This window comes from Syngnathoides biaculeatus, chromosome 4, assembly GCF_019802595.1.
Source record: "Syngnathoides biaculeatus isolate LvHL_M chromosome 4, ASM1980259v1, whole genome shotgun sequence".
In the NCBI taxonomy this organism is placed as follows: Eukaryota; Metazoa; Chordata; class Actinopteri; order Syngnathiformes; family Syngnathidae; genus Syngnathoides; species Syngnathoides biaculeatus.
This window is the reverse complement of record NC_084643.1, coordinates 30,223,855-30,367,060: the sequence shown is the minus strand read 5'-3', so window position 1 is coordinate 30,367,060 and position 143,206 is coordinate 30,223,855. Positions and strand designations below refer to the sequence as shown.

Here is a 143,206-nt window from a genome sequence, read left to right as displayed (position 1 = left end):
GGTTTCCTCCCACATCCCCAAAAAATGCAGCATTAACGGGACACTCTAAATTGCCCCTAGGTGTGATTGTGAGTGTGGCCGTTTGTCTCGATGTGCCCTGCGATTGGCTGGCAACAAGTTCAGGGTGTACCCTGCCTCCTGCCCATTGATTGTTGGGATAGGCTCCAGCACTCCCCGCGACTCTCATGAGGATAACCGGCAAAGAAAATGGATGGATGGATGTACAAGAGATCTGAAAAAAAATCCTGATTCGTGCAGCTGAACAACAACTTAAAAAATAACAGTTACTAAAACTAAGGGCATTTATAAGACACAAATTTTGAATGATGGTGTATTTTTATCAAAAATATGGAATTTGAAAGCACAAGTTAGAGTGAAAAACAATTTTATCTTCAACTACTGTCCAAGAAGCTATTTGATCAAAGTAAATGTTTGCAAGAAAGCTCATAGTGAAAAAAAAAAAAAAAAGCATTTCGATGCAGATACATTAGGGAAGTAGAGAAACTTCATTAGCTTTAGTGGGTCACATAAAATGATGTGGCGACGTCCGAGGAAGATCTCGAGTTTAACGGCTGTGCTCTCGATGCTCACCAAGTTGAAATCTGACATAATTTGCTAATGTCACATTTTTGTATAACTTTCGAGGGCCACTATTTTCTCGATGGTAAATTGTGCAACCTTCAGGGTGTGTTTAGCGGTTCATTCGGTTTCTGGCAAAACAACAGATCTTATGGCGTCTAACACTAACAATAACGTCGTACAGAACTGCGGCGTCTCCAAAATGTTGCACTCGTGGGTGCATATTTGCAGCATGTCTTTACTTTTGGACGCTCTACTGAAATAGTTTTCTCTAAGGTCGTGCAGGATGTAGACGTAACCTGTGTCATCAAAAGACAAGGATGCTGATCGTGATTGATTGTGAGCGCTGACGCTAAATCTTTTTTTTTTTCTTTAGATACTAACATTCGTGCACCAGATATTCGGATTCTCTCCAGCGGAGAAAAGGTGCCAAATGCTTGTCAACAAGTGCTGACAATGATGTAGTGGGGGAGGGGGGGGGTCAAGCTGCAAGCGCAAAAGATGTGTTGAAGACAAGCAGAGCATAAAGATATGACGAGGACGCCTTCTGATGCAGTACAGTACAGTGAACAACGTCACGTCGCAACTGAAATGATTTATGTTGGTCTCATGCGTGCCTATATAACTCATTTGTTAAAAGAGTATTGCTTTAAGTAGCTGTGAGCAGCCTTTATTACCTCAGCCACTTGCAAAAGTTCATGGCAAGAGGAAACGTTTGTTGCTTTCTTAGTTGCGCGCGATACACGCCAATTTTGTGGGACTTCATGGAGTCAATCGGTAAATGTCCATTAGTGTGAATACGAGTCTCAGTAGTTGTTTGTCTCTATGCGGCCTTCGAATGGTCGGCAACCACTTAAAGGGTGGAAGCCGCCTCTCGCCCAAAGTCAGCTGGGAGAGGCTTCAGCTCACCTGTGATACAAATAAGGACACGTTCTAAAGAAAGTGGATGACCGCACGGGCTAAATGTTCCATAGTTACCGATTGGATGATGTGACTTTTGTTGACAGTTCAACCTTGTCCCAGGTCTCCTTTCGACTGAGTGCTACTCTTTTCTTTTGTTCTGATTCATAACATCACGTCTTAAAATAAAAATGAGAGGTGTCCGGGCTGGCCCACAAATCCCGCAGAGTGTTTGAGGAGTTGACCCGGTGTCGCCACAGCAATGACAGCCTCTCCTTATTACTAGCCAGTGTACCATCACGATGGCGCAGAAGTAGTTTTTATAAGGTCAAATTACTGCATATTGTTGCTTAACGCCGACATGCTATCACTGTGCTCTTTGTGCTTCAGATGAGTTGTTCATTCCGTCTGCTATGCCGCTGAGGAGGCGTTAGATAAACGGTCCAGTCCCACACATCTTCCTCACTGAGCAGACACATGCTGCTGCAAGTTGGTGGACTTCTTGAAGAATGAGGTCAACGGGAGAGATTATACGCATTCGGCGTCGACTGTACTCGACGCAAAGATGAGTTGATAAGCTAAAGCAACAAAAGGCATCAACACGGCGGGAAATGTCATGCGATAAGACGGTGGGTCATTTGAATATGGTGGGCAGCGGGTAATCCGTTCCGTGACGCTGGTGGACTTCCAAGTTGCTCTAATTCCGGACGTCTTTCCCGTAGGAAATCATGCGAAGGGAAATGATTTGTCTGCACGTGGCCCGTGCAGACAAATGACTGCAATACGATAAAACTGCTCACGTTTTGAAGGCACCTGATGGACGCGTAATGGAGAAGGAACAGGAAAGGGTTTGGTGAGCGATACTGATGCGATTCACGTGTCGTGTCAAATAAATTGATGTATTGAATGACAGCATGAGCTATTAAATGGATAAAAAAGACTAAAAGTTGCATTTGTTGTTGCTTTGTCTCCATCGGAAGAGCCCATCAGAGTCTTTGGCTTCTGTGCCGTCATGAGAGAATCTCATGGGCTTGAAGATCCTTTATTTTGAATGTGTGAAAGTGGCCTCCAGTTTGATGCTGAAGTCGTCGTGGGTTATGACGGTTTAAAATGGAAGGGTAAGGGTAGCTTGGCGCATTGACGGACGGGCAGACGGACAGATGAGGGGTGGCCGGATGGGTGGATGGGTGGGGGGGCGGTTGAATGCATGCACGGGCCGGCGGATGGATGACAGACAGATGGATTGAGAGGTGGGAGGGACGGGTGGGTGAATGGAGGATGCACAGGTATGAATGGATCACCGTAAAGTACCATTTCTCTGTTGGCATCAGAATTAAAAAAAAAAGAAAAGAAATAAAGAGCTACACATGGAACAAGTAGCACTTAATAGAAAGATGGACGGATGAACAACTTGAAATTTTACTTTCATGAGGGGTATGACAAAAAAAACGGAAAACCACCCAAGTAAACGCAAGAAAAAATTACTTTCCCTCACAAATAAAAAGTCTATCAGACAGAAGTTAACATCTTGTCTCCTTCCATGTTACCTTCCTGCATAATTGACAAGTTTCCCGATACTTTTGTCCGTGTATTGCTGGTATGTAGATGACTGCGCTTGTAATAAAAACATGAATGCATCATTTCCCCCGCCGGCCGCCGGGATGAATAACACCGAGTGCTTTTTTTTTCTTTTTTTTTTTTTTGTCAATTAGTAGTGGAGCGAGAATGAGCCGGTCCTTGAACGCAGCCTCGTGATTGGCGGAGGCGTGCGGCTCGTGGCATTCAGCGCTCCTATATAAACCCGAGCAGAGTGAAGCTCTGACTGAGCATCGCTGCCGTCTGCCTATCATGCCAGTCCAAAGCAGTGAGGAGTAGTGCAGCCTTGTAAAAGAGCAGCCTCACTCCGCGTTGATTTCTTTCCTTTCGTTCTGCTTTTCTCCCCCCCCCCTCACCCCCCTCCCCGCTTTAAAAAAAAAATTGTGATTGAATGAATTCTCCTCGGAGCCTCGGCCGTCTGTTTGCGATCACTTGTGACATCTGCGCCGGGAAGACGATGCCTCTGAGGACGGGACTTTTTCTCCTGATGCTGCTCAACGCATCTGCATACGAGCTGGATCACAACGAGTCCTATCCGTCCAGGAGAGCACGCTTCTCGGCCAACAGCCCTTGTAAGTAGCACACGCATACACATGCATGTGCATCGAGCTTTCTACCGTGCGTGCGTGCGTGCGTGCGCCAGCCGTGCCTCGCTCGCTCACATGCACATTTCTTCTCTCATTATGATCATTTCGGCCCGTGCAGCCGTTTTTGCAGTGCAAGAAATTGTGTACTTTTTATGTTTGATTTCACATGTATTTATTTATTAATTTTGCCCGTGTCCTGCCGGCAACAGATGAGCTTGTACCTGCTCGTGCTGCATAGCTCCCCCATCCATGATGGAGTGTATTAAACAATATAAGGCTTCCCATGAATTGAATGTGACAGGAAAGCAAAAGTAGGCTGCGTAAGCATGAGATGCCATTGTGCAATAATTAATGTAATGAGCGTGGACAACCTACAGCCCGTGGACCAAAGCTGGACCGTGAGAGCTTCCGATCAGGCCCGTACACCCACAGGTGTCCATGATGTACAATAAAACACCTTTGTCTGATTGTCGGTGGTTGCGTGGTTGAGTTAACTTAGTTTTTGTGTGCATGTAGTGACAATGAATAAAGAGTCTTCTTCTTTTGCTACTTTAGGAGGGATTTAATATCAGAGGCCAAAAAAAAGGTTCTACGGCTCTGCTATAAAGTCATCGATCCATTATGAGTTGGAGCCTATCTCAGCTGACTTTGGGCAAGAGGCGTGGCATGCCCTGGACTGGTTGCCGGTCAATTGTAGGGCACAAAGATATACAATGAGACTTACATTCACTGTTTTTGGAATGGGGGGACTGGGAGGAAGTATCAACAAACAAACACTAAGAAAAAAAAAAAAAGCAAACTCCACATTTGAACCCAGAACCTCAGAACTGTGAGGCAGATATGCTAACCACTACTCCTCCAATTTCAAATCATTCAAATGTGCCAAAAACTCACGGCACTGACCCTATTCCATCAGATATATTGTGTGTGATGAGGGCAACTAGTCCAGGGTGCACCATGCTTCTCTCAACAATTTAGGGTAACTAGTTTAACTTAACTTGGATTTTTAATTGTCAATTGGTACGAACATGCACGTGACTGATTGTTTGTCTAGATGGGCTGTGCAATCGGCAGGCGATCAGTCCAAGATGTACTGTACCTTCGCATGTTCCCCAAAGTCAGTCGGGATGGACTCAATCTCACCCAAGACCGCAATGAGGTCAAGCGCCAGAGGAGATGGGAATGATGTTCACCCATTCTGAACATCTGGTTGCACGGCCTGAGCGTGGCTGGGCTTTCACGGATGTATACTTACATTATGCCGTGATCCATATTTGCCCGTATTGTGGCGTGTGGCGACTCTCTAGTCAGGAATATTGAAGTGGTCTGAGTCCTAAAATGTAGCTCGACAATTACCAGTTGGTGCAAAAATAATTGAAGACAGAAGCTGGTGGCAGGGCAGTATGTGTATGCGCGCACACGGGTTTATGTGTGTCGCCAGGCACGCCAACAATTCTCAGGAAACTCTTTGGTATTTCTGGTGCCGTTGGTCCAAAAGCTCTGCTGAGAAATTTTGGTCCCCGCCAAGGGAAAAGCCGAGCGGCGCCAAAAAGTGTCGGAGCCTCTGGGAGCTGTAAGGTGTCCAATCTCCACTTTTGCCCCTCGCGGCTGCACGTCCTTTTTGAAGCGCCACAGTATGATGGAATGAATATTCTCCTTTGTCGGCCGCATTTTTTTCTCGCTGCCCAGAGCCTGGCAACTGTAGCGACTGTTGGCTAGCGCTGCTGATGGATCTGGATCATCATCATCATCATCATCCTCTCTGTGCCCACAGCAGATGTGGCACGCTGTCTCAACAGTGCCCTCCAAGTTGGCTGCGGGGCCTTCGCCTGCCTGGAAAACTCAACGTGTGACACAGATGGCATGCATGACATCTGCAAGTCCTTCCTGTACAGTGCTGCTAAATTTGACACTCAGGTACACGTTTACGTTTCCTCCACGATGCTTCTATCCGCGATGAAAATATACAGTGCAACGGGACCACGACAAAGTCACGAGATGAGTTCATTCTACGACCGCACTCGTAATATATAGTAATTCAACATTACCCGCTGATATGAATGAAAATCATCTGTTGCAGCCCCTCCCTGGACAAAAATACATAGTAAAATCCATCCATCCATTTTCTTAGCCACTTATCCTCACAAGGGTCGCGGGAGTGCTAGAGCCTATACCAGCTGTCAACAGGCAGGGTACACCCTGAACTGGTTGCCAGCCAATCACAGGGCACATGGAGACAAACAGCCGCACTCAAATTCGCACCTAGGGGCAATTTTAGATTGTCCAATTAATGTTGCATGTGTTTGGGATGTGGGAGGAAAGCAGAGTGCCCGGAGAAAACCCATGCAGGGATGGGGAGAACATGCAGACTCCACACAGGCAGGTCCGGGATTGAACCCGGAACCTCAGAACTGTGAGACACTTTCCAGCTGATACACCGTTCCGCCTATAGTAACATCAAAATATAAATAAATAAATTGGATTTATGGAAAAAAAATGAGAAAAAGGTTTCACACACACAGACATGCACAATGTTGAACTATTTATCCAAAGTACCACCTCAAAAATACTAAAAACCTACTGTCCCTTAAAAACTATGCAAAGTATGCCTTGAGATATGAGTGACCTGACTTTTTAAGGACTCAAATCATCGTTTGGCAGATTTCTTAAATTATTTTTTGGTGTGCTTTGACTTGCAAGGAAAAAATTGAGATACAATCGGTGTATGATGGCAGTTATCTCAACGCAAGTATCTTCACATCTACAATTTGGTAGATACTGGAAAAGAGGCTTGAAGTATATTTTTTTTCCCCCCAATCAATGTTGAAATTTTCTGTCAAAGTAAAACTAAAATAAAGACAATTACGTGTTCAAAACAAACACGTAGCTTGGCCATAAGAAAATCTGATTCACGTATTGCTGACAAACAATGGAAAATGCCATAGATGTGCTATTGAATAGCATTATTCTCATGGTGTTATTGATATTCGAACATAAATGGTGGAGCAACACGTAGACAGAATATAACAATATTCACAGGTACCCATTCAAATAACCTTATAAAATCAAACTGCTCTAAAACAATTAAATGGGGGAAAAAAAAGTTAAATACAACCGTTATTACCCACTCTACTTTACAGGACCATAAAAACTAACTTTGAGAACCACTGCTGTTGTACATGTGTATGTCAATGTCTCTTTAGGTGCCCCAGTCTGGCGAGTGACGTGTAGCTCTGACAAAGGTTACGTGTTTCTTTGGCGGCCGTTACATTCGAAAAATACGCTCGCTTGCCCGTACTACTTTGGAACAGTGTCTGAGTTGACAGTTTTTTTCAGAAGAAACAATACCAGTCGCAACGGCAACACTTTCCACGGCTTCCTGAAAACGCAGTCACTCGCACTTTTCACTTTCTTGGGCAGAGCGAACGACGTTTACTCTGCGTGAGAGAAATTATGTGGAAGCCAAGACTTTGCGAAAAGACGCATAGACACGTTCCACCCTAATTGCTCCAATATTTGTTCAAACACTGCAATTCTGGCTTGCAACACATAACCAAAATTGGACCGAGTGAAAGCCGGGACAATATTAGATCAAGGTACCACTGTACGTATGTCCTTGTTCTTCTCCAGGGTAAAGCATTTGTGAAAGAGAGCCTTAAGTGCATTGCCAACGGGATCACCTCCAAGGTGTTCCCCACCATCCGTCGCTGCTCCACATTCCAAAGAATGATATCCGAAGTACAAGAGGAGTGCTACAGCAAGCTGGATATCTGCACGGTCGCCCGGACCAATCCCGACGCCATCGGCGAGGTGGCCCAGCTGCCGAGTCACTTCCCCAACAGGTGAGGCCTCCGTCAATGAAGGAATGCAGAGTTCAAATCATTACATGAAACAATAGATATAGATAGTATCATAATTATAATTAAGTGCCAGAGACTCTAAACACTGTACAAAAACTTCACATTCCTATTCTCTTTAAAAGTATGTACTGTATACTGCATAATACGCACGCTGCATATCCATCCGCTGTATGTACAGTACTTAAATGCATTATTCTACCACATAATGAAAGGTTTATGCTACAGCTCCCTTGGATGAACATCCAAGTATCAAAATTAGACTTTATTTCTATATTGGTAAATACAAGTGTGTTTGCATTTTTGAATCCTAAAAAAAAAATGTTATCCACGATTCTCCAACTGGACTGTTTTACAAAGAAGCTGAATCTGTAAGAACATATAATTACTTTCTGATTAAGATAAGGTATGAAATTCGAGTTATTTGCTGTATTTATCTATCCATGCCAGCGACATATACTGACACGTAGAACAGGAAAAAATGTTTTTAGTGGTTGAATTCATTTCTGATTAAAGAATTATGATGGAAACATGGGCTCCTACTCATAATGGTAAAACGTCAGTACTGTGCATACCTACATATCCAATTATATATGGAAATAAGTAACCATGCATGATAAGGTAAAGTACCTGCATTTCCAGTATGTATGCATGGGGATATCGGTTTGAGGACTGTTCTGAAAACTGTAAACATGCAGTTCCACAAGCCTACGCTAATATAGTAGTAAAGTCACAACGACAGTAAATATTTGTATAAGGAACACCTCCTGGTTATAAATATAAAAGCTAAAAAAAAAAATGCTGTTGTATACCAAATATTCCCTTGCAGATGAAAGAAGCTACTTAGGTGTTTATTTATGCAATCTTTACAGTACTCAACTTTTAACAATCCGGCATCATAAGCATCTTGAATGCGGACTCTTTCCATTCCAGACTCTAAATTGCCCCGAGGTGTGATGGTGAGTGTGACTGTTGTCTGTCTCTGTGTGCCCTGCGATTGGCTGGCAACCAGTTCAGGATGTACCCCGCATCCTCCTACTGACAGCCGGGATAGCCTCCAGCACTCCAGTGACCCTTGTGAGGATAAGTGGCTCAGAAAATGGATAGTAGATAGTATCTGTTGTAACTGGATCGCGAAGCAAGTGGAAGCTGAAAAGTTTAGTCAATGTTGCTTTGACAAATTAATTTGATTAATGATTACTCGTCTTTAAAAAGTAGCTTAGTATCTTTATTAATTGCGTTATTTAAAAACTGAAAAAAATTAGATTAGGTAACTTTTACTAGTTAAATTCAGCAGCTGCAAAGGGCACATTAAATAGTCATAAAGTAAGATTACAAGTTATTTAATGTTATTACACAGACAGGATACATATGGTAAAAGTTATAAATAAAGAACAATCCGCACTCACGTTCACACCTACAGGCAACTTGGTGTCTTCAGTTACCCTACAGTGCATGTTTTGGGGATGTTGGAGGAAACCAGAGTACCTGGGGGAAAAAAAACCTACGCAGGCACAGAGAGAACATGCAAACGCCGCTCAGGCGAGCCCAGAGTTGAACCCGGGTTATCAGAAGTGTGAGGCAGATGTGCTAACCAGTTGTAGGAATCACGCCGGCATGATCCCTACATATGGACATACATGGTAGCACACGCCAAGCTGAAGTAGAACCGAACTTCGTATAGCATGCTAACGTAGCACAAAACAGGTAGGTAGGTAGGACACTTACTAAACTTCACCAACTTGCCAATCATACACAGACAAAATGGCCCCTGAACTTCTCATGAACATGCACTCCAGTTAAAAAAAAACAAACTATCTTAAGTAGTTGGAGTACTGCTAGCTCTGTAACTTGAATAACTTTAAATCCATCTGGCATTATTGTTTCCTTCAAGCATTGCCCATCTGAACACAAACCGAGCAGATCAATACAGATAATGTAACATGATTCCTGGGCATATATTTTTTTATCCTCTGCAACAAATGACTAATGTAAGGTTCTGAGTCGTCCAAACAGTGATGTATACAGGTATGTGTTTTATACTGCCCACAGGTGGCTAAAATACACATTATATACAAGTTATTAAATTATTAAAATAATGTACAGTGCAAGCAAAAGATTTTAGAAATTATTTAAAAATGTTTTAAAAAGCTCAATCGCAAGCATGAGGGGGAAAAAGTATTGCTTTTTAATCTGGATTTTAAAAAAACCTTCACAGTAGGGGGCTGACTTCACTTCTGTTTGCAATTTATTCCATTTGTGCGCAGCAAACAGATGGTTTCAACTTTGGGCTCCACGATGTGACCCAAGTCCGCAGATCTCGCGACTGGTTTGATATTCAATGAGCATTTCTTTAATATATTCAGGACTTAAATCGTTAAGTTATTTATAGACCAGTAACAGCATTTTGAAGTCTGTACAATATTATATATTGATATTTTCTCATTTAAGAAAACAGTGCTTTGTGTTGAGCGTGCGGTCAAGGGACAAATTAAAGTCTTATCTTGAGGCATCACTGTAGTAACATGTTAGATTGCTGAAAAAAAAAAAAAAAGTGGTCGTTACGGGCATCGTTGCTTCTTAGACACCAATAGGACGTACAGTATGTGGCCTACTTAGCACTCTTGTTTGGAGAGTCATCGCCACAAAATCTGCATAAAGTGCTGTTGTTGGTTCAGCAAATATAAATGTTGTACACCGGCTGCCCCTTTGACCTGGATTTATGTAGCATAACAGATGGCTCACGTTGTATTCACTTGCATGTTTTGGCTACCATCTGCTCAACGCAGCCGGGAAATAGGGAAACAGAATTCGACGGCGTGTCTTGTTATTTGGAGTGACTACGGAGGAGAATCGGGATAGGACGGGTCGACGCTGAGACGAGACTCCAGCGCCCCCTCTGCCTCGAGCAGTGACTGTGTTTTTGTGGGCCCAGGTTCTACGGGAGGCTGCTGCAGAGCCTGATGGACTGTGACGAGGACACGGTGGAGCGCGTCAGGGCCAGCATGGTGTCTCGGATGGGCCCGGAGATGACCATGCTCATACAGCTCCTGCAAAACAAGCCGTGTGCGTCCACAGCTGTCGCGGCCGCCGCAGCCACCCCGACCGGAGCAGAGGCCCGCGGGAGCTGGCGCTGGTCTGTGGGCCCCCATATGTACAAGATCCAGCCTAATCTCCGAAACAGAGACGCTGCCAGTCATTTTGGCAAGAGACGCTCAGCCAGTGACAGTTCCTAACTTCTTCTTCTTTGCACTCCAAGTCCAAAACGCTCCTCTATTCCCTCGGGGTGAACACATCCATTCATCCACTTGACTGGAAGTTACAGAAATATGCGCCTCCAGGGAATGCCGGACCGCCCCTAGAGTTGATCTGATTGTTGCTATATTGTATATCCTACGTTTAAAGCTTGAGACACCACCACCCCCTCCCTCCATCCATCACTCACGACCACTCCCGCAGCCTTGTTCACGCATCATCTCCTCCAGATGAGATGAATCCTTAAAAGGTCTTTATGCCAAGCACAAAAAAAGAAAAAAACAGCCATAGTGGTTCTTAGCTCTTGAGCTGGGGTTCTCAACATTTTTGGGTCCAGGGGAGGAGGTACTGCACCTCATCAATATGTTAATGCCAATTAACCATAGCTCCTATATTGGAATTAAAAGGTTGCTTATTTTACAAGGAAAGACATACTGTTACAATAAATTCATACTTTTAAGAGAAGGAAATTCATAATGTTCAGGGAATCAAGTCGTATTCTTTTCAAGACCAAAAGAGTTGTAGTCTTCACAAGAACAACGTATAAGTGTCATATAAGTCATTGTGTTATGAGAGGATAGTCACAATTTCCAAGTTGGTCATATGTGGATTTCAAAATTATTTTAATCTTGGAATATGTGACTTATTCTTAAAAGAAACAGACTACAGTATGCCCTTCAAAACTATTCCTTTCGTCCTCTGCAAAAAATGACTTTTTTTTCCATGCAGTGATGTCACATTTGTGATGATACATCACGATTGTATCAGTTTTTAATTGTATAATTGTCCCCAAATTAAGGCAGGGAAGAGTAATTATATTCATTATGTTTGTTTTATAGTTCCCCCCATGTACGTTTTTAGCATACCTCATTGGTATGCACTTAAAAGGAAAAAAGATTCCACATAATTTATTGAAAATTATTATACTGACATCTAAACTGCAGTTCGTGCACCCCAGTTTTGGAACTGCCTCTCTTGAGCAAAATCGGGGGCCGCGCCAGGGATATCACCTTAGCACCACCACTTCAATGCCGCATATTGAAAATATTATTTTCGAGGGCCCTTAGAATCTTTTTTCTCCCCCTTACGGTGCCCCTAAACACAAGTAAAAGTCATCCATGACAAAATATTCTTGGTTCACCCACAGGGAGGAGGGTGGGAGTGGGGGGGTATCAATAGATGTATCCAATATTCAAGTGGTGAGACCAGTCAAATTGTGAGCATGAGATGTGAAGGTCACCTTCACGTGTATTTTTTCATGATGCTAACTCTTACATGTACTGTATCCTATAGGTAATCTGAGAGAGCCATAGCTAGTCTTCTACGAAGATAGCGTGGTCACTAAAACCTTTGCGAGGTTACCTTAAACTGACCAAAAAAAAAAAGAAAAAAAAAAAAAAAACAACAAAACTTCAGAACTGCCCTGAATGCTATTCATGAAATACCAAAATAGTGTATAGATATAGCACATATTATGGTGTTTGTTTTCTGATGACAAATGTAGCCATTAGTAGTGACGTGTTGTTTGCAATCATCATAAAGCACATTAGACCAAATCTGTCCATCATGTCATTACCACGCATATGACTGTTGAGCTCTCCGGCGTCAAAGGCACTACGTTTATGTTGCTAAAGGGCGAGCTGCTTGCGTCCACGCTAAATTACGTACGCTCGCTTCCTCCGGGGGGGGGGGGAGTGTCAAGATTTAGAGTGACTATTTAAAAATATATACAGAAAAAAAAACAAACCCAAGCCTTCTTGGAATTATATTTATTTTCCTACTAGATTATTTAATGTCTTATTTTACTGCACATACTTTAGGTTTAATTCACTTAAAACAAGCAGTTCAGTTATGGCTCTGATTTGAACGTCTATGTGCCAATATATATATATATATATATATAATATATATATATATATATATATATATATATATATATATATATATATATATATATATATCAATGTATGTGTGTATGGGACCCGTGTCATAACTCTGTGCTGGTCATAGGGGAACAAAGTTGGTCATTCAAGTCAGTTGATGTACTCGCATGGGACCACAACTTCACGTTGCATTGCGGTGCACTTTGGATGCATGGGGAGGGGGGGGGGGGCAAAGCAAACATCAGCATGGGTGTTCTAGGTGATGACGTCCCCCACATCCATTTTTCCATTCAAAGATTGGAGATTGAAATTGGCAGCTGGGCTGTTTGTACTGGACTTGTTGACTAGTTTCCGTTTGAGCAGTTTGTTGAAGACAATCGCTCCAAATCAGAAGCCCCATGCTGGTGTTTGTTTGGCCTGTTACCTTTTAGACCGGAGGAGGCGATCTTGGAGCCTTTTCCGCACCAGTTTGTGCACATTGCCTCAAAGAAAGTATTTGTAAGGATACGTTTCTTCATTTGGGGGGTTGGGTTCAGCTCATTTTTTTACATGTACAATTGTATGAAATTGCCTATGAAGTGCCATTGAGCCAAGTGAAGAACTTACAATTCTGCTTTACAAGGCCCAAAATGCAAAAATGCTCAGTTTTGATTGACACTGTCATGAATTTAACTATACAATTGAGGGACGTGTTATTGGTTCTTTCATTGATCGTCAAGAATTCTGTTGGTTGTCAATTAAGTGACTCTGGAAGCATCTAGTCACCTTCCACAGCAGTTCTCCGCTGTACAGTTCTGTGCTTATCCCAGCTGAGGCGGGGTATCCTGTCTGGCATTGGGCACATTTGACACCCAAACATCCGCACTCATTCTAACACAATGTGGAGATCTTAAATCAACCAATGCTGAGTTTTGTCAGGAAAATTGGGGTACACCCTAGGACTCGTCACCTGTCAGTCAGAGGCAACATCTAGACCAATGACCACTCACCCTCATACCCGCAACCAAGGAAATGTGGCTCACAGGGTGAACCGTGTTCTCGACAAACAACCGTTAACACGCCATATCACACCTACAAGTATGGACAATTTAGTAGGATAGATGAACCGATCATTCATGGGGAGTGGGAAGAAAATGGGCTACCTAACCTTGAGAAGCCCCACGCACAGCAAAGCAAAAGTCTGGGCTGAGTTGAGATTGGAACCGGGACCAGGAATTTTCCAAACTTACATGACAATAATAAACAAATTGCTACATGATTACCTCTCTTGACAGTGTGAATTAAAACGTCAATAATAAATAAATCTTATATTACTAGACTTATATATATATATATATATATATATATATATATAAAATTGGAACTAAAGCCTGCAAATGAGCAGATTTCCATTGATGAAAAATATTAACTAGCTGAACCCAATCCTGCACGAAGAAGCGACTTCATGTTGACCAGGGAGAAGCACAAACATTACAAAATCTCATTTTTTTAACTTTCCAAGGTCATTATTTTTCAGCATCAAATCCAAGACTATGTTGAAAATTCCAAACTATGCAATGATCTTCGACACGCAGGCTCCATGGCGACACAGAAACGAACGCTTTTTGTTTACGCGGTGAATAAAAGAGGTCGACGGTGATTGTTCGGCTCAGTTAACGCCGTCTCCTTTGAGCATCTATCGTCACACTGTAGTCCAATGGTATCCTACTATTTTATGTTCAATATGCACTTTTTTTTCCTTTCCATTTTGACCACTACAAAGGGCATTGAAACATTCGTATATATATATATATATATATATATATATATATATATATATATATATATATACACACACACAGACACGCACAGACACACGTGTTTCTGTGTGTTGTCCATCACGGGTTAATTCCCAAAACCCAAATAGCTGCTGCCCACTTAACGGCGACACTCACATCCGTGTCTTGTCTGTCATCATGTTGACTTCCTATGGACATTCCTGTGTCAGTTACTTTTCGGGCAAATTGACTGTTTTTCCTCAACAAAGTCCAATGTAACGGTAGTTTTCAGAGAATGTAACTGTTTACTGAATGTCTGCTTGCAGGAGGCCACGTCCAGGACAAAATACAAAGAAGCGCAGACACACACACACACACGCATATACATGCACATACACAAACAGACAAACACACACACGCAAAGTGGTCACGGGCCTTCAGCTAGTTTGCGTTGCAGATTCGAGTGAGAGCGTCACGGCGGCGAGCTGTGTGAAAACTGTTTCTCCTGACACGTCATGGTACTCTTTCCTCTCAAGACTTGAAATAGATTGATCGTGATTGTTGTTGTGCAAAAGCGAGGAAAAAAAAGCTTCAGTGACTTGTAAAATTTATTTTGTATTCATATGTATATATCTATGAAAAAAAAAAAAAAAAAAATATATATATATATATATATATATATATATATATATAAGTGACAGTTATTTTAATATTCAAATAGCACACTCAAAGTTATTGAGGATTGAACTGAAGTTCCTGATACAGATGCTATGTAACGCATGATTGACCTTGTGTAAATGACTTGCACTTTAAAATGTACCCACATACATATATACCCATACTGTGTATATGTTTGGGTTTTTCCTCTGTACTGAAAAGTCATGAAAGATACAAATGCATCAATTGTGTGTATTTTGCTGAAATAAAATATTTATCATATCTGGCACATGTGATGAGCTTTTATTTAGTAGCCGTGTGTGTGAGCAAGATGTCCGTGACTGACCGAAACTCGCCATTTTTTTGGGCAAGGGCGCAACCATAAACATCATCCGATTTACTGCCGGATAAATAATGGGTTTGACTTGGATACCCGTGAACAACCCATACCTTGCGAACAAAGATATAGATTTGATTTGCAAATGTAGACGCCAAAAGCAAGTGCCTATAAAATCAACAGAAGCATTTTCACGTGTAAAGGCAACACTTCATACACTACACAGAGTGTATGTGGCACACGGACACATCACCAAACCCAAATATACTGGAGCCTTGAGATACAATTATCATGACTTGTGAGTTTTTCGAGATACGAGCGTGCTTCAGAGTCTCCTACATTGTGACAACAACCTTCACAACATCCAGCCAACATCAATTCACATTGACTTCCTTGTAGTGGAGGGACAATATTAGTTGGTGGGTCGAATGGACCATTAAGCTGGTTTGATAGAAGCCTCACTGAAGAGTGAGGAAAGACAAAATATTAGGTACAGTCATGTTTTGTGCCAGCATTTTCCATGAGGAGAGCAAATGTTATGTAATTTTTTTTATTGCACAACACTGTTGAATACACTTTTTCTTTGCGAAAAAACAAAAATCTGATAACTATTCATTTCAATGGGGAACTATGATTTGCGATACAAGTGAATGAACTGAACCCCTATCTCAAGGTACACCCTCCCACGCAACCCTCCCCCTGTTGCCAACACAAGTAAGGCTTTGCATTACCGTGGTGACTCCTGGGGAAAATGTGGCTGCAGTGGTGCAGCCATATACAGTATGCTCGAACCGGAGTCAGACCAAGGACAAGGGAGACTCTTGAACAAGGTGCAAAGCTACAAATATGACGGGATGTTACGGAACATTTGAACTTTGTCACTTCTTGTGACATTTTCACTTTTATGTGGTTCATTCCTATGCTGCCATGCATGTGTACTGTAGGTTCTGGCTGTGGTGTGGTGAGAGTTATAAACCTTAAAAATATACAGTACATCTCCTCTGTATATATATATATATATATATATATATATATATATATATATTCTTCATAATTAAACTACACATGATCAAATATGTTGTGATTTTTTTTGGGGGGGCAGACAACATTTAACATAACATTTCCATTCATTTCGATCTTCTTCTTTTCCTTTCGGTTTGTCCTGTTAAGGGTTGCCACAGCATGTCATCTTTTTCCATCTAAGCCTATCTCATGCATCTTCCTCTCTTAACACCCACTGTCCTCATGTCCTCCCTCACAGCATCCATCAACCTTTTCTTTGGTCTTCCTCTCACTCCTTTGCCTGGTAGCTCCATCCTCAGCACCCTTCTACCAATATACTCACTCTCTCGCCTTTGGACATCCAAACCATTGAAGTCTTCTCCTCTCGAACCTTGTCTCCAAAACATCCAACTTTGGCTGTCCCCCTAATAAGCTCATTTCTAATCCTATCCAGCCTGTTCACTCCAAGCGAGAACCTCAGCATCTTCACTTCAGCCACCTCCAGTTCTGCTTCCTGTTGTCTCTTCAGTGCCACCGCCTCTTATCCGTACATCATGGCCGGCCTCACCACTGTTTTATAGACTTTGCCCTTCATCCTGGCGGATACTCTTCTGTCACATAGAACACCAGACACCTTCCGCCAACTGTTCCACCCCGCTTGGACCCGTTTGTTCACTTCCTTACCACATTCTCCATTGCTCTGTATTGTTGACCCCAAATATTTGAGGTCGTCCACGCTATCTCTTCTCCCTAGAGCTTCACTCTTCCTTCTCCGCCCCTCTCATTGACGCACATATATTCTGTTTTACTTGGGCAAATCTTCATTCCTCATACATGTCCTGTACTATTCAAACATATTTCTCCGCCACAGTTCCTCTCTTGGTACTCTGTCATAGGCGTTCTCTAGGTCTACAAAAACACAATGTAGCTCCTTATGACCTTCTCCGTACTTTTCCATGAGCATCCTCAAGGCAAATAATGCATCTGTGGTATTCTTTCTATGCATGAAACCATACTGTTGCTCAACAATACTTACTTCTCTCCTGAGTCTAGCCTCCACTACTCTTTCCCATAATGACCCCGCATTGTGTGGGTCATCATCTTTATTCCTCTGAAGTTTCCACAGTTCTGAACATCACCTTTGATCTTAAAAATGGGACTAGCACACTTTTCCTCCATTCTTCTGGCATCTTCTCTCCCACTAGTATTCTATTGAATAAGTTGGTCAAAAACTCCACAGCCACCTCTCCAAATTGCTTCTATACCTCCACTGGTATGTCATTAGGACCAACTGTCTTTTCATTTTTCATTCTGTTCAGTGCCTTTCTAACTTCCCCCTTACTAATCATTGCCACTTCCCGGTCATTCACACTTGCCTGTTCCACTCTTCCTTCTCTCCCATTTTCTTCATTCATTAACTTCTCAAAGTACTCTTTCCATGGCTCCAGTCAACATATTTCCATCGCGAACCTTAATCACCCTTACCTGGTGCACATTCTTCCCATCTCTACCCCTCTGTCTGGCCAACCTCTAGAGATCCTTTTCTCCTCCTTTTGTCTCCAACCTGGTGTACATGTCGTCATATGCCTCTTGTTTAGCCTTCGCCTCCTCTACCTTTGCCCTACGTTGCATCTCAATGTATTTCCATTAATTTCAATACGAAAGAATAATTTGATGATTTTGAGTTACAAGCATGGTCACGGAATTAATTCGTATCTCAAGCTATCGCTGTACTTTTGTCTACTGTCTATCAAAAATATATATACAGTATACCTAAAAAGTCCAAATGGTAATGCTTAGAGTTGCCATTATCTCACAAGACAAGAGTAGGAAAGTTAAACACTATATCACATTCGAACTGGACTAGTTTCCAGCAACATGAGCTCTCCACTAAAAAAAAAAAAAATGGTGGTGTCTTGCCACAACACACTCCATAAACAAAGACTTTTCCAAGTACCCACTGAACTACATTATTTTTATACTAAATACAATGAAAAAACAGCAGATGTCAGTCATCCCCACCTTTTAATGACAAACTAATGGCCGCAAGATTGGAACGAGAGTCCAGAAAATTTCTTCAAAGAGGATTTGAGCAATCGCTGCTCTGTATTAAATAGAAACTATTTGGTCAAATTGGAACCTGCCCTAAACGCCTAGTCATAAATAGCTACAGTATATAGAGAGATACAGATACAGATTATTTATCCATCCATCCACCCATCTTCTTTGGCGCTTATCCTCACAAGGGTCACAGCTGTCAATGGGCAGCAGGCAGGGTACACCCTGAACTGGTTTCCATTCAATCGCAGGGCACACAGATGATTTAAAGTGAGGATATTATCTATCTATATACAGAATATAATTTTTTCAATTCAATTGTATTAGACAGGTCATATTAGGTGCAAGAATTGTTTAAAACATTTATGTTGGTCTATTTTTTTCATCAGGAGCATGTAGACTTTTTAAAAGCGCAGAATAAAGGCAAGTTACTTAATGTCGAAAACCCAGTCATTGTCCGAATACTGTACTTCTGGACCTAAGTGGAGCTAGACACTGGTTCTTTAAGCACGGTTCCTGCCTTGGAAGAAAATGTGATCGCCCTGGTTGGAAAAAAATAAAATAAAAACTCCCTCAGCTGTGCTTCCGTTTGCTCTTTACAATGTCCTGTAAAAGCCTCCCCTTGTCCTAATTGTGCAGGATGTGCCGCTTGATCACAACCGTTGATCGTGCCAGCTTCAGAGTGAAGAATTTCATACACGGTGGAGAAGGGGGGGGGGTGAGTGAGGCAGAATGTCGACATACAATGCACTTCATTATGACAGCACACTCCCTGTGACCTCCAAAATAAAGACAAAATAGCCGCGTTCTGAGAGTGTCAACAACAATTGGACTTTTATAGGCGTCATAAAAGCAGAATTCAGTCCGAGGCCTCCGCAGGGGATGACGTGTTACATTGTGCAGGCGCACCCGGCGGACTTCCCACTGAGGGGTTTTCAATAAGTTCTGCGAAGTCCACGTATGTTCTGAAACTGAAAGTGCATCCAGCGCTCGCTGCGCTTCTTTCTATTAAGCGCAAATTATCCGCGCATGACACGGCTGTGGTTTACCACATCCTCTGAGCGCTCGGTATGTGTGACAAATCCAGCAGGACCTATGAAGGGGGATCAAGGACGCCCAGCACCTCCTGATGGAAATGAACTTTCTTCAACTTGAACGCGAGCGAGCTGAAACTGCAAAGTGGCTGTTTGCTTGGAAGGGCCCGAGGACAAGAAAGAGGCTGCATGGACACTAATCTCAGTCAGAGGCAGATATAATTTCATGCCTATTTAGAGGAGAGTCCTAGGGGGCTTTCTCATCAGCCCGCTCCCCAACCAGCCTGCCTGCCTCACGGATAGGTGATGCTGGAGCTCACTACAACAATTCCAGCATCTTCCTCTGTTAAGGAGACATTCGCTCATCAATAACGCAAGCTACACGTTAGCCGCTTTTTAACTTCTTATCTTTACAATTATTCTTATGTGAACAATCCCATACATGAGGGGCCAGAGACAAAGTTCAGGATTACTTCTCAAACGTCACGGCAATACACTCACAGGTTATACTGAATTGTTTATTCAGAGAACATTTCAGAAGAATGTGTGAGAGCATTTCAGTATACAATAATCATAAGCCTATCTGAACTTCGCTATTCACAAATAATCCATTTTTGTGTGTCTGAAACCTATCCCAAGCTTTTCATATAAAAAGAGTGACCTTTTCATGGAGTTTGTGTTCTTTCTGAAACTACAAGAACCCCGTGTCTTGGTCGAACCCCACTTGGGCTGGACCATAACAAAAAAATGACAGTTGACGACTCACACCCACACAGCAAGCGAACTGCTCTCCAGGTGCCGTGTGATGTTAAACTCCCTGCCCAGCTAGTGTGGGGGGTACAGTGAGAGACTAAGGTCTTGAATGTGCCAGACGCATGATGTGCATGGCTAGCGTTCATTTTGGCAACAATGACTGGAAGCTTCGCTTTTCCATCCGTAGGTACATAGGAAACTTTAAATAGTTCAATAGTGCTGTAAAACAACATATATAGCTTTTATATACTGTATACTATATTTCCGCATGACCATACAGCAGAACAGTAAAGTTTAAAAAAAAAATAAAGAAAAGAAAAAAAAATGTTGAAGAAAATCTTTGTACTCTTGGGAGCATTTCAGTTGTACAGTGAAGAAAACTATTTGAACAAGCTGCTATATTGCAAGTTCTCCCACTTAGAAATCATGGAGGGGTCTGAAATTTTCATCGTAGGTGCATGTCCACTGTGAGAGAGATAATCTAAAAAGAAAAATCCAGAAATCACAAAGTATGATTTTTTTTTTTACTGATTTATTTGTCTGATACAGCTGCAAAAAGGTGTTTGAACACCTGTCTATCAGGTAGAATTCTGACCCTCAAAGACCTGTTAGTCCGCCTTTAAAAGTCCACCTCCACTCCATGTATTATCTTGAATCAGATGCATCAGTGTGAGGTCGCTGCATAAAGACACCTCTCCACACCATACAATCAGTAAGACTCAAACTTGTAACATGGCCAAGAGTGAAGAGCTGTCCAAAGACACCAGAGACAAAACTGTACAACTCCACACGGCTGGAAAGGGCTACGAAGAAATTGCCAAGCAGCTTGGTGAAAAAAAAAGGTCCACTGTTGGAGTAATCATTAGAAAATGGAAGAAGCTAAACATGACGGTCAATCTCAATCGGAGTGGAGCCCCATGCAAGATATCACCTCGTGGGGTCTCAATAATCCTTAGAAAGGTAAGGAATCAGCCCAGGACGACACGACAGGACTTGGTCAATGACGTGAAAAGACCTGGGACCACCGTTTCCAAGGTGATCGTTGGTAATACACTAAGACGTCATGGTTTTGAAATCATGCATGGCACGGAAGGTTCCCCTGCTTAAACCAGCACATGTCAAGGCCTGTCTTAAGTTTGCCAATGACCATTTGATGATACAAAGGAGCCATGGGAGAATGTTTTGTGGTCAGATGAGACCAAAATTGAAATTTTTGGTCATAATTCCACTAACCATGTTTGGAGAAAGACGAATGATGAGTTCCTTTCCAAGAACACCAACCCTAATGTGAAGCTCTTCACTGAATGTGTGAGAGCATGTTTCAGTTGTGTACCTGAGTTTAGCTTCTGGGTTCTGACCGCTTTTATAGAGTGTGGTGTACTTGATGATGATGAACATAGCACACCACACACACAACGACGCCTCCCCCGACCTTCAGGCCGTTTCCCAATCGGCTCTCGTTCTGTGTCACGCTGTATTAGCGATCATCAACATTGAACAAGTTTACCATTCAAGATCGTTGGCCACATTTGTTTTCCTAGCCGATCGGGCAGGGGGTGGGGGGGGAGGTCACTTTTGACACACCGCACACCACAAGTAATCGCTTGAGATAATCTTTTCGAGGCATCCAATAATCTGGCGTGCTGACTTTAATCGGAAGGGAGGGAAAACACTCCATTTTGGCCTGCTTAATACAGCCAGGAGTGTGTGCGCACGCTTGCGTGTGTGTCTCCAAGGCCGCTCTGGTGTCACTTTTAATAGCAGCTGGCATGGTGCGTTAAACACACAGAAACACCTCGTTGCCTGGAAACAGTTTTTTGACCCTGTCTGTTCACTTTGCTGCCCGTCGCTTGGAGCACTGCCCGGTCGCATCGCCACCCTGAGAGTCACAAGGCGAGGAATACATGAATAATGATGACAGGAGAGGATCATTATGCAGATGCAATTCTTACCATCTGCTTGCCGCTCATGAAAATGTGCTCATTTGATTTCATTTGCCCCTCAATGACAAACAAAGCCTGCGACACAACATTAGGCACACACACCCACGCTGTCCAATTAGAACCACTGTGAGCAATATGTCAAAAAATTGCGGCTGTACAAGGACAATACTGCTTACTTTTATTGATCATTTGCTGTCTGTTTTGCTGGTAGTTATAAATTAAAACGGTCTGGGACAGCTCTGCATAACATGTAAATTAAGACTACTCAAAACCAACTAATATGGTAATAAAGTATTGTTTTTATGTAAATGATATGAAATGCTGTGCTGTGGTATGCTATGTTCCAATATGACACAGTGAAGGTGCTGGTATGGTGAAGTACAGGTACAATGTGAAAACATATGATGTAATAAAAATAAGATAACATGCAATACAATAAAATAGGTTAGATCAGTTAGTCTAGCATTTATATTTAACTCTAGAGAACCCATGGGGACACATATGAGCCAGTGTAATGAAGGGCCCGCTGTGTAAACACAACGCACCACAGTTACCGTATTTTCCACACTATAAGGCACACCTTAAAGCTTTTAATTTTCTCAAAAGCTGACAGTGCGCCTTATATATGGATCAATATTGAGCCTTTAGTAGAGCTCCATCTAATGGATGCATAATGTAACCCCGGTCTCGACTGTAGCACCTATTCTATGCGCCGTATAATGAGGTGCGCCTTATACAGTGGTGCCTTGATTCTCGAACACAATCCAAAGGCTGGTTGAAAACCAAAAACCTGGTTGAAAACCAAAAACCTTAAAAAACTGAAGCACATTTTCCCATTACAATGCATGGAAAATGAAATAATGCGTTCCAAGCCTAAAAATTTTTTTTAAGCGATTTTTTTTTTTTAGCTTTTCCTGATTATAAACTGCATGGTAGAGATACACGTATAGTTTAAATACTTTATATAATTAAATCATTTAAGAAATATATTTATTTTTTGCTTAAAATGTATGCTTTAGCCTAGTAGAGTATGCTAGGCGTGTAGTGCATTCCCATATCTGTAGCGACTCGGCCCTCAGCCTTGTAAACCTTTTTTACTAACAAAAGTCCAGAGTAACTTTAAACAAGCAATAATGGGGGGGGGGGGGGATTATTTGCACAGAAAGTACGTAACGTAAAAAAAAAAATAACTTGCAGCTAAAGGTAGGGTTAATGGAACAAAAGAAAAAAAAATGCAAAACAGTTTCAGATGTCTTCCGTGAGGGTGACTTCCCCCTTTTTAATAAAGAGCGAATCTAATGTTTGTTTCGGCCATCTTTTAAGCACTTTTCTGAAGTGGCTCATGACAACATCATTAAAATTTTGCATTGCTTCCAGCATTCAGCTTTATTCAGGTGATGAAGTTCGAAAAAATTATGGATTTCCTTCCATTTAGCGCAGATAGTTTTAATATTGGCACTTGAGACATCCTTCCTGCCTTCAGCCTCATCAGCTAACTGCTGTTCATTTACGAAAATAAGAAGCAACTTTTCGACTTCCTCCAAAGATCTGTTGCCACTGCTTGGTCAACACGGTTGCTCCTTTAGCAACAGCACTTGCTTTGAGGGCATCCTTGCGTTTCAGGATGGTGCTGATCGTCGATTTCGCCATGCCTTACTTCTTCGATAGCTCAGAAACACGCACACCAGATTCATGCTTGGCTATTAAATCCTTTTTGAAGTCGATAGTTTTATGCACCACTTTCCTTTTTTCAGCACCAGGAGTTCCATTTGCCTTCTTTGAAGCAATGATCGGGGGTTAGTATTGCTCAATTTGAAGAAAATTGTCATGATCCTGCCGCTCCAGCACAAGCTGTGCGGGTGCGCTAATTGGGAGGCACACACCTGTGCCTCATGCGGGCTGATCATCCCCCGTATATTTAGGACCCAGTGACAACTGGTCAGCTGCCAGTTCGTTGAGCTTTATGTCCCGTTCCAGCACTCTCGTATTCCTGACTGAACCTGTGTGTACCGACCTTCGTCCGTTCTCCGACCAACCCTGTAAGCCTGACTCCTTGACACTTCTGCCTGCGTTGATTGTTTCCCCGTGTACCGACTACTGCCTGCCCACTCATCTGCTCTCTTTGCCCGACGCCCCAACAACCGCTGCTGCACCGGACTGCCTGCTCGATCCCCGACCTCTGCATACAACAAACGTGTCTCATCTTGAACTACCTTGCGTCTTCCGAGTTCCTGCATTTGGGTCCTACCTCTCGTTCCGATGGGACGTGACAGAACGAACTGGCCAGTACAGGACCCAGCAGGAAAGACCCGGCGTCGCCGGGACCGACGCAAGGTAGACCGTCTGCCGGAGGACCAAGCCTGCCCAATCCGGGTAGGCTCCCTGATGTCCTCCACTTCCGTGTCTTACGCTCCGTCAGCGAGGTATGAATACGTCCCGAACACGACCCGTCCGGCTCCTCATATTTTTCTGGACTCTGACTTTTCGGAATATGAGGAGGACCACGATTTGTATGACCGGCTGCCTGAGTACGACTCCGACGAATTTGAATATGAATCTGCTCGTCCGACCTTTCATCCCAGTCAGTTTGCCCCGTCTTCCCGCGTTTCCAGCACCCGAACGTCTTCACCCGGTAGATCAAAGTACACCAATTGGTACGAGGGAACCCGATTGGCCATCTACCCGGGACCTCCGCGGGGCGGCCAGAGGAGACGCCCCGGCCGGGCGCTTCCTGGTGTCTCTCGCTGCGCGGCCACGAAGACACAGTCCTCCCACTCCTCGCCGGTAACGGTGAGACCGGCAGACCCGCAGCTGGTGGCGAGGCTTCCAGCCCAGAGGGAGGAGGTGCCGCCAAATCACGAGGCGTTCCGCCGCGAACTGCGGGCGGAGATTGAGCGGCAGAGCGCGGAATTGGCGGCTCTCACGGCCCAGGTCCGGCAAGGATTGGCGATCCAGCCGAGCTACGCTGACGTCGCAACGGCGACGGACTCGCTGCTGACTCAGGTTCACGTTGCCGTGGAAACCGACCCGCCTCCTTGTCAAGTGCACGCCACAGTGGGAACAGACTCGCCACCTCAAGTGCACGTCGCAGTGTTGGCGGTTCCGAGCAGAGTTCACGCGGCAGTCGGAACTGACCCGCTCCCGAGACACGCCCACGTGTCAGTTTCGACTGACTCTCCGCCTACTCAGGTTCACGTTGCCCCGGAAACGGATTCGCCACCGAGCCACGCCCACGTTGCCGTTTCAACGGATGCAGTGCAAGCTCACGTGGCAGTGGGGACCGACCCGACGCCGTCTCACGTTGCTGTCCAGGAGGTGGCGACGTCTCCACAGCCGCTTCTCGTCCGTGCTCTGGAGTGGCAGTGGCGACTGGTCCGGACGCTCCACACTCCTGCTCTGTCGGCGACCGGCCCGCGGTCGCTCCCCGTTCCTGCTCTGTCGGCGACCGGCCTGCGGTCGCTCCCCGTTCCTGCTCTGTCGGCGACCGGCCCGCGGTCGCTCCCCGTTCCTGCTCTGTCGGCGACCGGCCCGCGGTCGCTCCCCGTTCCTGCTCTGTCGGCGACCGGCCCGCGGTCGCTCCCCGTTCCTGCTCTGTCGGCGACCGGCCCGCGGTCGCTCCCCGTTCCTGCTCTGTCGGCGACGGGCACGCCCTCACGTTCCTGACCAGGAGGGGGCGGCGATGGCCCGCCTTCTCACGTTGCTGACCAGGAGGGGGCGGCGATGGCGCCGCCTTCTCACGTTGCTGTCCAGGAGGGGGCGGCGATGGCGCCGCCTTCTCAAGTGCTGTCCAGGAGGGGGCGGCGATGGCGCCGCCTTCTCAAGTTGCTGTCCAGGAGGGGGCGGTACTGGCGCCGCCTTCTCTTGTTCCGGTCCAGGAGGGGGCGGTACTGGCGCCGCCTTCTCTTGTTCCTGTCCAGGAGGGGGCGGTACTGGCGCCGCCTTCTCTTGTTCCTGTCCAGGAGGGGGCGGTACTGGCGCCGCCTTCTCTTGTTCCTGTCCAGGAGGGGGCGGTACTGGCGCCGCCTTCTCTTGTTCCTGTCCAGGAGGGGGCGGTACTGGCGCCGCCTTCTCTTGTTCCTGTCCAGGAGGGGGCGGTACTGGCGCCGCCTTCTCTTGTTCCTGTCCAGGAGGGGGCGGTACTGGCGCCGCCTTCTCTTGTTCCTGTCCAGGAGGGGGCGGTACTGGCGCCGCCTTCTCTTGTTCCTGTCCAGGAGGGGGCGGTACTGGCGCCGCCTTCTCTTGTTCCTGTCCAGGAGGGGGCGGTACTGGCGCCGCCTTCTCTTGTTCCTGTCCAGGAGGGGGCGGTACTGGCGCCGCCTTCTCTTGTTCCTGTCCAGGAGGGGGCGGTAGTGGCGCCGCCTTCTCACGTCCCTGTCCAGCAGGAGCTGGAGAGTTCTGTGGAGCCACCCAGGAGCTGGAGAGACTTCGGGTTGGCGGTCATGGCTCTGGTCCTGCTCTCCATCATCTTCTTCACTCCTGAGTTCGCCCAGCCGCTTCTGGACCTGGCCTCGTTGGCGACCAATCCCTGGTCGTATTGCAACGACGGCGTGGGAGGTTCTCGTCTGGAGCAGTGGCCTGCCTCGTTCTGGTTCCTGCCTCACCGTTTGGTTCCTCACAGAGGTCGTCCGCCCGAATCGCCCCGTGGGGACCCTGGTGCTTGGCGTCCGGGTCGTCCTCCTGACCTGTCCGCCCGGACGCCTCGTGTTTGGTGGCCTGGATGGTCACCAGTCTGGGGTTTAGGGGGGGGCGTGCTCTCCTCCGGACCCTCTTCCACCCACCCCTGCCTGTGTTAATTGTGTGTTTTTTTTTTTTTTTGTTAAGGCACGTCTGGGAGCCGTGCCTTTGAGGGGGTGTACTGTCATGATCCTGCCGCTCCAGCACAAGCTGCGCGGGTGCGCTAATTGGGAGGCACACACCTGTGCCTCATGCGGGCTGATCATCCCCCGTATATTTAGGACCCAGTGACAACTGGTCAGCTGCCAGTTCGTTGAGCTTTATGTCCCGTTCCAGCACTCTCGTATTCCTGACTGAACCTGTGTGTACCGACCTTCGTCCGTTCTCCGACCAACCCTGTAAGCCTGACTCCTTGACACTTCTGCCTGCGTTGATTGTTTCCCCGTGTACCGACTACTGCCTGCCCACTCATCTGCTCTCTTCGCCCGACGCCCCAACAACCGCTGCTGCACCGGACTGCCTGCTCGATCCCCGATGTCGGCATACAATAAACTTGTCTCTTCTTGAACTACCTTGCGTCTTCCGAGTTCCTGCATTTGGGTCCTACCTCTCGTTCCGATGGGACGTGACAAAAATAAGTCATTACAGTACTGGGGAACGTCCGTGACCAGAGGACCGTGTGAGTCACCTAGTTGTGCCGCGCGCTAATGCGCGGGGTCGCGCACGTTACGTCTTTTCGGTTTCTTTCGGGGGTGCGTTCGAAATCACAATAACAGATCGTGGTAGGTCAGCTGGTCGGGGTGTTCGAATACCGATTTTCATTCAAAAACCAAAGCAAAAAAATCTCAAAATTTTCGTTCGAAAACCAAGGTACCACTGTATATGAAAAAAGTTTTGAAATAGGCTATTCATTGGAGGTGGGCCTTATAATGCGGTGCACCTTATAGTACGGAAAATACCGTACTCTTTTACACTTAAAGCCCAACGTCTCACACGTGTCTGCATTAAATGCATTGTTTTTTGGGAGTTAAGGCCCACTGGGTCAGATGTGTCCCATTATCTAAATTGGAAGTAAATTGGTACATTTTTCCAAATGTGATGTTTTTGTGTTCCTTTGATGCTTATTGATTAATTTAGTTAGTACGTAAAATTTAAAAGAGGATTTGGATGTCTTGGGGTCTCTGGGGTGAAGATGACTATAGTTTGCAATAGTTTACATGTGACAGTTACTCATACATTACTTATTAATATTTTCATTGTTACCTATATGAGAGGGGTAACTAATAACATTAGAACTGATAATTAAATTGAAGAAATGTGATGCATTATCATATGATATTACCGTAATTAAAATATACATTGTAGGATATATTATATGGTACTTTACCATTTAATGTTTATCTTTATTATATATATATATATATATATATATATATATATATATATATATATATAATTTATTTATTTTGATCATAATGTTTCCTCGTAGTTTTTATTCGTATTTAAGGTACTTCTATACATACGGTATGTACAGATGGAATTTTTAGATTTCACATGAAAAAGAAACCTGTACGTGTGTGTGTGTGTGTGTTTATCCACATAGTACAAGTACAAAAAAAAATAGTAAGGTTAAAAAAATGCCAAAAATACATTATGATTATTAACCATTCATCAATTTTCCGTACTACTTATGACTATTAACGTCGCGGGCATGCTGAGGCCTATCTCAGCTATCTTCAGGCGAGAGGCGGGATACACCCTGAACTGGTTGCCAGCCAATCGCAGCGCACATAAACTACCATTTGCACTCACGTTCACACCTACGGTCAATTTAGAGTCTTCAGTTAACCTACCATGCATGATTTGGGAATGTAGGTATGGTGAGAAATGCAAACTCCACATGGGCGAGCTCGGATTTGAACCTGTATTCTCAGAACTGTAAGGCAGATGTGCTCAGTAGTCATTCACCGTGCCGCCCATTTTTATTATGCCCTTTGATTGGTTGGTCACCAGTTCAGAGTGTACACCACCTCTCACCTGAAGACAGTCGGTCAAAATAGGCTCAGGTATGCCTGTGAACCTAGTGAGGGTAAGCAGTACGAAAAATGACTGAATGGATGGATTATTATTAGTACCGGAATCAATAGCTTTCTATTGGATCTCATCAGGCGGGTGCGCCTATTGCTGTGGCCAAACGCCCTACAACTAACACTTCAGCTCTTGGTCTCACCGTCAAGGCGAGAGCAATGGATCCACGCACAATTAGACAGGATCGACTGAACAATGCACGGCGCTAAAGTGCAGTGCAGCACAGCGACGGCCTCCCCCTTCCTCTTTCAGTCTTTCCCCGTGTGCGTTTTACATTCACGATGTCCCCTCGCTTTCCCATGGAACTTGTGGCATATTCATCAGCACTGTGACAAATTAGATGTGCAGTGAAATGGAATAGCGGCGAAAGATTAGATCCACTCCAATCTCGCCAGCAATCACTATCCCCCTTCATTTCTGTGGGGAAATACCCAAGGACGGCCAAGATAATGAGATCACATTTAACTGCAGAAAGTGTTCGAACGGCAGCCGAAACACACGGAACTGTCTCTGGATTGGTAGTTTTTTATGCTTTGTGCCTTTTTCTAAATGGATATGGCACACACTTTGTACTTGTGTACAACTCCGATGCATGATTAGCATTATGAAGCTACTGTACATGGGAGGAGAAGGATATTCGGAGCAGCTCTCATAGTGGTCCACTTTTTCCTTAATTACAATGTCCATCTAAAGTTAACATTGTTAGTGTGTTTGCAAAGGCAATATTTTGAATACAGCTCATAGAAAAAGTCTATACCCCCCGTTTGAAGACCAGGCTTTTGTGATATTAAAAAAAAATGAGTCAGAGTATTTAAAAACTTGATCCACCTTTCATGTGATATACTGTTTTCCTCAATTGGTGTGTGTGTGTGTGGGGGGGGGGGTTCAAGAAGGGACAAAATGAAAGTCCGCACACCCTCTTATATTTTGGCACATGGCTGTCTTCAAAATTAACTAATCATATCAAGCTCCTGTTAAATGGGAGTCAGTATACACCTGACATCATTTCAAGTTGCGGTGAATAACCTCAAATAAAGTTCAGCTGTTGTAGTAGGTTTATCTTGATTTTTTTTTTCATCCTGGAAGGTTTTGTGCTAACACCCATGTTACATCCATCCATCCATTTTCTTAGCCGCTTAGCCTCACGAGGGTCGTTGAGAGTGGTGGAGCCTATCCCAGCTGTCAACAGGCAGGAGGCGGGGTACATGCTGAACTGGTTGCCAGCCAATCGCAGGGCACATGGAGACAAACAGCCACACTCACCATCACATCTAGGGGCAATTTAGTTTAATTTTTGGGATGTGGGAGGAAACAAGAGTACCCTGCAAACTCCGCACAGGTGGGGCCGGGATCAAACCCGGGTCCTCAGAACTGTGAGGCCAACGCTTTACCAGCTGAACCACCGTGCGGCCTCCATGTTACTTGTTCAAGGTCGAACATCAACATGCTTCAACTATAATACATATTTCAGTCGTATCAATGCGCCATTTATCTTCCCTCATGAAATGTATTAAGGTATCGAACAAGCGGTTCGCAAAATGTGTTAAGCAAAATAAAAAATAAAAAAAAATATCAGCACCATTCGATTTAATTTAGCTTTTAAGTTCAATACATTTGCATTTAATCTGTAAAAATTGTCATAGTTTTAAGTACATTTTTAAACTTCCTATATTCAAGCATACGGTTCATACTCAATGCATCATGTTAGTGGACTTACAATATTAGTATACTTATAAGAAATAAAACATCTCATTTATGATGAACACGCATGGCTTCTGCTTTCTTTTATTTGCCAATGTTGTGGTATTTGGAAAGCTAAGTATTTTTGAAGTGGTACTCGGTGCAAAAGACCATTGGTGCTGTTAATCATTAAAGTTTTTTTTTATATTCCTCTCAATCGACCCAGTGTCATCTTATCTCGACAATACTAAGGAACACTGCAAGAAAATATATGTACTGTTTTTGTTTATGAAACTCAATAACCTGGCCATGCAGAATTTTTCTTTCCATTGCCGTTTTTCCCAAGTATTTGGGTACATGTGTTTGATAACGTTATTTGATGTGAATTGCAAATATATATATATATATATATATATATATATATATTCAACTCGGGGTGACATTGTATAAAACGTCTACTGTCATGCAACTTTCATCAATGACATTTTTTTTCACTTGCTTCGCAGTCAGCTGTATTATTGGAACACACTTGGTGAGATAGAGACATCTAGTGGAAGAAAATAGATTGCACCCATTCATGTGTACTGAATAGAATTCCAGGACCATGAGAAATGTCAGTAGATCCATTCATTTTCTTAGCCGCTTATCCTCACAAGGGTCGCGGGGAGTGCTGGAGCCTATCAAACAGTCGCATTCACAATCACACCTAGGGGCAATTTAAAGTGCCCAATGAATGTTGCATGTTTTTGGGATGTGGGTGGAAACCCCAGTGTGCGGAGAAAACCCATGTCGGGGAGAACATGCAAACTCCATACAGATGGGTCCGGGATTGAACCCGGGACCTCAGAACTGTGAGGCCAACGCTTTACAGCTGCCCCACCGTTCCACCGTTTCATACAATTTAAATATTAAATGCATTATGTTTTGATATGAATTTAATGTAATAATACTACAAGGTCTTTCTCCAGCCATCCAACTCAAGCACACCAATTTGCTTCAGAGTTGTGAGGCAAACAGAAATGGGGCCATCTACCGCCTGCTGTCCCAACTTGGGAAGAAAACATTTAGAGGGTGTTTGGAGGCCCCTAAACCTTGATTGATGAATTCATTAACAATAATGTCTTCCCATACAACACATCAGATTTAACATTTCTCTCAAAGCGCCGGTATGGCTGTGAAAATCAAGTAAATGTGTAGACTCCCCAGAACTTTACATACGCAGAATTGCCCATGCATTAAATTTTTGTTGTTATTGCTAACAACAAATTTGAAATCAGAAATAAAGGAAAATTGTGCTGAGTAGATATTTAATAAGACATCTAATGCTCTACTAATGTTAAGGGATTTGTTTTGATATTGTTTAAAAAAAGGGGGAGGGGATACACCCTCTTTGTCTCAATCTTGTACCTCAAACAGGACTTTTAAGAAACTGTGCCTGAGGAAAATCAACGAATCAGAGACAAAGGGCTGGACTGATTATGTGTCAATCATTTGCCGCATATTCACACGTCACATAAAACACTTAAAACGCCTTCGTCATGGCGGACACATCATCGCAGTCTCACACTGATCTGTTTGCTTGGGCTCCAGGAGCTTTGTTGAAACCGTGGCAGAGTACATACATATATATATATATATATATATATATATATATATATATATATATATATATATATGCGTCAATCTGTCGTATGTGAACAACTGGGTATTGGACTAGCAACCATAAGCAGAACAAAGGATCTCGAGTTTTTAATTGTTTTTACTTATGGGGGAAAAAAAACATCTTCAAACTGATAACATTTTTAACGTAACACTGCATTCCAATACGTTGAACTACCAGCATGCTGCAGCAATCTAGCGTCAGCTTGTTAACATGCATGCTATCTATATACGTGCGTGTGGGTGTGTATTATTTTACTACAAAGTAAAAGTATACCTTCCATATGTGCTACCTGAAAGAAAATCACACTTTAATAAATCGTGTCATTTGACATTCCAAATACTCTTCAAACTGATAGTTCCAAAACTCAATAGGCAGTGAAAAATGAATTTTTGTTCCATTGTGAAAATGGTCAAACTTGAATGCTAATTACTACATGATGATTATAAAATAATGATGCCCTACACGTTTTATGTTATTGCAGTATCTATACTTAAACATAATACAAATTAATAGTTATAATAAGGACATGAAATGCTGTATAGTAAGGATTTTTTTGGGTGCAGGCCCAGATTACATAATTAGAAAGTTCATTAATTAAACAATGAACTTTTGAATGAACAATTAAACATTTGTTGTTGTTGTTGTTCTATGAAACTTGTATAGTCATCATTCCAGCGCAATTTTAGATTTTTCATTTTGAAAGAAGGATCCGCTGCACTTTGTGTGCGATCCGTCGCCAGTCAAGCGTCGCAGTCTGGCGCCGCTGCCGCTCCACTTCCACAACATCTGGTGTCGTGTTTCTGTTTGTTGTGGCCTCAGACAACACTAATAACGAATATGTACAACAATGTGGATGCCAGAGCTGGTCAACATCACCAAAGACGTCACTCAACCAACAGTCCCCCCCACATCCATCCTCCAGAGACACGTGCACGTTCACTTTTAAGTGCCCTCCAGCCTCCCTTTTAAAACAACTTTAGGAATTAAGAGACAGTCTTGGACTACTTTGCACTTTTAACCACGACTTAAGTACTCGAACTGCACTGTACTTAAGTACAAGTACAGATACTTGGGTAAAAGAAAAGGAGAAGAAGAAAATAGACTGGTCAAAGTAGAAGTAGGCTGCGGTAGTAGTAAATAAACCAAGTAACAGAAAAGTCAATTCTGAAATAATATATCGTTCAATATTGACTTCGGTAGATTAAGTATTTGTACTTGATTGCTTCCCACCACTGATCATAATAAAAGCTGCATTGATAACTTTAGGAGAGGGAGTTTATCCACAATAATAGACATATGTTGTTATAGTCAACCGTGTATTGAAATAATCTAAAAACCGTAGCAATAACAATAGTATGTATGTTATTTCATTGTCCATTTTGTGTGATGGGGAATAAAAAAAAAAAAAATGGAAATATTTTTGGAAGACAAATTTAAATACATTTTCCATTTTGCCTTGTTTATTCATTTTCAGCAAGGGATTCATTCAATAATGTTTACGGTCGTGGTTGAATTTTGCAGTGGTGTCTAAAACTACCGAAAAGTGTTTCTAATATTTTGGTGATGTTGTTAAACAGCATGGTTGTGTGTTTCTATGTGCCCTATGATTGGCTGGCAACCAGCTCAGGGTGGACCCCACCTCTTGCCCGAAGATAGCTGGGATGATGCTCCAACACGCCCGTGACATTTGTGAGGATAAGCGGCTCAGAAAAGGGATGATGTTAAATGACTTCGTCTCTAACAGCATCAACCAAGATCCCGCATTTCAACCAAAATATTTGCAATAGATAAACAGCTGTCTGCGGTCTAAAATGAAGAGCCAATGGCAAATTTGTTTACGTCATCCGACTCTCGCTGCCTGTCAGACCCCATTAAGCCCGCTGATTTGTTAATTAGTGTACCCCAAACCCTCACGCACTCAGTCCTCCTGGTGTGGTGAGTTCAGGTGTAAGGTGAGAAGCATTTAGCAGGAGATCAGAGCATGCAGTCTGTCTGTCGGCTCCTTTTTGTTGGGGGGGGGGACAGATGACAACTATCCCCCCTCCCCTCCTCCCCTGGACCCTTGTATGACTTTAAAAGCTGCTCGGGACCACTTTGCCACTCAGTATCAAGGGGCCAGGCAGCATCAAGTAAGAAAAAAAAGCGATGACGCAGACCAGCTCATCGACACCATTTTCGGTCAAGGATATTTTGAAGATGGAACAGCAGGCTGGCTCGAAAAAGGACATATTGATAGCTGATCAAGTGACACAAGTGCATCTTCACAACTTGCAACAAACTCAAAAGGAGCTTTTCACACGCTACGCAGCGGTGGACGATGAGTCGACAAAACGTGGTAAGAAACTAGTTGCGCCTCTGCTACCAGATGATGGATGACCAGCATGCCTTTCAACCTTCAATAGTTCGAAACCAAAAGAGAAACATGACTGCATTTAGAAAAGAAAAAAAAAATATATATATATTTTGTTTACAGACAGCTATGCAGGAGGACTGGGAGCTATTTTGAAAATAAATATTTTCATGTTCATGTAAATGAATGTAGCTCAATAAGGTTACCATTATGATGCAGTGCAAGCACAAGAATTAAATCATGAAACACTTCAGCAGAATTTGCGACACTATTGAAAACTGCAGATTTCGCATTCGTGTTGAGATATTTTCCTCGCAATACCCTTCAACATTAAATTAGATTTGATTCCTAAAGTGTAAAATTGAGCGCATATCACTGAAATTTAATGAAATAAAACCTCCACTGTAATCTCTTCAATTACTCTAAACCTCCTTCATATTTTTTATTGAAGTTGCACATCGGGTGCAAACATGAAACATCGGCCATATATTCATATTCCATTGTCTCTTGCCATAATTATTTAAAATGAGATATTTACAAGGGTTGAAAGAGCAGCAGAAGAGGCTGAGGTGTTTCGTTGGTGTGTCAGAAGAATTTAAGGTGGAGGAGAGACTGCATCAGGGATCCGCGCTGAGCCCCTTCCTGTTTGAGGTAGTCATAAATAGACTGATGTTCGCAGATGATATTGTGATCTGCAGTGAAAGCAGAGAGCAGGCGAAGGAACAATTAGAAAGATGGAAGCACGCACTGGAAAGGAGAAGAATGAAGATTAGCCGAAGTAAAACAGAATATATGTGCATGTATGTGAGGGGCAGGGGAGTAGGAGTGAAGCTCCAAGGAGAAGAGATAGCGAGGGTGGATGACTTCAAATACTTGGGGTCAACAATACAGAGCAATGGAGAGTGTGGTAAAGAAGTGAAGAAAAAGGTCCAAGTGGGTGGAACAGTTGGCAGAAGGTGTCTGGTGTTCTATGTGACAGAGGAGTATCCACCAGGATGAAGGGCAAAGTTTACAAAACAGTGGTGAGGCCGGCCATGATGTACGGATTAGAGATAGTGGAACTGAAGAAACAACAGGAAGCAGAACTGGAGGTAGCAGAAATGAAGATGTTGAGGTTCTCGCTTGGCGTGAGCAGTTGGATAAGATTAGAAATTAGAAAATATGATTAGCTCATTAGAGGGACAGCCAAAGTTGGTTGTTTTGGAGACAAGGTGAGAGAGAGCAGACTTAGATGGTTTGGACATGTTCAGAGGTGAGAGAGTGAGTATGTTGATAGAAGGGTGCCGAGGATGGAGCTGCCAGGCAAATGAGTGAGAGGAGGACCAAAGAAAAGGTTGATGGATGTTGTGAGGGAGGACATGAGGACAGTGGGTATTAGAGAGGAGGGTGCGCGTGAGAGGCATAGGTGGAAAAAGATGACACGCTATGGCGACCCCTAATGGGACAAGCCAAAACGAGGGTTGCAAGAGTCCTGAAGCCCATTCCAGCTCGGTCACATGCTGAACTGGTTGAATCCCAGGGGCACACATAAACAACCATTCACACTCATGGACAATTTAGACTCTTCAATTAACCTACCATGCATGTTTTTTGGGATGTGGGAGAATATGCAAACTCCACACAGGGATTTGAATCCCGGTACTCAGAACTATGAGGCAGACACTGTAACCAGTGCCGCCACAGAGTACACAGTACAGTATAATGAATGAGCCTTTTAGAATGTTAAATCAGTAATAAAAGGAGTGTGTTGAGTGTCCTGCGCTGCAATTGTATGTCACAATGTGTTTGTCAATAGAAACTTGTATGCAGAGCAAAGGAGATGCCAAAGGAGCTCGGCCCTCTCGCAGAAGGCCACGCGTGCTCTTCTCACAGGCTCAGGTGAGCGAGCTGGAGAGTCGCTTCCGCCGCCAGCGCTACCTGTCGGCGGCGGAGAGGGAGCAGCTGGCTCTCGTTATCAAGCTCACATCCACCCAGGTCAAGATCTGGTTCCAGAACCGCAGGTACAAGTGCAAGCGCCAAAGTCAGGACAGGAATCTGGAACTGGTACCCAAAAGGCTGCCCGTGCCGGTACTGGTCCGCGACGGGAGGCCGTGCGGGGCGAGATCCCTTCTCCCGCCTGCTCACGATGCAGTTTTGGGCCATTACAACAACATGGTTAGATATGGATACACCGAAGAGTACGGTTGGAGTTACTACAGTGTGTCTGCTGATGTCAAAAACACAGAGGGGGGCTTCGTGTGTGCACTGGAGGCTCTCAGAGGCTGCTGACAATGCACTTGAAATGAAAAATCCACACACCCGCTCTTAGGCGCAGTTGTAATATGTGACATTTGTACATAAGTTAAGGTCAATTGTATTCATTTCAGTGTGCGTTTTGGCTGCTTTTAAAAAGTAAATACTATATCTCTCAAGGCCCATTTGTATGGACATCATCTTTAATGCATCGTTTAATATTGGTGGTGTGTAAGGGTTACAATAAAGTGATAATTTCTCCGTCATTATTCATTCATGTTATTTTAATATACACGAAGTTTTTCGGTTAAAACGCCTTAAAACGTTTCGACATTACAGTGCCCGTTCCCCGTCTACCATTTTGTCTAGCGAATGTGCATAATGCTCATCCATGTTTGTGCGCCGGGAGTATCTTTGCATTTTTCACCTTCCTTTTTAGACATTATGGCCCCAAAAAGGAAAGCTGTGTCTTTTAGCAATGCTTCTGCAGCCAAAAGAAAATCCACTACCTTGGAAATTAAGCTCAACATCTTAAAAAGATCAGAGATAGGAGAAACACCGACGAACATCAGTAAAGAGCTAGGCTTGACTTGGTTGACCGTGGTGACAATCATTAAAGACAAAACCCGTATTTTAGCACATGTGAAGGGTTCCGTTCCTATGTTGGATACAATGATCAATGGTTCTTTGATATTTGTTGAGATGGAGAAGCTACTTTTGTTATGGATTGAGGACCAGATTCCTTTGCAATAGCTAAGCACAGCCTCCCCTTCTTCTTCTCCATCCACCACTTGGGAGTAATAGGAACTACAGCATCTTTTTTTTTTTTTTATTTCAGTGTATTTGGGTTTTTTGTACAAAATATTTTGATGTAAATTGTGACTTTAATGGTGAAATCGACTTACAACGAAATTCGAGTTACCTTACCAGCATAGGAACGGAAGTCGTTCGTAACCTGAGGACACCCTGTAATCTTACACTCAGTATTTGCCTGTAGCTGAACAAGGGAAAATGTATTAATTGGACAAACTAGTTAGTTAGTTGAATAAAGCGAATAAGTTTGAGTGACAGTTTATTAGATAAACTGTTAAAGGACATCTGTAATGCAGTGAACATTCCGACTTATTTCATAGTTTTGGACCTAAAAACAATGTGTGGAGGTAAAAAAAAAAAAAAAAAAAAATCGCCCCAAAGTAGACTCCATAGTCATTTTACACTTGTTTTATAATGACACATTTCATTTTCAGACAGACTTTAGCCCACCAATATTTAGATCAAAATCCTACATGAGCCTGCTGATGTCAACAGCAGAAGACGAGCACGTTCCCTTATTCAACCAATTTGTGTTCTGTGGTGCAATTTTTGCCAATATTGAAAGTCACCATGTTTTTTCAGACAATTAAGAGTGCAAATAATGAAATCAGACACACTTGAGTAGGCTTGATTTGTTAAAATCGATCGCTGTAATGATTTGTTGCAGAGTCAAGGCAGCCGCACGAGGTCAGTGTGTGCAATTTCATTTAAAGTAATTTTTACAGTACAGTGATGTTTGTCAGGTCATCATTTTACTTAATGAATCACTCCTGCATCCAAGACCTTTGAAAAGTGTTTCGGTGGATGTGACACAGGCCTTTACGTCTAAGGACTTTTTGTATAGTGGCGGGGTCACATGACCACAGTAGACTTTGATGAGCACAGCTGGCAACATTTTGCAACATTTTAATCAATAACAGCAATAAATTGGTATTTTTCTTCTGTATTAAATTTGAAACTAAGTGTTCTATTGATATGAGTGAGTGTGCCCCATGACAGTATATGATAGAAAGATCAAGAATAATACAAACTTGAAAAAAAGTGGCATGGAAACTCAAACAAGCAGGGTGTTTTGTTTTTTACCATGAAAAATTCTGATTTGGAGGTGGGGGGATTCTGCCTTTGAGCAATGATATATAAAATATGAGTGAAGAGTGCCAATTTATAGTATAATACTTTACTTTGTCCGCGATGGCTCGATGGGAAATTGTGTCTAAATATTGTGTGCTGCGGATGTCACACACAGACATGGATGGCGAATCCATTTTGGCAATACAAAAGAGGCGTTCCAAAGGCAATTGGGTATTTACCAATTGCGCTAAAAAAGATTGACATCACTGGAAATGAGTGCCGGTTTCCTTTTCTTGAGCAAAACACTACATAGAGAACTTATGGACACTATAGATCCTTTAAGTACTTAGTTATAAAAAGAGTTAATAGGTTAGTGAGTCAGTTTGTCAGTCAGTGAGTTTGTGAGAGAAAAGGTAAATTAGATAAGGTAATAAGCATAAAGTCATGGAAAAATTAACTTCACAAATGGTTATTAAATCAGTTAGCTTGAGGGACAGAAATTGAACAGCCTAGTTAGATTAAAAGTCAATTTGTTTGACAAAATTAGCATGGTAAAAAGTTAAACAGAAATAAAAGCAATATATATATATATATAATATATATATATATATATATAAAATGTAAGACAGGCATTAAGTTAAAACAGTGAGTGCGTCACTGTCTTCTTGTCAAGGCAATTTATTTTGAGTTTCAGTGTTAAAAGGGCTCATCAAAGCAACACATTTATGTTATATGCCAACTGGAACTAAGTGCTAATAAGCAGACGCTGCTGTCTTTCTGAATGTTGGAAGAGTAAAAGAAGGAAACGACATCTGACCTGCGGCCAGCCGCTCTATCAAAGGGAGCTCATCATTGTCCCATTGACTAATCCTCTGATAAGAGCTCAGCGCCCGTCCTGTCTTCCAGCTTTGCTTGGTAAACAAACCTGCAGACTGAGAGGCTCTTTAACTCGGAAACCCTTTCCATTCAACTGTCAATCACTGACGGACGCAACACTGAAAGTCATAATTTTCACTTCCATCCAGAGGTTCTTTGCTACTGTACAGAACTTGTGGGACTACCCCCCCCCCAAAAAAAAAAAAAAATGGTGGACCTCAAAGATTAGCATAGAAACGGCATGTAAATAAAAGAGGTTGTGTTCAGATGGAATCTCTCCGATGAGGGAAGCTGAGCTGTGAGTGAAGAAAACCCCTGACGGTGGAGAGGAGGTGATAAGGATGAACATGTAGACAGAGTGGAGTCCAGAGAAACTTGAAGACATCAGATAGGCCTATTAGCCACCCACCTGTGCGTGTGTCACAGGAGAGTGAAGAGATGGCTGATTACAAGGCAGTGATTCACTTTTCATGAGGGTCATCTCATCTCGTAGAGAGAATGACGTGAGCGCGTCCGTTGCATAAAGCGGCAGCCCCGATCAAGTAAAAGCACATGACGTCATCTGTGCTCACGGGCTTTTTAATAATGTATCTCTGACGGTCCCGCTGTATGACGAGATGCTCGAAAAATGTGACTTCTTCTGTTGCTTCAATCAACATGAATCAACACCTTATTCTTCGTGAGATGAAGAATCTTTGCTCAAGGGCAGTGCGGCATTACGTAGATGCTTCCGCCTAGAGAGACCATACAGAGGCGAGCAGAAGGTCTGATTGACTGAGATCTATTTAAATCATTGCATGCTCAATTCATCACAGGTGTGACGAAACACAAAGTTGACACACCTTAAAATAAGTTCCATCTCAAAATATTAAGAAAAAAAAATTCAAACATTGTTTTTGTAGCACAATCAATATTTCTGAAAAAAGCAAGAAAAGCAGTTGTTAATGTCATAAGAACACAATTAACAGAACAAAGGCATAGTTGTAAAATAATGCAGTAATGGGAGAATAAAGGTCAAATATTTAAAATATTTTATGACGCGGCTGGGATAGGCTCCAGCACTCCCGCGACCCTTGTGAGGATAAGCGGCTCGGAAAACCGATGGATGGATTTTATGAAGCAGCATTATTGCAAGAAAAATGTTATTAGACAACAATAAAGGCATATTTATGTGAGGATAATCTAATAGTTCCACATGCATTCAGTCATATTAATATTAATAAAGGCATAACAATAAATAAAGGAGTAATTTCACTATGATGAAGCCGGAATTTCATGCTAAAACATTTTACAAGACTTTCCATCCACCCATTCATTTCCTTAGCCGCTTATCCTCACAAGGGTCACGGGGAGTGCTGTAGCCTATCCCAGCTGTCAACGGGCAGGAAGCTGGGTATACCCTGAACTGGTTGCCAGGCAATCGCAGGGCACATGGAGACAAACAGCCGCATTCACAATCATACCTAGGGGCAATTTAGAGTGTCCAACTAATGCTTTTACAAGACTTTTAGTTCAGATCGCAGTGATTGGTGACATTTTAAAGATAACTGATTAATATTAGTTACTTACCCATCCCAATTGACCTTCAGTGACACAAGACAAAGTATTATTTGAATGTATTGTCCTCCACTATTAAATTCAGTTTGATAAGAACAGTGAGATTAAACGGGCAAGAAGCTTGTCCATGTGGCGCAGAGCACACTGAAACATGCACTGCAACATCGAGGCCTCGGACAAAGACAGTGGCAGGAAAACAACGGAAGACTAATGACCAAACAAGTTGGTGTGGCTCAAAGAAAACATTTTGGAGAAGATAGACAGCTTCCTGGTGAGAAAGGTCACCGGTTGAGCTATGTTGCTCCACATGTTCTGCATCGTTAAGTCTTCACGGTCCTTCAATTCTACTAGAATAGCGCATTTTCGAAGTGCGTTACTGCCTCCCCCTAGTGGTTCACGAAAAAAATAACACCTAGGTACAGTTCAGTTGTCTTCAACTTTTAAGTACAATCTGTCCATCCATTTTTTGAGCAGCTTAGCCTCACAAGGGTTGCAGGAGTGCGGGAGCCTATCCCAGCAGGAGGTGGGGTACACCCTGAACTGGTCGCCAGCCAATCGCAGGGCACATGGAGACAGACAACAGTCACATTCACACCTAGGGGCAATTTAGAGTGTCCAATTAATGCATGTTTTTGGGATGTGGGAGAAAACCGGAGTGCACGGAGAAAACCCACGTAGGCACTGGGAGAACATGCAAACTCGGGGTTGGTACTTTGTGTAAAACGTAAAAAATAAGAAAATGTAACTCCGCTAAAATGAGAGCTTAAAATATGTGCGCCTCCAATTCACCAAACTTTCCCAGACAGATAAAGGAAGTCAAGGTGAAAGCTATCACAGAAGCAATCTTAATACTGTGTTGACGGGACAACAACTGAAGCCTGAGAAGAACCTCTTTGCCAGTTCTAATCGAACGCTTAAGGAATCATTCACATCTTGCTGTACCGTTACTGAACACGGAACAGGATGTAAAAGTGTGATTAGCGTGTATGCACAGCAAACAATGGGAGCAAAATGGTTTAATCCGTAAGAAAACAAATGCTTTGATACGGTTATTTGTGACCTTGTTGGAGGAAGGAAACAAAACTGGGAACTTTGCATCTAACGACTTTTAAAAACTCATTTTTAAGATGTGAGTGACCTCACACATGGCAAGAAAAGAATCAGCATCTTCATGCTTTTGTATGTGGTGTACTCGACATGACCAACACAGCACGAGACACAAACACACACGTAACCTCGCAATGATATCTTATTATTATTTTCACTGACGACTTCTTCTTTTCCTTTCGGCTTGTCCTGTTAGGGGTTGCCACAGCGTGTCATCTTTTTCCATCTTAGTCTATCTCCTGCATCTTCCTCTCTAACCCCAACTGCCCTCAAGTCTTCCCTCACCATATCCATAAACCTTCTCTTTGGTCTTCCTCTCGCTCTTTTGCCTGGCAGCTCCATCCTCAGCACCCTTCTACCAATATACTCACTCTCTCACCTCTGACCATGTCCACACCATCTAAGTCTGCTCTCTCTAACCCTGTCTCCAAAACATCCAACTTTGGCTGTCCCTCTAATGAGCTCATTTCTAATCCTATCCAACCTCGTCACTCCGAGCGAGAACCTCAACATCTTCCTTTCTGCCACCTCCAGTTCAGCTTCCTGTTGTTTCTTCAGTGCCACCGTCTCTAATACGTACATCATGGCCGGCCTCACCACTGTTTTGTAAACTTTGCCCTTCATCCTAGCAGACACTCTTCTGTCACATAACACACCAGACACCTTCCGCCAGCTGTTCCAACCTGCTTGGACCCGTTTCTTCACTTCCTTACCACAATCACCATTGCTCTATATTGTTGACCCTAAATATTTAAAGTCATCCACCCTCGCTATATCTTCTCTATGGAACTTCACTCTTCCCCCTCCGCCCCTCACATTCACACACACATATATTCTGTTTTACTTCAGCTAATCTTCATTCCTTTCCTTTCCAATGCGTACCTCCATCTTTCTAATAGTTCCTCCGCCTGCTCCCTGCTTTCACTGCAGATCACAATATCATCTGCGAACATCATTGTCCAAGGGGATTCCAGTCTAACCTTAGCTGTCAGCCTGTCCATTACCACTGCAAACAGGAAGGGGCTCTGAGCTGATCCCTGATGCAGTCCCACCTCCACCTTAAATTCTTCTGTCACACCTAAGGCACACCTCACCACTGTTCTGCTGCCATCATACATGTCCTGCACTATTTTAACATACTTCTCTGCCACACCAGACTTACGCATGCAGTACCACAGTTCCTCTCTTGGTACTCTGTCATAGGCTTTCTCTAGATCCACAAAGACACAATTTCGCTCCTTCTGACCTTCTCTGTACTTTTCCACTAGCATCCTCAAGGCAAATAATGCATCTGTGGTACTCTTTCTAGGCATGAAACCATACTGTTGCTCGCAGATACTTAGTTCTGTCCTGGGTCTAGCCTCCACTACTCTTTCCCATAACTTCATTGTGTGGCTCATCAACTTTATTCCCCTATAATTCCCACAGTTCTGAACATCGCCTTTGTTCTTAAAAATAGGAAGTACTACACTTTTTCTCCATTCTTCAGGCATCTTTTCACCCGCTAATATTCTGTTGAATAAGTTTTATTTTCACTGACGATGATGTCTTTTCCCCCATATGTCTGTTGTAGTACTAAGAGCGCCCTATGAGAGGCAGCATGGTGCCACAAGGCATCCAACACTGCGCGGCCACGATTTCATTTCACTTCACCATCACTCAGTTTGTGGCTTGGCCCAATTCTGTGTTAGCCAGACATGAAGAAATTTGTCTTCATAAATAGTGATTAGGTTTAACATTTAGGATAGTCAGCTGGTGCCGTTTTCCAAGCAGATCGAGTAGAGAAAATAACTTCTAATACACTTTATACAAACCCAATGAAGTTGGGATGTTGTGTTAATCAGAAAAAAAAATGGAATACAATGGTTTGCAAATCATGTTCAACCTATATTTAATTGAACACACTATTAAGAAGAAAGAGATTTGTTTTTTTTGCAACAGCCAAAAACATTAACTTGGAATTTTTTGGCTGCAACAGGTTCCAAAAAATCTGAGAAAGTTGAGGAATGCTCATCAAACACCTTTTTGGAACATCCCACATGTGAACAGACTAATTGATAGAAAATCAGAGAAATCACAAGGCTGAAAAACAACATTGAATGCCGGGACCTTCGATCCCTTAGGCGGCACCGCATCAAAAACTGACATCAATACGTAAAGGATATCACCAAATGGACTCAGGAACACCTAAAAGAAAAGACGTCAATAAATACAGTTTGGAGTTCCATCCTTAAGTACAACTTAAAACTTGACTATGCAGAGCAAAAGCAACAGCATATCAACAACACCAAGAAACACTTTGGGATCTCTCTGGGCCTGAGCTCATCTAAGTTGGACTGATGCAAAGCGGGAAACTGTTCTGTGGTCCAAGGAGTTCACATTTCTAATTGCTTTGAGAAATTTTGTAAGTCGTATCCTCCAGGCAAAAGAGGAAAAGAACCGTTGGAACTGTCATGTACGCAAACATCAAAAGCTAGCATCTGTTATGGTATGGAGCTGTGTAAGTGCCCATGGTATGGGTAACATACACATCTGTGAGGGCACCATTAATAGTGAAAGGTACATGCAGGTTTTAGAGAAACATCTCTTTCATGGATGCGCCTGTTTATTTCAGCAAGGCAATGCCAGACCACATTCTGCACGTGTTAAAACAGTGTGTCTTTGTAGTAAAAGTGTACGGGTATGACTGGCCTGCCTGTAGTCGAGAGATCTCCCATTGAAAATTTTGGCACATTATGAAATGTAAAATATGACAATGGAGACCCCAGACTGTTGAACAGCTGAAGCTGTAAATCAAGCAAGAATGGGAAAGAATACTAACCACAAAGCTCAAAAAATTACTGTCCTCAGTTCCCAACATTTACTGAATGTTATTCAAAGGAAAGGTGATGTAACACAGTGGTAAACATGACTGTGTTTTGGAAAGTGTTCCAGCCATAAAATTCAAAGTTAATTATTTGCTAAAAACAAAGTGTATCAGTTTGAACACTGAATATTTCGTCTTTGTCATGTATTCATTGGAGTATAGGCTGAAGATGATTGGATAATCATTGTATTCCGTCTTTATTTGTTCAACAACGTCCCAACTTCATTTGTAAAAATCACTGCTCATACCATAACACCACAAAACAAGTGCTCCATGAAAGGTGTCCTGGCTGGTCCTAAATAACTCATAATAGGAAGAATAAAACAGTCCTGGGCATGCTCCATTTTGTGGTACATGGAAAATTTACTAGCTAAGTACAGTTCGGTTGTCAAACAGTGACAATCCCGACCTTGAGATGGGTGCTCTCAGTAGTTCCTTTTATTTTAAATACTTTTCTGATAAAATGAATAGTAGTACAATCTCCCGCTCTTTGTTTCATGCAACCCTACCTAGCATGGCTCCCTGCATTGTTATTACATCCCATGAGAATATACACTAGACTCATTCGACTGCACAGTGAATGGTGCAGGGACGCCACAGTAGGGCCACGATGTCCTGTTCACCACCCCGAAATGTATACTCTGCAAATGAAGCATGAACTCCCTGAGGAGTACAGACCCCGCTAGTAAATGTATCGTTCTTTGGGTTAACCACAACAACCACCAAACATCTTCCAAACAATGAGCGCGTCCGTTCAGGAGCCGGTCAAAATGTGCCGAACTCATTAGCACAGTCCGGTGGGTACGACCACCCACTCTGACCTCTGCTCCCCCTCCAGGGACAGGTCATCCTACACCCCCCAGGAAGTCACAGAGCCTCAGCTGAGGCGCTGCACGGAGAACAATGCTCGAGTACCAACATACAAAATGCAGAAATAATGTTCATTGGGAATCATTTATCTGCTGCCAAAACTACATGAATATTTAAAACCAGAAATAACCAATGAACTGGCTCTATACTATGTACACTGATTGTTAAATTTAATACTGCGTATATATGTTATTTTATGGTTTCACTTATTGTAAGTAGTCAGCTACTTCCACTAAAAATGCCATCTTTGTCTTGAGAGTAATATGGTAAATGATGGTGCAGTAAAATATGAATATGCAATATTAAAACGGCAGAAGTAAATGAGAAAAATTACTCCACAGTGCGATACTGTGTATCTAATTAATTTTAAGTAATGCTTTATTTGAAAGCAGAATTATTTGAACTATTATTAGTTTTTAATTGCAATTACTGTCAAGTATTTCATAATACTTTGATTTATTGCATTTTTCGTATTCAACTGATCTATTAATTTACATTATTATAACATACTTTTGTCTACTTGGAAGAACAATTTTTAAAAGAAAATATAGTATGTATTATACACTAAAATATGTACTGCCAAATGTACTCAATTATTTTTCTGCATTTTATGCACTTTATTTTTATTTTCAACATTTCAAAAATATTATAAGCATATTTTTGAACATTAACTGAAATTGTATTGACTTTTTTCAGGGTGTAGTCCACTTTTTGCCTGATGTTAGCTGGGAGAGGCCCCGGCACTCCTGCGATCCTTGGGAGGATAAGCGGCTTGGAAAATGAATATTCTTATCTCTTATTACCTTCATATTTTCCCCCAAAATAACAATTATGTATCATATTTTAAGTGATCATATTTAAAAATATTTTAATGAATTATATTATTTATAATATTTCAAAGATTTATTTCATTCAGATGTTTTTCCACTTCAAGTATTTACTTTTGAAGACCAATTCACAACATTCATAATTTTTTTAAGTGAAACTTTTTTCAAGTAAAAATTATACATAATTTAAAAGTATTACTATTTTATTTTTACTACTATTTCTATACCATATTATTTCAAAAATCATTTTTGTATTTATGAAGGTATATTTCATTTATTATTTTCATATATCTATTTTTTACCAATGAATTGATGTAATTTTTTCTTATACATTACTTGATTATTCATTATTATTAACATTTCATTTTATAACCCTAACCACAAAGAATTGTAACTTTAAAACGAATTTCTGATATTTATTATTTTATGAATTAAATAATTTTTAAAATGTAAACTTTTTATGTTACACAAGTTTTCTCAATGTATTTTTCACGGTGAATTAATGGATTTTTTTTTCTTCATTCATTCCTATTGTATGCATTTTATATATTTTTTCTTATTATTTTTCAAACTTTGTATTTTTCTATTGATTTGGAATTATTATCCAAACAAACCTCAGGGAAAGTTACTGGGCAAGTCTTCAGCGGCACAAGTAGTAAGTACACACCTCCTTTTCCAACCCGCCCCTGCACTTGTATAAAAAGCTCGTGCGCGCGTGTGTGCACACGTGTGAAGAAAACACGGCGCCAAAGCACCCTCCGACACTGAGAGGGCTCTCTCATGAGTGGACCAGCGGACGGCAACATGTCTGATCCAGTCAAACCTCGGACGTCCTTCCTCATTGAAGACATCCTCTCCGTCAAAGACAACGGGAACTTTGTTGGGAAATGCTTCACCCACGCAAAGGAAGAATGGGAAGAAGGCAAAAAGTTGTCTGAGTCATCTTTTGCGGAGCACACAGGTGAGCTCGACATCCCAATGGAATCCATTGCCTAATTATTTGGCTCAGGCTGGTGTTTTATGATGATTTATCGACTAAGTCATTATTGCTTCCCATCTGAAAGACTGATCCTAATCTCCCACTTCACAGCATCCCTAGACACATCCTGTCCCAGCACGTCTGAGCCGGGCGGCTTCGCATCCACGGAAAAACCCAAACGCTCCCGAGCGGCATTCACACACCTCCAAGTGCTTGAGCTGGAGAAGAAGTTCAACCACCAGAAGTACCTGTCGGCGCCCGAGAGGGCCCACCTGGCCGGCGCGTTAAGACTGACCGAGACCCAAGTGAAGATCTGGTTTCAGAATCGTAGGTACAAAACAAAGAGGAAGCAGCAGGCGTCAGAGTTCTACAAGGACACGTACAAAGCAGACGGACTGGACCCAGCAGTGTTCTTAAGCTCTTTCTGTAGAGCGTACCAGTACAGACCTTACTTGGGGGACTACGGCGGGCCCTGGAGGCCTGCGTTGTGGTGAAAAAAAAAAAGAAAAAAAAACAAAACATCATTATTATTATTCAAATAAATTGTTCACTGACTTTGCCAAGGTGCCATTTGATTGCTTTGACCATAATAGTCGCTATTTTTATCATTGTTAAAGAAAAACTGTTTGGAAAATGAGATCTTCAATTGCTCAACATAGATTAATTATTAAATCATTCAATTCAGATGCACACATTTGACAATGTTCTTAACTTTAATAAATTGGATAGGTTCTTCCAATCATTACGAACACACTGGTAATATTTTAACTTATTTTATCTATGAGTGGCAAAAGAAAAACAAAGATAATACTGAATTTACATTGACAGATAATTTAATAAATATCCATAATTACACGACATTGTGCAGAGGGCCATTTTGAATATTTTGCTTCAATTATATACACTGAAACCTGCAATTATTCATACAGGAGTTAAAGTGAATATGTGTATTGGAAATGAAATAAAGTGTCAAAATACTCTAAGACGTGTCAACAGATAAGACAATTTAAATTTCCTAATTGTTTTCACCTACTTATTTATGATTCATAACTCTGGCAATGTTGAGGATTTTTTTGTTTTGTTTTTTGTGGTGCACAATACTAAAGGTTCAGCGTGCATGATCTAGAGCAGTAGTCACATACTGTACGAGGTTGCTCCAAGGAGGACTGCTTTAAAAATACCTCTCCAGTAATGGGACATTGTGATTTCTTAGGAATGTTGTAGAAGTGGTCATTTGAAAATGTAAATGCAACGATGTAAAGAAATAAACTATTGATATTCATCCTTCTTAAATCGCTGTTCATAGTTGTGGGAAATCATGCACATGATCAGTGTCTACAAGTAGATGCTAATCTGATCAAATTTATTTCAGAAGTGCCAGCTGCTAGCCATCTGCATTCATTCGTCCCCAAAAAGTGACTTTGTTTCCAAGCGGTTGGTGACTCCTCTGATCTTGGGCATTTAATCATCTATAGCTTGGTAACGTCAAACGTGCATGTATTCGTTCTTTGTCTTAATGTGAAAAAAAAGAGGAACAGTCTTGTATCACTTTTGTGTGAACTATCCCCAAATTTAACCACAACTTTGTAAATAGCTTTTGACTTAAGCAAATATACCAAAATATAAATAAATACCTGTGGTCTACAAACACAACACCAAACTACATTCAATCAAAACATCTGAAATGTTCCTTTTTTTATATTGAATCTATTATTGTGACCAGCTAGGTGCGGCCGATTGAGCAACTGTACGTGTGCACAGGAATGAAGAGATTCCTTTAACAGAAGCGCTAATGCGATGGCTCGGAGATAAAGCGGCAGTACAGTAAGTTTGGAGGGTCACACGGTACGATTGCGTCAAAAAGTTCAAACCGAGTAGCGAGTTCACACGGGTAGTCGTCCTGACCTTGATATGAGAACGAGTGCCACACACAAGAACATACCATGTCAACAACCCAAGCGAGACAAACATCTTAAAGACCTTCTTCTTATCTCTGCGCGTGAACATCGCAAGATGCCAACGGGGCATGAAGTGGAGAACCTGTCAAGTGGCTCCTCTCCGCCGTACGATCATTCGAAGTGGACGGACTGGTCGGTGAGCGGCGGGTCAACCAAGTGAAGGACAAAACAGAACTTCATCATTTTGAAGACGTCCCTATACTGTACACCTACTTCTTATCGCTGCGGCCCTCAGCGTAAACAGGTAATTAGACAAGAAGAGGGCAGATAGCGTCTGTTTTGACGGCCATGAGAATGTGACGGCAATCTGCCGATGTCTCTCAGCGGGCGGGCCGCATGTGGACATGTTGACAACACGATAAAGGAATTTGTCAGTGTAACAGCGGCATGGAGATGAGGTACATTGGCCTTAGTGTGCTCCCAAGCACTACGTTGCATTCCAGCCTAGATTTTATTAACTTATTATGGTTGGTATCATCATTATCATCATTCACAATCTTGGGTTACATTTGAAAACTATGCTAGCTTTTTTGCTTAAGAAATTTAATCAGGCTAGAGAGGTTCTTCCTTTTACTGCGCTTGGCACTGTAACGATCCCGTTTAACATGCGACTCAAAGAGAAACGCTACATTGAGCGCTAGATACGCGACCCTCTCCTCTTAGGCGCCTAAGAATCTCTTCCTGAAGCGCCTGGATCAACTGGCTTTAGCGGTAACTGATGAAAAGCACTGAGGCTTTAGCTTGTGTGCTTTTAGATTAAGGACTTCCCATTAGGGACATCACGGAATGACATTTTGTTTATTCAGGCTTTAAAGTGTGGTGAATGGTACAAGGAACACTTTATCAGGTAAAGAAACATTGTACCTCTCGCTATGACGCAACTGAGGCGTGTAATTTGTCCAGAGTATACGATGGTTCTGACATATGACGTTTTGAAGACACGAAGCCTGCGCAATGAACACATCGTCACGCGGCACAAGACGGCAAGCTCAGTTGTTGTCGTACTTGCTGTTTTGGATTTGATTGTTTTATAGTTATGGTCCGCAAATACAGTATTTTTCAAACACATACTGTATATACCATCATGATATTTCAAGGTTACACACGTGCATGTGATTGTTTGCAGTTGCCTATGACTTCGAAGTGTCTGATACAAATATTTACTGCGATATGACGTTTTGAGGTGATGAATGGCGTACAATGAAGTTTGCGCAGCATCATCACACAGAGCCTGGACGCATGCTCAGATATTGATGTGTCGAGGTTATGAACGGTGCGGAATTAACTACGGGTAGTTTGCACAATGACTTAACACGATGTGATGACACGGTATGGCACACTTAGTTACTGCACTACTTACTCTTTCTTGTTTAATTTATGTCATAGAAGTTTTTTATACAAATACATGAAAAATACTTCAATGATAATGTTACTGTGTTAGCATAGGTTTGTGATACACTACTGTACAGTACTTAGCGACTTATCTCCAAATTCAGTCCAGTAAATAGTATGTAAATTAAAGGGGAATTCCGGTGGTTTGGATTAACAATGTATACAATAGGTCATGTAATATGTACTGTATCTTGAAAATGTGATGTTAATCCTCTCTCATTTAATGGTGTTTTGAGAAGATATTTATCGACAATTCCGAATTGTCATGGGCGCTGCCGTTTTGGCGAGACACATGACCTACTTGCGCGCATGTGACGTATTACGTGCCGCGCCAAACAGACGATTACATGGGACAACTATGGGCAGCGCTGATTTCTCAGATTTATCCTCATCTGATGAAGAAATAGTAGTATCGGTTGATTGGGAAGATGGAGGAATACTTCCATACAGGTTTGAACCTGTCGCTGTAAATGTAGAATTTTCAGATGATTCTTCAGACGGGAATGTCGCGGAGTCTGACGAGCTCGATCCGGTGGTGGGCCACGTGTGAGCTCCAATGGCGAGTGACCGGCCGTGAACCCCAAGCGAGATCAGGCGGAGGGCAGCCACAGGTTCAATTCTGTATATAAGTATTCCTCCATCTTCCCGACCAACCGATACTGCTATTTCTTCATCAGATGAGGATAAATACGAGAAATCAGCGCTGGCCACAATTGTGTCCCATCGTAATCGAGCCTTCGGTGCGACACGTAATACGTCACATCCTCGCACGTAGGTCATGTGCCTCGCCAAAATGGCAGCGCCCCTGAAAATTTGCAATTGTCCATAAAAATTTTCAAGACACCATTACATGACAGAGGATTAGCATCACATTTTCAAGATAAAATTCATATTACATGACCTATTGGATACATTGTTAAGCCAAATCACCGGAATTCCCCTTTAAAGAAAGCCACAGAGGCAGCACAACACCCTTGACTGGTTTCCAGTCAATCACAGTGCACACATAGTGACAGACAGCCTAATCCATGTGATTTAGGGTGAGAGGCGGGGTACACCTTGGACTGGTCACCAGCCGACTGCAAGGCACAATTTGAGATATGAAGACTAGTGATACCAGCACACTGAGGCAACGCAACTAACGTGCTTACATAGCAGCCATGTTGGGGAGGTCGACATTCCCTACAAAACTTACTCATTTCTCAACCGATTTCCATGCGGTTTTCTTTTTTCAAAGTCAAAGTATGTACTATCAATCCGTAATGTTTGAAAATAAATATTTTTTTAACTGTGAAAGGTTACTCTATCTTACCTTGTCATAATTGTACAGTGCTGTAGGCAACCGTATGAAGGACGCCGTTCCGGCATCCTTGGTCTTTTGGTTTTCTTGCCATCAACACAGATGCAATGCACCGATGACTTTGGCCATCCCAGATTATAATCAGAATCCTTTTATTGCCATTGTCAGTGAAAGGTACATTCAAAACAATTTTTTTCTCCTCGCCACGGGCATGCAGTTCAAAAGGAGGGTGCCGTAGCTACCAAGCCATATCTGTGCAAACAAACATTCACATTCACATTCACACCAAAGGACTGTCAAAGAGACCTCAGTTAATCTAACATCCTCACTTCTAGAATGTGGAAGACGATTCGAACAAATTGCATGGTAAATATGGTCACCGCATACACCGCTGTTTTGTCAAGATACATATGCTTAAATTGTGAAATAATACAGTCCAGTATATGATATTGTTCTAGAATGTAAAAGAAAAAGCTCACTGCATGTGGTAGCACTTCTTAAAATTTCAACATATACATTAGTTTGGCCATGTTTTTTATCTGCATGTTGTGTGTTATTGATAATTGCCGTGACTTAAGATCACTTTATACTCCCAAATTCAATGACGCCTGCATTGCATCATGTGACCTATGCATTACCCTGTCCAGCTTGTGCGTAGCCTGCTGTGCAGGCAAAAAAAAAAGTTGCTGGGCAGGGAAAGCCGAGGAGCTCATCTCTTGATTGGCCCATTTTACTCACATGCTCTGATGACATATTTGTCTTTCTTCCCAATTCCACATACCACTTACACCTCCTTCGTAATCAATTTTGCAGGATAATTAACCTTCATCTGGTAATCTCGGTCCATTTTTTCAAGTACATACTCTTCCACCGTCGCCATTGTTGTTGTTTTGTTCTTTGTTACAGAAAGGAAAGTAAAAACAGCTACCGGAAATGACCAAAATGTTCAGAGGAAATTCCACAGTGTGATGTCCGAGCCAATATCAGCCATCGCAACACCTCTACTTGGAGAAGAAGTCATGTTCATTTTCAAAACTATGCATGTAGGTTTTTGGTCAGGTATGAAGGTGAACTACACGTAGGAAAGCTGCAGTAATCCCGACCCAGTTGCCAAGAGGCCTTTAGTAGCACCTTATGACAATGGACCTTTCCGACTGGCGATCTTAAGCTCCGCCCCCTTAGCTACAGTTGCCATGTCCAACAAGCTTCTAAAAAGGTGACTGAACAGAACAGGTTTGGAGTCGATTCTCTAACACGTATTCCAGATAATACTGCGGTATGTTTTTTTGCCAAATGCGTCAGACTTGTCCAAGAGAGTTCGACGGAGAGGTCTCAACTACTTCACCAAAGGATATCTACACGGAATTAAGATTTTAGACGGAGCAGGACGCAATGTCGGCGTTACAGCAAAATGGTGGCCATCGATGCAAAAAGTTTGACACCTCACAAACTTCATATTGAAATACAAAAGGAAAAAGTAGTGGAATCGTACTGCACATGTAAAGGGGGGTGAGTACTTTTTACTTGGAAAGATCACGAGTAATATCATTGTAGTCTTTATAAGTGAGTTAGGTTCGATTTTCTACATTTAAACAATGGTGATTAACTCAGTCAGTACCGTAGTCGTCAGATGAAAAAGTTTGACTTGGCTTGTAGTCGAACCCATTGCTCTGTCTTAAAAGTCTGATGTGATACAAATGGGCAAATAGACATTTCTCTTGCATGATTTTGTGCATTTACGTATCCCTAATCTGACTCTTCGGCATAAAACATTACACACTTCATTCAGCAGGTCAGTGATACACTAACAAAGTCAAAGTTATGCAATGTATAAAGCACTGATAATAATGAAATCAAACTCAGAAAAGATACTTCTCCCTCACTTACCTTCGAACATACAGCCTTTTGTTTGTTGATATTGTTCACATTTAGTTGTACGTGCGCTCTTCCGGAAGGCTTAATCCATCGTAGACACGTCGTCAACTGTGTTTTAGGCTTTGGAAAATGAATCAACCGGACTCCTTGTGACCTAGCAGGATATCTTTCATCAGAATTGCACATTCCCCAAGCGCATCTGAGGACCATTTTCTTCGTAACATTAACTTTTCCAAGCGCACACCACTGACAAACAGTATTGGTTGTGGGACAACATGGCGGCAAGGGTGTGTCAAGCCAGGGGTTAAGACAATGTGGCTATCTGACCGGCTATTATTGTACAAGTGATTGACAGGTCGGAGAGGTCCATTGTTTCCATCCATTTTCCAAGCCGTTTACCCTTAGAAGGGTCCCGGCAGTGCTGGAGCCTATCCTAACTAACTTCGGACGAAAGGCAGACTACACCCTAAACTGGTTGCCACTCAGTTGTGTACAGCGTTCCCCCGTTATGCGTGGGGGTTACGTTCCGTACACTCCAGCAAATAACCAAAATCTGCGAAGAATGGACGCAGTGTTAATGGATACTGGTTACACTGTCGGCATGCATGCCAGCACGTGTTTTAGCATGTATGTAAACTACCATATGATGGCCCTCACGAGGCAGTACATAAGCAGAAGATGTTTACGTTGCCCGTGTAGGCAGGTCATTACTGACGATCTTGTAGACACGGTGTTTCGTTCAATTCATCAAGTCATGTAATCAACTAACAATTGCCAAGCATTAAAATGGTCTTTCCATGCATGAGTGCCCTACAAAAGGGTTAACAGTGTCTTTGAAGGATCAGCAGATCTTCATCAAGTGATGAGGAGAAAACCAAAGCTGACCACAAAGGAAGCCTTTGTCAGTGCTGCAATGTGCCGTGACTGTCTGACAAATTTGGTGGGCCCGATAAGACGTTTTGAACTAGCCCCCATCCTTTCATGCACTATCATAAACTTCCTTGGATAATGTAACTGGATCCCCCATGTTACCAGGCGGCAAGCCAGTGGACATCCTTTTGCATCCCGTGCACCCAGCAGTTATCACTGTGCAGATGCTCGTGTCTTTAGACCAGCATGCGTTGAGAGAAGAGGCTGTTGTAATTTTTCAGGTCTTATCTCGGGCATAAAGACGAAAAGTAGTCGGGCAAATGGACTGCAGATTAAGCCGACAAGGAGACATGAGCATCCATTGTAGGTCTGAGATAAACATAAACGTGGACACATCAGGGACAACTCTTCTACACCACCTGTGTACGTGTGCTGGGACATGCTGGCTCCGAATAAAGCTTGCCACTGTCTGCATCCAGATAAGAACAACAGATCAGACTTGTTTTTCCCATCGCGGCATAACAGCAAGTATCTACCTTCATGTAAACACTCCAATAAATGACAGCAGCACAGAGAAAGAAAAAAAAACGCTACCAGAATTACTTTGAGCAAAGTGAGGTCATTTAACGGGCATGCTTTGTACGAGTCTTAAACTAAGTTATGTTGAAAGTGGTAGAAATGTGTCAGATTGTGTGGTCTGGTTTTTAAGATAGATGATGGTCATTTGGTCAGTGTACCAACATAGATCCAGGTAATGTAATAGGACAAGTAGTCCCAGGTCTCTCGCCAGGTCATGTGGTTCAGTTTTGATGTTGATTTAATATCATGCAATCTAGGTCTCAAGCAAGTCAAACCAGTTTCAAGTTGGTTCAAGGTATAGTGTGACAGGTTTAAATCTCGGGTAAAGTTGACCATTTGGTTAATTTGAGAAGGTTTTAAGCCGTGTGATTTGGGTCTCGTTCAAAATTCTACAAGTTTCATACTAACCTTATGCTAAATGGTCAAGGTCTAAAGTCATCAAAAAGTCCAATAAGGCCTTTGACTGGGTAATTCGGTTCATATCTTGAGAAAACACAAGCTTATATGATTTACCTGTAAGTCTCTTGGAGGTCCTATAGGTCCCCATGCTAGCTCGCATATTAAGTGAGCCTGGTATAAAGCTAGTCATCTTTAGTGCACTTTTCAAATAAGTCCCAGGTCATATGGATCAATTGTGACGCTAGTACAGCGATGATTCGGGTCTCTAGCAAGTGCAACAGATCTAATGCAGTCAAGGTCACGCACGGTTTAAAGGCAGCATTAAATTGGTCAATTTTAGTGTCTTGTGATTTGGGGATAATTCTAGCCCCAGGTAAAGTAGACACAAAGAAGCTTGCGGGGAAACGCGCAGCTTCTTGCAAAGTATAGTTTTTTGACTGTGTTGTTTAACTTTGGGTTACAAGAAAAGTTAAAAAGAAGAAATTGGAAACCTCTCTTTGACTCATGGCAATCGTGTTTGAGCTGATGTGAACACGGCTGAGCTTCAGCACTTCACCGTCCTCAAAGACTCGTCAGGTAAATTGCGCACTTCTGTTAGATTTCAAATAATCTGATTACTGTACTCATCATCAAACCAAGCCCGCCGGGGCAGCGCAGCGTGGTGCTTGCTGCCGTGGCTGCTCACAGCTGGCCAGGAAGATCGTGAGGTAGGAAGTGGAGAAGAACTTGGAAGAAAAGATTGTGGAAAGGAACCAGCCGAGTGGATCACGCCTCTCGCTTGCCGTGGCTCCTCACAGCGAACCGACAACCCACTGAAGAGGACCGACGGGGAGCTGTCTTCCTGATTCTGCTTTGTTACGTTAACTGGTGCAGACACAGGCGGGGGCGGGGATAGAAACTGAAATGAGGCTGGATTAAAATCTTGCTCAGTTTGAGAATTTGCATACAGGATAAAGTGGGGTAAATTACATTAGCACAGGTTTAATAAGTTGTATATAAATTTATAGGACATGACAAGAAAAATACTAATTTTGAAAAACAAAATGAAATAAAAGATTAAAATACAAATTAGAGATTTAATCATCAAAAGTCATCTTCAATAGGAATAGTAAGAAGTCATAAGACTTAGTCCTACCCCCTACTTTCAGACATTGCTCACAGCAAAAAGTCTCTAATTTCACAGTTTATCAAGTATGTCGAGTTCAAAGTCGTACAAGAAAAATAAACAATTAATTCTGATTTTAGAGAACACAAACGGATCCATAGGTCAGTAAATGAGGAAAAAGTAATCATGCAGAGAATCGTGGATTTTTCCTCAAAGCAATTCAATATTCGGAATTTGAGGGTTTTCGTCAGTTTAGCTTCCAGTAAGTCAGAGTTTGTTCCTTTTAACAATCAGTCCACCTTAAAATGTACCAGTGGAGTTGAGCATTACCTCTTGCTGGTGTTATTATTATTTAAATTTAAGGTACCTCTAAGTGTATAGCTAATTCTCCTAAATTGAAATGGTTTCTGAATACTGGAAAGTAAAGTAAAAGAGGCTGCTCAAAACATTATTTGCTTACTTTTATAGTCAGAGATAAAGCAGCATATTAGACATGATGTGAAGCTTCTTGATGAATTTGTGAAGCACAATACGTAAGGAATTTTAATTAGTTACAAGTGGATGTGGATGGCCCAGGACTGAGTTTGCCTTGACACCCCCGATGACTAAGTACTGCTCTAATTTGTACTATGCCAAGTATATAAACCTTTATTGCTACGAAATTGCCCTTTAAGAGGAATCATCTCATTTTGGAGGGGATCAAACACTTCAACTAAAACTGCATACAAAAAAATATGCCCATTTAAAACAGAACTTGATGTGTGAGTTAGAACACAATATAAGCATAGGTCATACATGCAAATTCAAACTATTCATATATCAAATGTACACAACTGAACTCTCAGACTACATTATCCGATCGTGATCTTGAGATTGTCCATGGTTGTGTGGAATGAGCCAAATCCTGAAGGAGTTCAGGTCTTGTGAAAGTATCAGCGATTGTGACTTTGTACGACTCATTCTTCCTTCAGGGAGGCGCATCTAGAACTACGATGTAGTCCTATACTGGCCCCTGCTGGCTTCAAGACAGATTGACACATTGGACAATTTCGAGGCTGAGTGAGCTGCTTTTCTTGTATGTTAACACATTTTTAAGGAAGTCTTGGCAGAGGCTTCGATCCTATTAAAAAAAAAAAAAAAAAAAAAAAAAAGAGAGAGAGAGAGAGAGAAAGAGCAGCCACCAATCCAATCACTTCTCACTTGTTTATTTCAGCTCCAATGTTACATGCTGTAGCAGCATTGTCAAAATGATTTCTCGTAGATATGGTCTAACATTCAAATGCCATCTCAGGTATTTGTGCGTAAACAGCGTAACACATTTACATGTAAAAACAATTATATCTACACACACTCACACGCAAACAAGCACAGGCTAGAGTGACCTACAGAGAGATGAAGAGCGTATTTTCTTCACTTGAATTAGCGACATGATTACCTCATAAAATATAGATGACGCAAATGCATATATAAAGGTCAACCAAAGAATTCCCATTTGCTCATGGGGAATTCTGGGAGGGCAACTATGGCTTATATAAAGTGTGTGTACAGGTTGAATGAGTCAAAAGAAAACGGCAATCATTAAACACATCAAAACATACTAAAAGCCAATGATAAGTAAACGGTTGCTCGTTAACTGCCACTATTCGGGTGAGTAGATTATGTGCGCAACAACAACAAAAAAAGCCCAGCTATCCACTTTTGAAACAATGCTGAGCAGGAAGGGACTTGCAGTGGTCACCACAATGTGACTGTAAACATACACAAAAATAAGAGTCTGGCTGTGACTCAGGAGGACTCATGGAGTGGACATGGTGGAGACATACAGGTTAAAAAGCAAATGCATAAAAAAATATTATTTGATACAATGTCTTTGGTGGGTTGTATACATTACCAAAATAAAGACTAAAATGCTACTTTTTTTCCCTGTTTAGAGATGCAGGAATGTCTTTGAAAAAAAAAAAGCAGTGGGTTGAAAAACAAGTAATTATTTGATATACAGTACAATTTGGAAAACTTATGTACAACCACAAAGGTTGTAACAGCTCATTCAGGTCTGTGACAAGCCATGGTCAGACCTCCAATAGCTTCCTTGTGTGGAGTCAACTGTACTGTATATTTATCCATCCTTTCTCAATACCGCAAAGCCTGTTCGGAGTTGCGGGGTGCTGGAGCCTACCCCATTTAATTCCTGGTGAAAGGCAGACTAGACGCTGAACTGATCGCGGATCAGTCGTAGGGCACATATAGACATGGAAAACCAGTCACACACATACATTCACACCATGTATGAGTAGGAACTGAAGCTACACTGCCCGCACAAAATGTCAGGTAAATGTATCACTCCACAACCAGTCATTCTGTACTGTATAGCGTGAGTGATTTAAGAGGGTTTTAGCGTTGTCTTGTGGCGAACCTGCAGTGCACGCCATCAGGCTGAGTGACACTTTTACAAGAACAAACAGCTACAGGGACAAATGGCGATGGGGCAGGCCATCAATTCATTGACCAAGAATTGAGAACGGAGTGTTAATTAATTAAACATTCATATGTCCAAATTGTACATCAATTCATCTCTTTTCTAAAGTCCTTTTTCTCATTCAAGTTGTGGGTGAGATGGAGCTTATCAGAGTTTGGGGGAAATGTGTCATGAAAAAGTATTGGCCCCTTTCTCAATTTTTTATATTTTTGAAGTTTCAGCAGATCATGATATAAATCTGAATAAACACATATAACCCAAGTGAAACTAAAATTGTTTTTAAATGGCAATTTAATCTTATAAGGAAAAAAAAATTGTTAACCCGACCTTGTGTGGGGTAAAAAAATAAATGAATAATGACTTTCCTATCACAGGAAATGAGTGCTCTCTATGGACATATTTTGGCCCACTCTTCCTTACACAATTGTTTGAATTTTGCAAAAATTGTGTGTTTTTGTGCATGAGCGGCCTTTTAAAAGGTCATTTCAATCAGATTCAAGTCTTGACTTTGATCAGGCCACTCCAAAACCTTCTTTTGTTTTTCTAAGGCATTAAGAAGTTGACTAGTGTGTTTTGGATCATTATCCTGCTGGAAAACCCAAATACTTTTCAGATTGAGGTCTGAAACTAATGTGAGCATTCTCCAAGAATTTCCCGTTACACCGCAACATTCACAGTTCCATCAATCACAACAAGTTGTCCAGGTCTTGAAGGAGAAAAGCAGCCCAAGGCTGGGATAATGGGCCAGCAACTACTGGGAAGGTTCACCACTACTGTATGTCTTCTCTGTGTGAGGATAATGGCTCTCCATATGGTTTGTGATTAGCCATAGTTGATACATGATTTAACAAGGGGGTTAATTACTTTTTCCACAGAGGGCCAGGTAACTATATTTTATTATTTCTTAATAAATCAAATCATTCAAAAACAACATTTTAATTTCACTTTAGTCATATTTGGCTGATATTTACCTTTCTCCGATAAGCTTATGGGGAAAATTGTGGAAAAATGAGAATTTTAGAAGGGGACCCAACACATTTTCACAGCACTGTGCCACTCGGATTGGTTGCCAGCCAGTCACAGGGCACATGTAGATGAATAATCATTCATACCTATGCAGTGTTGTACCTGAACGAGTGCAAAGGGAACAAAGCTGGAGACTGAATGTGAGTTTCATCATCCTCTCTGTCATCCTGTGTGGCATGTTTGTTTGCAAATTGAAGACTAGTGTCTCTCTTTTTTGTTTAATTTCCCATTCAAAAAAAAGGTGATTCAAGCAAGTTTCAGGGCCTGAAGGGTGAACGCTGCAGCTGGCTACTAGTGTAGACCGGAAGGGTTGCAACAATGGGGAAATGCCAGGATTTGGAGGAGAATTTGTCTGTCACCAATATAACAAGGAAACAAAAAGAACTATGAACTGGTTCATTTTTTTTTTTTAACACTGAACTTGGTTCCGATTTTTGAATGACAAACTATAAATTTAACTTGTTCCGTTTTAAAGCTATGAACTGAACTTTGAACTAGTCCGTGTAGAAAAAAAAAAATTCCAAACACGACACCTATAGAGAATGTAGTCTGGAATTAAACCAACTTGCTTGCTTTTGGAATGCGGAGGAAAGACAAAGTTCAAACCGCAAACCTCAGTACTGTGAGGCAGATGTGCAAACCATTAGCACATCGTTCCGCCGATCATGAAAGATCGGTGGCAAAATGTAACAATATTTGGCTGCAACAAGGAGCCGGACTGTTGATTCAGTCAAGACTGGTTTGCCGTTTAATGTACACCCTGATCTTATGTCAGCGATGGGAAGTTGAGCTACAGGACAGCCACACAGATCTATATTCACCTCAATACACCGCTGCCAAGGAGACAAGAGTTCAGAACATTCAGAGAGAATCTTTCATAAATTGCATGAAAAAATGTCATTAGAGATCAGGAAAATTGTCAAATTCCCATTCTTTATGACAAAAATGTCAAAAACTAAGAGAAAATTGAAACAAATTGGATAAAAACAAAGACTTGCTCTGTTAAAGAGCAAAAGAGGCACTTGGAAGTTGGAAGATTCATTTTTCCCATTTGGAGTGGAAAAAAGGGTGAGTTTGCTTGTTCCTTATAAATACACACAAGTAAAACAAATAAAGCAGCGACATGTTGCTTCCTTCTGCACCCAGGAAAATACAAGCCACACAAATAAATAAATATTAAGAACTCTAAACATTGTTCAAGAAAATGTGGTTATGTATGTCGGAAAGAATGTTGAAAGACGACTGTGTGAATTTCTCCTTGATTCATTTGCCCTTGAGTGACGTCATTGTGAAAAGAAAAAAAAAACGTGCAGACGTCAGTGGAGTAACAAGAAGGTGTGTCACAGCTCTGCTACTTCCTCAAACATCGCGGAGCGCTCACGTTCACTTTCCGTTCCAGGAAGCAGGTCTCGCCTCCTGCTTGGTCAGGAAGTACTTGAAGAACTCATACACGGACCAGGCAATGGCCGTGGAGGGCATCTGGTATATCACTCGAGCCTGCACCCCTTTGAAGAAAGCTGCCAATCCGCCCAACTTATACACTGTCTTGAAAGTGTTGGCCATTCCCGACAAATGGCCGCTGATGTTCATGGAGCTGAGCGCCACATTTTCTTGCGTGTTGAGCAACGTCTTGCACACGTCAAGCGGTGTGGTGACGGCGGCCGAGATGGCGCCGGCCGCCGCACCGGACACGATGTGCGTGCCAGGATGGTAGTGTCTGTGCGGGTTTAGCCACTCCTGCATGGTCTCATAGGTGATGAAGTGAACAGCCTGGAAGGGGATGTTCATGGTCAGCTGCGTGCTGTAGCTGCGGTAGAAGGCGCCCGCACCCTCGGTGCGCATCACCGTGCGAACGCAGTCCCAAAGTCCACAATAGGGAGACTTGTACATTTGCATCCTCTGCTTCACCACTGAGCCATGACGACAGAAACATTTAGGAACTTTCAATTAAAATGTACATATTTTTTTTTCTAATTGAATATGACAGCAATAAATGGTCATTGCCTGTTAAATCACAGACTGCTCATCTGGTCTGTAGGCATATTGATGCCACATCGTGGGCTCTAAATTGTCTTCACTTATTCTTACGCTTAGACAGTGGCAAGCATGGAAAATTTGGGAGCGCAAAATGAAGTTAGAAGCAAAGAAATTGTCCGTGGAAGACAAACATATTGATTTACAGAATAGACACCCATGACTCAGTTAATTTTGGGGATGCCCACAACTGCATAAAAACCATTTGTTGCTTGATTGAACTAGAAATTGGAAGCATTTACCCATCTGGCGTTAGATTGCGTTTAAACTTAGGACAGCACATTCTGAAAATGGTTCCGCTAGAGGCTAGTACTGATTATCACAGTAAGCTCAAATGACCCAGGTGTGAGCAAACAGTTTTGTCAACCTATAGGTTATGGCACAAAGCCATCCTGCAGTATATAACTACAGTAATGAAGTAGCTGATGAATGTGACTTTCTGTACATTTTTTTTTTTAAAAGCATTACAACAAAATAAATACCTTCAATTTTGGATTTGCCCATTGGTCTGATCACATTGGATTAATAATTCATTTCAGTCTGTCCTTGTCAGAAGACAAAATATGATTTGCATTTATAGTATATTTTTTTAGGAGTAGTATTAGTGTTTTGCTTACCTTCAGCAGGGTTCATGACAGCGTCATGGAGGACAGTTGCCACGCTGCCTGCAACACCTGTGAAGACAACAGTTGTCAATAGTAAAAGGACATATGGACAATTGACGTTTAATGGAATACCTGAAAATAATAGTGCCCATAAATTGTGTCCGGACTCATCAAGTGTGAAATTAATCCACTGACAAAATCTTTCACTGTCTACCAATTTCTGAAAATGTTTGTGTGCACTTGTCCATGTAGCACAACAACGCCGTGTGCTGACTTTACAAGTGAAAATGGTTTTACTGTCGTTATGGGGGGTGCTCCTGCAAGTAGAAGCCGCTCTTGCCACCAGGCTCAGGCTCTACCCCAATCGTCATGGTAACAAAAATCGGGACTCTTCATTGGCCTGGAGGCATACAAGGCGTTGTATTGTCGCTCACTTGCATGACATAAAAAAAGGCTAATTTTAGCAAGACAAGAAAGTGAAATATTGATCCTTGGGGAGTTGGCTACATACACCTGAAAACCGTTTTAGATTGTGGGGGGGGAATTGCATAATATGTCTGACACTAACAGTTAAATCATGATATTCAGGAAAGGACAATTTGTACCGTTAGCCAGATGGCTGTTGGCTCCACTTTTAATGACGTCGCTGAGGGAGTGCTTGACCCGTTCATAGCAGGCAAAATAGAGCGCGTGCGCAGGACCGGCACCCAACATTGTGATGTTGAGACCTCTTAGTGGTCTGAGGAAACCCTCTGTGCGGATGATCCGTCTCAGTGCTTCGTACACGCCTTGATACCGGGCATTGGGGTCGGGCTGCAGGCTCTGCATCCTTGTCTAAAAATATAACAGGACACAAAGATTATGATTTGTGCTGAAGAGCAATATAGATTCGATATGCGTCATGGTAGCGTAAAGAGAAAAAACATCAAATCGAATCGGAACATCGGAATCAGGACTCTTCTCGACGTGGGGGGCAAAAACCTGGTATTTATCAAATACCTGCCAATGCAAGTGCAACATACAGATTGAATGTACAGTACCTTGTCAATACGAGCTTCATGTCATTGACTTAAAAAAAAAAAGATAGAAATAAAATGCACTTAAAAAACACTAATTCTAAACTACCTCTGAAGCAAAGAGCTTAGAATAAGGCTAAATATGCTACAGAAGTGCTGTATTGACTATAAATATACAAAATATATAATACTGGTGTAATTTGGAGGTCATCCTCATGTGAATCAATGTCAGGACAACTAAACTGTATTCAACGTTTAATTCTACCATTATTTGTGTATTTTTGGTTACTTTGGTGATTTCATTACAGAATTTTAAACCTTGTGGCGTTTTTTTTTTTTTTTTTTTTTTTTTTACATGCATTTTGGACATCTGGACATGCATGTTATCTCATAGGTTCCAAAATCTACTTAAGTATAGTAAAAATGTTATGCTTCCCACCATTGTTTTCAGGTAGGTGAAAGCCCACAGAGAGGCAAGTTCTGTCCCTAAAAATATTGTTTGCAGTCTATTCGGTATACATACTTGTCTATTAAAGACAATAAGACTGAATTTGGACACCTGCTATGAGCCAAACCCCATTTTCAGGATGTATTGTAGCCTAAAACGTAGTCACTTGGTTGTGACGGCTGAGGGCTCTTTAGTCTGAGGAATGACGGTCTGGCGTGTGAGGCCAAGACAAGGCTTTGTTTTAGTCCAGCATGCCAAGTTATCTGCACAGCACAAAGCCTGTTTTTATTTGCGGGAAGATGGAGCTGCCGCTGGCTGGAGAAGATAGGCTTGGACTATCTTCCTCGGTATGTTCCAATGCGTTTCCTTCCTTTTTGCGCTCACAATAAAGTACAATTATGTTTCCGTTTAATACAGATGTGGGAACGTGGTGCAACAAAAATCTTAGTTGATGTTGACGTGTGTCAATTAGACATGCACAAATCACACCATAAGGGCAATTAAGTAACTTTATTATTCTGATCCAGCAATCAAAACCATTCGCATAAACTAAATAAAAATGTATACTTCACACAGAATAGAGCCAAAATGAAAAACATAACATCAACTAAAGGAAGTTGTGCTACATCCACACGATGACAAAACTCCAGATTCCGCTCAGTATGACAATGGCAATGAAACAATAGTTCGAAGCATTCAAAGATTCCAACTACACACGTAATCTGATGAATATTAGGAAACTTAAGGGTAAATATTTACTCTGTAAATAATCACCGTTTCAGTCTCTGCTGAGGGAAGAATAAATGCCAGTCATAATTTCAGTAGAAACAAAGGGTTTCTTATAGGGGCAGTTACCCCAATATGGCAGAATTTAGTCTTCTCTAAATCACTTATTACAAACATTGTTGGGCAGTGTGTGGGATACCCCCAAATCTTGCAGTGCTAGCAAATGGGGAAAAAAGTTGCATAATGTGACAGAAACACATTTTTAAGAGACTTACCTATTAATACTGAAGTATGTGTGCAAATGCTTGGCCACGTATAAAACTTCAAAGTTTCATTATTCAATTTTATGATGACAGTGATTCTAAGGAGAACACCGAAACAACTTCATCACGACATTGAATTCTTTCAGTTTCATTTGAGTGTTTTTTTTTTTTTTTTTAAACACGAATAACCGTCCACAACGTTAAAATATTACTTAAAACATCTTGTCGGTTAAACTTCTGATTGGGACTGTTTTGAGCTACAGTATAGGCGTCTGACTTTCATTATCTACGTCAAAGTTGTAGTAGAGCCTCAATTCTGACCATTTCCTAATCAATACGATACAAGGGCGATGACGTGCACACCCTTCACTGCGGGAGGTTGATTTCAAGAGTGTGTAGCACAGATAAGGACCGAACAGACACTCCCTTGGCACTGTTGGCGCAAAAAAGCTCTAGGTGTGCCTCGTTTGATATCTTGCGAGGTCAAGGCCTTGGTCTACAGGTCCACCGGACTCCAAATGAACTCACCCAACAGTTATTGCTACCAAAAGTGATGCTACAACTGCAGCTGTTACGTCACTTGAAAGAAAAATCCAAATCTGCTCAAGAGGAAATGACAAAAAAAAAGAGTTTGAGTAATGGAGGAGAGTGTAGCAACAATGGAGCCATAGTGGAACATCAAGTCTGCTCAGATTTTTAATCATTCTTCTCATAGAACAGAAACAGAAACACCAGGCATCTAATTGAAAGAACAGTCGTATTTGAAATAAAAAAACGAAATTAACTTCAATGTATTTGTTACATTTGAATATTCTAAACTGTCAAACAAGTGTAAAGTTATGCTAACTTATTTAGGTAGGTAAACCTAAAAAAAAAAAACAAAAAAAAAACAATCCCTTACCTTTAACAATGAAGGCCAATGTCATTATTTAAAGCTTCCTATTCGTCATGAAAGGTTCTGTGATACTTCTGCTTATGAAAGACCTGAGCCATTGATTCGCTAATTTTTTTCATCTTGAATTGTGAGTAAAAACCTGGGTTATGAGTACTACGCAAACCTTACAACAAGCATGTGATCAGCCCATATTACTGAAAATGTTGGCCATATTCCAAATTGGATGACTTGGTTACAAAGCAATTTGATGCTTCACACCCTCCACTTGGAAGGCACTTGGAAAATAACATGGAACAATGCAACGAGTGTTCCTCCTCTGCAAAAATATTATATTTTATGTTTAATATTTGGATACCAAGTGAGAAGGGTGTTTACTAACCGTACGTGACTGACGGTCAGCAACTCAAAGTACGTCAAACCCTCAAAATTATGCAGAGCTTGTGATTAATAGGAACAACGAATTCTCAATCCTAATAAGTACATGTTAGTTGTGATTCTTTTTATACCTATTCAAAGCTACAGAAATTTAGTTCATCTTCATCACATTAGTGTGTGTGCAAAATACTATTATGGCTAGTACTATGACCCCCCATCATGTCAATGATTGCTAGGCTTTAGGGTCTATAACTAACATTTTAACAGAAACAGGAAGAGTTCAATCCAAACTACAAGACGATGTGAATTGCTACCCCAACTGGTTATTAACTTTATTATTAAGGCCCGAGCACTCTTTGTCAGGGGTTCAATATGGTCAACAACATACCATTGTTGGCAAAAATGTGTATCCTGTTTTAGGGGTCCCCAACACAACACACAAATTCGGGAAGCCATCCATTCCTCTTGCTCCCTCTCTCAATATATTACATGCAATTAGGTTGTTTTCTGTTGTGAAAAATGTATGGGAAATGTGGTCTTTTGATGTATGTCACTGACATATTCCTACGAGCTGATGGACAACCTTGATGGGAGAAGGATGTGTTGCACTGTGCTCCTCTTTTTTTAAGACTCTCCAACTCACCCATAATGTTAAGCAGCGTCTTGTTGATTATGCAGTTCATGCCTAACCACGTGGACTTTGTATCGTCGGGGTTGTAGAATTTACCCATTTTTTTTGTTTTTTTGTTAAGTAAACGCCAAGCATTTATGAGATCCCGAGCATCGCCGTGAATGTGGGTTTTTAACCACACGACTTCTCTTCACCACAATGTCCCGAAACATTTGTGTGCTTCAAGATCTGCATAGTTTTATGGGCTGTAGGTCCTATGAAAATATGCCGGGGGGGGGGGGGGGGGGGATAGGCCATTTGTATGTCGCGTATTTCATTTCTTGTGTGGTTGGCCTGGAACATGACCCCAGCGATGGAAGCGGGATTACTGTATTCACATTCACTTCAATGGAAGAAGCTATTTTGAGAGATGATATTTGAGTTATAACCGTGGCCACAGAACAAATCATACTCATAAGTCAAGGTACAATCGTATAAGTTATTAAGTTAAAAATGTTAATGAAGTTTAGAGTTAGCCATTAACCGAGACTTGGCAACAAACTTTCTAATCACACTGACAGAGGCTGAATTGAGTGCTCTACTGTCGTCTTGGACACACGCACACGCACAAAAAAAAAAAATTATGAATCAATTAAAAAAAAATAACTGTTTATTTATTCTATGCACGTTGGCACGCTCCCCGGAAACAAACCCGCAAAAATGAGCTAAACATGAGAAGCTAACTGTGGTCAGGCAAGTTGCGCAATTTTAAAGCTAACGCTTGTTAGCCAAGTATTGCAATACGTAACCAGCAGACGAGCAGTCTGTGCTGCTGTGGACTTGAGGCGTGATTTATGGCCAAGTTGATGGCAAGCGTCGGGTTAGACGGAGACGCGGGAGGTGTGCGTCCGTTACCTTGACGGAGTCCACGGGGTACATGACCGTGTGCTCCAGGACGCCAGCCACTGCCCCCGCTGTCATGTGCGTTGTCACCGAGACATGAGACGGCAAGCTCTCGTAGTCGCCGTCGCCCGGAACGGGCTCGCCACCCTGGCTCGCCGTCTGCGACATCTCCAGCGGTGCCAGCACACGCTCCGAGCTCAACTCCATGCGTGGCGAGTTTGCCCTCCACACTGGACTCCGAGGACCGCTTGTCAGGGAGTTATTGGCAGCGTGGACAGCCACATCTTCAACCGTCACCACTTGCTGGAGTAGGAAAACCAACGTGACGTACCCCTGAAAAGGCGTGGCTCCCTCAAAAAATCAACCAATTGGATGACGGATACTCGCCCAGCGGACAGGCTTTTGGTTTGAGGTGCCCAATGAGAAGTTTTCTCTCTGACACTCGTCTCTCCGGCTGTCATAATCTCATCCGGACTTTATTTTTCAATATACAAACTTGTGAGAAAGTTAAAATGTTCGTTCACATACATGAGCTTTTTTTTATGTACATACTGTATTCAGAATATGCCTTAAAATTATTTCGATTAAAAATTATAATAGGTGCAGTACTGAATTCAATTTTATTTATAGAGCACTTGAAAAAGTAACTCAAAGTGATCCGAAAAATAAATAAAACGTTCAACCCCCCCCAAAAAAAATAAAAAGTAAATTATTACACATTTAAAAATAAAATTAGTTAACATCGGGATTATCCTGCAGTGCCTCTGTTGTGTCTTTCACAATGACATACTGTAAAATAAAACAAATAAAATAGATTAGAGGAGAATGAGGCATCGTGTCACTTTCTGGGTGAATAATAGTACTATTTAAATATTGAGACCAAGACTTATGGATAAGTATTACGATTTGATCACACTGGTGCTAGTATAGATAAGTGGGCTTGTTGGTCGAAAATAAGTCACCAACATTGTTTTTTTCCATACCAATCATTGTGTGACCAGAATGCATAGCACGAGGGGGGAAAAAATGTAGATACAATGGGAGGGGGGGGGGGACACAATAATAATGCAGTAAGTTAAAAATCATCAATACATCCAATTTTTTTTTTTGCCATTCATCATCACAGGGGTCGTGGGAGTGCCTATCCCAGCTGTCACTGGGCAGGAGTGTTTTCTTATCAGGCTTGTGTGACCCCCCTCCAAACATGCACATTAGGTTCACGAAAGATGGGGTGTGAGCGTGAGTCTGAATGGTTTTCTCTAGTCAACTAGGATAGGCTCCAATTCACCATATATCAATGAGCATTGGCTGAAAGTCCAAGGAGTGCCAGCAAATCCGTGACGTGTCATAAAAACTGTTCACTTACCTTCTATAGGGAAACTTGAATTGGTTGCAAGACCGGTTATAGAAACACTGTGCTGCTTGATATTCAAGTGCATAACATTTGGAGAAACACTTAAAACACTTGAAGGCTCATATTCAGACAAGAGGTTGGAAATCAAGACTTATCATGTCAATTTCCTCAGCAAGAGAATACTGTACTCATAAATCACAAACCTTTAATAGCATATATCAGTGTGACAAACATTTCACTACACTAATTGTGAAAATGTTGCATTCGCTCTTTACCAATCTGCTCATGAGTCATACAACAGCTTCGAAAAAAGAAGCCCAACTTAAATAGCTGCACCAGCTTCCCATGCTCAGTGTTAAAAGTATAGAACGAGACAAGAAAATCAGTAAGTCTATTAGATAACTGCTTCAAAGGAGTGAAACAGTGTCAAGTATTGCACGAGTAGAGCATAGCACATGTATTCAACACGCACTCATGCACACAAACAGTACCAGCACGAGCATTATTAATAATTGTCATGAATTCTAGTGATCCTGCCACTTAAAGATGGATTGTTGTGTAATTAAAGGCTTACTGAAAGACATTTTTAAAAAGGCAGAAAGAGGCAAATGCTCACATAAATAATAAAACGTGTCCAACTTTTTTGTGTGTAGTCTTGTCTCTTCTGTAGGAAAATATGACTAATTTATTTGACAGGTATCTGACATGAACAATAAATGGATTTTTGAGGCTCGGTCACATGGTAACTTCCTCTCCGAGACAACCTTTTGCACAATATGGCGAGGCTCTTGAACAAGAGTTTATAGGTTTATTGGGAGTGTTGGTGAGCCCAGGCCCTCTTCCAACCAGGGCACAGAAGAAGGGGAGCAACGCTGCGCAGAGCGCCGATGGATTCGGCGAAGTCGCAGCACGTACAAGATGATTGACAGAACGACGATGAAGAAACAGACCAGCAATAAGTAGAGATTGTTGACAAAGGAGAAGCTATGCCGCCAGTGAGAGTGCACTCCCTTGAGACTTTCTTGCTGGATGTCCCTGGAGGAAAAAAAAAAAAAAAAAAAAAAAGCTTGTGACATCATAGAACTCAAATCTTGGCACACCGTTGACCGAACGCTTCCTCTGAGGCTCACACAGCACAATGTTTACCATGGAATATCACAAACATCCAAATAAACACACCAGCTTTCATAAGTACATAAAGAGATTTTCATAAAACCGCAACTCCAGTAAATAAACAATATTTGCTGAACAAGCAAAGTCAGACAATTCATTAGAGCATTAAAAAAATGCCTGGATAATAGTTTGCATGTTCTTCCGGTGCTTGGGCAGGTTTTCTTTGGCTAACATCGGGTTCATGCCACTTTCCAAAAATATGCATGTTAAGATTCATTGAAGACTTTGAAATTTGTCTGCAGGTGTGAATGTGAGTAGTAGTAGTAGTGCATATAGCTGGCGACCAATCCGGGGTGCACCCAGTCTCATGTGAAAAGTTAGTTGGGATGGGCTCCTGCTAGAGAAAATAGAGGGATTGAATATATCCACCAGTAGGTTAATGATCTTACCTCAAAGGTAGAAAGCGTGTTCGGAAAAGAATAGCTCCAAGAGTCCACTGGACCTCCTTATCGTATACCAAAAATACAGTTTTCAGGTTTTTGTAGTCGGGAGGGAAAGAGAAGCCCGAGTGTAATACTTCATACATCCATGCCGATTTAAAACACTGGTACCTGCAGACAAGTAGAAAAAAAAAATACAATTCTAAACTAATATATATACACTACGTTATAAATACAATTATAAACACATACTGTTATCATCCTGATATTCTAACAAAAACTGCACAAGCAATTTGTTTCAGCGCAGGGTGACACCACTGTTAGCAGCTCCTGCAATTAGCAGTGTGTGTTCTGACATTAATGAGGCAGTAGTCACTGCTACATGTCGGTGTAGTTACAGTGCACCATAAAATTTACAATAAAACATTTATGTTTGCCCGTCCGTCCATACACTTGCTAAGAAGCTTGTTTGATGGAAAAAATAGACTGAACAGCATCCAGTACTATCATTTGCTTTATGGGAACGGATGGAGGGGAAAGGATAAAATGTCTAACTCTTCAGTTTCTCCATTACTATACATTACTGGAATAGATAGGTGAACAAAGATATACATTGCCTTAATAATAAAAAAAAAAAACATTTGAAAACTTTGTGTTTACTTGTGTTGTCTTTGACAATAGTTATATTAATTTGATGTTGAGAAACATTGATGTATGACAAGCAAAAAAGCAATAATAAAGGAGTGGCAAAGACCTTTTCTCACCACGATATATTGGAAATAAATAAGTTCAACAGGGTAATTTCTTCCAGCATCCATTATAACCTCTCACGTCATACATTGGGAATCACTGGCACAGCATTTCCCATATGTTGGGAAAAATATGGCCCCTCTCTTCTTTAATCTGGCCGAACGACTGTTATACCCTAAATCACTGTGTTGGTAAAATTAGGAGCTGTACTATTCAGTCATTAACTTCGAATATGAATCAAGGTAATCATGTATGCATGTATACATTGGTACAAGAGTAATCAGTTTAAGTCTTCATTTTAGGCATTACCAGAGAAACCTTTTTACTTGTAACCTAAAATACTGATTGATAGCATTATTGCAAAATATTATGGCTTCAACAATCTGTGTGCATTTGGACCCTTTCAACTTGAGTGGGGAACTTACTGGAGTCTGTGGAGATCAGCGTGGGAAGCGTACAAACCGGAATCAAAGCGCTCCCTCAGAGTCTTCCACTGGGTGGCACAATAACTCTGAAAATGGAAAATGTTAAGATACATTAACAGCAAGTCATCACTAGAGGGTTATCTTCCTTTCTTTACAAGGATTGTTAGATTTACAGGTTAATGTACTGTATTCATGCTTGCGTTGTGTGCATCCTGTTTACTGTTTAACAGTAATCATTCAAAGGCAATTTGTGTAAAAAAATAAAATGAAAAATTTAAAAAGAGTATGCATGCTACAACTGGTTCATTCATAAGGCATGTTACAGTTTACCTTGGCAGCTTGTGCATATTTGGATGCGTTATAGTCTCCACCCATGCGCAGCACGTCCTCTGTGCAGTAGTAGAACTCAGAGAAGCCATAGAACTGGCTGTTGCTATAATCAATTGCCGGCTGGAAGATGCCACTCAGAGAGGTTTGAGTCTCATTAGTGCGGTTGAGGAAGGGTTGAAGCACGTGTCTGCACTGATCGAAGTCTCCTGTGCCTAGTACATGAAGTTTCTGTTCAGGGGTGCCAATCTGGTCCTGCAGGTCTGTGGGAAGACAAGGGTCCAGGAGGGGGGAATCTGCAGTCTCCCCGAAACGCTGACCAAACAGTCTGGTGAAATGGGGAAAAATATGTTCATGCAAAGAAAATGTTTTAATATTATTAGGTATTATTAGGCTGTGGCTCTCACTTATTTCGACTGGTGGTGCTTTTGATGAGGCTCTGCTCATATGTTTGACGAGCAGCATTTCCTCCAAAACCCAGAAAGGTGGAAACATATACACGGTAGACATGATCTGTGCGATGCGCGTCACATCCCAGATTAAATTCCGCCAGTAGGTTCTTGGCCACTTCCTCCTAGAGGGCACATAAATGACAATGATTGTATAGAGTAGGTGAATACGTCACTGTGGATACAAATATGGGGATCCGTATGCATCGTTAGGTATACTTATTTAATGAGATCCAATACAAAAGTTGCTTGAAAAATAGTTTCTATTCACACTGAAATTAATTGAAACAAAATTGGATTTTACTGTTGTGGTTGTTTACAGTAGTGTGAGATCTGAGATACATTTCTCATATTTTGCCCCTTCTTCGCTGAACAGTAGTCACCATAATCAACATCTTCAATTACTACACCTTTCATAATTTTAAAAGTGAACATTATTATCGTTTCAAGGGAGAATTTCTAATACATCAGTTGCATTTTATCCAATTAGATAGTGCCGGTATTTCTAATAACATCCTGCAGAGGAAATTAATTTTGTCCCTTTGTTTCCATAGTCATCTTTTGGTCATGACCCAGAGCTCATGAACCCAGGTGAGGGATGGGAACGTAGATTGACCAGTAAATTGAGAACTTCGCCTTTCGACTCAGCTCCCGCAGGAAAGAAAACTAAAAGGGCGGGTACTCTGAAGTGCTGTTTGTTTCATAGGCACAAACAACAGTCAGTCGCTCCTAGTACCACTGGGACACACTAACCCCTCCACCACGATAGTGATGCCTCAGGGAGGTTAGGATATATTCATTACCAAAAATGGAATTTAATGAAAAATGTACATATTTTGAATAGTGATTATTGCAGTAAGTGCATATCCAAGACATAGGCAAACAAAATTTAATCAAGCAAAATTCAAACAACAAACAAAAAATGTAAAAAGGGATGCAGATTTCATAAAATTTCATTTCAACTTCAGAAATGCTCTGTTTTTAAGATGCCCAGGAACCAGTTTAAATGAATTTAAATAAATACAAATGAAAAAAAGAATCATAACTTCACCCTTCATTAAAATTCAACAATCAGCTTTCCAATTGACTCAAGACAGAGTTTTTTTTTTTTTTTTAAAGACACCATGTAATATATGGCATGATGATAGTATGATGCCGATAGTGTATTGCGACACTAACAACTCTTTACCCTCAACTGTGTTTGAAAATCTTTACTACATACATTTAGTAGAACCCCCTGCTAGTGAGTCATGCAGCAGGCTTATTTTAAGTGAGGAATGACGGGCAGATGGTCTCCACAGGACAAGAATGGTGCACACATTGTTAGCCAGAGAGCAGAAGGACATTAGTTACACATCCAAAGAGAACAATAAAAAAATGGTTGTCAATAATAACCTGTTGTGGAGAAGCAAAGCTTACAGTTTTGGGCACTTCAAACGCTATCTGTGTGGAAACTCCGCCCATGTCCAAAACACCAGCAGTCCTTTTTCTCACCAGGCGCTCCTGCTGATCACTGCCGGGGACGTTGACCTCTACAACAGCTTCCCCGTCTTGACAGGAGAGCAGGACACAGGTAAGAACAAAAGTACAAAAGGTCATAACTGAAAAACCTATTCTAATCTAATCTATTACTGAATTCACAAATGGGAAAATGGTGAAATACTAGTCTATTATGTCCTTACCATTGCGTGCATGATCAAATTTTCCAAGGACAAAGTTGATTCCAATCCACGCATAGACCCCTAAAATCAATGAGAACACCTTTGGATGTTAATACACTGTATGTAAAGACTACATGTGAACAAAAATCAAGTACATGAGGATTTTCAAATTGAGAGCCTCCCCTCAGAAATCATAGCTGGACCCTAATTTGTGTTTCTACTGTCGCACCATTTGACACGTCCATTTTTCATTGCTGATTCTGTTCAGGGTCACATGTGAGCTGAGGTTTATTTCAGTTGAAAAGCGGTGTATGCCCTGGACTACGTTGCTGGCCATTCGCAAGACACATATAGACAAATAACCATTCACACTCTCATGCACACCTATGGACAAATTAGAGTACACATTGAACATAAAATGTACATTTTTGTAATGTGGGAGGAAGCCGGAATACCCGGAGAAATCACACCAAAGCACAGGGAGAGCAAAGACGCAAAGGCTTGAGCCAAGATTTGAACTCAAAACCATAGACCATGTGGCAGATGTGCCATCTAAATGTATAAGCTGCAGTGAAAATAATTTCATTCAAATGAAAATTCTGTCATTTCTAAGGATATGTTAAAATGAAAAAAAAAAAAAATGTAACTTAAGTATTTATATTTTTTTCCTCTATTTCTCCCAAACTGGTGTGCCTAACACTTTTTGACGAGTGCTGTTGTAGATAAAGACTTAAGGACAGATCGACTGCATATAATTTTGGGCCTAGATTGGATTAAAAGTCCCATTGAGTGTTTACGTAATTACAATATTTTGAAATAGATTGAAGCTGCTTCTTGGTTCACCTCATTAGCTCAGATAAGCTCCAGCCTCACGTGACCCTGCTAGGATCAGTACTAATTAATGGATAGGTGGGGGGGGGGGGAAGAAAAAAAAAAAAAAAAAAAAAACAGGTCACCAGTATGGCGCCTATGGAGAGCAGGTTGGTCCTAATGTGAAGAAGTGAGATGACGGAAAAATCCTGACAGGACAATTTAATTCTATCACCGAAAAAGAATGCGGGGGAGTTGAATACAAGAGAAGAAGAAAGTGGTTAGTTCAGTGGTTCCTGCAAGTTTTCACCGAACCCTTTCTATTTGGAAAAATAGTTTTATTTTCAAATTCAAAATATAGTCACATATTTCAGTGCACTAAGTGAACCATGCTGGGCTGTACGTAAAATCCCCGCTTTTAAGAAACAAAAACAACAAACTGTGGATTTCATGCCGGACAGGAAAAAAAAAAAAAAAAAAAAGAGCTCCCTCAATATTTACTGCAAAACAAAATAACTTTTGTGACTAATTCTTAGAAAAAGTTAAGGAATGCTCAGCTTCACCTGGACAAGTGCCACACACATACAGTATCAATGTTGCAAAAAAAAGTCAATTCCTTTTCGTCAGTTTTAGACTACCATTCTCAGAAAGGATTGCTTCCAAAGACCTTGTTTCAAACAAATTTTCTGAAACTGGCCCTCTTTAAATTTTAGTTGAATACCCCTGACAAAAATCATCATTGCTAATGCTATGAATAAGAACATTTAATACAAGGTAATTTGAGCAAACATTTCTTAAATGTATATTTTCCCATTAAATCAGCATAGTACTCAAGAAGTACCAGAAGGCGCGGGCGGGATGACCACAATAAAGTGTTTATTGTTGTGGTTGTTATTTCTAATGTTGCAGAACTACGCTGCATCATAATCAGAGCCGTTTCTGATATTATGGTCAGAGAACATCACATTACCTTCCTGTTTTCCAGAAATTACTTCAACGTGGGAATCTGAGAACAAGAAGTTGAAGTGGACCGGTATGTCAGTTCGCAGATCTTCCAAAATAGCCTCTTGTTGACTGATATGAAGAGAAAAAACACCACTTTAATATTTTTGAAAGCATTACAGAAGTACCTCAACCTACAATTGAAATGACTTGAGAATTTTTCTTTTTTTTTTTTAAAAAAGGTATGAGCCGTCGCTCGGCTAATTTTTTTAGTCGAGTTGCAAGTCAAAATTTTAGTTACGTGTGCTGTCTGTGGTGGCAGCGAACATCATAAGCAGCAGCTTGGCAGAAGGTGAAAAATTTTCAAAAAAAAAAAAAAAAAAGCCCAAGTGCTTGCTTCAAAATATTTGACACTTTCAGTTGAAGTTTACTATATATGTATACAGGGGATTTTTTTTTTTTATCTTATTCAAGAAAATATTAGGGTAATTTTTATTTTTACTTGAGTCATTATTCTAAAGTAATATTTGGCTATTCTATTACTATAAAACTGATAAAGCCCAATTTTGACTTTTTTTTCAATTGAAATTTACACAGTTCAATTTCTCATTTGTTTTGAAATGGAAAACAGAAAATGAACTATTAAAGTTCTGAAAGAAAAATATTGGAATACCCGGTAACTTGACTAAAAATTAGCCTGCTTGGGCTTTTATGACAGCTGAACACACTTATAGCATTTTCTCTAAAATGGAAATCAAATATTCTTCTGAGAAAATTCAATCAAACTCTGTTGTGGAAGTTGCCATAACTGTGTGGCACTTGTAGGTTGCATTAATTTCACTCTTTTGTCCAGTTTAAAGTGTATACATTATTTTTCCGTATTGGTCACCTTGCCTTGTTTTATCAACCTCTGAAACTTCGCAACTTAGTTTCACAGTTTATATCATTTCAAGCCATTCATTGGACTTGAACTACCGGTACTTGACTTTCAATTTAAAAAGAAACCTAGGAAACTGGGATGTTCTAATACTGTTGACCAGTCAAAAGACACCGTCTCCAGACTTTTAAGATTTAACAGCACAAAAGAGTGAAAGGAACACAACCAAGTGTCACAGAGTTATGGGAACTTCCAAACTCTGAACAAAATCTGACTTCCGTTTTAGTGATACTGCAACAACCATGTTCAGCTGTTATATCTGCCCAAGGTGGCTAATTTAAAGGAGTTAAATGTTTAGAATACATTTCTGAGTATTGTATATTGATTTGATTTCTTTTGTAACTTTAAAAGTATATTTTTTCTGTCCTTTCACTACAGTTTAAATGAGAAACAGAACTACATGAATTCCAGTTTAAAAAAAAAAAAAAAAAAAAAAAAGTCCTTTTGACCATTAGTCGAAGTCAAGGCAGCGCTGAAAATACAACGGTACGCTTTCCAAGAACTAATAGTGGGCAGACAGATTCAAGTGTACCTCTCGGGGAGAATTCTCATCCCAGCTGTGCATAGGATGTAAAGGGGTGTTTCTATGTGCTTGTGTTTGGGAATGTGTTTGGCCGCAAAGCTTAGCAGTGGATAGATGTAGTCACTGGCTTTCTCTGGTGTTTGAGCCAGATTAGAAATCCCTAAAAAGCAACAAGATGACATGTCTGAGCCACACCATACGACACAAACCATCTGACACGTCACAATTATTACTGTCATTGTTTTACCTGGCTTGATCTTCATGATCACAGATTTCCGATTTTGATCTCTCATTTGCCGAATGTCCAGGAGCTCGTGGGGATTGCCGTTGTGACTGGGCCAGCAGTACACGTACACCCTTGAGCCGCTGCTGCCGCAATCCACCACCAAACCATAGTTCAGGTCAGGATTACTTTCATCTGTTGTGTCCACGTCAGTTACCCGTGCCAAATGCCTATAAAGAGAAAAATATAGTTAACATTAAAATTTGGCAACACTCACAGGCCACAACATTAGGTCCATCTTCACTAAACCATAGCAGGCACGATGCAAAGGCTACTAACTTTGCTTAAGATGTCATGAGCGAGACCAACACACCTCATAAGACTAAATTGATAGAGCACGCGAGAAAACTGTCCGTTTCCTACATTCCATAAACATGCATATTAGGTTAATTGAAGACTAAATAGTCCAGAGGAGTGAACGTGACTTTGAATGTTTGTTTTGTCTATATGTGCCCTGGGACTGTCCGGCAACGAGTCCAGTGTGAACCTAAAGTCAGCTGGGGTGGGCTCCAGACCACCTGTAACGCTAACAAGCAAAATCAAACCTTTAGTGAGTTGTTACAATATTGCTTGTGACTGCTTAAAGGTCCACGGTCATGAAACGCATGATTTTTAGTATATTATTAATGAAAAAAAGGTGGCCGGAATGGACCCATCCGTTTTTTCCCCACACAACATGATTTTGAGGTATATGGCTTTTTGTCACTCCCGCCATGAAAATCCTCTCGAGGGATTTGTTTTCGAGAAAAAGCAGGAAGTGACGTTAGTAGCAGATGCGCACTAAGGCAGTCTCATATGTTTCTACTAGTTTTACCTGCTGGAAGGCACCTCTTTGTTCCTTCGTGTTAGACAAAATGTCGGCTTGTTGTATTGCTCGATATTGTTCGAACACTCGGGAGGATGGATTTATTCTTCATACTTTTCAAATAGACCGGGTTCGTCGTGAAAAATAGATTACACGGGTGCAAAGGACGAGAGCTTTGTGGGTTCCAAATGACAGGTAGGTGTGTATACAGCTACTAAAAGAAAATAATAGTTTGGGGTTGGGGGGGGCGTGTAATCCTCTCAGAATGTAACAAAAGATCCGCGTACGTAAGTGAGGGGTGCTAATTCTGTCAATGTACCAGTTGGCGCCCCTCGTTCACCGAGGACGAGGCACGGCTTTGCCGAACACAGCTTTGGCCAGGCTGGGTCACACATACTGTCTGGGAGACTGTTGTTCGTTAGAAGTGATCCACATATCATCGAAATATGGCTTGAAACGATGGGGTCATATTGCCGCGGTCACTTCACTCGATTCTGTGTCCCATAGTAGGTTCCACAGCGTATTTTCAATGGCGAATGTCCCGCTGTGATGTGATGGACAGACGTTGCAGGCAATATGGCTACCACTTGGAGGTCGAATGAGACTTTCGCAACTTTGTGCATGGATGACACGCTCTCGCCTCATATTCATGAACATTGGAGTGAATAATGTTATATGTATTTTTCATTACAATATCTATTTCAGAATGTTTACAGGCATGACACTTGACCTTTAAAATGGCAACGAGTTAACCTGTGAAAGTTGTTTTCCTTTGTGATCCAGCCGCCGGGCAACTTTCCAGTGACCAAAAACAGGTAAAGCGCTCCCAGAAGGAAGAGGAGCAGGCCCAGAAAGAGCAGCTGCCTGAATGAAGGCAGCAAGAGGCGAGGAAGGATCTGGGATGGCAGGCTGAAATGCCAAGAGGCTGGGAAAAGGCAGGAAATGCTGATCCTATCAGAAAACAAAGGGAGGCAAGATAAGTGGATCTGAGAGAAGACAAACACAACTACATTTCTTATGAGATATCTGAAATGTTCCTGGTCTGGTGTCCCAAAACATAACAGTTATTTCAAGTCAAAAGTACAAGTTTTCCCCTTGAAAGTAACCACCTCTGGAATCTAATGCACTTTCACACCCTTCCCTACCAAACATTCATGCACTCCTTTAAGGATTTTTCCAAGATTCCGCTGTCTGTTTGTTTGACAAAATGAGAGGCTTAGCAGGTTCAACCATTGCTCAATTAAACTGAAGAGATCTTTGTTTACTTTAGATATGAATGTGGTGTTTGTATCATTTCCATGTTGAAAAACATCAGATGTACCAGGTAAAACTGCTGTTAATACAAGCCGAAGAGATGTTAGTTACAACTTACTCAAATACAGTTTGAGCACATTTGCCATTCATTGTTTATCACATAGAGTGGCACAGTGGAACAGCTGGAAAGCGTTGGCCTCACAGTCCTGAGGACCCGGGTTCAATCCCAGCCCTCCTTTTTTGCTTTGAGTTTGCATGTTCTCCCCATGACTGTGTGGGTTTTCTCCTGGCACTGCGGTTTCCCCCCCACATCACAAAAACATGTAACATCAATTGGACACTCTAAATTGCCCCTAAGTGTGATTGTGAGTGCAGCTGTTTGTCTCGATGTGCCCTGCGATTAGCTGGAAACCAGTTTGGGGTATACCACGTCTCCTGCCTGTTAACAGTTGGGATAGGCTGCAGCATTACCATGACCCATGTGAGGATAAGCGACCAAAAAAATGGATGGATGTTTATTACATCCATAATCAGTTTCAGGAACCTAGAAAATTCAACCCACACGTACAGTATGAAGGTATTTTTTTTTTAATTAACACTCACTGGTTGAATTTTTATGTTGGCTAAAAAGTTACTGAATCGATTTCAAACTACATAATTCGATACATCATTCGAAATGGACTAATGTCATCTGTCTGAATTGAACCTGCAGCCAAAAAGAAAAACGTTCTTAATGGAATCGTTAAAAACAAATCATGAGGCAGCTCGTCTCTTGAGTTTGAAAAGCTACATTAGTGAGGGACCTCGTGTATTAAAATTACTCAAAACAAACCTGCCCATGATGAAGATTGCCCCCAGTGTCTCGGTCTCATTCGTTTGAAGCCATCAGTCAGTAGAATTGGCGAAGAAGCGCCTGCCAGCTTGCGGACCACTCCATCGCGTTTTTCCTCACGCCTCCCCAGCACCTACCGCTGGCAAAATTGGACGTTTATTGACAGTTGAGTCTCGTTTCTTAGGGTTCCTTTTGGGCGACAGGGGGGCATCCCACTGTCACGCTTAAAGCTAATACGGTGGCTTTTGGGTCGGTAACATTAGTTTCGATTAGAAAGTCAAACGGCTAGACCAGACCATTAACGAGGTTCAAACAAATAAATCAACCAGCCGGTCTTTACTAGCATTAGCATTACTCCGCTGCAACGTTGGTAGTGTACTTCATCTTGAAATAATTTTAAAAACACAATTAACATTCGTCGGAGAGGTAAGAGTAGCTGCGCGTATGCGCTAGCCAACGTATCTCATACTTACATTTAAAAATGCCAAAGTCCTTCATTATGTGACCGCGGATGCTAGCCGGCTAACGGAAGCAAGTATGTGGCAAGTCCTCAACGAATGACGTGTTATTACCAAAGGGGTGTGCTTGATTTTGATTCCTTGACGGACGACTATTTAAAATCAAACCCTATGGGAAGGGCGTGATATAACGACACCGCCCAATTGCCGGAGTGTGTGAAAGTTATAATTGTCGTTTGACAAGTGATGAATGTCCTTCGAGCACGAGTGTCATTTTAGTTCTGGGCCCACTTTCACCCAAATTTCATCTCAAGTGGGCCCGACCAGTATATTCGTGCCACCAATAAACTACAGTAAAAATTACTAAACCAATTAACTCATAATCATTTTCCCATTTTTTTTAGGTGCAAATAAGTACAAGTGGAAAATATTCACATTTAATATCTAGCAAATCGTGTTTCAAACCAGAAGGAACTTATAGATGACAGTACTTGCACCTTTTATAAAACAACGTATGATCTAGAAATAATTTTTCAATTTAAAAAAAATTCAGAATTTGATTTTGAACTCTTGATTACTTCAACACACGTCTCACACCCTACTCTCCGAAAGCAAGTGCACCGGCTTTGTAAATATACAAATATATATATATAAATATAAACATATATATATGTTTAAATTAATACAGTAGTTAAATTAAAAGGTGTAACTCAATTGCATTTTATGCGAAAATATTATTTACATTACACAGGGCAAATATTACATTTTCTCATAACATGCGATTGCATTTGAGGTGTGCCAATTAATCAATATATGATTTAATAATCAATACATTGCTTAGAGCAGCGATTGTTTCACTTAAAATTGTTGAAATCATCAGATTTCAGCCTCTTAATAATTATTGTCAGATTTCCATCTTTCATGACAGCAGTCTGTTATTGTTGATGTTTCATCAGAATAAGACATTTTCGAGCATCAGCTTCTCCTTTGGAATAATCAACAGTTTTACCTGTTTTCTGACGTTCAAATCCAATCAAATAGTCATAATTAACTGAAATAAACAGTCATCAGTTTAATGTGCAAGTATTCCGAACACTGCGGAACACAATTTTTGCTGAGCTTGGTCTGACAGCTGTTTCGAATGAATTTTGGGGGGCGGAATCCAAAACTAATCTCAGCTTTTATCAATCAGATCAAGTTTTTGTGAGAACGTGAGTGAGAAAAGTGGAATAGTTACAAGCTTTGAAAACTGGGGGGGGGGGGGGGGGGACTGCATAAAAAGAATTAGCACTTACAATGGTATCCCCATGGTTACAAGGTTAAGAAAAAAAGTCAGCACAAATCCTCTTCATTCCTACCATGCTGGCTTTCTGTTTGCAGATAGTGATCGTGTTGAGCTGCTGGGAGATGTGCACACCTCTCTGTCTGTATTGTGACTGCACAAACAGGTTGCCACGTAGTTGGAAATGAGTGCAATCGTAATCAGATGGCAAGCCTTACTACAGCTAATCAGTGGAACGCATGGAAGTAGAGAAAATACCACAAACGGACCTTGGGAGTTTTGACAGAAAAGCAATGTAAAAATCTAAAACAAAATAACACAAAATGACTTTCAAGAATGCTAATGTACTGTGTATAAAATACAATCTACTCCTCCCTCTCTGGTTACTAATAGGAGTTATAAAGGTGAATGGAGTCAGTAGTACATTGAAAATACACTACTAACATGTACGACATAATCATTCAAACAGAGGAGTGTTGCTGTACAGTAACTGACCATCTGAAACATTTCCAAGCTAAAGAAAAAAAAAAGTCAGTTTATTCCTACCTACAAACAAAAAAACTAAGATGAAATGCAGTAAAAATGAGAGGGGCTGAGGAGGAAGAGTGAAGTTCCTGGGAGAAGAGATAGTGAGGGTGGACGACTTCAAATACTTGGGGTCAACAATCCAGAGCAATGGTGAATGTGGTAAGGAAGTGAAGAAACGGGTCCAAGCAGGGTGGAACAGCTGGCGGAAGGTGTCAGGTGTTCTATGTGACAGAAGGGTCTGTGCTAGGATGAAGGGCAAAATGTATAAAACAGTTGTGAGGCCGGCAATGATGTACGGATTAGATATGGTGGCTCTGAAGAAACAACAGGAAGCAGAGCTGGAGGTGGCAGAAATGAGGATTTTGAGGTTGTCCCTCGGGGTGAGCAGGATGAATAGGATTAGAAATTAGCTCATTAGAGGGACAGCCAAATTTGGATGTTTTAGAGACAAGGTTCGAGACTGCAGACTTCAATGGTTTGGACATGTCCAGAGGCGAGAGAGTGAGTATATTGGTAGAAGGGTGCTGAGGATGGAGCTGCCAGGCAAAAAAGCAAGAGGAAGACAAAGAGAAGGTTGATGGATGTTGTGAAGGAAAACATTAAAACAGTGGAATATGCACAAGATAGGCTTAGAATGAAAAAGATGACACGCTGTGGCGACACCTAACGGGACGAGCCAACAGGAAAAAAAAAAAAGAAGATTGAGTATTCCAAAGAGGGCCTGGAAAAGCTCATGGTAAGCGCTGTAGGAAATGGATAGATGGCTTTTCCACAAAATGTATCAAAATTCCCAAAGTACATTTACATATAGTAACCATCACACCAGCACCATCACACTGCCAAAAGTGCTTTACATTCACCCTCTCATACACCAACGGCCGACTGCTGCCACGCAAGGCGCTGCCAACCCCACTGGGAGCAAATTAGGGGTTCATTGTCTTGCTCAAGGACACTTCGACAAGCGGACAGTCGGCACCGGGATTCAAACCAATTACTCTTCAGTCACTGGACAACATGCTCGACTTACAGAGACAGAACTATTCACATCATAATTTAAAAAAAATAATCACAAATACCTACATTTAACAGAGTTAGTTTTTAGTATTTGGATTATAGTAATCTGGTACAGTATTTTTAATTCAACACTATCTATAACTGGTAAAATACAAATTTATTATCTAAGATTTTTGTAAAGATAATTCAGGACAATTCTGATGTGCTGAATCTAGAAATATTGTTTTTGATCAATAACATCAACTTTATGAACTATGGCCGCATTTGTTTACATGTACTGTACAGATGTTTTGCATTAGAGGTTCAAATAAATGGAGGTTCATGCCTTGAATTTTTAACAGTGATGATGATTACTTTCATCAATGTCAACTATTCAATTTACAGGAAACAACGTTGGTCAAATTTGATTAATAAACTCAACAACTTGGCATTAAATCTGAAATTTTCAGATTCAGTGATGCTTAGTTGTCCTAAAAGAGTTTAAAAACAATTTAGTTTTTTTTTTTTGCAACCCAGCATAATCAACTGTGCAGCATGAAATGTAAATGTACAGTATTTACTGTACGCTCGTGGCAAAGTTGCCTTTTGATGTCCACATACACAGCAGGATTTTCAGTTCGGAAAAGCCTGCTTTGCCGTTTAAATAGCTCAATTAAAAATGCAGTCATTTCAATTACATTAAAATCTGCATGCATCCTGGCTACAGCCAGATAACTTTTACTGTACTTAACCTTTTGCAGTCTGCCCACTCTTGGTAACTGATTTTCCAGCAGCGACTCAAATCTACACACTTCAGTCTCTTGCTCTGCTGTATTATGTTTTTCACGGTAATCATCTTCACATCTGTTCTTTGCAGGTCAAGATGTTGTACTCGTCCAAGTGGGATGGGAAGAGAGGTATTAGAAGCTCCAAAATGCGGGTGTAGGTCGCCGCAGCGCAGTACACGTTGCAGGATGTTGTTCAGTGGACACGGTAAAGACACCAAAGAGACCCTCTGGAGTAAAGGGGAACCAGTCAGGAGGCAACGAACCACGTTCACTAGGGACATCCAGTACATGGGGGGCCGCATTTGGTTGTTTTCATATGAGAAACTGCAAAAAAAAAACACATTGATGAACACATTAGTACTGTAACCCAAATCTCTAAACTTGGGTCCGTGTTATCTTATTCATTCGTGCTTTTGTGTCCTCAAGTCACGTCAACTGCAATTCTTTCTTCACTCGTCTCAATTAAAAATAGAGCATCTATTATTAGCCCAGAAAGCCACCATCAGGCTCTTATCCAGATTTCATTGGTTCAGCCACACCACTACAGTTAAAGATATTAAATTTCAACAGCAACTTAGAGAGCCCTAAATGGTCAAACACTTCTATATTCAATCTTTTAATTGTTGTGTAAGGCTTCAGTGGTGGCTTTTACGAACCGTCCCACGCAAAAGATTATGTAATTTATTTCCAATCAAACCAAAAGCTACTTCTTCAGTGGGCATTTTTAAAAAGCAGTTCAAAACACATCCGGGTAAAAAAAAAAAAAAAATGTGGGGTGCATAAGCTTTTTAAAACCACTGTAGTTTTACTTTACTGAAGTTTAATTTTAAAGAATTAACCTCTCTTCACATTTTTATAACAGTTAAAAATGTATTAGTGAGTATAATGTATGGAATTTAAAATATTTCCAGGAAAGTTAAAGGTGTTGAGCCTCATGTTCATTCATTCATTCACTTGTAGTCTTACTTGAGTGTCAGAGAGCAAAGGTTCGGCAGACTTGGAAGCTCGCGTTCATCCGGCTCTTGATCCAGCAACGCGTGGGGAGGCCCTGCACTGATGAGTAAGACTTTGAGTTTGGGACATGCCCGGATGAGCTCCAGGAGAGGAGAGTGACGGTTTGTTCTCACTCCTTCCAAAGTGAGAGAGATGAGAGAGGAACCTGACACTTGCAACGCTGGAAGGAGATCCAGGAGAGGGCCTTGGTGGTGCACAGAGAGGCTTCTCAGCTGACCAGACCACGACTGCAGCCCCGTGGCTAAAAGAGACGCAAGATTTCTACCTCCAAGGTCCTCTTCGTCTTCAGCATTCACAGATATGGATCTGATATTTGGGCATAAACAGCCAAAACTGTCCAAATACTCACATGTTAAACCTTTGACATCTCTTAAGCGCAGTATTATGCGGTCATCACCATTTTTCTCATTTGTTACATTCTGAGAGAAATCTTTCTCATCCTCCTCATCATCATCACTCTCACTATCATAACCATCTTGAGCTCCTTCCCTCCTCGTCTTCCATGAATCAGTGTGCTGCATGCGCCTCCTATCCCTCCACACCTCCTCCAACCTGGGTAGCCCTTCTCGAACAGCGAATGAATTCACCTGTGTAAAGTCTCTGCGATGGATCAGCCGGCAAGCCTGTGAGAGTCCCTCCGCGGCCAGCCTCTCCAGGTGGGGCAGAGAAAGGAGCAGGTAGGCCACCACCGCCGCAAGGTCTCCCTCCTCTTCCCCAAAGCCGATATCAAGAGCCAGCAAACTACAGAGAGGCAGCGGAGACACCGACGTGCAAGAGGAGGAGCTGGAAGGCGAACACGTAGACGATGGAAGGAGAGCTCCAAGGGGAAGGAGTGCAGCGGGGGGGAGAAAGTGACACCCGGATACATCCAAATGGCGCAGCAAAGGGCACCGAAAGACGATGGTCCGGATGATGCCGCTGTCGCATGAAGTGCCCGACAGGGAAAGTGAACGCAGCACAGGGAGACACCGGAGTGTCTCTGATAGAGCCTTGGATGGAAGTTGCTGGGCTCCGGATAGGTTGAGGCGGTGGAGCCCCTGAAGGAAGCATGAAAACAAATCAATACACACACCAAAAAAAAAAAAAAAAAAAAAAATCAAGAATTAATACTTTGTCTTCTATTAGGAGAGAAGTGGTAATAACAATTTGAGAACAATTCCCCATGAGAGCAACTGTCGGTTGTAGGTTTTTAATCTTTTTGAGAATGGAAGTAAAAATAACTGAAAAAATGTGATTGCATAAGTGCGAACACCCTCTTTTAAATGGGATGTGACTCAAAATGAACATATTCAAACTCATTTTAAATGGGAATGAGCATACACCTGTCACCATTAAAACTGCCTCTGATCAACCCCAAATCAAATTCACGTTATAGTAAATGTTAATGTTGCAATTAATTGACAGATATATATATATAACATGAAGGACTTTGTTTGCAGCTGGGGTGTTTTTAATGGGGACATACAATATTTTGCCAAACCAGCTTTTTCTTGTATTTGGGATGTTGGGATAGGAGGATGTAATAATGTCTCTATAATCCCCAAGTAAAACACATGGAATATGATCTAAAATGGTCCTCACGTTACTGAGTTTGGAACACTTTTTTTTTTTCGTTTTTTTTTTTTTGCTAAAAGGCCTGAAATGAGGTCATTTGAATTTCGGGAGCGTCTGCCGAAAATCTCTGCCTTCTCTTTCCGCTCCCGCCACCATTTCTTTCAACATAACAAAAAAGTGTGCTCCCCCAGTTGGCTCTTCTATACAAATAATCAGAGGAATGGGGTGGCCTTTGCTAAATGTGGACACAGCAGATATAAAACTGGGTCAAACCCCAGTAGCTGTCAGAGGGGCCTTTTGTGGAGACTTGTAAGGCAGAACTGAGGGGTTTAATTTATTATTATTGACTAAACTGACACCTTATAGAAAATTCATGTTAGAGAGTCACTTTATGAAGGTCTAAAAATTCAAAATAAAGGACATCTGAAGCGGTCTATAAATAAAGTTGAGTTGAGACTTTTGATTTTTTTTTTTTTTTTTTTTTAAACTGTCTGGATGTGGGCTTTTGCGAACACTGAAGGCCGTTTCAAACGGTTCATAGTTCCTTCAACCTTGTCTCAAGCCCCGGTTTCAGTTGATGGAAAATCGTCCCAAAACATGATTCTAAACACAACCACTTCCTATTTATAAGCAGATCTGTACACTCGTGAAACCACTTTTTTTCAGTTCAGGTGATTTATGCTTCTGCAAATCAATCAATTGAGTTGCATATGTTGTAGGTGTCATTAATGACTGAAAATTAAAATTGTTGCATCTTGCTGTCATTTTTTTTAATATCACAAAAAACTTTTATCTGAACAGGGGTTTGTGAATTGTCATAGCCTTTGCATGTTGACCGTTGTAGTTTACTCTCGTCAGTTGTAAGCAGCGGCGCTCAATATGATTGGAGAAACTCCCTGTACAGTTTTCTGCAATATGATATCGGTATTACCTGAGAGTGTGGTCTGATCATAAAATGTCATGTAACTGCCCTCATGTCTTCCCTCACAACCTTCTCTTTGGTCTTTCTCTCGCTCTTTTCCCTGGCAGCTCCATCCTCAGCACCTTTTTACCAATATACTCACTCTCTCGTCTCTGAAAATGTCCAAACCATCAAAGTCTGCTCTCTCTCACCTTGTTTCCAAAACATCCAACTTTGGCTGTCCCTCTAATGAGCTCATTTCTAATTTTATCCAACCCGCTCACTCCGAGCAAGAACCTTAACTTCTTCATTTCTGCCACCTCCAGTTCTGCTTCCTGTTGTTACTTCAGCGCCACCGTCCCTCATCCGTACATCATGGCCGGCCTCACCACTGTTTTATAAACTTTGCAAGCGGATACTCTTCTGTCACATAGAACACCAGACACCTTCCGCCAACTGTTCCATCTTGTTTGGACCCGTTTCTTCACTTCCTTACCACACTCACCATTGCTCTGGATTGTTGACCCCAAGTATTTGAAGTCGTACACCCTCGCTATCTCTTCTCCCTCTGCCCCTCACATTCATGCACATATATTCTGTTTTACTTCGGCTAATCTTCATTCCTCTCTTTTCCAGTGCGTGCCTCCAGCTTTCTGATTGTTCCTCCAACTACTCCTTGCTTTCACTGCATATCATAATATCATCTGCAAACATCATGGTCCAAGGGGATTCCAGTCTATCCTCATCTGTCAGCCTATCCACTACCACAGCGAACAGGAAGGGGCTCAAAACTGAATCCCAAAGATGCAATCCCACCTTCACCTTAAATTCTTCTGTTACGCCTACGGCATACCTCACCACTGTTCTACTGCTCTCATGCATGTCCAGTATTATTCTAACATATTTCTCAGACACACCAGACTTTCCCATGCAGTACCACAGTTCTTCTCTTGGTACTCTGTCATGGTCTTTCACTAGATCCACAAAGACACAATGTAGCTCCTTCCTTTTAAAGGGAATTCATGTATTCAAATTAATGTCAGATTGTACTTTTCAAAGTTATTTCTAAGTAATACAAAGTTGTTGTTTTTTTTAACCACATCAAACTTCCAATAAAGTGATAGTCTATCTTTTAACTCTTTTGCAAAGGTTCCCAATAAGTTTGTCTGACCTGGCACCGTGCTGCAATAATGGCACACAGGGCGGGGGTGACCAGACCAGGGAATTTTTCCAGAGATAGACCTCTCAGCTGTGGCACTAGCAGGAGGTGGAGGGCAGCACGGGAAAGCTTCTTTTGAGAGCACAGCAGACATGTCAGCTCCTCCACCAGCTCACCCGCTGTAAGAGTGAAAACAAACAGGAGGCCAGTTGAATTAGCCAAGTTGAGTGTGGTGCAGAGAGGTAAATCCTGTTATCACGCCCGCGACTCACAGAGGAAATTGAAAGGCCCCATGATGTATCTGAAAGAATAGATATCCATGTAGTTGTCAGCATAATCCTTCACCCACACCTTCTTCATATTGTCAGCCAAGCTCAGCAGACAAAGCTGCGTCAGTGAAGCCAACGAGTCGTCCTCCTCTGACACCCTACTGCGCAGAGTCTTCCTCCACTTGGGCCGGTCCTTCACCGCATGGGCAGAGGAGCCTTGAAACAGGGGCATCTTTGCAGACACAATAGGATCGGTGGAACTCTCAGGTCATGGAACAGTTCCTGCAACAATGAAAATTCATTTAACAATTCATCAATTTTCTGTGGCGTTAATCGTCATTTGAGTTTTGGCCGACTGTAGTTTAGTTATGCTGTCTGTTTCTCTTGTTAGCATTTTCTTTTTTTACCAGTATTTTGAAAATAGGAAAAATAATGAAGCTATCAAAGTTTGAAACTCTGATTACGACGAAACCAAAACAAAGCAAAAAAAAAAAAAAAAAAAAAATCACACTTCAACTCTCGACATCCCCCCACCCACGAACGCACAAACACCACTAATGACTTTGCATTAACATGTTGACAATAAATAAATGCATTATTACAGATTTTAAAGAGAACCCGGAATAAACTTATTTATATTTTGACAAGAAAATTATTCTTATAGCACTAGTCGTCTTTAAAATATATATTTTTTCAAAACACAAACTTGAACATACATACCTATTTTCACGTGACCTTTTGAAGTGTTCAGTACCTGTCCCGTGTTAATACTCACTCTTTTCCGTACTTTTCATACATACCAGCTGCTAACACTGAATAAAGAAACTGTCTGTCTTATCGAATGGCCGAATGAAGAGTTTTCCGGAGCCTTACCTGGCAGGTACATTAAAAAGAAGAGTATATGCATGTGCAAACAAAATGAAAAGTGCGTTACTTCACTTCCTGGTTGCGAAGCCTTCAGATTGGGTGAAATTATAGAAGTAGCCCGAACCCTTGTCTGCAAGGCACATTCGCCAGCCCATCAGTGTGTGACAGTTTTGAAACACTATGCAATACATTTGCGTGTGGGTGTGTGTACAGTATAGACATTAGAGAATATATACACGCACACATATGAGAGCAGCAGCGTACAGGCTGAATGGCTGAATAAATGACATATAGCACAGTTGTTCTACACAATGTTCTACGCGTTTTTGTTCAATTGCCTTGTTTTATTTGTGTGATAAATGAGACCAAGATAAATTGCAAAACCTTTTCCACCATTAATTACCTATTAACCTATACCCTCTACAGCTGAATTGAAAAATATAATGAAATCTGTCATGACCAGTAGGATGGTGTGAACCCTGATGCTGGAGGTGGTAATGACATTAATTTAAAGACAAAACAATATAATAAAAAGAATAATATCCATTCATCCATCCATTTTTTTTGCCGCTTATCCTCACGAGGGTTGCAGGAAGTGCTGGAGCCTATCCCAGCTGTCAATGGGCAGGAGGCGGGCTACACCCTGAACTGGTTGCCAGTCAATCGCAGGGCACATGGAGACACACAATAGTCGCACTTACAATCACACCTCGGGCCAATTTAGAGTGTCCAATTAATGTTGCATGTTTTTTTGTGATGTGGGAGGAAACCGGAGTGCCCAGAGAAAACACACACAGGCACGGGGAAAACATGCAAACTCCACACAGGCGGGTCCGGAATTGAACCCGGGACCTCAGAACTGTGAGGCCAAAACTTTACCAGCTGAGTGGCGCCCGAAAAAGAATAATAGTAACGTAAAAAAATTCTAAATACATGTTAATTTTCCTGTGAATATTCGCATTCATCAAGGTCATTTTACTCTCAATACCCTGCAAATATGTATGTTGTATGTTTTTGCAAACATTAGTTGGGAGTGGGTGGCACAGTGAGACAACTGGTTTGATTGTTGGCCTCAGAGTTCTAAGCACCGGGGTTCAAATCTGATCAGAATCAGAATTGTATCAACATGTACATTTTGCTAAATTGAATTGTTTGGCAGTTCGCTTCTCTCTTCGATAGCGTCAAGAGTTGCGGTGGCCGGCAGGTTATCAGTCCGGGTGTTTGGCCCAGCAGTTGGTGGTCCTTTACTCTGCAGCAAGTCAAGGCTCTGGTGCGGGTTTCAAATTTGTTCAGGGACCTGAGGGATTACGATTACCGTTGGTTTAATTCAGGGTAGTCAAACATATGGCCACGGGCAAGAACCGACCCATTAGGGAGTCCAATCCAGCCTGAGGGGATGGTGAACACGTTCACTGCTATTGCTATTTTTGTCCACTGGAGGGTGCACTTAGAACACTTAATGCACTTGTGAAGACCAAATCATGCCATTGTTCAAGGAGCACACTAAAGAGCCTGCATTGTGTTAATGGGAGAGCAAATGATTGTTTGTTTCTATGTGCCCTACGATTGGCTGGTGACCAGTTCAGGGTTTAGTCTGCCTTTCGCAAGAAGAAACTCGTGACTTTTGTGAGGAAAAGCACAATGAATGAATTTAAGTCAAAACTATTGTGGTCTGGCCCACTTGACATTTATTTAGGGTGAACGTGCCCCAGTTTGACCCCTCTGGTTTACTTGAACAGTATCCACTGCATACGCATATTATAATGAATGTACAAGCATGTGATTACGTTTTTCAGTTTATTGATAGACTACAACAAAAATGCATGCGAAATGAACGACTGATATGTTTAAATGCCACTTTTTAATGCCTCGTAATTGTCCTGATCTACTGCACAAAAAGCATCCAGCTGCAGCTATGTGCAGCGGTTATAAATGAGAGAATTTCAAGAAATGTGATAAACCCTTTTTTCTTTTATGAGTGAGGACAAGCAACATTTTAAGCAATTGAATCATGCAATGTGAAGGTGTGCTTGAGGAGTTACTCTGACATAAACCTCCACCGTGTTCCGATCTTCACCTGTACGACAGCTATAAAATATTGATGCAAATGGAACTGTTTGGAAACTGGTCACTCACAAATATTCAAAAACTTCTCCAGAAGAATCTGAAAGTAAAATGATGCTCTCTTAGCTGGAGTATTATCAAGTTTTGATTATCAAGTGAGGCTCCACTTAATTTTGGTTCTTCATGCTGGATCAAGCCACTGGGAACTGCTACATTCACCCTCAGAGCATCGAAGTCTTTGCCAACTTCAAATTTTCCAATTTGGTCAAAGGGACAAAGATGGAGATTAAACTCATTCATTAAAATAACAGCAAGCTTTTCGCCTTTTAGGATGCATTCATATTTTGTGTGGGTGTGTGCGTGTGGTACGTTGGCTGCCTCCCAGGGTAGACCTCCTCTAAATTGAGCGTTTCATGTTCCCGGTCCCGAATGGTCAGCATTTTGGATGTGTCCAAGACTCTCCTCACGACATCCAGCATCGACGCCGGGTAGCCACCTGCATCTTATGTGTACTATATTTCTTTTCATTTTTAGTTATTTTGTCAATGTCTGTTTTTTATTTACATATGTTTTAGGTGCTCTGCTGCCATCTGAAGTTATTTATACGCAATTCCAAACCTCTTCTTGGATGAGGCATGGATTTTGCTCTTCGTGGAAGGGGTCTGTCCTAAGTTATCCAGGGTGAATAGCAGGGGTTCACTATGCATTCTCATTTGTGGGTTCAAAGGTAGTAACTTCAATCTGTTCTCTCCTGTTCCCAAGCACAGCTTCACTTTGTGGTTTAGGATTTTACGGACATTGCGTAGTCATTTGCGCAACCTGGTTGGATGAATTATCAGAGGATGACTCAAATAGAAAATAACAGTATACTATAAAATACTGGCATTGTTCAAAAGGATATTACTGTGTATTTATTTATGTAATAAAATCGCAACATGTTTGAACTTATGGAGAACAGAAATGTTGAAATTCTTATTCCTTGGCATCTGGCATGATCCCCCCCAGGGTCCAAAAAATAAGGCTAGAAATGCATAATTGATGATAGTTGACAGACTGCTTATAAAGAATTTTGTTGCTCGTGAAGATCTACGCGGACCAAACTCTGACAGTGTATGGTTTGAGCCTGTTGAAACATTAAGATCAAGGGAGATTATCAGTGGTCTTGTATGTTTTCCAATTTTGTTTCTGATGTCCTTTGACCAGGTCTTTGGTCTTAGCCATAATGGAGTTTGGACTGTGATTTGGGGTTGTGGATTTGGTGTATACTGATAATAAGTTAAAAATGATGACATTGGTACAGGTAACGAATGGAGGACGGAGGAGGCTCTCAAAGAAGAAGTTCCAGGCCTGTAAGCGCTGGAAATCTTGCTTGTTTGTACGTGACCATATCATTCTTTTCCATCATATTTTTTTTCATAAATTCTTTACAAATCAGACAATATAATTTTTTGGATTTTCTCATTTTCTCTTTCAGGTCTCTCTCTAGGTGAGGATGAGGCTTCTCTCATCTTTTTAACTTTTGTGCCCCACTGTATTATGTTTCCAGGAGAATAGGTGGAAAGGCTGTAAAATGCCGCAGTGAGGTCCAACATTACAAGCTAGAAATACACAAACGTTAAAGTCCCCTGTTATGACAAAATATTTGTAATTGTTACAGATCACTGACAATAAAATGTTTGTGTGGGTTGCCCTTGATGCAAGCTAGGTTCATTGAAGAATAAAGACTCAAAACTGCCTGAGGTGTGATAATTTAAATGGTGGTTTGTCAAAACCTGCCCTGCGACTGGCTGCCAACAAGTTACAAGTGTACTCACCCAAAGTCACCTGAGGTTGGCACACGGGACCCTAGTAAGGAAAATGATTTGGAAAAAGGAAGGATCATTGGTTCGTATGACTTGGCTAAAGACACATATTGGACGCGTTGTTCAGCTCTCCCTATGGTGATGGAATAGTCCTATTAGATTGGTGCACTTTTTTTTTTGGGTAGTAGCACTGAAGCATTTCTGTCAGTAACACCTGCCTTCATGTCTGCTTTTGTTTTTGTCTGTCTGCCCCAGACGGTTTTGCATTGATGATAGAAGGGCGGGTGGAAGAAATTCCCTGTGAGGTTCATGTGAGGAATCAGCGGTGGCCCGAGCATGTGTCAACATGGTATTCATTTTAATTGTACTGATTGGATATATTATATTGAAGATAGAAGTGCTGGACTGGAGAGATTCTTGAAGGAAAATTCCAGTGGATTGGCGTAACAGTAGTAATAGCAGTATCGGTTGATCGGGAAGATGGAGGAATACTTCCATACAGATTTGATCCTGTGACTGTAAATAATGTTGTATATTCGGATGGTTCTTCGGGCGAATGACTCGAAGTCTGACAAGCGAGTTATGGCAAGCGGCGGAGCCGTGAACTGAGCTCTGCCAAGTGCGGGAGCGGCTCCCCGAGCCCCGACCTCGTCAGACTCTGCATCACTCCGCCCGTAGAACAATCCGAATATTCAACATTATTTACAGCCACAGGTTCAAATCTGTATGCAAGTATTCCTCCATCTTCCCGATCAAGTGATACTGCTCTTTCTTCATCAGATGAGGATAAATCTGAGAAATCAGCACTTGGCATAATCGTGTCCCATGTAATTGAACGTTTGGAACGGGAAGTAACACGTCACATTCGTGCACGTAGGTCATGTGATTCGCGAGAATGGCGGTGCACCTGAAAATTCATAATGGTTTATAAAAATCTTCCCAAAACACTATTAAATGAGAGAGGATTTAACATCACCTTGTCAAAATAGAGTACATATTACATGACCTATTGGATACATTGTTACTCCAAACCACCGGAATTTTCCTTTAATGTGGTTCATGTGTGGACTCAATGGTGGAGCAGGCATGTGTGAAAATGGTCCTTTTTTAAATTGTAATGATTTGATTTCATGAACTAATGACACTCCCTCAAGGGATATTTCACATGTAGACTCTACTGATATATAGTATTAAGTTTTTGTTGCACACTACAGAGAGAACTTCACCTGATCATTACAGGTGTACAGTTGCCGGTCATTACTCTCCCGACTAGCTTTTCATCGATTTATGTATCTTATTGATTGCTTATTCGCATTAGTGTCGTGAACTGGAGGCTATTCCTAGTTGTCTTTTGGCTAGAAGTGAGGTATACTCTGTTCTAGTCATCAACCAATAACAGTGCACATATTACCAAAAGAAAATTCATATTCACATCTAAAAAAAAACTTTAGAGTCTCCAAAGAATCTAATATGGCCAATTATGGAATGTCAGAGGGAGTCGGCATACCCAGAGAAAACCCATTCAAGCACCGAGAGAACGTAACAACGCCACACAGGGAGGCCCGTGTCCAGATTCCAAACTCGGACCTGCGAGGCGGACATGCTAATCACTCATCCACTGCTTGGCCCGGATAAAATTGTCAATAAAAAAAAATTATGAAGATCAGGATGATGATAATGATCAGTTGAATTGATGCTTTGCTCAAAGGAATCTCAACAGTCATTCAAACAGAGTAGCAGCGAGCAACATTATTTTTTGTCTGCAACGGGACGTCCATACTAACGGAGGGCTACGGCAACCCGTGTCCTTTGTATGTACTGTACTGTCATGTAACTGGGCAAAATGCTTTCGTGACAAATGAACAAACCCATCAATATTGGCAGCACATTTGCGGTATGAAAGTTGTCTGATCATGTATGACGCGTCTTAGTATTTCTGCTTGCTCCAGGATGCACTCTGCATCCAAAGTATGCAAAGTCTGCTTCCAACAAAGGAACAAGACGATGCAAGCAAAGACCAGAGGACATGCCAAGTACCAGAAACAAAAATGTCAGGTTCTTGCCAGGCTTTGGCTTTTAAACCTTAGTTCGGGGCCATGCCGTGTTTCCTGATCAATCCAGCAAGTTCTTATGGGTGTCTGGGTAAGGCTCCAGTGAATAAAAATTGAACATTGACGGTGTAGCGGTACACTCGCCTGACTTTGGTACAGGCAGCTTGGATTCACCTCCCACTCGGGGATGATGTAAAAATGTGAACATGTCTAGCTCTACACATGATCTGTTGTTGACTGGCGACCAGTCCAGGGTGTAGTCTGTCTTCAGCCAGCCAGTCAGCTCTGAACAGGTTTAGCAATAAAGAATATGGATTGCTGGATGGGCAAGAATGGGTGAGGTATGTGTCTGGAAGCGGAAAGACCTTTCCAACGAGAAAACAGCAAAAATGCCAAGCTGATATGGGTCCAGATTTACCATTTCGGTGTAATCTTTTGGATATGCAGCTAGAAATGACAGAAATAGTACATCATAGTGATATACCACACTGACTGTTTTTGTAGTTGCACTCAAGTCTCATCAGGAATAAAATTTGTCCCTTTATCTGGGTCAAAAGACAATGAACAGAAGTAAGTCCAGGAGAACTTCCTTGTCGAGGAGAAAGGTAGTAAAACTGAGCTGAGCTCGTACTGTGAAGTGGAAATTCACCATTATAATTTAATATCAACGCATTGAAAAGATACCAAGAATTCTAAAACCCTTGCTAATAAGTTTATTACCACAACTAGCTCATCAGTCAATGTTTGTTCGGACTGGGACATTTCCCAAGAGCTTAAAAACTGCCGGCATTGGTTTGGGGCAAAGAATTGAAAAGACGATTGACCAATAATAGCGTGGACTTTGTGAAAAAGAAGAGCTAATAAAGAGTATTCAGGTGGTCAAGCCGAAAGAAACACACACTGGTGGTGTTTTGCAGGTATGGGTGGTGGTAATCAAAGAGGAGAGGTTGGGGTGTTGCCAGTGTCCACTTGACCCAGAGTACAATTCAGAGGTGGACGTTGAGGGGAATCCAGGTGATAAAGCGGATGGCACGACAATACCTTGCTTGTCGTGGAGAGTTAAGTTTTATGTCACTGTGAAGCACTTTGAAGTGCTTGTGAATGATTTGTGTTTGAGAAATACTTGTTTTGCCACTCAGGTTCCGTCTGAATGTGCTCAGTTAAAAGGGATTCTTCTTCTGGACTGACGACCATTGCTTGGGTTAATGTGTTACAACCTGTAGCTAGTAATTTACTCGTAACTCCAGCACATGTCAAGAAAGCACTTGCTTCTCATTTCACCCACTTGTTGCTAATATGTAATCAAATGTATTGAAATGGTGTCAGAAACACATAAACACAGTCCTATTCTTGATTTTAGTTCTCCATGGAATTAAATATCAAGTACAATTTAAAAAAATAAAGCACTCATGTTTCAAATACTATCAATAGATTGAGCCACAAACTGACATTTTGGTTTTGTTGCATCAAATTTATTGGCTTTCCAAAAGTGTACAGACTTCTGATAGTAACACATCATTAATGCAACAATTAATATATGTAAAAAAAATCACATCGCTGCAATTTGAAATGAAAGATGGGTCATATTTAAAATCATGACTTACGAGTTGAAATGGTTCCATGACCAAGGAAATTACCGTACGCCTATCACAAATCAAGTATCCCCATGCAAAAAAAATGGTAATGACATTAACCCTCACTAAATCTCATATTATTGTATTGTAAAATAGAAATATAAAAATAATGAAATGAGATAAACTGGTTTCATGAAGTATAACCAAGCCAAACGTCTCACAAACGTCTACAGCATTTTTGTGTGTTGCCAGGTTTCTTAATCGCACCATCACTGGCACATTTCACTTTTTTGGGAGGTATACTGGAGGCTATTTTGCAGAGGAAAAAAATCTATACCTGAAATCTGCAAAGCACTAAGCAAATGGCATTAATGATGTTTGTGCTAAAAATTTGTTTGCGAACTGATTTGTAACTGAACCCAAATCCACCAACACGTTTTACCCGAATTGCTCCATTTTTTTCACTTGAGTGATGGTGTTGAGAGTCTTAACCTAACTCATAATTAAATCACTTCTTATAAGCCAAAGCAAAAAAAAAAAATAATAAAAAAATGTCTGAGCTACAGATCCACGCACCAAAAATGCATCAGTCCAGGTCCTTGATGCTAATGTAGAAGAATACAAATGTTTAGATTAGTTTAGGTTGCTTATGGTAATGCCGAGTTACAGTTGGATATACAGTATCTGATACATTGATTTTACATGTCTTTTACTTGCCGAGCTGGTCCATACGAGTTACATTTTCAGTTGAATAGAGAAGGTTACACGTTACAAATAGACTGACAGCATGAGTGTGACTCATTCCCCAGAGGAGAGGCAACATTTCAAGCGAAATGGTGGTGGTTCTACTCTGCAGATGGTACCACCTTCCTTCCGGCCACATAGACCTCCACTATGTTCCGATCGTCACCTGCATGACAGAGAATTATTATGTGACCACGATGTGGGACACGCAAGATCAACAGAAAAGGAATCCTCGGATTTGGTCACTCACCCAAATTCAAGAATTTTTCAAGAATAATCTGAAATGTCAAATAATGGGAAATTACTGGATCTTGTGTTTCACAAGCAAACAGTGGAAGTCTGTGTTCACAATTGTAGCTCAGTACTAGCTTGGAACAAAACAGGGCATTTGGTCTTCTGTCAAAAATGGATCAATGTTTAAGCCGCACCCACAAAATATAAATAAAGCGTGAAACTTACACATGCAAAGATAAGCATGGTTATATGGTTCTATTTTTACATGAGATCATAAAATATAAACTGTAGCAATTTATTGAAGCAGTCTAAGTTTATTTGTTTGGTGTGCATCAGGATTTGGATGATGCCATTCTCACTGGACTAAACAACCAGTTATAAGAATTACACCAGAGTTTGTTCTTAACCAAACCAAACTGGACAAATGTGAACACAGTGTCAGTCAGTGCCCCACTTTCAAACATACCTTGGGTTCCTCATATTGGAACAAGTCAATGGGTCCACCAGGAACCATTACATTCACCCTCAGAGCGTCAAAGTCTTTGCCCACTTCAAAATTTCCAATTTGGTCATCCAGGGACAAAGCTATTGACAGAAGACAAACCCATTACAACAACACCAGACTCTTCGCACATCAAGAGGACTTCATTATTACAACTAATACAGACTACAACATGGTGCAGTACCTTGGCTGCCTCCCAGTGTAGCCAGCCTGAACACCTCCTCAAAGTTGAGCGTCTCATGTTCCGGGTCCTGAATGGTCAGCAATTTGGATGTGTCCAAGGCTCTCCTCACGGCATCCAGCATGGAGGCCGAGTAGCCGCCCGCCACGTCTGCCCCGGGAACCATCAGAGTTGTCACATCATCAAAAGGAGGCACAAACTTTATACAGTATATGATTCAAATCAAATCTCTTTCAGTTGGCTTTTGTTAGTGTTGCTGGATTGTCAGCTTTGACTAAGCTCATTCAAGTACTCAAAGGTGATGAGCCAGGAGAAAAATCACAAAGGTCGACTAGACTACTGTTTTTTCAGTGGGTTCAAATGTGGTCTTGTTATTCTGTTCCCACCTGTTCCAAGGCCAAGCTTCACTTTGTGGTTCAAGACGTTCCGGACATTGAGGAATCCACTGCACAACCTTTGCAGACGATTCATCATGAAGAAAGTGACTCACAAAGTCGAATGACACAAACCTATTTGTCTACTTTTATCTTACAGAAGTGAAGGTGCTTCACAGGGGAAATCCGTCACACTTACGAGATATTGGAGTTTGGACAGTGAGACAAAGAAGCTCCTGTCTCTCTAAACAAGGCCAACTCTTCATCACTCAGATGGCAGCCATGCGCCATCACCGTCTGGAGACCAACAGCAAAATGAACCTCGTGTCCACCACAACATTTCTACTCCAACCAGGAATTGTTTTCACCTTGTTAGTCAGCAGGTTGTGCTTGTGGTAGACATCGGTGTAGGAAGCAGAATCAGGGAACAGCTCCTTCACAATCTTGACCTCCTCAACATTTTCACTAATATGACTCTGGAAAGGAATAGAGTAATTATCAAAAGTATGTTTGGGAGGATTAACGTATGGCCTTAGGTAAGGGTGTAAAATGGCATGTTTGGTTTTGTAATTCTTCTGTTGAACTCTTTTAGCTCATCAGGAGTCAGTGAGGATACTTACAAATTAAATTAACTTGTACAGTTTTTGCATTTTACTGTATTGCTTTATTTATGTTGTAATTCTTCTTCTTTTGGCACCTTGTATTATATGACGTGCTAATCAATTGTATGTTTGTCCCAAGCTGCATTGCATGTTCTGTGTTAATGCTGCTGCATGGGCAAATGGCCCAAAACAAGTTTCTCAATTTGTAGGACAATAAACTTCATCAGGAACCTTGAATCCATTTTTAAACATTTTGTCTACCGAAAAGTTGGAAATCCCCAAAGACTTCAAATCACTAAAACTATCATTCTGGCAACTATCCCCAGTGGCCATCAGCTGGTCTGGTTGCCACGGTGAGCCCACCTGAATATGCAGGTTGTTATTCTTAGCGAGTTGTCCAAGTTGTCCCAACAAGGCTCCCGAGCATGACAGCACAAAGCGAGGCGTCACCACTGGCTTCACAAGAGAGTACTGACAAAAGACCATGAGGAGAGATACGAGCATAGGTCAAACAGTTGCCAGTGAATTTTAAGCAAATCCACAGTTTGTTTGAGAATAAAATCAGTTAATAGCATAAAGGACTATCTTTGACAAATTACAAAATTCATGAGGATTTACACAGTGCGATGGAATATTAATATTTGATTGAAATTGGTTAAAAATTGCCACTGGTACGTCTGCCGAAACAAAGAAGTGCTTTGAGACTTTGATTATCTTTTGTTGACTGTTATTCAAAATCAAGAGTGTTCTTGCCTTCACATATGGATCAGGACAAAATTCCAAAAGACTGCAGAATATTTTGCAACATGAAGACTAGACACAAATTCCTCATGATTCTGTTTGCTGCTTCAGCTACCTTGTTCATCTTGTGTTGGACCTCATTCAAAATTATTAGGGTCCTAAATATTGTGGATTCGTCATGTGATGTCGACAAGAAACAACTTTGGATGCAGACACCGTGTGCCGGCTTGATTTTACACTTGCTCATCTTGTGCCAGACCGTCAACATTTTTTGTTTGAACACTAAGAAGTCGCCGAATGCTCCAAAGAGACTTATTTACACGGACGTAACTGAATACCACACTACACGTTTTTTCCTTACATTCTCTGATCTTGTCATTCTACAGACTCTTACCTTTTTCCCCAAGAGCTCAGCGATGAACCTTGAAGAGGAAAAAGAACACATTTGCCATTATACACATCTGAAAATGTGAACAATTGATGGGTAAAATGAAAACATTTTCTAAACCTACCGACGGGTTTCTTCCAGGGACTCTTGGATGGTCTCTTTGTAATGTTTCACAGAATTGTTCCTGTCCATACACACTTTACCCACCAAGGCTCGCTGGCCCAAGTTGTCTGCAAGAAGAAACACCAGTTTCACATCATCGCTTGCATTACGTGAAAGCATTTGTTCCACAATTAGACAATCACTCCAAGATCTTCAGAAGATGGCATAACAGGAATCCTGAGCTTCTATGCCCCCGTACGCCAGGCATACACCCAGGTACGTTATGACACCCGATCTGTGCTTTGCTGGATAGAGAATCGCTTGGTACATGTGCACCTTTGACTGTAGAATCGGAACACATGGTGAAGCAGCGATGGATGTAATGTCGGAGCTGTAGTACACAAACACTGCAGAACAGTAACATGACCAAACACTCTGATCTTTTCTAAAAATGGCATGTATTTTTGGCTCATTCTGATAAATGCGTGCAGAGACTTTGGCATCATTTTGGGAAATGTTGTGCAATAGGTAATCAAGCGGAATATCAATAGCAAAGATGTCTTTCAATGTTGAGGCTGCTTCAACAGGTATCTTGGAATTCATCTGGAATTTTCACAACATTATTCTTGACATTCTGCCAGTACTTGTGCTTGAAGAGGTATATTCAAACATTCCCTTTTCGTCCCACTTGTTGACCTTTTTTCATTCGTCACAAGTGGCAGTATCTCAAACTGTTTCACACTTACATGTTACATCTCCCATAGAATATCACGAGTATATCATTTCACATGGAAACATTGTATGTTCCGGGTCAATTTTGACCCACACCGATAATATCCTCATTCGAATTTTCTATGTACTTAAAAGGTATTAACTGCCTGTCTAATAATAATAAATGGATGACTAATTTTAAATACATTTCACCATTCTGAGGTCCGGGGTTCAAATCCTGGCCCTACCTGTGTGGAGTTTGCATGTTCTCCCCATACCTGTGTGGGTTTTTTCCGGGCACTCTGGTTGCCTCCAACACCCCAAAAACATACAGCATTAATTCAAATCTATAAAATGCCCATAGGTGTGATTGTGAGTGCAACTGTTTTCTGTCTTCGTGTGCCCTGCGATTGGCTGGCACCCAGTTCAGGGTGTACCGCGCCTCCTCCTTGTTGACAGCCGGGATAGGCTCCAGCACTCCCCGCGGCCCATGTGAAGATAAGCTCCACAGAAAATGGATGGATGGATGTTTTGCACTGTTCATTTTTGGATGAATACCACTACAAGTCAAAAAGTTATTATATTAAATTAGAAACAGCTCTTGTTATGATGCAGGGCTGCTCTAACCATACTGTCAAACAAATCTTTGTTTCTGTTGTGCAACAGAAAAGGACCTTTAAACTGTTCTCCACGTTGGATGCATTGAAAATATCCATCCATTCATCCATTTTCTATGCTGCTTATCCTCACAAGGTTCGCCGATATGCTGGAGATTATCCCAGCTGTCTTCGGGGAAGATACAAGGTACACCCTGAACTGGTTTCCAGCCAATCAAAGGAAACGAATTATGGCAAGGACATAAGAGTATAGTGGCAGTGTATCCACTATATTTTGACATTTTTTGGGGTGGTGTGGACATTTTTTAAAACGTTGGTCAACACTTCATCAAGGGATTACCCTGTATTGACAAAGAATCTGAATAATTTGGGACATGACTCTTGTGTGATTTTATTGGTGTAATGAATGATTTTCTCTATTCAGCAAATGGAGATCATCAACTTTAACTCCAGTTTTATGCTTGTCAGCTGGTGACAAAGTACTGTAAACACAGTAAACAGCGGTCATTGCCGAAGGGACAAAGGTGAGGATTTATCGATCTTAATTAAGGTGAAGGAACCTTTAGCTGCCAAAGCCTGTGTTTTATTCACTGTAATCCTATCATTCCATGCTATAAGTATGCAAGTGCGCACCTCACGTACCATGCAAGGTACAAAGGTTTTATGAGAGAGAATAGAAAGAGAAAGAAGCTGAGAGCTCGGTAGCAATAATGAAAATGGAGCTTGTTGACGTCATACAACATGGTCATCATCCACGAGATCCCTCCACTGTAAACTGATTGTAGGACAGGTCACAACATTTTTAGGGCCAGGTATCCCTTACAAGGGACTGGCAGACATTTGTCAAAGGACCTCTGATAATCCTAACGTTAATTAAACATCATCTTGCATTTGTGTCCTTAAATACCAAGGTAATTATTCTTTCCTCAACCTAAATATTCATGAACTGTATAATTGAAAGGAACGTCACCAAATTCAACTGATTTTAATTCATTATTTATCTATTGTTGCTTGATGAAGTGGGATGCTTGCACTAACAACATGGCAGAAGATTGGAACTAGGTCATGATAGCAAAGTCACTGTTGCAAACTTTAGTGATTAAATTATGGGACTGATCCAAGCACCCTAGTGACTGTTTAAAACGCACACACACACACAAAAAAAAAAAAAAACGTATCAAGCAACTTTAATACCCGCTAAGAAAGAGAGCAGGAGCGGAATCATTTTCACATCATTTTCCAAATGACACTATCAAGGCATTGAATAAAGTCCAACTGTACTTTTTTTTTTATAAGACCTTTAGCCTCTCATCAGAACAGGTTTCATCAATTCATAGAACACAAGATAGAAAGGACAGTTTAAGCCTGTTTTTTGGGTGTGGAAATCCAACTAGTTGCGCTCAAAGGTCTTTTAAGTGGCTCTGAGAATTAAATGGCCTGGATGGATGAAAATATTCACAGGCAAGTTCCATATGACAACAAAGGAGCTCAGTGGAAGGCAATCAAGTTTCTCATTATGTTGTAAAAGCAGTCATATATCTACAAGTTGGAAACTTTTGCCCCGAGTGATTCCAAGCTGTAAATATTTTGCCGGCGTCACCTTGGCTCATCTACACAACTGTATGTGAGAAAAGAAAGTGAGAGCTGAAAATGTTGTGCATATGCAGAGATGGCAAAATGTACTACGTCATACGTCACAATCACACCTGAGCCTTTAATTGCTCCCTCAGCATGTTTGCCTGTCTGTGTGGCTGTTTGGAGCTCTGCCACCATGACAATGAAGCGTTTCCCAGTTCCCCTTCCAGATCCTTTTTCATCAATCTGTCCTGACTCTACTGTGTATCATAAGTTAATTGTTTGTCACTGAACCTGTCAAAGTTTAAATTAAAAATGTCGCTGACAGTGCCATTATTGACTTTTAAAATTTGACCGGCTGAGCGGATCAATTGGACCACCCTTCTTATACTAATTCTTTCATATTTGTGGGAAAAAATGTACTTTCCGGGGACTTCTTACCTGCAATGTGGCCCAGCAAGAGAGACGAGTCGGTATGTATTGTGGCAAAGTAACAAGCAGTGGTTGTTCCATTTCTCAGAGTTCGTCTCTGTGAATGAAAAGGATCCAGTTACAGGTTTCAGTGCCGAAATTGTACATTGTTTCACCAGCGGACAGTCCACAGATTTCCAAAACTGCAGGTTGCCTAATAACAGCCCACGGTACAGTTTCTATGGACGGCAGCTATTTTGTGGATTCGCGCACTCATACTCTGATCAGCTCACCACAACTTGAGTGTAGACCTTCTGTGCAAAATTCTTGTCTTTAAAGCGAGATTCCACAGGAAAGGTGTATTTGTTGAGCCATTCAAGCAGGGGCAAGTCCAGGGCTGTGCCAGCGTAGCTGTACTGGGGGGCATGGATGTGGGTGTCCACCATTCCCGGCATGAAGAATTCACTTGGACACAAAGAGTATTATATATTGCTTGCATAATAAAATCCAATAAGTCTGATTCTGATTCCACTCATGGGCTGTCATGTACTACATGTACTCCGTTGTACACTTACTGTTTTTCCAGGTGAGTTACTGCCGATGCGCTAAAGGCAAACTCTTTGGAGAGTCGAGCCAGCTCTTTGCCTTCTCCAATGAAAGCGATCTGATGACAGAACGGATTTTGAGTGATTGCCAAGCGATTTGCAGACAACTTAAAGACATGCATGCTTGCTGTTAAGTGGACTTCTTTGGCGACGATAAGAACCTTAATAATTCTCAGTTCAGTGAAAGGCAAAGGGAAACCACTTACTCCTGCATCATCCTCATCATCTTTGTAGACTACTACTATACTGTTCTACCACTACTATTACTACGAATAATAATACAAATAATAAAAGCCAGTCATCTTTAATAATATAGTTTTCATGGAAACGACCAACTACTATTACTTATAATAACAATAGTAATAGTAATGATAATAATGAGAGTCACCTTTATTGTCATGAAGATGCATGCATGCATACTAAATTTGTTCTCTGCATTTTACTCATCACCGTAAACACACAGAAGAAATAAAACTACGACATGATAAATGACAAAAAAAAATGTGCTACAACAACCTAATGTATAGAATCATAATAATTTAATAATACTGTACTAAAACGAGGAAGCACGGTGGAGTAACTGATTAGACCGTTGACCTCACAGTTCTGAGGACCAGGTTCGAATCCCAGCCCCACTCATGTGCAGTTTGCATGTTCTCCCTGCGTGTGCGTGGGTTTTCTCCGGGCACTCCGGTTTCCTCCCATGTCCCAAAAACATGCAACATTAATTGGACACTCTAAATTGCCCCTAGGTGTGAATGTGAGGGCGGCTGTTGTCTGTATCCATGTGCCCTGCGATTAGCTGGTAACCAGTTCAGGGTGTACCCTGGCACCTGCCCGATGATAGCTGGGACAGGCACCAGCACTACTGCAACCCTTGTGAGGATAAGTGGCTCAGAACATGAATGTACTAAAAATGAAAATATATGTAGAAATATTACTTATTATATACACCACTAAAATGACAACAAAACATATAATATGAGTATAATAAATAATAATATAATAAAAGAAAAGAATATTCAATTGGCTGGCGACCATTTCAGGGTGTAAACCGCCTCGTGCCCGAAGATAGGTGGGATAGGGTCAACCACACCCACGACCCTTGTGAGGATAAGCAGCTCAGCTAAAGGCTGGATTGCTGGATGGATGATACAAACAACCCTGTAAAACTAATAATTCTGGTAATAAATGTGTTATTATTATTATGATGATTATTATCGACTAATAAGGCAGAAGTGAATGAAAGTTCACTCTATAACCTCATCTTTTATATTAAGAGCTTGATTCTCAATGGCATCGTGAAGCCAGGAGGGGGAAAAAAAATCCCCATTAAGTTTTCCAAGAAAGTAAGTCTTCATTACTCGCTTAACAACGCCACTGCTGAATATAATGATGATGAAAGATAATTGTAAAAATGATCCGACCTTTCCGTCGGCATTAACTCCCAGTACTGCATCTTCCAGGACCTGCACTGGCTCTTCCGGGGTGGCATGGATCAAAGTGCCCCTGAAGACGCGCTTTCTCGCAGAAGCTTCGTGCGGGTTCGCCATGGCGCCTCCAAAGCTGTGACACAGACTGCGGGTTTCGGCTGGATGTCTCCTCTACCCAAGCGGCGACGCGTTGGTGGGGACGCACCTGACCGAGGAAGTTCAGTTCAGCCAATAGGAGCGCGAGGAGCGGCAGGGTGTGGGTGCGAAGAGTACCATTAAAAAAAAAAAATAAAAATAAAATGGAAATAAATAAATAAATAACGCTTCGACGCCAAATTATTTTTACGAAACGATTTCAAACAAACTAAAATACAAACTATTTTTTAAAAATGCACTCGAGAGCGCAATCCGATCCTCGGATTCACGCTCACCTTCACTCCTACAGGCAATTTTTATCGATCCAGCACCCATCCACTTTCAGTATCCGCTTATCCTCATTAGGGTCGCGGGCGTGCTAGAGCCTATCCCACCTATCATCGAGCGAGAGGCAGAGTACAACCTGAACTAGGAGAACATAGCTATATGTATAAGCGGGTGAGTATTTTTACATTTCACAAGAGAAGGGTTGCGTCAGGAAGGGCATCCGGCGTAAAAATTGTGCCAAACATATGTGCGTTCATCTGAGATGACACGCTGTGGCGACCCCGAAAGGGACAAGCCGAAAGAAACTTACTTTTTACAAGTCAACAAATATTTTATTCTCGATGATCATTTTGCTGAAGAGAATAGAAATATCACATTGCCTTTCCTCAATGAGGTCAAGGTTATTGTGTCCTGCTACTGTCCACTTTGCTGCTGCAAAAACTAAATCCACCACAAAGGGACTAACGAACACATTCAACACTGATTCTGTTTGAGTATTCAATGTCTTGCCTGCGCAGTTTAACGGCATTTGTTCAGGAGTGAGACATGCAGCACTTGTTGCGATGCAATTAAAAATGAATTAATAACTGTCTGAAAGTATCACTTAAAAGCAAGCAGGTTGACCTAATGATACGGTGTATATTATGTTCAGAATATCTCAATGCTGTATTTATAACACGTATAACAAGAATTTGAATCCTTTGTGAGGTGAAGCAATGTAATTATGATATAATGTACTCAAGCGAGCGGAGCACACGGAAGTCATAAACACGGCTGAGACGCATTACATCACATTATCATGAGGAAACGGACATGAAGACGGCGGGGTTACTTTGGGTGATGAACTGGCTGCTCTTGGCTCTTCCTTCTTGCTTAATTTTCCTTTGATTTGACACTCCTCCCTTGGCCAGAATGACACATTTTTAAAAAGTGACACAGGGGAGATCGGTGTATCTGAATCCCCTTTAAATTAATTTCATTCATAGATATGAAGGAATACTGGGCCACGCTATAAAGAAATTTAAAAAATGAATAAATAAAAAATGCCAGGTTTTTGTGATGCCAGGATAATTCATTCCCACCATTAATGTGACCAATAACACGTACAACTCCCAAAAAGTAAGGATTGAAAAGATAGGCTTTCTAAAACAATTGAGATAGAAATGGGATGTGGCTGTCTTCAGAATGAACAAATCACATTCAAGCTCACCTTTTAGGCCATCCAACATTTCTCTCATATTTGTCTTCAGTGTAGCCCTTCATCATCCTTTGCAAATACTCTATATCATAGATAGCTCTTGGCTTCCTTGGAAGGGAATTTTGGGATGCACTCGATGAAATTACACTTTCAGCCTCCCCCCCCCCTTGAGTTTTAGACAATGGGATGTGATTTTTTTTCAATTATTTGAATACATTTTTTGTAATAAAATCACAGCAAGTCCTACCAATGAAATTTTCACAATTAGCGATTCATTAGTTTCACAATACCTTGAACCGTGATAAATGCTGTTCACTGAGCTACAATATACTGATATATATATATAAAGGTGCAAAGGTGGAAGCAGCAATACCTTGGTGACAGTGAGTGGATGAGTGACTAGTTATATAATGTAGGCAATGTATAGTATAGATGTGCAACTAGATAGATATGCAACTATTAGCACTTCCTGCGGGGACCACAAAGAGTGCATAAGCCTACTCTCAAATGCTCTAGAAATCATCATTTGAGAATGTAAACACTTCCCAGATGCTTACAGAAATAAGGTGTTGCATATAAATAATTCGTCTCCAATTTTATTCAATCACTGGTAATTATTTTGAGAAATCAGCAACATGAATACCATTATTAACATCCAAATTAAAAGTAATTTGAGAAAAATTATTCAGGCGTCTCAATATGACAGCCCTTTGCATTAATCAGTACTTTGGAATCAACTTTCAGTTTCAAAAATGTTTTTTACACCTGGGTTACAACAACCTAGAATCAAGGTCCTGTCATGAACCAACAGTGCACGGCGGACCCAAATGCAGGACTCCAAGACGACGACATGATGTTCAGTGGGTTTTATTATAAACAAAGGTTGTGCACGACAACACAATCCAAGAAGGCAGGATCGAAAACACAAGAAACAATGTCCGATTACTAATGAGTCAACTAAAGAGCATAAGCAAAAGCGTGACTGGACTATAATGCCGCAGTGGCGGAGTAACCCTGGATGCGGGAAATCATACTCTACGAACTGCAAAAACAAAAAACAAAACTGTGACAAAACTCCAACTTAAATACATTGTCTAATCACAGTGCCTCATGTGACACAGCCAAGACCGGCGACAGGTGTCAGAGATGAAACCGCTCGGAGCGGTGGAAAGGCCACACCCCTCTTGGCAATGGTCCAGCCTTGCTCATGACAGGTCAGAGATGGAGGTCAACAGATATTCATCACACGGAAACCCAAGCAGACAATAAAGGAGAGTGTGGGGGAGACATGTGATGCCATTGAAAGTCAATCCTGTGAGTTGGATGATTCATCTTTTCATAGCTGCCCTTGCGATGTGATTGCGGAAGGGAAGAAACCCCGTGATCATTGCATCAGCACCACATGACGAATGACTGAGAGCGGTAGATCCACGGCACGCAACCGTGTTCCCCAGTGCAAGCATCTGCAAATCAACGCAAGAAAAATGAGAACAGATGCGTTTTTGGGCAAATCAGCTGTTCGGGATGACGGGAACATTTCATCGGCGTGTTTGAATTGCAATGCAGGGTTTAAGATTTTCTGACTTAACCATATTCCAAACTCCATTTATAGTTTTTTTTGCTAATGGAACTAACTGATTGTTTGGTCCAGGCCGAATAATATAAAATGTAAGATAATTTAAGTAGTTGAATTCAAAATTTGAAAGTCCTACACAAGTGCTGGTCATATAATTAGAATATCATGAAAAAGTAGATTTGTTTCAGTTGATCGAATCAAGAAGTGAGACTTGTAAATTCTATTAATTCATTCACAGACTGATAATAGTTCAAACGTTTATTCTTGTAAAAGTTTGGTGATTATAACTGACAACGAATGAAAACCACAACTTCATTATCTCAGAAAATGAGATTACTTAAGACTGATAGAAGACAAAAACTTTGAGACATGTTGACCAAGTGAAAAGTTTTAACATCAGACGTATGCGCACGTACTGCACTCAATACTTATATTGGGATTCCTTTTGGCTGATTTACTGCAGCAATCCTGCGTGACACTGAGCCAAGGTTGCTGTGATAGTGGCCTTCCCAAATTCTTATTCACAACACCCAATAGAGTTTCTATGGGGTTTAGGTCAGGTGAATTTGTTGGTCAATCAAGAACAGGGATACCAAAGTCCTAAAACCAGGTGCTGGTAGCTATGGCAATGTGTGCAAATGCCAGGTCCTGTGGGAAAATGAAATATGCATCTCCACAATGATGGTCAGCAGCTGGAGGCATGAAATGTTCTAAAACATGAGAGCCGAAAGCCACATCTTACATATGTCTCCGTCGTGGTTCTTGAAGCAGACTCCAGATGCAGTCCACTCTGTGAATCTCCACTACATTTTCGAATGGGTTTTATTTCACAATCATCTCCAGATTGCAGTTATCATTAATAAATGTACACTTTTGTTTCTAATACAAATTTTGCGTCCCTTTGTCTCTCTATTGAAAGTGGATAGGAAGTGGACCTCTGACAAATATTTCTAAATGTATTACTTTTGTCATCTAATCGGTCCCACTCATCTGTGGTCAAATATAAACAGATGTTTGCTTCAGATGCTCCATTACTGTTTGCTTTGTCCTTAACTGCAATGAGCACCAGTTGACCTGAAACTAAGTTCTTCTCACCTCAGGGTCTACAACCGTTTTTGAAACAGAGAGCTAAACTGAAATTATATTCCTTTTTTGTGGTCATCTGAAAAATAAATGAACACCAAAAGCCATGTCCAACAGTTCAAAGAAGTCATTTCATTAGGCGCATATGTACCCTGCGTTGCCAAAACGCTGTCCCGTTGCATTGCTGGATATTGCTCATAAACTGGGGAGGATGGATTCGCTTTTCATACTTTTCCAAAACAACCAGTTCTTCGTGAAAAATGGATTGCATAGGTGCAAAGGATGACAGCTTTGTGGGTTCCAAATGACAGGGAGGTGTGTATAAAGCTACTAAAAAAAAAAAAAAAATAATAGATGGGGGGACGTAATCCGTAAGTTAGGGGTGCTAAATGTGTCGATGTGCCACCCCGGCCGAAGCCGTGCTCGGGGGATGCAGCACCGCCGGGGTGGCTCATCTCCGCTGCGCAGGTGGATCGGACAGGGGGGCAGTTTGGCCACCGCGTCGTCGTCGCTAGCGGGTGGCAATGTTTATCACTGCCGCAGAGGTGGATCGGACGGGGAGGCAGATCGGACGGGGAGGCGGTTTGGCCGCGACGTCGTCGCTCACGGGCGGCATTGTTTATCACCGTCGCAGAGGTGGATCAGGTGGGGAGGTGGTTTGGCCACACGTGGTTTGGCCATGATCCGCATATCATCTAAATAGGGCTCGAAACGATAGGGTAATATTGCCCTGGTCACTTCACACAGTTGGGAGATGCTCTCTTCTTCAAAAAGAGCTTCCGTGTCAGAAAAATCAGAATATCTTTTGTTCGTCTCCCATAGTAGGTGGCACAGCGTGTTTTTAACAGCGAATGTTCCATTGTGATGTCACAGACAGAAGGTGCAGCCAATATGGCTACCACTTGAATGTCGAATGAGACTTCCGCAGCTTTGGCATGGATGACGCGCTTTCCGCTCATATTATTTTTTCGTATAGACATTGAAGTGAATAATGTCATATCAGTAGGTATGACACTTGACCTTTAAACATTAATTTTATCCACACTTTTACAGCCGTAATTCAAAATGCAATAAGTTCATCTTCTCCCATCAGTTGTACACAAAGCACGCCGTAAAAAAAAGAAACTGTGGAATTTTTGCAAATTTAATACAGATAAAGTCAAAGTCTTTGCTATGAACTTCAAACTTGAGCTCAGATGGTTTATATTTACACTGACTGTCTTTGAGCAACATACTTCTTAAACGGACTCCACATGTGGTAAATCCAGTTGATCTTCAAAGCTACAAACACATTTTATTTGAAAGTGGTCCTCACTGGATGTGACTGGAGAATTTTTTTTTTTGACGGTCAGCACATCCGCCTCACAAATCAGAAGTGAGGAATTAGAATCTGGGCTCGGGCCTTCCTGTATAAAGGTTGCATGTCCTCACCCGGCTTGAGTGCAGTAGCTGCGGGTGATCTGGTTTCCTTCCACATTCCCCCGCAATGCCCCATAGATAAACTGAAGCCTCTAAATTGGCGGTAGTTGTGAAAGGTTGGTGATTCAAAGTGCACTCCATCTCTTGCCAAAGGTCAGCTAGGATAAGATCCATTTTACTCCTGAGTCTAATGAGGATACGAAAATGGATGAATGGAAGTTGGTTGAATCCGCTAGAGCAAGAAACCAGCACTGTGTCACCATTTAGTATCAGAAAGTATAACCGGATGATGCTGATGCGCTAGTAACATGTCAAAGAGTCCACCTGTCTAATCATTTAGTTTGTGATATTCACTATGGAAACATCTGGAAGTGGAACAGACTTGCTTTGCGCCTTCTCTAGTACAGATTCACTTTCTTCATCTTTTTTGTCCTTAAGGTCAACGAAGTCCTCCTCATCCTCCTCCTCCTCATCATCATCATTATCATCATCATCAAGCTCATCATCGCTCTCAAAGTTATTTTTGTCCTTTTTGTACATTTTGCTTTTCTGTTTGCCATCCTTTTCTTCTTCGGCTTGTTCCAGATTAAAGTTAATTCTGAAAAAGTGGCAGAAAAACAATTATCATCAGCCGTTGTTCAAATCATGTCGATGAGTAATTTACAGAGCAATTGTTGGGGAACTGTGGTCGGGTGCTTCAAAGTTCCTCCAGGGTGTGTGCACTGTATGTGATGTGTGGGACAGAGTTACACATTTACAGTCCTTCCACCCACCGTCCCCTGGACGATTAGAAAATGTCCAAATGTAATTTATGACTCAAACTATAATATCTCTGGGAAAGATTGAATACCCTTCTCCAGGGAGTGCTCGGTTAAAATGGCAATCAAGGCTTGGTAAAATAATTAGACATTTACATGGTGAATGTGATTTCGTCCCCAAACAAAATATTTCATTTTTGACCCCCCGCCACCACCTCCAAAAAATACCCCTCATTGTTTAGTGGGGCTCTAGATTCCACGCCCTGCAAGAGTGACTTGTGAGATTTAAAAACATAATTACAAATTTTCTCACCGTGTGACTGTCCTACAAAACAAAACAAAGAAAATGGATAAAATATAGGTTTTGACTGAGAATGGAACTCAAAGTGTGATCACACATTCCCTCTAGTGGTACACAAAGAATCACACGAACTGCCACATTACACTACTAAAAAACATTTTTTTTTCCCCCACTAAGCTTTTGGTACAACACAGTTAATCTTTCAGAACCATTTATTTAGGTACTTATGTACGATAGATTTTCAGTAATTGAACAAATATTTCAAGTGCAGTTTTTTCATTTGTTTGTATATTTTGTCTGTGTAATAGGACAGTGGATTACTTTTATATTAAATATATTTTTTAAGATTAGAGCCTCAGCTTCACTTTTGATCAACATTAACAGTATTGTTTTAAATGTTGGTCAATCGAGTGTCACTTGTTTAAGGTGCTACTTGAGGGAAAAGGTTTGAGAAGCATAATGGCAAGCGCTTCAGTCAAGATTGCATTGTTTTGATGTTTGCATGACTAAATTTTATTTTTATCTTTTTGCTTGATTTGTGTTTGGGAGTCTTAAAACATTTGTTTGTGATAGTATTGTTCTCAGTTTTGGAAAAACACACTGAATGGCTCATTGGCCACCAAAACTGAAGTCGCCATCCGCCATCTTCATACTCCCAAAACAACCGTGCCGGACTGTGCAGCGACACCGATTAACTGTGTTAATTGCCAGTTTCGTGGTTGTGAGAAAATGTTCCACAGGTAAGTTAGAAAGACTTACTTTGACACTGTTAAAGTTTGCTTGTTAGCATTTTTTTTTTTCTGATGATCTTAATTCACTTGAAAAGTTTCGTTTACAGTTGTGGTTGTTCACTTCATTCTCTGCTTCACCTTTTTTGCTTCACGGTTTTTCGCGAAAACTTCATCAGTGGATAAGCAAGAAAACACATTTTCTGTGAAATTTTTGATGAATTTCACAATACAGAACTCTGCAAATTGAATTTGATTTTCAAATGCGAGGAAAGAAGTTTAAATTTTCTGTCTGAAATAGGACATCGCAGAGACAACAAATGAACAATCCATTTAACGTGTATTTTCCCATTGCGAGTCCTTATTTCCAAAAATACTGCCAACTGATTGACTTGAAATTTAATGTTTTTATGACAAAAATGCTTAGTTTTTTTGCTATATTATGATGATAGTGCTTCACAGCGTACTTTGGGAAAAGTTAGAATGTCACGGAAATCGGGCGCTATGCAATATGTAAGGTTTCTTGGTAGTCACGGTTTTACATGTCTTTCCTTTGCACTTAGCCTTTTTTGGCTTACCAACTTGAATTAAAAATCCTTCATGTTACCAGAACTGAAAAAAAATGTCAAACTTACATGACCAGTTTTAATTCTACATGCCCAACAGAGAAAAACCCTGCAATAATCCAACCCGTAAACCATGTCCGCCACACGTTTTGGGAGTACCATGATGACGACCAATGGCTTCAACCAAATGACATACCGCTAGATGTGTATGCGCTATCCAGTCGTTTTTTTTTTTTTTTTTTTTTTTTAAATTGGTGAAGTGGTGACCACTTGTTGGTGTTTGCCCTCCTCTCTTGTGTTGACCAATCAGCTCCCTCCAGCCACTCATGTCTCATCCAGGTGCTTCTCTTGTCTCGTTAGTCTGTGTATTTTACTCCCTGTTGTCTTTCAGTTCTTGTTGGTCCATTGTCTTTGTCACGGGTTGCTTGTTGTTCATTTCATTTTTGAAAGTCTTGTCAACTTTCTAGTTAACTTTAAGTCATGCTTTGTTACTTTGAATATTTTTAGTTGTTCCTTTTTTTTTTTTTAAATTAAAGATCTTTAAGATTCTTCTACTCCACGCCTTGCTGTCCCTTCCTCGCCCTTCACGAGCCCCGACCGTGACAGCTCACCTTAATCCCCCCCTAACCCCATCAAGAACCCTCCTTTAAATTATTGGTGTGGAAAGTCAGTCCTGTCCAGCTAAATTATATGTATTAATATTTCTAGTACTTATGTACTTCATGTTCATGTCCACATTGTCACTACCTTGTGTAGTTATTGATTAAATGTGATTTGTTGCGCTGCATATTAGGGTTGTTTCATAGGTTTTGTCAGTGTAAGGACTGCCATCCCATATGTCACTTGAAATGTACCACAAGATGGCAGCCTTCTCAAACAATACAGTACAGTGCTAATAGTGACGTTAAAAGAAACACCGCCAAATGTTTTTTTGCACTAAATCAATTTCAAAGGGTACAATACATGTGTTTTAGAATACTACGAAGACATAGTTCGTCAATTCTCAACAGAAAATATGTCGAGATCACACAATTAGCTGTAGGGATTTGGTGAGTACTTACGGGATGACAATGTCCTCTTTCTTCCCGCACTTGCAGCATATTTCCATCTGAAGAGAGCAGGGCTTACAAATTATGTGATAAGCGTCCTTCACTGTCTTCTGAGAACATTTTACACTGAAATAGAAAAACATGCATGAATACATCTATACAAATAAAAATGTGACAAAACGGGGTACACAAGTTAACCCTCCACTTTCTGCCATCAAATAGAAGAGCATTTATTTCTTCTGTCTCATGAACAAAGATGCATTTGTTGGAAATATTTTGAGCAATTAAGTGAAATTTCATAATTTCCCATGACACACTGGTTGGGAATCACCGCTATAGTTGATAGCAAAAAATCTTAAGTGGGCCCTGGGGCTAAATCGTCAGCGCGTGACGTAAGAACAGTCATTTTACTTGTACATGTTGTATAAGATATATGACTTGTACATCACACACGCACACACACACACCGTAATTTTTGGCCTATAAGCCGCGGGTTTTTTCACATTTTCGACCCTGTAGCTTATGCGGCTAATTTGTGCATTTTTTCTAACGGACGCAAGGGGGCACTCGAGCGGAAGAGATAAGAGTGAAACTGGTGGAATATATGTGCTGAGGAAGTGACTTTTACCGGTATGTTTTTTTAACCGACCCTGTAAGCACTACGCTGGCGTTAGCACTGTGCTAGCGTTACCGCTGTGCTGGCGTGTTGCTACTGTGTAGCTCTCGCAGCTGTTTTTTTTCCTCTCTTTTTTTTTTTTACCACCCCTGTTCGTGTTACCATGTTGTTGCTATTTTAAGTTAAGCTAAGGTATTAAAACTTTGAAAACTCTTTGTGTCTTTCTTTGTAAATATCCCGTGTTTCAATGTAGGCGCTTGTGGCTTTTACACAGGTGCGGCTTATGTATGTACCAAATGGCATGAGGACTGTGGACTTGTGTTTCGGGAGTCAGCGCTTCACATGGGACTTTGTCACTGCGGATGTCTCATTCCCTCTCCTCGGCGCTGATTTTTTTTGTGCCCACGGGCTGCTGGTGGATGTTAAGAGGGGCCGTCTGGTGGATGCACTGACTTTTTCCACGGTCGCCTGCGTCCGCAATGAGGCGACTTATGGTGGTCTCTCCAGTTCGCTATCGGACGGCACCAAGTACCAACTCCTCCTTGGTGAGTTCCCTGCCTTGACACGGCCCACTTTCTCCTCTGCCACGACTAAACATGGGGTCGAGCACCACATTGAGACCAAGGGCCCCCCGATCCACGCGAGGGCCCGACGGCTTGATCCCGAGAAGCTAGCAGTCGCTAAGTCCGAGTTTGCCAACATGGAGCGTCTGGGCATCGTCCGCCGCTCGGATAGCCCGTGGGCCTCGCCACTACACATCGTCCCTAAACCGAGTGGTGGGTGGCGACCGTGTGGTGACTACCGCCGCCTTAACGACGCCACTACGCCCGACCGCTACCCTGTTCCACACATTCAGGACTTCTCAGCCCACCTGGCAGGCAAAATCTTGTTCTCCAAGGTCGACCTGGTGCGCGGGTATCACCAGGTTCCCGTGCACCCCTCAGACGTTCCCAAGACAGCTGTAATCACTCCGCCTCCGACTCCTTTTCTCCGGCGCTACACTGATTTGGATAGAGCGCTGTGACAATCCAAGTAGGATTGATGTTGATGATGTAGGAGCCAGGTTGGTAAGAAAGGGGTAGAAATGTGCAAATGTAATGTTTTATTTCCTACAATAAATGTATTTGTATACTCCTTATTACAAGAAAAAACAGGGCTTTCTGCACAATGTGCCAACACACATGGAATGCTCATGTTTACCTTATAGGTTAGTCTCACCGGATGTACACAGCTCAAAACAGGGGTGTCGTATCTATCTCTTCATATCTATGTGCCGGTCTACTCCATTGTCAAACGAGTGGAAAAGGTACAAGGGTACTTCCTGTTCAGTCGCTTACCAACCAAAGCCACATATAACAAACTTATCCAGCATAAGGACTCCCATATAGTGAGGACATGCATGCTGAAACAATTGGGTCCTGTGTCCTGCCTGCGCCGAGCCCACACTCATCGTACCTTTGACCCATCCCTAACTGCCTTAAACCAAGAATAAAAAACTTTGTTTTTATTCTATACATTTTGAATGGTCATCTTTTTTCATCTGAGTCGACCCTGCCTTTCCCGCAACACATGAGCCAATCATGTTGCAGCACGGCGTGTCCTGCCTGAAACCGTGTGGGAATCCTAATAACAAACCCCAGCGGCACCTTACACTGGGGGCCAATGATGTAGAATAAAAACTAGGCTCCGCTATCTGGATCCAACATTGGTTACACCATGGTCAACAGGCTATGACTTCCGGTCAGGGCAAAAAGCATGGTAAACAACACACATTGTTATGGAAAATGATGCGATGAATCTATATAGAACTTGGGATGTTTTGTATCCCTAGAGAGATGAATATAATCTAAACATTTGCAGCATACCCACAAAGGTTCAAATCATAATTATAACCATTAATTATGAAGGTTAAACCGAAACATACTTACCGGTGAAAAGTTACTTCTTTGCGACCGCCTGCACGGTTTTGACAGCTAACAGCGCAACAAAAATTAACTATATTGAGCCCAAAAAGGCTAAACCTAATGTATTCCAATATTTTTCAAAAGGATATCAAAGGACATCAAATTGCACGTCAAATAGTACCTGAAGCAATGTTTTGCCCTGACCGGAAGATGAAGCCAAATTACCACCAAGAAGGCATCTGTGAACAGTCCAGTTTTTATTCCACGTCATGGGGGGGGGTCCAGAAAACCACGTGCAGTGTGTGACTTCCTGAAGAAAGGAAGTCCGTTGTAGATCTGTACAATGTACAAAGTGTTCCTTGGTCTAAAACTCGGTACAGTGTACAATTATACACATTTATACTTACCATTTCCTGGGCTGTGTTAGACTTTTATATTTTTTGTACTTGACTTTCCACTCAAGAACGCCCTTGCAGTGTTGACATAGTCCATCGTGGATCTTAGAATTCGCTTTCTACATTGACAACCACGTGTAAAAAAAAAAAAAAAAACATTACATTTCTATAAAGAAAAAATTATAAGATTCTATAAGCGAATCCTACATGCAATGTCAAGTGTGTTGCAGCCCGGGAACAAAACCTGTAAATACACGGTGGACTATGACTGACTGGAAAACAAGTCTTACCTTTACTTGTACACTCGCTCCAAATTTGTCGTTTTTGAAGGCGGTCGTGTTTTGGTGCTTTTGGGTTCGCGTACGAGACGCGTTACCTCTCTGTGAGCTCATAGTAGTTAGTTGTTACTCGTTATCACACATGGTACAGTTTTGCTAGCAAACTACACACACCCCAATGAAACAGTAACCCGGAAGTAGTTTCCGTCTCACTAATCACTAGTGTACAGTCGAGAGGTTGTCTGTCGCTTTTATGGATTTTGATTTGAGTCCGTTTCTCTGGAAAAATATAAGTTTAATAAAATAGAATAATAAAATATTGAAAGAGCCACATGCATTTATACAAATGTCAGTTTAGTTCCGCCAAGAGTAACCGCTGAAGGTTTTTTTGTGGGCGTCAATCAAAATCGGAATTAACGACACGATTGTGTGAACAGTTGAGCTTTTTAAAATTTTGTTTTATTTTAAATTGGTCTTAACATAAAGTGAACAACGTATAGGAACATATACAAATAAAAATACGTTTAAAAAACGTAAGGACGAAGTCACAAATAAACGACTCCATCCGAAAACAAAATGTCAGTTCTGTCGTGGCAGCAACTTCCGCCAATAGTAATTGTGATCAAATCAAATACGTCAGTCAAGTCTACTCTTCTCGGATCCGCCTAATTAAGGCCCACGCGCTGTACAATTGGTGGGCTCGTGTTGTCAGCGCAGCTACAATTGGTTGACAAACTTGTCAGTCACCGCCCTTCATCAGCTAGGAGCCAAAATAAGCAATCTGAGCGGCGATGTCTCATGAGTCAAGTGATACTGCTGTTAACTGCTTGTTAATAACCAACACCGATTGATGCCAGACCGCGTATAAGTTTTTATTTCAGCCACTGTTTTATCTTCACCCATGCCGCCTTCAAGCTGGTTGAAATTCTATGTATGATCGAGTTGGTCAACAATTATTCGGGCTTCTATGTTGAGGAAACCGAGCGGACGGAGGACAAGGAACCGTCACGGAAGCTGCCTGAAGTGGGAGACGGAGGCTTTTAACACGAGTGACCTCACCCCACAACATCGCCTGTCAACAGCAAAACGCCGAACAGCAACGAGGGTGTCGCGGGATAACATTTCCACATTTTCTTGCCATCTACAAGAAGATACGTTAATTGGCTTGGTCTGAGGAGAATATACTAAAGCCAAAGGTCTCGCCTGAAGACTGGAAGGGAAGCAGCCGATATACAGGTAATGTCAGACCGACAGTATCCGATCTTCTGGTTTTGTTTATTTAAATTAAAAAAAAAAGACTCATATAGGTGTGGGTCGCTCATAACAAGCACTGACGAGTCACCGAAATCTCAACCAACCAGTTTAGAATCAGTTTAAGCTCGCTCACTGCTCCCTTTCCCACCATTTTAGAGTCCCCCGGCAATGCAGCAATGTTAGCAAGGCTGCCTTTTTTTTTTTTGGCCCACTTGCTGGTGACACAATAGCCTTTTGGTCGACTAAGTGTGGAAAACTAACGTCCCCCATCCGTGTATCCTTCACTCGATCCGAGCAGGGGAAGTTAATAAGGTTCTACTAATTGAAATGAATACGCAGGGCACCTCTCAACGATTCAAATGCAACAGAACCCCTCACATCCTGTGGAAACCTTCAATTTAAGTGAGCCAAGAAGCTTTGGTTCAATACTGACTAGAATTTGACACATTTGCCCATTGTCGGCATCACAACGTCATATGTCTTTTAAAGTGACCATTTTCAGGTTAGCACTACCAAATATGGCTTAAGTGTGCATTCGCAGTGATTGTTTTACATGTTAACATTTTTTTTAAAGATGTCATACAGCCATATTTAAGTGCTATGTTTTTAGGGCTCTATGCTTTGATAGCGGAGGCAGATATGAGCAACAGCACCTCATTAACTGTGTCATGATTGGTTAAATATATTCATTTTTTTTTTCATCCATTCATCCACATTCAACATAAGATGCAACAACTTCATTAAGAGACCATAAATATGATGAGGAAATACTGTGCGTGTGTGCTCAATGCTGTTGTAGTGTGAGATTAAACCAAGATCAACGCAACATCGCACAAAACCACACATATTAGGGATGCACCAATACTGCTGTCTTTTTTTTCCCTCTCTCTTTCCCAGATTAGTTACAAGTCCAGGTACAAGAACTTACATTTGAGTACCTTCCCATACCCACAACCAATAATCAAGGCCTACTTGGTCATCCTGCAACATCTTGCAATAGTCATTAGTGTTTATTTTACTACTAATTTCCTCAACACGTCCCCTTCCCTGCATGGGTTTTCTCCGGGCACTCCGGTTTCCTCCCGCATCCCAAAAACACGCAACATTAATTGGACACTCTAAATTGCCCCTAGGTGTGATTTTGAGTGCGGCTGCTTGTCTCTGTGTGCCCTGTGGTTGGCTGGCAACCAGTTCAGGCTGTACCCCGGCTTCTGCCTGTTGTCAGCTGGGATAGGCTCCAGCACTCCCCGCGACCCTTGTGAGGATAAGCGCCTAAGAAAATGGATGGATGGAGAAACGTAAGACTGCAGCCCACAAGTTAGGAAAACTAACAGGACAACTAAAGTGATACTTCATCACACCATTGCTTGGTTCTTTTACCTTGATGTGACTTGCTGCAGTGGCTTTGTGACAGCGGTGCAACTGGTGTGCCTGGAACCAAACAGTGCAGAACGAGCAACAGTGCTTAAGAAGCCTGGTACTTGTCGGACAGCCCGCCGTCACAACAAGCAGAAGTTATCGTCCATTTTACAGAGCATAACGTCCAGTCAGATAACAATTTGCATGAGTATCTGCACATGGTTTTGACGTGGCTCCTGTTCCACCTGCCCAAAAGTTAAATTCAGTCTGCTTCTTGGTATGTGTGTTTCCCACTTAACCTGGGGAGTCGTACATTGGGAGAAACACCATGTGTTTCCTAAATTAATTTTGTGAGACCGGCTTAAGTTTGTAACCACTATACGGGTGATGTTAAAGTAGTATTTCAGTGTAATCATCTATTTTATGTAGCACTTGTCCTCATTAGGGTCACAGTTTAGTTGGAGCCAGCTGACAATGCGGAAGAGGGTACACCTGGATTGGTCACGCTTAACAATTGTGTGTTTGAGACGTTTCTACACATAACTGTTATTATAAAAACCTTATATGTACCTTTTGAGACCTTTCCACCATATTTTCCCTGGGTTCAGCTTGTGTATAGTTTGAGCAGTGGGCTGATATTTTGACAGTCGGTGGTTTTAAATTTTTGTGGCCTTTATCTGAGCAGGTTGGAGAAACACTGCATGAACCCATCAAAACACAAACACACATGGAGGATGGTAGGCAGGGGCTAGAGTGACACCGCCAAAACAAGGGCATGTGTTGTCTTTCCAAGGACATCTTAACTATGCAACTTCTTTGACCATTCCCACTTTAAATATGTTTGAAATTGACAAACTCATAACCTTCATGCCTGTCAACTGATGCCCAAAAATCTCATTTCACCCAATTTTTCACAAGATGTATTTTGTTATTATGGTTGACGTTCAGGCACGGTGGATCAGCTGGTAAAGCGTTGGCCTTACAGTTCTGAGGTCCCGGGTTCCATCCCGGACCCGCCTGTGTGGAGTTTGCATGTTATCCCTGTGCCTGCGTGGTTTTTTTCTGGGCACACCGGTTTCCTCCCACATCCCAAAAACATGCAACATTAATTGGACACTCTAAATTGCCCCTAGGTGTGATTGTGAGTGCGACTGTTTGTCTCGATGTGCCCTGCGATTGGCTGGCAACCAGTTCAGGGTGTACCCCGCCTCCTGCCCGTTGAGAGCCGGGATAGGCTCCTGCACTCCCCGTGACTCTTGTGAGGATAAGCGGCAAATAAAATGGATAGATGATTGATGTTTAGTTTAGAACTGTACACATTCCAACTGTTTAACATTTTGGCCTCACATGAATCAGTAAACATTTCTACATTACTACAAATGTCAACCAATATAACAAACATATTTTGAAACACGGGATGTCTATGAAAACAGTAGGTTAATGCACTCTGCGTTGTATCTTTACTTAATGTGGCCTGTTAATGTAGTTTTGATATAGATGGCCAGTTTAAAAATGCGCTCACATGATTGTGGAACAAGCATTGGCCTGAAGGCATGTGGCAAATGCTACACGAAGGCTTTCTCTCTTGTTTGTCACATGCAGTGAAGCACACAAGCAGAAACAACCTCATGCTTTCTGCACTACAGAGATGCAAAGTTGACAAAGGGATGGTAAAATCCTAATCTCTGTACCTTGCCTATAGAACCTAGACAACAGTATGGTCGCACATGATATGTATGTGATATTACCCTTTTGATGAAAAGGCCATCTTTAACTGCAGGAGAGTTGGCATAACAGGGAGCATTATCATAGTTTCCGTTTTACTGTACTGTGCATTAGTGACAAGCTGGACAAAAGCATGTCATCTGCCTACTGGGTCATAGAGAGTTTAATTACAAAGGGACTTTTTAAACATGTGTGAAGTGTCCATGGAAACTGCTGTACCACCTCGACCAACCCGATTTCCCCCCCCCCCCCCCCCCAATAAATTGCAGCGTTAGTCTTTCCTGCGGGCAACTCTACTTCTCAGGAGAATCAAATAAGTCAAAAGGTAGCCTTAGGTGGGGTTCGGGTGCTGGGTGACTGATACCTGAGTGCTTGAGCTTCGAGTCAGACAGGGAAGTTGCTCTATTTACAGATGGGATTGTGTCCTTACCAAACTCTTTGAAGAGAGCCACGAATGTCCAAATGGTGCCGAATCTTCTTTTAGGCCCCAAAGTCCATAGACATACAGTGCATTGATCTTTACACGATCGTGCTGTATCCCCCAGTGGAAATACAATTAATGATCGTACTTTCTTTATGAGGGATTGTTTTTCTTCAATAAAATAAAATTAAGATGTGTGGTTTGAGCCCATTGTGATTGGCAGGTGATCAGTCCACGGTGTACCCTGCCTCTTTCCCAGAGTCTGCTAGGAAAGGCTCCACCACACCGTGACCCTAGTGGCAATAAGTGGTTTGGAAAATGGATGGATTGATGGCTTGAGCCCATGGGAGCCTCCATATGAATCCTTCTAGGAGTGCATGAAGGCCTATCAGAGAAGGATGGGAAAGTGTCGGACTCCAGGGGGATTACTTTGAAAGGGAAAACTTTTATGATCTACGTTTTACTTTAAGGGGTCATCAGTCAAGAATACATTGATTGGTTTACACCCTGTTTTCCTGTGACAAATCTGTTCTTGTTTTTCAAGGATGAACCACCTATCCTTCAGCGAGCTTTGTTGCCTCTTCTGCTGTCCTCCGTGCCCCAGCAAGATCACGGCCAAACTGGCCTTCCTGCCACCTGAGCCCACCTACAGCCTAATGTGTGACGACAGCGGCAGCCGGTGGACTCTTCACTTGTCAGAGCGTGCTGACTGGCAATACTCGTCCCGTGAAAAGGAAGCCATTGAGTGTTTCATGACCCGTACCTCCCGGGGCAATCGGATTGCGTGCATGTTCGTCCGCTGTTCGCCCAGCGCCCGCTACACACTCTTATTCTCCCACGGTAACGCGGTGGATTTGGGCCAAATGAGCAGCTTCTACATTGGTCTGGGCTCCCGGATCAACTGCAATGTTTTCTCCTACGACTACTCTGGTTATGGTGCCAGTTCTGGGAAACCCTCAGAGAAGAACCTTTACGCTGATGTTGATGCCGCTTGGCAGGCTCTCCGCTCACGGTAAGGAGGATTGAAAGTCATTGATGCATGTTAGAGTGAACCTCATAACCTCACACATTCTTAGTTATTTAGTTGCATGAGATGGGCAATTAATTAACAATATGTTTCTGTATGATAGTGGAAAGTCACTGTAAATGTCCAACATCCACAAGAAACATTGCATTCCAGTGGTACATACCTCAACTAGAGGTGACCCAATCCTACAAGTGACCCGATTTATGAATTCCTCCCCCCGCCCACCCAGATACAAACTACCACTCAGTTGATTTTCTTTTTTAGTTACAAGCAAAAATGTATATTCTAAGCACTAAATAGTGGCAGAAAACTTCACCAAAATGAGATAAAAATCATAGGAACACGTGTAGATTGATGCTATATCAATATTCAGCAGCATATATTATCCTTTGTAAAAAATGACTATTACTACTGGTGGTTACTGAGCTGAGAATAGACTATTTTTCATGGTGAGCATGAAATAATGATGCACAAACTTGAATTCTTTACATTCATTTAAATTTTGTCATTACAGTATGTTTTTATAGCGTACAATAGTAAAAAATAATTCCCCCAACTAAAAAACACCTAAGAACATTTTGGTTCAGTGTTTTTGGAGAACTAAAACAGTTTGTCATTTCAATTGGGAGATGATTTGAGGTACTAAGTGTTTTGACTAATGAACCGTGATTCCTGAACGTATTCAACTCTTACGGCATCACTGTATTTTCTTTTTAACGACGCCATATATACTGGAGCCAATGGCCATGTTCCTGATGATGTGGTAATTTAATTAAGGATAAACTGTGTGGAGAGCTGGTTGTGGACACAGTGGTGTTGATGTGACTGATGAGTGAAATTTGGTTTGTAGGATCACATTGGCTGGCTAGTTGTGTTGGCGCGAATGCGTGGGTGACAACCGTGTGCTTAAATGTAATGCATGTTTTTACGTTGTCATTTTGAAACGTGTACACCTTGAAACTGGTTTATGCATTGAGATTGTACATAGCCTGAAATTAATGAAAAAATGTTCTTCAGTCTGAGTAGGATATGCATCCCTTAGTGATATCACAAATGAATAAAAACCTTAGGGTGAAGGAAATTATGCACATAGAGAATGACTGACATAAAGACCATTTTCAAAGAATTTGAATGTCATGGAAAAGTTTCATTTATTTCCATAATACCATGGATTATAGTTTCAGTGCCCACAATTTAAATCATTTCAGGTTTCTTCTGAGACTGAGCAAACATACAAAGCATCTCAACTGGGCCAAGGAGAAGAAGGACGGGACTATTGGTCCTGGTCTAATGTCCTCTATTCCAATGAAACCAAAGTGAGACTTTCATTCGGGATTCCCAATCAAATATTAAAGATGAACATATCATTTTGAATGTACCATAATTTGATTGATTTGCATTTGATTGACCCCATTTTTTTTTTTCATAAAAAACAGGTAAATGATTACTTCACAGTATTCTAATTTCTCATTTCTGATTTTGTAGGTTTTATGAGCTGGAATCCCAAATTATGTAAATATATATAAATACTTGATGTCGTTTGAATTGTTGGGCCTGAATCGATAAAGCATGAAAAATTTAACTTTTTAAAAAGAATGATGGAAATAACCTTTTCTATGGTATTTAATTTTTTTCTGAAAAGGGTCTATAGTTGCATTCTCTCCATGACTTCTTACTAAGGGATGTGCACAAACATCATAAAACAGACTATATTGTGTTGCTCATGCTCCAGTTTTATCTATTACTACTGTGGGTTTTATAGCCTTAATGGGGTCATCTGTGTAACTTCTATAAATTTGATGTGTGAGTTCCAACATATTTGTCCCCCTATGTTTATTTGGAGCAGGATGGGGAAATGGTTACGTTCTATGCATTTCCTGCTTTAAGACAACAAGGGACAGCAGCTCCAGCTAAAAAGGATGGATAAGAACCAAGCTGTGTCCTCAATGAATCCAACCTACTTCTGTTACATTTCCCAAGAAGATTCTTTACATTTAAATTTGTCTGACTTGAAGCCGGAGCTTTTTGTGCATCTTTTGTTTTCTGTCAACTGGTAAAATGGTTAACTTATATAGCACCTATTTAGTGCTTTAACTACACCATCACAGCGCCCAAAGTGCTTTATAAAGCCTCATATTCATACGCACATTCAATACACTAATGGTCACTTACTGCTGTGCAAGGCACTGCCAGGCCCCTCTTGAAGCAAATTAGGGGTCTAGTGTTCGGCAGACAGTCAGAGCCAGATAACCAGTGACCCTTTGGTCACTGGATGACCCGCTCTACCAACTAATCCCCAGCTGTCCCAAGATCATGTCACAATGTTTGGAATACATTTAAATGTCCAAATAACTTTGCAGGTGAGTTATAAGATGTGCCATAACCAAATCTTGCCCCACCCCGCCAAAAAACTTCACTTTGATATAGCAACAAGGTGTTTTGAGCCTTGATTCTTTGATGAGCTGTTTTATGAGAGGAAGTTATTGACCTACCAATCTTAGTCATCTGGATTTATTTAGTGAAAAGAGGTGTTTAATGTTACCTGCAGCAATGTTGAAATTTAGGACCAAAAAACAAAGAGCAAATGGACAATTTTAAGAGCGTTGTTTACTGGAGAATCACAAGTATAATTTGTGCTGCCAGGCAAAAGAACGAGAGGAAGACCAAAGAAAAGGTTGTTGGAGGTTGTGAAGATTATGAAGACTGTGGGTGTTAGAGAGGAAGATGTACGAGATAGGCTTTGATGGAAAAAGATGACACGCTGTGGCGACCTCTAATCGGGACAAGCTGAAAGGAAAAGAAGAAGAATTTGTATGACTGAGTAAGATGAATAAAATTGCCTTAAATGAAGAAGACTTTGAAAGGGACCACAGTGGAGCAAATCTTTTATTCTTATAAAGGTGAATTATTATAAGGTTATCAAGAAAAGTGATATTGTCACAATTTTCAGTGATAAAGTTGTAATTCCTTTGCATATCTAGAAAAGGTCTACATATAACTTAATTATTGGTTGTAGTGGTACTCGCTGGTGAATTGCGCCATTATGTGACGTGCTTTTCAAACATTCCGACTTTTCACTTTTCCCCCAAATTAAAAAGCGTTGCGGGCCATGTCAAATGTTTTCAGTATACACAACTTGCCACTTAAAAATAAGTAGCAGCCTGCAAATGGGCTGCTTCACTTTGTGGTGTTTCCCCGCTTCTCACCGCCAGTCCTGTGGTTCACAACTGCCTGTGGTATGCATATCTAGTGATCCAAATCGTAGAACCTTACAAGGCTATCTCCTGTTGTCATCACAACCATCTTATTTCCGTACTCTCTGACGTAGGAAGAATGTCTGCTGGACATTTCACACCAAAAGGGCGTTATAGTCCGCTGACGGCAGCAGACATGTGAGTCAAAAGTCGACTGTAAATTGGCCAATTTGAAGACAAAATACCAAAGAGGATCAGGATTTAGTAGGCTGCAAGGTTTAAACATAGATGTTTGAGTAATCGCTTCAACCCCTAGAACATTTTTCAAAAAAATGAAGGAAGTGCTTTCATTATGTTTTGTCCTGACACACTAAATATGGTATAATACAGTACATTCAAGGGTTAACTGCATGGTTCTCTGTTTTACCTTTTTGTTTTTTTAATCTTTCCTCCCCACCACCAGAGTCATCCTACACACCACCATCCTATGCTGTCGAGCTACACTCTCTCCTACCACTACCTCCTTTAAGATTACATTATCTGCACAAAATGTACACAACCTCTGTGCTTTTACCTCCGGTCTTGTAGTTCACCCTATGTTACTGCGTTTTCTGGGAAAAAAAGTGTTCACTACTGCCATTTACATCCTCTTTACAAAGTCCACCACCATTTGTCCCTCAAAGTTCCTTTCCTGGATGCTTACACATTACTTTTTCATTGCTCCTGTTTTCTTCACCAACATGTCCATTATAATCTGCACTAATTACAACTTTCTCTGTGTCTGGGATGCTCAAAACCATTTCATCTCATTCCTTCCAGAATTTCTCTTTCAACTCTAGGTCACATCCTACCTGTTGGGCATAGTCGCTAATCACATTATACATAACACTTTCAATTTCAAGTTTCAGCCTCATCACTCGATCTGATACTCTTTTCAACTCTAAGACATTCTTCCTTTTAAAATAACCCCTACTTAATTTCTCTTCCCATCTACTCCATGGTAAAATGATTTAAACTCTGACCCTAAACTTCTAGCCTTACTCCCTTTCCAACTGGTTTCTTCGTTGCACAATATATATCAACCTTTCTCCTAATCATGTCAAAAAAACTCCTGGGCTTTTCTTGTCATAGTCCCAACAATCAATGTCCCTACATTTAGTTGTAGGCTCTGTGCATTCCTCTTCTTCTTCGCCAAAGAATCCATTTTACTCCTCTTCTTTGTCTTCAACTGACAGTAGCTGAATTTTCGCCGATGCCCCGCAGGTTAACGGTGACAGGGGGCGGGTGTTGTTAAGCAGGGCTACGGCCAATCCAGTATGGGATTCTTTTGATGAACCTTCATATTTGTTTGGCAAAGTTTTAAGACTGATGCCCTTCCTGACGCAGCCCTCTGTATTTATCAGGACTTGGCACCGGCCTACACATTGCACTGGCCTGTGCCCCCATTATACATTACACACACCCCAATGTGATTTATTTATACTTCCACTGACAGTGAGAAGTGAGCGTACACTGTGAAATTTCACACTTTGTGCTACCCTGCTGACTACAACTCAAGAATGTCTTGGTGTGTGACCTCACATTTGCTTTCATCCTTGTTCAATGTCTCTTTTGTTGACTCAGATGTAAAAGTCATTAAAATGCCCCGATACGTTTTCTGAAGCAACCAGATTCTGTTTTGTCAGATTGCACTTCTCTTGAGGTTATTAGTGTTTTGTTTCTTCCCCACAGTCAGCAAAAGTCATGTAGGATTGTGTTGGTAGTGTTGTACCACTGCTCTTAATACAATATGCAACCACCGCTACTGTGTCACACACAATCTCCTCCTGTGTGTGGTTTGGTTTGTAATGAGGCAAGAAGCTCTTTCACCTGAGCAGGGAGTGGTGGAGTTGTTGAGTCAGACTCAAATGGAAAGCCCTAATTATCATACTAAAGTTTAAAGTTGAGTAAAGCTACTGTTGTAGCATGTGCAAGGTATGCTCTACTATCTATGTGTGTGTGTGTGCGTTTCTAGTGAATAGTATCATTTTCCTTGCCCTCGCTAATGGAGGCATGCCAGCAGTCCAACCTGCCAGTCGAATATTTAGTGGTAGCTTAGCAACTGATTTCAAATGAGCATTCAGACCCAGGCCTTCCCACACTCTGTCCAAGAAAAACAAACAAGCCGCTCACTTCCTGGTCCATCAGCGTATAGATCCAAAATTCCTCGCTTACTAATCAGATGCTTGGTTGAAATAGCGCTCTTCTCCTACAGACTAATGGACAAAGGCTGCAGGGTCTGATTGGATAGAGGTCCCAAAGCAGACTCTTTATTAATTATTAATTCATTTAATTATTTATTTGCCTAATTATTTTCCTTATTGTCTAACATGTTAGCAACGAAACAAATACAGTACACTTTTACTGACCGGTGTACAATGCGATAAGAATGTGGTCTGTGTTTATGGGGCAGTAAAATGGATGAGAAATCTGAGAAATATGTCTGCGCATATGTTCACGATGTCTTCAAAACATAATTTATTGCTATCCTTCCTCACTGGGTTGGAACAATTTTTCACTCCTGGGGAAAAAAAGTGGCAGATAACCAAGAGGCTGAGGCAAAGAACAAGGGAGGATGTGAGGCATAAAAGATTGAACTTGTGTGCAGAGACAAAATTATAGAAAGGGGAGGGCTGTAACCATGGTCACATGACTGACTACGGCGGGGCAAGATCTATTCAAGTCTAGGTTCAACAGCACATTGTAGGCTTGTATGCTCGCCTGAATTGCTCAGAGCCTATAAAAGTCATGCTGCCAACTTCACACGAGTGCAGCTGCTTTCCTAGATTTGCTTAATGCCTAAACAGAAAACACTTTGTTTCATCCACTGCGCTTCCATGCATGCTGGTTACGCCTTTTGCGTCGTCATTTTAATTGATGATGTTGGTTTAACGGGACATACTGTATCCTGTCACCTGATAAATAGGTGGCTCCACCTGGTACTAGTGTCACATGGATCTGATTGTGACATCTATGCAGTGAAGGTTTTTGCAGCGATACAGGAAAACATCTGATAATCACGAGATAATATTCTTGTCACACAACCAGATAAGGTTCACCATAAACAAGGGCAAAACTGTGAAGAATCACGTCACTAATCCCTGCAGGAAAATACCACGAGTACAATAGTCAACACAAACGTTCCCTCTAATTTTTTAGGTATCTGAGCAAACATACTAACCGCCTGAGCGGGCCCTTTGTCCACTATGAGCAACAACAGATGTGTCATCCATTGAAGTTATAGTACATTTATTTTGTATCCTGATTAAGTTCCTGTTCAAACTGTCCACAATTTGACTGACATTTTTTAATTCAGTTTATTACATTTAAGTGCAGTTCAATTGTACTTTAAGAGCAAAATATCTTTTGTGGTTTTGTACTTTGTGTAAAACTTTACCGCTTATCTACGTCAACACCATACCAACAAAACTTGTTGTATGGTAATCCATCCATCTGTTTCCTGTAACATTTATCCTCATGACAGTTGTGGGTGAGAAGTAGCCTATCCCAACTGACTTTGGACTAGAGGTGGTTTCCACCCAAGTATAGATACCATGTTATTCATCTCTTCATTAAACAGAGTGCATATGCAAGGTACACACCCTGGAAAAGAAACACCCTCATCATAATTTTCATTTGTTGTGGAAGAAAGCGGACTTCAATGGCAACAGTCCACTATCCAATTAACCGCCCCAACCAAAGGGTACAGAAATGTGGGATTTGTCAGTTGTCCTTTGTGACCCTTATAATAATTTTTAAAAATGTATAATTTAAAAGGTTAATATCAGTCTTGATTTAAGTCCTACTTTTTGTCAATTTATTTGAGTTTGATCCCATTTTATATTTGGGTTTGTGATATTTGGCTTAGACTGCCCCCTTTCCTCTGTTTGGTTTCTTCAGTATAGAAGACTCATTTGTTCGAGGAAATATTTATGTTGACAGGGCTCGTTCGGTGCGGAGAGGTACATGGAAATCTTAGCTAGTGACGTAGGTAAGCTTGAGAAATTCAAATAACCTGATTTCAGACTTCTCACCAGAAAACATCTGAAACTCAGGAATGCATGGAGGACTTTAATTCATATTTCATATATTTACTCAGAAATCCATAGGGACAATTTTACAACCCAAATACAAGAAAAGGTTGGTTTGGTAAAATACAAAACATTTAATGGAAATCAGATTTTTAACTCACTAGAGAATTAAGTGTACTCTCATAAGGGTGCACTTTTCTGTACCGTATCAGTCTCTCTCCCCCATTAGTTGAAAGTCTGCTGACTCAATGCGTTTAGTACTTCCTTCTGTGTATGACTGAAAATGACTATCTCAAAGGAACAGCTGTGTGCGTGTGCGTGTGCGTGTGCGCGTGCGTGTGTGTGTGTGTGTGTTATCAAGTCTGAAGTGTATGTTCCAGAGTTTATGTGAGGACTTTTGCGCTTTGAGTGTGTGCATTTCTGCAAAGTTCATAATCCACTTTATCACTGTACACGAGTCAGGTTGGGTGTTCATGAGTGTTTCGCGATGTACAAGGCAGCGCCAGGCACATCTGGCCTGTGATGTAAGCACTGCAGAACCAAGCACGAGTAGTTTCATTTGGGGTTTCTTTTTACTTTATTCAATGTTTTGGTGACAACATTGCCTGTAAATCTATAAACATGAAAAGCAGTACCTACTTTACCTCATACTAGCAGGCAGGTCACATGTAGAGCGGTGTAGAAACAGAGAAACAGTGTTCTCCGGCTGGATTTTGGGTAGTCAGCTGACTGGCTGCTTGCTAGAATGTGTCACATTTGCAATAATCAGCTGTGAAATGTCTTCTCTTGCCCTACTTTGCCCACCTTACAAAAGTACTTTATTGTCCTTGCATGTGCTTCATTTAAGAGGCAGTAATTGGTGAGTTATGAGTAACTAATTTAGTCCGCAGGTGTTTGTGCGTGTGCGCATATGCGTGTACAGTATGTCTGCTCATGGAGAAGGATCTGTGTTTCTGAAGGTAAATTTTATAACCACAATTTATTTGAGAACTGTGATTATAAATAGGAGTCTTTCCTTTTACTTCTTTTAAAGCAACATTTAACACCGCTTTCCAAATACACCAAGCTGTTTGTTTTTATATCAGATGGCCAATTTGGATGGTCGCCAGCGTGTGCGGCAGACCAAACATAATTTAACCAAACATGTCTCTTCTTGCAGGTATGGCATCCGTCCAGAAACTGTCATTGTGTATGGCCAGAGTATTGGCACCGTGCCTTCTGTGGACCTGGCTTCTCGCTACGAGAGTGCCGCAGTGATCCTGCACTCCCCACTCACCTCCGGCATGAGGGTGGCCTTCCCTGATACCAAGAAGACTTACTGCTTTGATGCCTTTCCCAAGTAAGTCCACAGATAGATAGATAGTGGTGCTTTGACTTAGAAGTTAAATTCATTCTTTGACGAGGCTTGTAACTCACAAAAACTCATGACAAAACATCTCTCCAGACTTAGATGAATTGCCATTAATCTGTTGCAGTGGGAAAAGCATGAACAAAAAAATGACTGTAACTTTTTTAGTGATTCATGAATGTACATTCTTGGCCAAAACAGCATACCATGAATGAAGAAATCAAGACTGAAAACTGAACAACTGAAAGAAATTATGCCAATTAATACTCAACTGGCGGCACAGTGGATCAGTTGGAAAGCGTTGGCCTCACAGTTCTGAGGTCCCGGGTTCAATTGTGGACCCACCTGTGTGGAGTTTGCATGTTCTCCCTGTGCCCGCGTGGGTTTTTTTCCCGGACACTCTGGTTTCCTCCCACATCCCAAAAACATGCAACATTTAAAGCCCAAGTGTCATCCCGAAAACATTCTAAAATGGATATTGTAATGAAAAATACATATAACATTATTCACTTCAATGTCTATACGGAAAAATACATGTGAGCAGAGAGCGCGTCATCCATGCGCAAAGTTGCAGAAGTGTCATTCTACGATATCCAAGTGGTCGCCATATTGGCTGCATTGTCCGTCCGTGACATTTGCCAATGAAAACACGCGGTGCACCCTAAGTACGGGAGACGAACACACTCCTTCTGACACGGAAGCTCTTTTCGAAAAGGAGAGCACCACACAACCGAGGGAAGTTACCAGGGCAATATTGCACTATTGTTTCGAGCCCTCGGGGCAATATTACACTATTGTTTCGAGCCATATTCAGATGATATGCGATCACGGCCAAACTGCATCCGTGTCCGATCCAATTCCACGGCGGAGATGAGCCATTGCGGCTCATCGCAGCCGGCCGGTGTGGCTTATGACGGACCTGAGCCGTGGTGCTTTAGGGGGTTGTTCAAGGCCGCCGCAGTACGCAATGAACAAAACCCTCGAGCAGGGGCGCTTTACTGCGTTGTGGTTGCACACGGGTGAGTGAGACAGAACCGAGCCGTGCTGCTTTAGTGGGGTTGTTCATAGACGCCACAGTACGCGATGAACAACACCGTCAAGCTGGTACGCTTTACTGCGCGCACGCAGCTGAGTGAGCCATTCTTGGCTGGGTTCTTCAGCGCCGCCGCTGTCCGCGAGCCCGAAGCGACGCAGCAGCCCGACGCCGTCCGACGCGCACATCGACATATTTCGTAGCCCGGATCTGTTGTTACGTTATAAGAGACCGATTACGTAGTCCGCCCCAAACTTTTTTTTTTTTTTTTTTTTTTTAAAGTAGCTGTTTACACACCCACCTGTTATTTGGAACCCACGAAGCTCTCGTCCTCTGCACCAGTGCAATCCATTTTTCACGACGAACCGGGTGTCTTGCACACTTATGAAGGGTAAATCCATCCTCCCGATTTTTCAAACAATGTCCAGCAATGCAACGAGCTGGCATTTTGGCTAACACGAAGGAACAAAGAGCTACCTTTCTGGAGGTAAAACTAATGGAAACAAACGAATCCACTTGAGGGGGGGGTCTGTCCTTTACATCACCTCCGGCTTCTTCTCGAAAACAAATCCCTCGAGAGGATTTTCATGGCGGGAGTTACAAAAAGCTGTATACGTCAAAATCATGTTTTGTGGTGGGGAAAAAACGCACGGGCCCATATTGGCTGCCATTTTTTCATTAATAATATACTAAAAATCATCCATTTCATGACAGTAGCCCTTTAATTGGACACTCTAAATTGCCCGTAGGTGTGACTGTGAGTGTGGCTGTTTGTCTCTGTGTCCTGCGATTGGCTGGCAATTAGTTCAGGATGTCCCCCACCTCGTACCCATTGACAGCTGGGATGGGCTCTAGCACTCCCGTGACCCTCGTGAGGATAAGCGGCTGAGAAAATGGATGGAATACTCAACTATTGCGGTTTTAAAACATCTGCGCACAAAGTGCTTATAGAATATATTTTAAAAATGTATTAAAAGATAAACCCACTTCAATCTTTGAAATCAGAAATTGGTCTGCTGTCAGCAAAAAAATGAGTATCAGATCGAATTGGACTGGAGCTAATATCTCGGTTTTCATCAGTCTTACACAAGCAGTCCATTCCATGCTCCGCCCTAGGACTTATCACTTATCCAGTAACACCCAGACTTTACGCAGATCCTATGTGGTCACAACAGGTTGCTCAGATGCTAACAGAGTAGCAAGGAGTAAGAATTGAGTGTTGCTTGTTAAAGTCTTTTCTTGACTTTCCAGTTTAAATTCACTGTAAAACCAAACTTACATTACAAAAGAATTACACTAAGTGAATGTTGAAATGGATCACAGCCTTAGTTTCTTTCTTCATTTTTGGTTCAGAAAAATCACTAGCTCAATACTAATATGCAATGAATGAAAAACCATTGACATACAAAAATTTGTACTGAAATCATGGCACATATCTCTCAAAATGATCACAAATAACCACATAGAAACAAGCAATATGATAGTGCTCTCTATCATATATTCTTCAATATTTGATCATGACTCTTGTTACTGCGTGTATCTCATTGCGTTTATCACGCTGCCCCTCAGAGGCCAAGACATGAACAGCTGGAACAGTGATTTCCAATCAAATTCAGTCCCATTTGCATCAAAAAGTTCAAACATTATTGCCGCATGTGGAGAAAGCAAATGATATACTATGTACTCACAGTAAACAAAAAAAGTAACTTAATTGTAACTTTATTTTCCACTTTCAAAGTACAATTTATTATTTCTTGATTATTTTTAATGGGTTTCTAGTTTATTTTTCAGTCTAGTCAAATAAAGACTATGTTTAAGTTAAGCAGTGGTTATGTTGTGATTTAAATCCTATATATATTTTTATTGGATTTTCGTTTTAGAATTTACTTTATTAAATTGGAGTACAATTCCTTTTTTTTTTGGGGGGGGGGTACTTATGTCAGTTTTTCCTCATACTTATGTACTGTTGCAGATTTTCTGTTTGCGTAATTTCCCTTCATCAAGCCTTTTCTAACATTCCATACCACAAAATAAGTCAAGTATATACGATTATTACCTAAGTCAGATCAGACCAATATCTGTTAGTAATTTGTATTTCGTCTGTACTCACATTCATGACTACGGAAAATTTCAAGTTTTCAATTAATCTACCATTCATGTTTTTGGAATGTGGGAGGAAACCAGAGTCACAGGGAGAACATGGAAACTCCACACAGGCAAAACCAAGTTTAAACCCCGGTCCTCTGAACTAATCTGCAGACATACTAATCAATTGTACACCATCCCACCTTCTCAAATGTTGTGATTATGTTTATTATATTTCAATGTATCTATTTCATAAACCTTTTTGGGAGACGCAATTGCAGTGTGAATCAAAGTACTCTAAGTATGAGATTTCAACATCCCATTAAAAATATATTTGAATTAGCCTTTGAGTCTGTTTTCAACTGTAGTGAACAAAGCAGGTATATTACAGTTGAAGCCAGAAATTTACATACACTGTGCAAAAACACGTTTCATTTTTTTGTCTCACTGTCTAAAGTCTAATCAGACCAAACCTCTCCTCTTCGAGGTGAGTCGAGATCACTGAAATTATGTAATTTTGTTAAATGCGACAATAATGAGTGAATTTCTTTGAGAATCTTATTAATTTCTTAGAGGTCAAGCGTTTACAGACACAAACGTACTGTGTCTTTAAATAACATGGAGAAGCCCCGATGATGAGGTCATGGCTTTGGAAGCGCCTGATAGTTTAACTGACGTGTGAGTTAATTGATGGCACACCTGGGGATGTATTTAAGGCCACACCACAAATACTCAGCTTCCTTGTTTGAAATCATGGAAAAATCAAAAGAAATAGGCCATGAAATCAGAGAACAAATCTTGGGGCAACACAAGTCTGTCTCATCCTTGGGGGCAATTTCCAAATGCAATGCACAGTGCCAATGAAACAACTCATCGGTCTGAACTGGATTGTTCATGCACGGAGAATAGAAACTACGTCATGTTAGTTTAGCAACTATGATGGCTTCTCCTTCTTTCTTCTTTTACCTCTGCGATGTTTAGCCGTCATCTCAAAACCTGTAAGTCGGGTCATTCATGTCAAATTACCACTGTCGTGGCTTCTGCCTAAATACAGTAATGGGTGTACTTCAGTTATTCACAGAGTTTGTCTTGTCAACGAAAAAAAAAAATGGTGGTGATTATTGGTAGCTCTAATTACTTTTCCAAAGCCTCGTTTTCATCACAGATTTGTTTGGTCCACATGGGCACTGTTCAGTGTGCTTACACCCTGATTTGGTGAGTGGGTGTGTAGCTCTTGGCAGTTAGGCTTATAGCAGCATGGACTCAGTAAATAGAGTGACATCATAGCAGCAGGATGCTGAGTAAATATAGAAACACAAACATCTTTAAAGGCTCTCTCTTTTGCAACCCAGAGCATTATGTTAATACTGTCATTAATTATTTATATTTGTCATAATTTAAATAGGTAAAATAAAGTATCATTTTGTAGTTATTACATTTAAATAAGCAATTATCTAATATAAAAAGTATATACTGTATAGACTTATTTTCTATTTGAAAAAGTGAACAGTTGCCAGTTATTTAATGAGCTAAATGAGTAAATGTTTTAGTCACCACCTTTACAATAAAATGGTTAAACTAATGTAATAAATATGGAAAGGTCTCCGGTAGTTATTACATTTAATTAAGCAATTATCTAATATAAAAAGTATATACTTTATAGATTTATTTTCTAGTTGAAAAAGTGAACAGTTGCCAGTTATTTAATGAGCTAAATGAGTAAATGTTTTTAGTCACCACCTTTAGAATAAAATGGTTAAATTAATGTAATAAATATGGAAAGGTCTCCTGATAGTGGGTGACATTAACAAACAGAGCGTCCGTGTGAGGCCCGTGGACCATATTTTGCCTAACCCTGTAGTACCTTATTGATTAAAATGGATATCTCTGATCAAAAGTGTAATTATATGGTCCGCGTCGGATCTCTACCAGCAGGCTTTGTCACCTTGTCGTCTTTAGATTTTTCCAAAACCTCCATGAATTGTTATCATTGTTGTGCTATGTAAATGTTTGCCAAAAGTCAAGATGACTTTTCTTTCTCTCCAAAGTATTGACAAGATTTCAAAGGTGACCTCACCGGTCCTGGTGATCCACGGCACGGATGATGAAGTCATCGACTTCTCCCACGGCCTGGCGCTGTACGAGCGCTGCCAGCGCCCCGTAGAGCCGCTGTGGGTAGAAGGGGCTGGCCACAACGACGTGGAACTCTATGGACAATATCTAGAGAGACTCAAGCAGTTTGTTGCACACGAGTTGGTCAATTTGTAGAGGTAGAAACATCTGTGGAGATCAAACTTGTGGTTGATTTTGTTCTGTTTATAACTTATCATCATCATGGCTATTTTTCGTTAGGATGCAGGCATTGTTTGCCTCTGTGGAAGTGTTGTTGGTAGAATTTTATGATAAACCGCCTCTCCTACTTTGGACCTCCAGTTCAGTTCAGTCCCGTTCTGTCTACTGCAACTGTGAACCATGAACAATTCATGAACTAAAACCCAGTGGTTTTGGATTTTGTTTTTGGACTTTTTTTTTTTTTTTTTTAAACATGTTGCACAATTGCACGTTGTTACAGTATGCGAGTGCAAGAGAAAGTAGAAGACATACTGTCTTTAGAACAGCCTGTGTATGAGTGTGTATCTGACTCTTTTGCTGCCTTTTGCAAATAATTATTGGAGACCTCTGAACCGGCCACAAGGATGCTGATGTTCTCACTAACAGCCTTGATCTGAACTGGACTGCACTCTCCAATACAACTGATGTTGATTTTTTTTTTCTTTTTTTTGTTTTTAAATCATTGCAGTATGTATATATTATACATGATATTTGCACATATCAGCTGTCACTGAAGAACTGTGAGACAAACTGCAGTGCAGGTGTTGCCAAATGTTTAGTATATATATCGCCGAGATGGACTCGCAGAGATTATCTCCGCACCTTATTGCATTGCCTCTTCTGATCTTGTAAATTTGTCATCCAATCGTTTTACTCTCAAATTAGAGTCACTATGCAGCAGTTAGTTTCAAAGGTGAATTATCTTCTCTTTCTTCAAAAAGAACATGTCAAGAAGTCTCCTCATTCTGACAGCTTCTTTTTTTCGTTTTAGGATGTCAAAATCCATATCTGTAGCTCATATTAAAGATAATGCTTGTATAAATATTACTATAACAAATTTACAGTTGTCTTTTTGAATTACTAATGCCCATCTTGGCATTGAGTGTTACCTGGAATCATTTTTTTTTCAATTCCAGAAGAGTAAAAATGAAGAGGGTTTGTTTTCTTCAGTTTATCTGAACAGTGATTGAATGAATACCAGTCCTACTAACTCACCACCTATGTACATGGATAATAACTTTTGTCATAGCTTAGCATTAATAGTCTTTTTTTTTTTCTTCCCTTTTACTTTCACATTCTTGTCTGCTTGGCATTTCTGGTTCCATTGTTGATGGTTTACTTACCCTTTTATTGCCGAGGAAACCCAAACAAGCTATTTCAATGCACTAATGACTTGGTTTACTATAAAAGCTGAGATAAGCAAATGTCAATGTTCACACAATGCCATTCCCTTATTTTTTTTTTTATTTTTGGCACACAAGCCTGAATTTATGTATGGCGGTGGACCATGTTGAACCTATGATTGCTAGTGTTAACGTCACAGCAACTGATTGATGAGGGATTGGGCATCTGTTCAGTTCTGTGTGTATGCTTTCACAAGTCTACGGTTCATTTCTCTCTTGGTAAGATTAAACTTTAATTTTGTGCACTTTGTAAATAGTACATTATGCTTGTACTTTTTATTCCTCTTAAAAATGTTGCCATCATATCTGTCATACTACATTCATACTTGATGGGACATCTGACAGATCAAGATTTTGTACTGCTCAGCTGGACTCTTGGCATCTCTGATTCAGTTCTGTTTTTGTTTTTTTTTACTGCATATTTCGATACAAATGGAACTGAAACTGTAACAACAATATTTAATAACTGTATAGCTAAAATAAAATTGTCATTTAGAAGAACTTTTGTGTTGCCTTTTTGATTGATTTCAATCTTTATACTGTATCATAATTGCCTCAAATGACAGCAAAGGACTACATTTGTCAAAATGAAGCTCCTTCTCCAATATCGTGGAGTGACAGAAGAATTACATCTGCTTCTGCAAAATGACAAGTAACCTATGTATCCACTTTTCATAACTTTTTTTGGGGGGGATTATTTGATTAATATTCGCTTTGTCTCAATAAATTTAGGGAATTGTAAGATGTGTCTAGAGTTATAGCCAAGTGTGGACTTAGCGTTAGGCAAACAGAAGCAATTGCTTGGGGCCTTAAACGTCTCATAAGTATTTTTTTGAGTCAAAGGTTATGGCTATATTGACAAGCTTTAAAACAACAAAATAATCTCACGATCGTTTATCTCGATCGTTTAGTGTTCCCCTTCTCATGGAATATCAAGTCAAGTTTATATCTAACGGCCACAATCACAAAACCCTTAACCCCACCCCCAAACACACGCCACCCCCACTTGGGCAATGAAAACATCAATACCCCATTTGAGAGGGGAAAAAAAGCTTTGGGGAGGGACTGAAGATGTGGGGGATCCCCCTTCCAGGATGACCAGGCTGCAATGACGGATGTTGAGTGGATAACATTTACCACAGTCTGGTGCTGTACAATGTTCATTATAATGGCAACATGCTGTACAATTTTCCATTAAGTTGGCATAAGGGGCGTTTGAAAGACGAAAGGGGCCGCACGGTAGACGCCTTCAGTGGTTCTGCCTCAGGACGTAGCCCGGTCAGTCAGAGCAGAATCCTTAACTCCAGGGGAAATGGTCAACCTTAGATCTTGTCCCCATTGGTCAGCGCAGAACCAAAATCACAACAACCTCAGATTCAGCCAACATCACCAAGCCCTCTCTCCGAGGAGGAGGAGGGGGGTGTAGTTAGTAGTACACGTGGCAGTAATGTACATGTACTTTAAAGTGCGGGTGACATCCCTATAAACATTCTAAAATAGATATTCTAATGAAAAATACATATGACAGTATTCACTTCAATGTCTATACGAAAAAAAAAAGTGAGCGGAGAGCGTGTCATCCATGCACAAAGTTGTGCAATTGAGTGTCCCTCGACATCCAAGTGGTCGCCATATTAGTCGCGTCATCTGTCCTTGACGTCCTGGTCACTTCCGCCGTTAAAAACGCGCAGTGCCTGCTACTATGGAAGCCGAACAACAGAGGTATTCGGATTTTTCCAACGCCCC

General features: G+C 41.4%; 9 protein-coding genes across 16 annotated transcripts; 4 read left to right on the top strand and 5 right to left on the bottom strand.

Annotated features, from left to right (window-relative positions):
* The first annotated feature begins 3,058 nt into the window (after positions 1-3,058).
* stc1 (stanniocalcin 1) lies at positions 3,059-12,441 on the top strand. Of its 2 annotated transcripts, none has more exons than XM_061816806.1 (4): positions 3,059-3,647; positions 5,440-5,579; positions 7,293-7,504; positions 10,455-12,441. In XM_061816806.1, exons 1-4 carry the CDS (start codon positions 3,467-3,469, stop codon positions 10,753-10,755), a joined length of 834 nt encoding a protein of 277 aa, XP_061672790.1. In that variant the 5' UTR covers positions 3,059-3,466; the 3' UTR covers positions 10,756-12,441. The 2 variants fall into 2 exon arrangements, with proteins under 2 accessions (XP_061672790.1, XP_061672789.1); XM_061816805.1 differs by having other exon boundaries at positions 5,437-5,579.
* Positions 12,442-34,448: 22,007 nt separating this feature from the next.
* nkx2.7 (NK2 transcription factor related 7) lies at positions 34,449-36,921 on the top strand. Its single transcript, XM_061816036.1, has 2 exons — positions 34,449-34,638; positions 36,449-36,921. The coding sequence occupies exons 1-2, from the start codon at positions 34,449-34,451 to the stop codon at positions 36,919-36,921; spliced, it is 663 nt and encodes a 220-aa protein (XP_061672020.1).
* Positions 36,922-47,612: 10,691 nt separating this feature from the next.
* Positions 47,613-49,447, top strand: nkx3-1 (NK3 homeobox 1). The gene is made up of 2 exons (XM_061817712.1): positions 47,613-47,833; positions 47,963-49,447. The coding sequence occupies exons 1-2, from the start codon at positions 47,653-47,655 to the stop codon at positions 48,343-48,345; spliced, it is 564 nt and encodes a 187-aa protein (XP_061673696.1). The 5' UTR covers positions 47,613-47,652; the 3' UTR covers positions 48,346-49,447.
* A 9,058-nt stretch (positions 49,448-58,505) lies between these two features.
* On the bottom strand, positions 58,506-69,108 carry slc25a37 (solute carrier family 25 member 37). The gene is made up of 4 exons (XM_061816803.1): positions 68,719-69,108; positions 64,076-64,304; positions 63,483-63,539; positions 58,506-62,741 (listed from the first exon to the last, which is right to left on the bottom strand). Exons 1-4 carry the CDS (start codon positions 68,911-68,913, stop codon positions 62,215-62,217), a joined length of 1,008 nt encoding a protein of 335 aa, XP_061672787.1. The 5' UTR covers positions 68,914-69,108; the 3' UTR covers positions 58,506-62,214.
* A 1,137-nt stretch (positions 69,109-70,245) lies between these two features.
* Positions 70,246-82,286, bottom strand: entpd4 (ectonucleoside triphosphate diphosphohydrolase 4). 3 transcript variants are annotated; one of them, XM_061816802.1, is made up of 13 exons: positions 82,085-82,286; positions 81,612-81,750; positions 80,279-80,476; positions 78,685-78,890; positions 78,447-78,597; positions 77,006-77,109; positions 75,247-75,306; positions 74,984-75,114; positions 73,523-73,689; positions 73,119-73,443; positions 72,789-72,874; positions 71,623-71,784; positions 70,246-71,095 (listed from the first exon to the last, which is right to left on the bottom strand). In XM_061816802.1, the coding sequence occupies exons 2-13, from the start codon at positions 81,617-81,619 to the stop codon at positions 70,861-70,863; spliced, it is 1,833 nt and encodes a 610-aa protein (XP_061672786.1). In that variant the 5' UTR covers positions 81,620-81,750; positions 82,085-82,286; the 3' UTR covers positions 70,246-70,860. The 3 variants fall into 3 exon arrangements, with proteins under 3 accessions (XP_061672786.1, XP_061672784.1, XP_061672785.1); XM_061816800.1 differs by having other exon boundaries at positions 74,960-75,114; positions 82,085-82,285; XM_061816801.1 differs by having other exon boundaries at positions 74,960-75,114; positions 81,612-81,744; positions 82,085-82,285.
* Positions 82,287-82,729: 443 nt separating this feature from the next.
* Positions 82,730-91,553, bottom strand: si:ch211-214j8.12 (uncharacterized protein LOC100000539 homolog). 2 transcript variants are annotated; one of them, XM_061818347.1, is made up of 5 exons: positions 91,431-91,553; positions 90,561-90,839; positions 90,301-90,467; positions 86,627-87,711; positions 82,730-85,984 (listed from the first exon to the last, which is right to left on the bottom strand). In XM_061818347.1, the coding sequence occupies exons 2-5, from the start codon at positions 90,787-90,789 to the stop codon at positions 85,594-85,596; spliced, it is 1,872 nt and encodes a 623-aa protein (XP_061674331.1). In that variant the 5' UTR covers positions 90,790-90,839; positions 91,431-91,553; the 3' UTR covers positions 82,730-85,593. The 2 variants fall into 2 exon arrangements, with proteins under 2 accessions (XP_061674331.1, XP_061674330.1); XM_061818346.1 differs by having other exon boundaries at positions 91,278-91,490.
* Positions 91,554-98,826: 7,273 nt separating this feature from the next.
* On the bottom strand, positions 98,827-108,280 carry gda (guanine deaminase). The gene is made up of 14 exons (XM_061817538.1): positions 108,130-108,280; positions 106,673-106,761; positions 106,391-106,562; positions 106,128-106,215; positions 102,806-102,911; positions 102,688-102,715; positions 101,916-102,023; positions 101,319-101,426; positions 101,150-101,247; positions 100,963-101,030; positions 100,580-100,726; positions 100,360-100,478; positions 99,910-99,937; positions 98,827-99,825 (listed from the first exon to the last, which is right to left on the bottom strand). The coding sequence occupies exons 1-14, from the start codon at positions 108,253-108,255 to the stop codon at positions 99,761-99,763; spliced, it is 1,350 nt and encodes a 449-aa protein (XP_061673522.1). The 5' UTR covers positions 108,256-108,280; the 3' UTR covers positions 98,827-99,760.
* Positions 108,281-110,607: 2,327 nt separating this feature from the next.
* c4h9orf85 (chromosome 4 C9orf85 homolog) lies at positions 110,608-120,791 on the bottom strand. 4 transcript variants are annotated; one of them, XR_009794640.1, is made up of 5 exons: positions 120,442-120,791; positions 120,164-120,270; positions 119,938-120,066; positions 117,249-117,362; positions 114,412-114,432 (listed from the first exon to the last, which is right to left on the bottom strand). XR_009794640.1 is itself a non-coding variant. In XM_061817348.1 (4 exons), the coding sequence occupies exons 1-4, from the start codon at positions 120,541-120,543 to the stop codon at positions 111,141-111,143; spliced, it is 402 nt and encodes a 133-aa protein (XP_061673332.1). In that variant the 5' UTR covers positions 120,544-120,768; the 3' UTR covers positions 110,608-111,140. The 4 variants fall into 4 exon arrangements, 3 of the variants coding, with proteins under 3 accessions (XP_061673332.1, XP_061673331.1, XP_061673333.1); XM_061817348.1 differs by lacking the exons at positions 114,412-114,432; positions 119,938-120,066 and adding an exon at positions 110,608-111,219 and having other exon boundaries at positions 120,442-120,768; XM_061817347.1 differs by lacking the exon at positions 119,938-120,066 and having other exon boundaries at positions 113,546-114,432; positions 120,442-120,724.
* A 372-nt stretch (positions 120,792-121,163) lies between these two features.
* On the top strand, positions 121,164-141,961 carry abhd17b (abhydrolase domain containing 17B, depalmitoylase). The gene is made up of 4 exons (XM_061817346.1): positions 121,164-121,665; positions 125,733-126,200; positions 134,639-134,818; positions 139,994-141,961. Exons 2-4 carry the CDS (start codon positions 125,734-125,736, stop codon positions 140,211-140,213), a joined length of 867 nt encoding a protein of 288 aa, XP_061673330.1. The 5' UTR covers positions 121,164-121,665; position 125,733; the 3' UTR covers positions 140,214-141,961.
* The last annotated feature ends 1,245 nt before the right edge of the window (positions 141,962-143,206 follow it).

Bases quoted from the DNA above. Each gene is read 5' to 3' on its own strand.
- si:ch211-214j8.12 (XM_061818347.1), bottom strand. From the start codon at position 90,789: ATGCCCCTGTTTCAAGGCTCCTCTGCCCATGCGGTGAAGGACCGGCCC. The intron at 87,712-90,300 runs GTCAGACAAACT...TGCTTCCTTCAG, and splicing joins TTATTGCAGCACGGTGCCAG to GGGCTCCACCGCCTCAACCT. The intron at 85,985-86,626 runs GTAAGACTACAA...TTTTTTTTGCAG, and splicing joins CTTTGCTCTCTGACACTCAA to TTTCTCATATGAAAACAACC.
- c4h9orf85 (XM_061817347.1), bottom strand. From the start codon at position 120,543: ATGAGCTCACAGAGAGGTAACGCGTCTCGTACGCGAACCCAAAAGCAC. The intron at 120,271-120,441 runs GTAAGACTTGTT...TTGTCAATGTAG, and splicing joins GAGCGAGTGTACAAGTAAAG to AAAGCGAATTCTAAGATCCA. The intron at 117,363-120,163 runs GTAAGTATAAAT...TTTCTATTTCAG, and splicing joins CTAACACAGCCCAGGAAATG to TGTAAAATGTTCTCAGAAGA.
- nkx3-1 (XM_061817712.1), top strand. From the start codon at position 47,653: ATGAGTGGACCAGCGGACGGCAACATGTCTGATCCAGTCAAACCTCGG. The intron at 47,834-47,962 runs GTGAGCTCGACA...CCCACTTCACAG, and splicing joins ATCTTTTGCGGAGCACACAG to CATCCCTAGACACATCCTGT.
- entpd4 (XM_061816800.1), bottom strand. The intron at 75,307-77,005 runs GTAATGTGATGT...CATTGATTTTAG, and splicing joins AATTTCTGGAAAACAGGAAG to GGGTCTATGCGTGGATTGGA. The intron at 72,875-73,118 runs GTAAACTGTAAC...TTCCATTTTCAG, and splicing joins AATATGCACAAGCTGCCAAG to AGTTATTGTGCCACCCAGTG.
- stc1 (XM_061816805.1), top strand. From the start codon at position 3,467: ATGAATTCTCCTCGGAGCCTCGGCCGTCTGTTTGCGATCACTTGTGAC. The intron at 5,580-7,292 runs GTACACGTTTAC...GTTCTTCTCCAG, and splicing joins CTGCTAAATTTGACACTCAG to GGTAAAGCATTTGTGAAAGA. The intron at 7,505-10,454 runs GTGAGGCCTCCG...TTGTGGGCCCAG, and splicing joins CCGAGTCACTTCCCCAACAG to GTTCTACGGGAGGCTGCTGC.
- abhd17b (XM_061817346.1), top strand. From the start codon at position 125,734: ATGAACCACCTATCCTTCAGCGAGCTTTGTTGCCTCTTCTGCTGTCCT. The intron at 126,201-134,638 runs GTAAGGAGGATT...CTCTTCTTGCAG, and splicing joins TGGCAGGCTCTCCGCTCACG to GTATGGCATCCGTCCAGAAA. The intron at 134,819-139,993 runs GTAAGTCCACAG...TTCTCTCCAAAG, and splicing joins TGCTTTGATGCCTTTCCCAA to TATTGACAAGATTTCAAAGG.
- gda (XM_061817538.1), bottom strand. From the start codon at position 108,255: ATGGCGAACCCGCACGAAGCTTCTGCGAGAAAGCGCGTCTTCAGGGGC. The intron at 102,912-106,127 runs GTAAGAAGTCCC...TTCTTCTTGCAG, and splicing joins CTTGCTGGGCCACATTGCAG to ACAACTTGGGCCAGCGAGCC. The intron at 101,427-101,915 runs GTGGGCTCACCG...ATTCCTTTCCAG, and splicing joins ATAACAACCTGCATATTCAG to AGTCATATTAGTGAAAATGT.
- nkx2.7 (XM_061816036.1), top strand. From the start codon at position 34,449: ATGACGCAGACCAGCTCATCGACACCATTTTCGGTCAAGGATATTTTG. The intron at 34,639-36,448 runs GTAAGAAACTAG...GTTTGTCAATAG, and splicing joins CGATGAGTCGACAAAACGTG to AAACTTGTATGCAGAGCAAA.
- slc25a37 (XM_061816803.1), bottom strand. From the start codon at position 68,913: ATGGAGTTGAGCTCGGAGCGTGTGCTGGCACCGCTGGAGATGTCGCAG. The intron at 64,305-68,718 runs GTAACGGACGCA...TTATATTTTTAG, and splicing joins ACCCCGTGGACTCCGTCAAG to ACAAGGATGCAGAGCCTGCA. The intron at 62,742-63,482 runs GTAAGCAAAACA...GTCATGGCTCAG, and splicing joins TGTCATGAACCCTGCTGAAG to TGGTGAAGCAGAGGATGCAA.